Below are 144,179 nucleotides of genomic sequence, written 5' to 3' on the forward strand. Positions count from 1 at the left end.
TTGGTTAGGGTTACCCCAAGATATTTTATGCTATTTGTGGCTATCGTGAAGGGTGATGCTTCTCTGATTTCCATCTCTGCTTCCTTATCCTTTGTGTATAGGAGGGCAACTGATTTTTTGGAATTGATCTTGTATCCTGCAACGCTACTAAAGGTGTTTATCAGCTGAAGGAGTTCTTTGCTGGAGTTTTTGGGGTCGCTTATGTACACTATCATATCGTCTGCAAATAATGAAAGTTTAACTTCTTCCTTTCCGATTTGAATCCCTTTGATCCCCTTATGTTGTCTTATTGCTATTGCTAGAATTTCAAGCACTATATTAAAGAGGTATGGAGAGAGTGGACAACCTTGTCGTGTTCCTGATTTTAGTGGAATAGCTTTGAGTTTCTCTCCATTTAATTTGATGTTAGCTGACGGCTTGCTATAAATAGCTTTTATTATATTTAGGAACGACCCTTGTATTCCTAATCTCTCTAAGACCTTTATCATAAAGGGATGTTGAATTTTGTCAAATGCTTTTTCCGCATCTAATGAAATGATCATATGGTTTTTTTCTTTCAGATTATTTATATGATGGATTACATTGATAGATTTTCGTATGTTGAACCAGTCCTGCATCTCTGGGATGAAGCCTACTTGATCATAATGGATAATTTTTCTAATGTGTTCTTGGATTCGGTTTGCCAGTATTTTATTGAGTATTTTTGCGTCGATGTTCATGAGTGAGATTGGCCTGTAGTTCTCTTTCTTGGTTGTGTCTTTGTGTGGTTTTGGTATCAGAGTAACTTCAGCTTCATAAAAGGAATTTGGCAATGACTTCTCTGTTTCAATATTGTGAAATACATTAAGGAGTATAGGTATTAGGTCTTCTTGGAAGTTCTGGTAGAATTCTGCATTAAAGCCGTCTGGACCTGGGCTTTTTTTGGTGGGAAGGTTTTTTATAACAACTTCTAATTCTTCGCGACTAACGGGTCTATTTAGATTGTTCACCTGGTCCTGGTTTAACTTTGGTATATGGTACTTATCTAAAAAAGTGTCCATTTCTTTTACATTTTCCAATTTTGTGGCATACAGGTTTTTGTAGTAAGATCTAATGATTCTCTGAATTTCGTCTGTGTCTGTGGTTATGTCTCCCTTTTCGTTTCTGATTTTGTTAATTTGCGTATTCTCTCTCCGCCGTTTGATTAGTTTGGATAGGGGTTTATCAATCTTATTGATTTTCTCCAAGAACCAGCTTTTTGTTTCATTGATTCTTTGGATTGTTTTCTGTGTTTCTATTTTGTTGATTTCAGCCCTCAATTTGATTATTTCCAGTCTTCTACTTCTCCTAGGTGAGTCTGCTTCTTTTCTTTCTAAAGCTTTAAGGTGGGCTATTAGGTCTCCAATGTGTGCTTTCTCCGTTTTCTTTATGTGGGCACTTAATGCTATGAACTTTCCTCTTAGCACTGCTTTCATAGTGTCCCATAGGTTTGAGTATGATGAGTCTTCGTTTTCATTGAATTCAAGAAAGACTTTAATTTCTTTCTTTATTTCTTCCTTGATCCAGGTGTGGTTCAGTAGTTGACTGTCCAATTTCCATGAGTTCATAGGCTTTCTGGGGATAGCATTGTTGTTGAATTCTAACTTTAATCCATGGTGATCTGATAAGACACAGGTGGTTACCGATATTTTTTTGTAACTGTGTAAGTTTGCTTTGTTACCGAGTATGTGGTCTATTTTCGAGAAGGTTCCATGAGCTGCAGAGAAGAAGGTATATTCTTTCCTATTTGGGTGGAATGTTCTATAGATGTCTGTTAAGTCCATTTGATTCATTACCTCCCTTAATCCTCTTATTTCTCTGTTAGGTTTCTGTCTGATTGACCTGTCCATTGGTGAGAGAGGAGTGTTGAAATCTCCTACTATTAGTGTGTGTGGTTTGATGACTGCCTTGAGTTTTAGTAACGTTTCTTTTACATAAGTGGGTGCTTTTATATTAGGGGCATAGATATTCAGGATTGAGACTTCATCCTGGTGAATTGTTCCTGTTATGAGTAAAAAATGTCCATCTCCATCTCTTTTGATTGATTTTAGTTTGAAGTCAACTTTCTTAGAAATTAGTATGGCCAGACCTGCTTGTTTCTTAGGTCCGTTTGCTTGATAAACCTTTTCCCAGCCCTTTACTCTGAGTAGATGTCTGTCTTTGTGGTTGAGGTGTGTTTCTTGTAAGCAGCAGAATGTTGGATCCTGTTTTCGTATCCAATCTCTTAGCCTGTGCCTCTTTATAGGTGAGTTGAGTCCATTGATATTAAGTGATATTAATGACCAGTGGTTGTTAACTCCAGTCATTTTTCCTTTCTTTCCTTCTTTCCTTTGGTAGTAGAGTTTGTGTGTTTCCCTTCTTCAAGTTGTGCTAGTGAAGGGTCATTAGATGTCTGAGTTATTGTGGGCATTGTTGGACTCCTTGGTTTGTGATTTTCCTTCAATTACTTTCTGAAGGGCTGGATTTGTGGCTACGTATTGTTTAAATTTGTTTTTATCCTGGAAAATTTTGTTTTCTCCATTTATAGTGAACGAAAGCTTGGCTGGGTATAGAAGTCTGGGCTTGCATCCATGGTCTCGTAGTTTCTGCAGTATATCTATCCAGGACCTTCTGGCTTTCATGGTTTCCATAGAGAAATCAGGTGTAAGTCTGATAGGTTTACCTTTATAGGTAACTTGACCTTTTTCCTTTGCAGCTCTTAATATTCTTTCTTTATTCTGTATGTTTTGTGTTTTGATTATTATATGACGAGGAGATGTTTTTTTTTGATCCAGTCGATTTGGTGTTCTGTATGCTTCTTGGACCTTCAAAGGAATATCTTTCTTAAGGTTGGGAAAGTTTTCTTCTATAATTTTATTAAATATATTTTCTGGACCATTGAGCTGTAGATCTTCTCCTTCTTCTATCCCTATTATTCTTAGGTTTGGTCTTTTTATTGTGTCCCAGATTTCCTGAATGTTTTGTGATGAGAATTTGTTGGTTATGCTGTTTTCTTTGATGAGAGTGTTTATTTTCTCTATGGTATCTTCAGTGTCTGAGATTCTTTCTTCTATCTCTTGTAATCTGTTGGTGGTACTTGTCTCTGTAGTTCCTGTTCGTTTATTCAAATTTTCCATCTCCATCCTTCCCTCGGTTTGTGTTTTCTTTATTACTTCCACTTCATTCTTCAAGTCTTGAACCGTTTCCCTTACCTGTTTGATTACTTTTTCTTGTTTCTCTTGGTTTTCTTGGGTATCTTTGAGAGATTTATTCATTTCCTCTACCTTTTTGTTTGTAATCTCTAATTGGTTGTGGCAGTTTTTCACCTCCTGTTTAAGGTCCTCTATTATTTTCATAAAATTCACTTTTGAGTCGAATTCTTCTAATTCTTCTGGATTAGGGTGTACACTTCTCATTTCGGGATTCCTGGATCCTGGTGATGTCACGTTGCCTTTCAAGTTGTTGGGGGAATTCTTGCATTGGCGCCTGCCCATCTTTTCCTTCAAATGGAGCCAGGAGAGGCCTGATGTCTTGGACCAGTCTTTGCTGTGACTAACTCTCTAGGTGTATCTCCTCAGTGTAGGGGCAGGAACCGTTCTCTTCCAGGTGAACTCCTCAACACCAAAACATGGATGCGTGGTATTCCAATGACCCGCGTAAAGAAGGCCGAATGCAAGGGGTCGGGCGGGGTCAAGTAGAACACAGGCGACACTGCAGTACAAGCTGGAGGTGCCTGCGCTCCCTTTCGGGGGTTGCTGAGGCCTGCCCGCTAGGCAGGCACTCACTGCTCTGGTTGGGTATCCTTAGTGTAGGGGCGTTTGTGCTCTCTACCGGGACCGTCCGCCCCAGGATAGTACACACTCACCCGTCCGATGAAACTTCTGGCACCTACACAGGAACTCCTGGATGCCCCAATGAGCCAGGGACTAAGGGAAGTAGGGCGCAGGCAGAGCAGGTCCAGGAGATCACAGCAGAGACTGCAGCCCCAGCAGCAGGGGCCCGCTTTCCCTGGCGGGGACCTTGAGGCCTGCCCTCTAGTCAGGCACTCACTGGTCTGGGCTGGTAGCCTTAGTGAAAGGGCAGGAAACTGTTCCACAGCTAAGGACCTTGCAGACAAGACAGGCTTGGGGGTGGGGGTGGGGGCGGGTGTGTAGGAGAGAAAGCCTTGCAGCAGGAGCTGGGGGAGGGGTGTTTGTGCTCTCTACCGGGACCGTCTGCCCCAGGATAGCACACACTCACCCGTCCCGATGAAACTTCTCGGCACCTACACAGGAACTCCTGGATGCCCCAATGAGCCAGGGACAAAGGGAAGTAGGGCGCAGGCAGAGCAGGTCCAGGAGATCACAGCAGAGACTGCAGCCCCAGCAGCGGGGGCCCGCTTTCCCTGGCGGGGACCTTGAGGCCTGCCCTCTAGTCAGGCCCTCACTACTCTGGGTTGGTAGCCTCAGTGAAAGGGCAGGAAATTGTTCCACAGTAAAGGACCTTGCAGACAAGGCAGGCTTGGGGGTGGGGGTGGGGGGCGGGTGTGTAGGAAAGAAAGCCTTGCAGCAGGAGCTGGGGGGGGGGGGGCGTTTGTGCTCTCTACCGGGACAGTGCGCCCCAGGATAGCACACACTCACCCATCCAGATGGGACTTCTCAGCACCTATGCAGGGATTCCTGGTGGCCCCAATGAGCCAGGGACCAAGGGAAATAGGGGGCAGGGAGAGCAGGTCCAGGAGATCACAAGCAGAGACTGCAACCCCAGCAGCAGGGGCCTGCTTCCCCTGGCGGGACCTTGAGGCCTGCCCTCTAGTCAGGCACTCACTGGTCTGGGCTGGTAGCCTTAGTGAAAGGGCAGGAAACTGTTCCACAGCTAAGGACCTTGCAGACAAGGCAGGCTTGGGGGTGGGGGTGGGGGCGGGTGTGTATATAGTAGCCTCTTGATAATTGTGTTTATGTTCTATGACAACTCTCATGTTTAAAAACCATCTGAGCTTTAATTATTTGAAAGCATTCATCTGTAAAATAATTTGTTAATAAATCTTTTTGTGAGAGATAATATTTGATTTTTTTCTGGTTATTTTGACTTTTCCATTTTGATATTTTATTGTTTATGCTGTAATCCATCTTAATATCTATTTTCTAAAATTTAGAAAGGTTTTTGCTATACATACCAGGGTAACCTTGGACTTGTTATGTAGCTCAGGCTAACCTTGAACTCAAGATTCTCCTCTCAGCTTCCAGAGTGCTGGGATTACTGGCATGCACCACCATGTCTTGCTCAATTATTTTTAAAATAAATTATGTGTCTAGGTGTTTTGTAAACTTTGTACATCATGTGCACACAATGTTCAAGTAGGCCAGAAGAGGGCATCAGATCCAGGGGACTGGAGTTACTGAGGGTTGTGATTGACCAAGCAGGTGCTGGCAATGAACACAGGCCCTTTGGAAGAACAAGTGCTCTTAACTGCTGAGCTACCTCTTCAGCCTCTCGTCAGTTATTATGTACATGTATATTTATGCATATAAACATCTTCACTGCATGTAAGCATGTGTGTTGTCTGCTCCTAGATTAGAAGAACTGCAGTTACAGATGGTTTGAGTTTCTGTGTGAGTGCCAGAAATTGAATGCAGGTCCTCTGCAAGAGCAAACAGTTTTCTTAATCACAGAAAAAACCCTCCAGTCCTACATACATATAGTTTTTCTTTTCTTTTATTCTTCTTTTTTTTTTTTGAGTCATGAGTTTACATAGCCCAGAACAATGGATTCTCCTGCTGTCCAAATCTGGGATTATAGGTATGTCCTACTGCACAAATACTTAGATCATCAACTCTTTTGGTTTTATGGGACAGGGTTTCTTTGTGTAGGCTTGGCTGTCTTGGAGCTCACTCTGTAGCCCAGGCTGGCCTCTAACGCATAGAGCTCTTCCTGCCTCTGGCTCCTGAGTGCTGGGATTAAAGGCATGTGCTCCCACCACTACCACCACCGGGCTTCATCAACTTTTTCTTCCTTCATTTCTTTTCCTTCCTTCCTTCCTTCCTTCCTTCCTTCCTTCCTTCCTTCCTTCCTTTTTCTCTTTAAAAACTTATTTTTATTTATATGAGTACTCTACCTGCACGTCCAACTTTATGTCAGACGAGGACATGGGATCACACTATAGACAGTTGTGAGCCAGTATGTGGTTACTGGGAACTGAACTCAGCACCTCTGGAAGAGTAAGCAGTGTTTTTAGATGCTGAGCCACCTCTTCAGACCCTCATCAACATTTTCTTATAGACTGATTTTTCTTTAAATTTTTCATGACTCAAACTAACTTGCACTATTACTAAACATAGACCATTTTTCATTTTAAGATTTCCTGGCTGTTATGTATTTTAGATAGGGTCTTACTATGTGACCCTGCCTGACCTGGAACTTGCAATCCCCCCAGTGTCTGATAAGAAAGTGCTGGAATTGCTGATACAAGGCACACTCCTGACCTCTCTTTTATTGAGGAAGGGAAAAGGGTCTTCCTAGTAAAAAGTAGTTGTTTTGTTTTGTTTTGTTCTTTTTGGTGGTACTGGGAATTGAGCCCAGGTCTGAAGCCACATGCTAAGAAAGTACTTTACCACAGGGCCATGTTTGTAGCCCATGTCAAATGCCATAGAAATTGTTAACAGTGAAAACAACTTTGTGTGGATTACTTGAATAGCTATTTTTGTAAAACTGTGGGTTTTACTTATACATTGCTTTTTAAAAAACAATAAAACTGGGTGCTAGTGGCTCACACCTTTAATCCCAGCAAATCCCAGCACTCCTGAGCCAGAGGCAGGCAGATGTCTGTGAGTTCAAGGCCAGCCTGGTCTACAGAGTGAGTTCCACTGAAAGCCAGAGCTAGACAGAGAAACCCTGTCTCAGACAAACCAGAATTTAAACCACACTGCAAAATCACTCAAATCAGACAATTTAATACCTTATATAGATGTTGGATATTTTTCTGAATAAATACTTTATCATGGATAGGCCTTGTATCCTTTATTTTTTTAGAACTTGAAAACATACCAAGTTGCATATTAAGAAGGCAATCAAAAACATTTCCTCCTGTGTTCAAGTCTGCATTATTTCAAGGCTATCCATCACACACACACACACACACACACATCGTAACAACAGCATCAAACATTAGTCTTTAAGCTTTAAATAACTAAAGACAATGCATTCTTTAAAGCAGGAGAGCATACCATGAAGTTACAGCAGTTTTAGGTATAAAATATGGGGGGAATGAAATGTACTTCTGTGACAGGGATATATCTCAGTGTTTTGTTCAGCTTGTGCTCAATCCTCAGCACCACAGATAACAAACCAAATTTCCTTGTGCATGACATTATCAACACATATATTATCCTTAAAGGTGTGTTTCAGGCCCACAGATCTTCTGTACCAAGTAGTCTAAAGGCCTGTTCAATAACTTAAACACTTTCGTCTCTGTTTATGCCCCTATAACTGCTCCCTTTTTTGTACTCCCTTGTTTGCCATTGTGCCTTAAGGGAAAGTTGTCACCGAGTATCAAGAGTTAATATGCATGAAGAACTTAAGAGCAGTTGACCTATATAAACACTCAATAAATATTCAGAACAACTTGTAAAGGAGAGTCTGCCATTATCTCCATTAAAAAAGTGAAAAGTTCTATTTTATATTCTATGTATATTTTGTTTGTATAGGCATAACCACACATGCACGAGAGTGCCTATGGAGGTCACAAAAGGGGCACCAGATCTCCTTGAGCTGGAGTCACAGGCGGTTGTGACCTGCCCAATGTGGGTACTGGGAACTGAATTTGGGTCCTGTGGTAGAATAGGAACGACTCTAAACCACTGAGCAATCTCCCAGTATCTCCACTCTTTTTCTTTCTTTTTTTGGAAGACAGGTTTTTCTGTGTAGCTCTGGTTGTCTTGGAATTTGTCTGTAGACCAGGCTGGCCTCAAACCCAGAGATTAGACTGCCTCCGTTTAATTAAATACGTGCACCACCGCTCAACCTATCCCCATTCTTATACACAAGGGATTCAAAGTACAAAAAGGTGAGGTCATACCCCAGGTCATACAAATAACAGACTGTTTCCTGTCAATCTGTATCAAACTTCCCCACCTCCAATCCAGACAAGTGCTGATCTAGACTAGACATGTTCTCCAAGGTATGTATATCTAGGTATCACTACATCAAAACTAAGATGTTGTTTGTTCTTCTCATGCTCATCCTTTCATGCATACATTGCTACCTAGAGACTGGCTGCTAGGACAGTCTGAATGCAGCAGCAGAATAGATTCTAAATGTCTTTCATTAGTCAGATATTAAAGGGATCTGACGTTAAAAGGGGAGACCATGTTTTGATGCCCAATGAAATTGTTTTGCATTGGAAATATTTTAACTTTATTACATTTATTATTGTGTGTGTGTGTGTGTGTGTGTGTGTGTGAGAGAGAGAGAGAGAGAGAGAGAGAGAGAGAGAGAGACAGAAAGAGAGCGAGCAGCTGGTGGTCAGTAGCTGCTGATGCAGCAGGTTCTCTTCTACCATGTGGGTCTGGGGATTGAAAGCAGGTGTTTGGGTTTGTTGATAAGTGCCTTTACCTGCTGAGTCATCTTGCTTACCCAGATTTTTTTTTTAAATTAAAAGCATTGTAGGTGGTGGTGGCACGCACCTTTAATCTGAGCACTTTGGAAGCAGAGAAAGGTATATCCCAAAGTTCGATGCTAACCTGGTCTACAGAGTGAATGCCAGGAAAACTAGGGCTGCATCGAGAAATCTTGTCTCCAAAACAAACCAAAACAAACAAAGAAGCAAATAAATAAATAAAACCATTTTAGTTTTGAAACCTTATAATAAGATTGTTATTTTAAATTGAGTTTATATTGACATTTTCTTAGTTTAATTGCTAATATAATTAATACTGCCAGACTTAGACAGTAAAACCAAAGCTCTCTGAAGGAATTACTAACCTTTGGAGAGTGAGCGACTCAAGTGTGGAACTAGAGAAGACCCACTTTCACCATCTGATTCTACAGTTTCTGAGAACTAGGTACAGAACATGGCAGCATGCAGCTGAGATCCATAGTTGGAGGCACTTACGCTTGACGGGTATAAAGGTCTGGTTCGTCGAGGTCCTGAGATCTTAATTCCTGTGTGGAGAGGCAGCCAGCACCACCGGTGGAAATGGAACTGCGCTTCATGCTCAGAACCTAATTCATGATTTCAATATCAGAAAAATGTTCCAGATGCAAGTGGATCATTAAGCAATAATTGTCACTTTTATTCTGAAGTAGAAGAGTAACTAAGTTTATTCCTTTACGATAGTATTTTCCCTGTGTGCTGTATTTGTTTGTCATGTATACTTAAGTCCTCACTAAAGATAACACCTATGCAACTTCAAGTATTCAATACACTCGAGCAAGACAATGCAAAAATGAACATATATGATTCCTGCATCACACGGCAATCCATGATCGCAAAATTTCAATGTGTTATCCCGAATACATCACTGGTATCTCTTATGTCTATTTCAATGGTAACTCACAGACTGCTTGACAAGAAATCTCAGGCTCCTTAACTCTCCTCAAAATGTTTCCTTTGGCTTCAAAATCAGGATTCATTCTCTTTTCCTAATATCTACTTTTCTTGCTTTATGTTTAACCCCATAGTTTAATACCCACTATTGTCTTTCTGGTTCTAATCTCCCTTTCAGTAAAGACAAGCAATCCGTTCCATAACATAATGTAGAGGCTGCTTCCATTCTCAAAATATTTTAGTATCATAAGCATACCTATGTCAGACCCTGTCTTCGTCTCTGCAGCACTAGACGCTAGCCACTCAGCTTTTTCTGGTCCTGCCCTGGCTTCTTTCTAGGATAAGAGAGAACTCACTGTTGATAAAATTATATATATATATATATATATATATATATATATATATATATATATATATATGTAGTGAAGAGAAGTCACGCTATGCGATAAGGCTTATATAGGAGGCTTATTGGAAGATGAGAGAGAAGGGACAGAGGAGGCAGAGAGGGGAGCAGACTAGTCCCATGGGGTAAAGAGTGCAGGAGAGAGAGGGAGGTAGACACAGGAGAAGGGGGACGTTAGGGGGTAGGTCCACCTGTTACAAGGAACCATAGCAAATGTGCCCAGAAGTGGCTACAGGTGAAGTGCTCTTAGTGGCTACAGGTGAGGAGGTTTCCTGTCAGGACCCTAAGGACAGGCAGGCCAATGCAGATTCCCAAATACTAACACCAAATAATAACACCCACTTTATTGTTTGTTTGAGCTGGGGACTTTAGCACAATAGGCTGTGCACTGAGTCACATCACTCCTTGTTCGACTGCTTACATTCCACTTAGGTCTTATTCTCAAGCCTTCAGTTTCCCAGACTTTTTCTTCTTACATGGCTTTTCAGAAGCTGCATTACCACAGGAACGCAGTGTTTTAACCTGTCCCTCCCAGGCAGTCCTCCCCTTCTCCCCCTCCCTGCGGAACACCTTGGTCAGCAATCAGCATCCTCTTTTCCCTCTCCAGGCACTGCCCACACAAACTTACTGATCCCTGAACCCAGAACCTGGTAGATGCCGCCCCAGGTCTCTGATGCCACAGAGTTTCTTAGCAGGAACAGAGTTAACCCCATGCCAGAAGTTACCTTTCTCTCTGGTTCTTGACCCCCAGCGCCCACTTCCAGTAAAATGCACAACTGCTTAGGAAGACACCCACCAATGCCAACCAGGAGCCATTTGGATTTTAAAGTCTCCGCCTGCGTGACGTCAGAAAGCCTCTTGCGAGTACTCTTAAGCAAGAAGGCTATGCCAGTTCCCAGACAGTGGTGGGAAGTCCTAGGGCAAAAGCTTAGATTTCTAAATCTTGCAGCTGTTGTGCCTCTGGCTAGAATTGTAGTTTTGTCCCTAGCAGCCCTTTTGAGTTTCAGTCTTTCCTAGCCATCAGTGTGTCTCCTCATCTGTATTTGAGACAATCAAGTACTTTTGCAGCAGTGCCCAGTTGTTTTCCATAGTATCTTTTATTGTTGTTTTGTTTTGTAAAATATCCCTGGGCCTGGTGAAATGGCTCCATGGGTAAGAGCACTGCCTGCTCTTCCAAAGAAATGGGTTAAATCCCCAGGACCCATAACTATAACTCTAATTTCAGGAGGTCTGATGCCCTCTTCTGGCCTTGGTGGGCACCAGACACACGTGTGGTATACAGACATACATGTAGGCAAAACACTTTATACATAAAATAAAAATAATAAAGATCTTTTTTAAAAAAATAAAGGCAAATAAAAAGTATTCTTGTACAGTTTTATCAGGACCTAAGTTCTCAAAATTCATTTCAACACTCATCTTAGTTTCAAGATGCCTTAAGAAGTACAAAATTTGCTGGTCAGTGGTGGTACATTCCTTTACTCCCAGTACTCAAGAGGCAGAGGCAGGGGGATCTCTGTGAGTTTGAGAAGAGTCTACAGAAGAAATACAAAATCACTTTAGCTAAGACATTTGAATTGGAAGTATTATCTCTGTTTGACCAAGACCTCCCATATTTTGTCATTACAAGGTCAATTAGTAAGACTATTGTAATAGCTATTGCTTATGCATTAACTACTCCTGGATTCTTTTTATAGAAGACTGAAGTGAGAAAGGATTAATGTTCTACGGGTGCTTAAATAAAGCAAGTTTTCACATACTAGTCCTTCTAAAATCATTCCTCATCAAAGAACTCATTGAAACATTTTTTTTGTACAAAGTTTAAAAAGTTGAAGTCTACAGTCATCAGGCTGGTACTCATAGACACACAAAAACCTGACAAGCTTGCTTTCTATGTCTACTTCTGAATGCCACTCAGGATCAAGTGAGATAATTGTATCAGGATTTTAGCTTAGTGATACATGGCGTTAATAAATTAAAATTCATCCTAAGGATAGCCTTTGCTGGAGAGGTTGTGGAGAAAGGGGTACCCTCATCCATTGCTGGTGGGACTGCAAACTTGTGCAACCACTTTGGAAATCAGTGTGGCGGTTTCTCAGAAAAATTGGGATCATCCTACCTCTGGACCCAGCAATAGCACTCTTGGGAATATACCCAAGAGATGCCCTAGCATATGACAAAAGCATTTGTCCAACTATGTTCATAGCAGCATTATTTGTAATAGCCAGAACCTGGAAGCAACCTAGATGCCCTTCAATAGAAGAATGGATGAAGAAACTGTGGAATATATATACATTAGAGTACTACTCTGCGGTAAAAAACAATGACTTCTCGAATTTTGCATGCAAATGGATGGAAATAGAAAATATGATCCTGAGTGAGGTAACCCAGACCCAAAAAGAAGATCATGGGATGTACTCACTCATAATTGGTTTCTAGCCATGGATAGGGGCCACTGAGTCTATAATTTGTGATCCTAAAGAAGCTAAACAAGAGGGTAAACCCAAGGAAAAACATATAGATATCCTCCCAGCTATGGGAAATAGACAAGATTGATGGGCAAAAAATGGGAATCTTGGGGGGTGGGGTGGGATGGGGATGAGGGGAGATGGGGAGAGAAAAGTGTGAAGGAGAGGATGAGGGGAACTGGGGGAATCGGGGTGATTGGGGGTAAAGGAAGGTTGGATGGGGGAGCAGGGAAACTCATACCTTAGTTAAGGGAGCCATCTAAGGGTTGGCAAGAGACTTGAACCTGGAATGGCTACCAGAAGCCCAGGGCAATGTCCCCAGTTAGTTCATTGGGGCACCTGAGGATAGGGAACCTGAAATGAACCTATCCTATAATCATACTGATGAATATCTTGCATATCACCATAGAACCTTCATCTAGCGATGGATGGAGATAGAGACAGAGACCCACACTGGAGCACCGGACTGAGCTCCCAAGGTTATAATGAGGAGCAGAAGGAGAGAGAACATGAACAAGGTAGTCAGGACCATGAGGGGTGCACCCAACCACTGAGACAGGGGGGCCGATCTATTGGGAGCCCACCAAGGCCAGCTGGACTGCTACTGAAAAAAACATGGGATAAAACCGGACTCTCTTAATGTGGTGGACAATGAGAGCTGACGAGAGGCCAAGGAGAATGGCCCAGGAACTTTCATCTGGCGATGGATCGAGAGAGAGACAGAGACCCAATTTGGATCAACCGTCTGAGCTCTTAAGGTCCAAATGAGGAGCAGAAGGAGGGAGAACATGAGCAAGGAAATCAGGACCACGAGGGGTGCACCCACCCACTGTGACAGTGGAACTGATCTATTGGGAGCTCTCCAAGGCCAGATGGACTGGGACTGAATAAGCATGGATTGAAACTGGACTCTCTGAACAAGGCAGACAATGAAGGCTGATGAGAAGCCAAGGACAATGGCACTAGGTTTCGATCCTAATACATGAACTGGCTTTGTGGGAGCGTAGCCTGTTTGGATGCTCACCTTCCTGGACCTAGATAGAAGTGGGAGGACCTTGGTCTTCATGTAGAGCAGGGAATTTGGACTGCTCTTCAGTATCGAGAGGGAGGGGGAGTGGAATAGGGGGAGGAGAAGTGGAGTGGGGATAGGGGGAAGGGAGCGGGGGGAGGGGGCAATATGTGGGAGGAGGGGGAGGGAAATGGGAAACGGGGAGCAGTTGGAAATTTTAAGTAAAAAAGAATAATAATAAAAAAATGGGAAAAAAAATTCATCCTAAGGAATGTAAGTTGAATTTAATTTGCTAGATATTTTATAATGACATTTTAAGTCATAAGCAACTGTAATATACTTTACTATTAGAAACTCTTTTAATTAATGCAGGCCACCTTATTCCCATGTGGTTATGCCGTGGCAGTATCTGTGAAAAATTCTTCAGAGCAGGTAATAGGGATATGTTATATCTCTTTTTATCTTCTTTTTTTTTTCTGAGACAAGCTTGTCTATTTAACAGTCTTGGCTGTGTCCCTTTTTTACCTTTTATGTTAATTCTTTAAAAACAACTACTTCTTTATTTTATTTATTGTATTATGTGTAGTTGGAATTTTCCTTTGGGCCACCAAGAAACTCCCAAATAATTTATTATGAATGCTTCTTATTAATTATAAGTGCTTAGTCTTAGCTTAGGCTCGTCCTGCTAGCTTTTTGAACTTAATTTAATCTGTTTCTATTCATCTACATTTTTCCTTGGGGCTTTTTACCTTTCTTTTATTCTGTATGTCTTGGTTTCCTGCTTCCTCCATGTGTGTCTGATTGGCCACTGGTTTCTCCCTGGTATCTCTTTTTCTTTCTTCCTTTCTAATCCTAAATTCCTCCTGCTACTCAGTTTCCCTGCCTGCAAGTCCTGCCTATACCTCTTTCTTGCTATTGGCCATTTAGCTTTTTGTTAGACTAATCAGGTGCCTTAGGCAGACAAGGTAAAACAGCAACACATTTTTACATATAATTCAACAAATGCAACACGTCTTTACATAGTTATACAAATATTTTGTAACAATGAAACATCATTTCTCCTTTTACTTTTTTTCTTCAAACCCGCTCTTATATGCCTCCTTGTTCCCTTTCAAATTCATGGATTTTTCATTAATTTTGTTACATGCATATGTGTATGTAACCTGCCCAATCTGTATGTTACTTGTCTGTATGCTGTTAGGGTTATAATTATGTTGAAGGGAGATAAATACACAGGGAGAAAGGAGAGCAAAATAATAGTATGGATATGTGAAAAAAATCACAAGGATTCATACTGTTAAGTACCTAAGAAACTCGGGGCATCCAGGAGTTCCTGTGTAGGTGCCGAGAAGTTTCATCGGGACGGGTGAGTGTGTGCTATCCTGGGGCGGACTGTCCAGGTAGAGAGCACAAACACCCCTCCCCCAGCTCCTGCTGCAGGGCTTGCTCTCCTACACACCCTCCCCCACCCCCACCCCCAAAACTGCCTTGTCTGCAAGGTCCTTAGCTGTGGAACAGTTTCCTGCCATTTCACTAAGGCTACCAACCCAGAGCAGTGAGTCCCTGACTAGAGGGCAGGCCTCAAGGTCCCCGCCAGGGAAAGCGGGCCCCTGCTGCTGGGGCTGCAGTCTCTGCTGTGATCTGCTGGACCTGCTCTGCCTGCGCCCTACTTCCATTAGTCCCTGGCTCATTGGGGCATCCAGGAGTTCCTGTGTAGGTGCCGAGAAGTTTCATCGGGACGGGTGAGTGTGTGCTATCCTGGGGCGGACTGTCCAGGTAGAGAGCACAAACACCCCTCCCCCAGCTCCTGCTGCAGGGCTTGCTCTCCTACACACCCGCCCCCACCCCCACCCCCAAACCTGCCTTGTCTGCAAGGTCCTTAGCTGTGGAACAGTTTCCTGCCATTTCACTAAGGCTACCAACCCAGAGCAGTGAGTCCCTGACTAGAGGGCAGGCCTCAAGGTCCCCGCCAGGGAAAGCGGGCCCCTGCTGCTGGGGCTGCAGTCTCTGCTGTGATCTGCTGGACCTGCTCTGCCTGCGCCCTACTTCCATTAGTCCCTGGCTCATTGGGGCATCCAGGAGTTCCTGTGTAGGTGCCGAGAAGTTTCATCGGGACGGGTGAGTGTGTGCTATCCTGGGGCGGACTGTCCAGGTAGAGAGCACAAACACCCCTCCCCCAGCTCCTGCTGCAGGGCTTGCTCTCCTACACACCCGCCCCCACCCCCACCCCCAAACCTGCCTTGTCTGCAAGGTCCTTAGCTATGGAACAGTTTCCTGCCATTTCACTAAGGCTACCAACCCAGAGCAGTGAGTCCCTGACTAGAGGGCAGGCCTCAAGGTCCCCGCCAGGGAAAGCGGGCCCCTGCTGCTGGGGCTGCAGTCTCTGCTGTGATCTGCTGGACCTGCTCTGCCTGCGCCCTACTTCCATTAGTCCCTGGCTCATTGGGGCATCCAGGAGTTCCTGTGTAGGTGCCGAGAAGTTTCATCGGGACGGGTGAGTGTGTGCTATCCTGGGGTGGACTGTCCAGGTAGAGAGCACAAACACCCCTCCCCCAGCTCCTGCTGCAGGGCTTGCTCTCCTACACACCCGCCCCCACCCCCAAACCTGCCTTGTCTGCAAGGTCCTTAGCTATGGAACAGTTTCCTGCCATTTCACTAAGGCTACCAACCCAGAGCAGTGAGTCCCTGACTAGAGGGCAGGCCTCAAGGTCCCCGCCAGGGAAAGCGGGCCCCTGCTGCTGGGGCTGCAGTCTCTGCTGTGATCTGCTGGACCTGCTCTGCCTGCGCCCTACTTCCATTAGTCCCTGGCTCATTGGGGCATCCAGGAGTTCCTGTGTAGGTGCCGAGAAGTTTCATCGGGACGAGTGAGTGTGTACTATCCTGGGGCGGACGGTCCCGGTAGAGAGCACAAACGCCCCTACACTAAGGCTACCCAACCAGAGCAGCGGGCAGGCCTCAGCAACCCCCGAAAGGGAGCGCAGGCACCTCCAGCTTGTACTGCAGTGTCGCCTGTGTTCTACTCGACCCCGCCCGACCCCTTGCATTCGGCCTTCTTTACGCGGGTCATTGGAATACCACGCATCCATGTTTTGGTGTTGAGGAGTTCACCTGGAAGGGAACGGTTCCTGCCCCTACACTGAGGAGATACACCTAGAGAGTTAGTCACAGCAAAGACTGGTCCAAGACATCAGGCCTCTCCTGGCTCCATTTGAAGGAAAAGATGGGCAGGCGCCAATGCAAGAATTCCCCCAACAACTTGAAAGGCAACGTGACATCACCAGGATCCAGGAATCCCGAAATGAGAAGTCTAAACCCTAATACAGAAGAATTAGAAGAATTCGACTCAAAAGTGAATTTTATGAAAATAATAGAGGACCTTAAACAGGAGGTGAAAAACTGCCACAACCAATTAGAGATTACAAACAAAAAGGTAGAGGAAATGAATAAATCTCTCAAAGATACCCAAGAAAACCAAGAGAAACAAGAAAAAGTAATCAAACAGGTAAGGGAAACGGTTCAAGACTTGAAGAACGAAGTGGAAGTAATAAAGAAAACACAAACCGAGGGAAGGATGGAGATGGAAAATTTGAATAAACGAACAGGAACTACAGAGACAAGTACCACCAACAGATTACAAGAGATAGAAGAAAGAATCTCAGACACTGAAGATACCATAGAGAAAATAAACACTCTCATCAAAGAAAACAGCATAACCAACAAATTCTCATCACAAAACATTCAGGAAATCTGGGACACAATAAAAAGACCAAACCTAAGAATAATAGGGATAGAAGAAGGAGAAGAAGTACAGCTCAATGGTCCAGAAAATATATTTAATAAAATTATAGAAGAAAACTTTCCCAACCTTAAGAAAGATATTCCTTTGAAGGTCCAAGAAGCATACAGAACACCAAATCGACTGGATCAAAAGAAAACATCTCCTCGTCATATAATAATCAAAACACAAAACATACAGAATAAAGAAAGAATATTAAGAGCTGCAAAGGAAAAAGGTCAAGTTACCTATAAAGGTAAACCTATCAGACTTACACCTGATTTCTCTATGGAAACCATGAAAGCCAGAAGGTCCTGGATAGACATACTGCAGAAACTACGAGACCATGGATGCAAGCCCAGACTACTATACCCAGCCAAGCTTTCGTTCACTATAAATGGAGAAAACAAAGTTTTCCAGGATAAAAACAAATTTAAACAATACGTAGCCACAAATCCAGCCCTTCAGAAAGTAATTGAAGGAAAATCACAAACCAAGGAGTCCAACAATGCCCACAATAACTCAGACATCTAAAGACCCTTCACCAGCACAACTTGAAGAAGGGAAACACACAAACTCTACTACCAAAGAAAAGAAAGAAAGAAAGGAAAAATGACCGGAGTTAACAACCACTGGTCATTAATATCACTTAATATCAATGGACTCAACTCACCTATAAAGAGGCACAGGCTAAGAGATTGGATACGAAAACAGGATCCAACATTCTGCTGCTTACAAGAAACACACCTCAACCACAAAGACAGACATCTACTCAGAGTAAAGGGCTGGGAAAAGGTTTATCAAGCAAACGGACCTAAGAAACAAGCAGGTGTGGCCATACTAATTTCTAAGAAAGTTGACTTCAAACTAAAATCAATCAAAAGAGATGGAGATGGACATTTTTTACTCATAACAGGAACAATTCACCAGGATGAAATCTCAATCCTGAATATATATGCCCCTAATATAAAAGCACCCACTTATGTAAAAGAAACGTTACTAAAACTCAAGGCAGTCATCAAACCACACACACTAATAGTAGGAGATTTCAACACTCCTCTCTCACCAATGGACAGGTCAATCAAACAGAAACCTAACAGAGAAATAAGAGGATTAAGGGAGGTAATGAATCAAATGGACTTAACAGACATCTATAGAACATTCCACCCAAATAGGAAAGAATATACCTTCTTCTCTGCAGCTCATGGAACCTTCTCGAAAATAGACCACATACTCGGTAACAAAGCAAACTTACACAGTTACAAAAAAATATCGGTAACCACCTGTGTCTTATCAGATCACCATGGATTAAAGTTAGAATTCAACAACAATGCTATCCCCAGAAAGCTTATGAACTCATGGAAACTGGACAGTCAACTACTGAACCACACCTGGATCAAGGAAGAAATAAAGAAAGAAATTAAAGTCTTTCTTGAATTCAATGAAAACGAAGACTCAACATACTCAAACCTATGGGACACTATGAAAGCAGTGCTAAGAGGAAAATTCATAGCATTAAGTGCCCACTTAAAGAAAACGGAGAAAGCACACATTGGAGACTTAATAGCCCACCTGAAAGCTTTAGAAAAAAAAGAAGCAGACTCACCTAGGAGAAGTAGAAGACTGGAAATAATCAAATTGAGGGCTGAAATCAACAAAATAGAAACACAGAAAACAATCCAAAGAATCAATGAAACAAAAAGCTGGTTCTTGGAGAAAATCAATAAGATTGATAAACCCCTATCCAAACTAATCAAACGGCGGAGAGAGAATACGCAAATTAACAAAATCAGAAACGAAAAGGGAGACATAACCACAGACACAGACGAAATTCAGAGAATCATTAGATCTTACTACAAAAACCTGTATGCCACAAAATTGGCATACACCTTTAATCTCAGTAGCCACACTAGTTTGCCATAGAAACCTGGCGGTGCATGCCTTTAATCCCAGTGGTGCACATCTTTAATCCCAACCTAAAGAATGGAATGCAAGACAGGAGGAGAAAGCTCTCAGACACAGTCTCATCACCCTGTTATTTGATTTCTCTGTTAGATTGCCTTCACATATGCATTTATTTCAGGAAGCATTGACTGTATCAATACCCATGCCACTGCACACTACTTCCGTGGCCTTAGTTTTAGCTGTTTCTCCCTGTATACACTCCCTCGTCCCTCTATTTCTCTCCTTGCACCTCCCCTCACCAGCCTGTTCCTTTCTATTCTATTTCTTCTTTCCTGATGAGATGCTTCTCTCCTCCTTAGTCTGTTACTCTATGCTTAATCTCTGTGATTCTGTATATCCACATGTAAGCTAATACATGCCACATTTGGCTTTCTGTGTCTGGGTACCTCACTCAGGGTGATTTCTCCCCCTAGTTCTACCCATTTACTGTGAATTTAATTCTTTTTAATGGCTGAGTAATATTCATTTGTGTAAAGGTTCCAATTTTTATTATCCATTCATATTCATGTCTTGAATATGTTATCAATTTCTGGGCATTATTAATAGAGCAGCAATGGACATGGTTGAGTAAGCGTCTCTGTGGTAGGATGAAGGTTCCTTTGGGTAAATGCCCAAGAGTGATAGAGCTGGATCACGAGGTAGATCAGTTCCCATCTCTCTAAGGTACATCCACACTCATTTCCATAGTGTCTGTATGAGTCTGCACTCCTACCAGCAGTGGATGAGTGTCCCTCTTATTCTACGTCCTTGCCAGCAGGAACTGTCACTCGTATTATTGATCCTAGGGATTCTGACAGGTGTAAAATGGACTCTCAAAGCAGACTTGGTTTGCATTTCACGAATGACTGAGAATGTTGAACATTTAAGTCTTTCTCAGCCACTTAAGATTCCCTATTGAGAATTCTCTGATTAGATCTATACCCCAGTTTTAATTGAGTCATTTGTTTTCTTGATATCTAGCCTTTTGAGTTCTTTATACATTTTGTTTGAGTTTTTTTTATATAATTTTGGATATTAGCCCTCTATTAGGTGTGTAGTTGATAAAAAATATTTTACCATTCTGTAAGCTGCCACTTGTCTGTATGCTGGGATCTTTTGCCATGTAGAAGGTTTTCAGTTTTATGAGATCCCATTTATTAATTGTTGAAATTAGTGTCTGTGTTAATAGTGTTCTGCTCAGAAAGTCTTTTCCTATGTCATTGATTTCAGGAATCTTCCCTTCTTTTTCTTCTGTTAGGTTCAAGATATCTGGTTTTAGGTTGAGGTCTGTGTGGGAATTCCTTTCCACCAAATTTATTTTGGGAGGTGGAGTGTCTCAGCAATAGGGTGGCTTCTTTGTGCTGATATGATCTCTTATAAGGGAGAGGAATGATCTTCCATGTATTTCTGGTTTCCTCATCAAAGATCAGGTGTCCGTAGGCAGTTGAATTACACCTGACTTCTCAACGGAAAACATCAAAGCCAGAATGTCTTGGATAGATGTGCTTGCAGACACTAAAAGACCATGGAGGCAAGCCCAGAGTACTATTCCCAGCAAAGTTTGCATTCAACATCAATGGAGAAAAAAGATATTCCAGGACAAAAACAGATTTAAACAATAGGTAGCCACAAACCCAGCCTTACACAAAGTACTAGAAGGCAAAGCACAAGCCAACAACTCCCATAATAACACAGACATCTGACAACTCTCCACCACCACAACTCAAAGAAGGGAAACACACAAACACTACCACCAAAAAAAATAAAAATAACCAGAGTTGACATCCACTGGCCATTAATATCCCTCAATATCAAATGGACCTAAGAAACAAGCCAGTGTGGCTATACATATGTTCTTTCCCCAAGCTCAGGCAGTTTTTAGACAAGCAAGTGTCTCCATTCATTCCCTTTGAGGAACTCTCAGGCCCTGACACTAACACCTGACTGGTGCCTATTGTCAAGGCCAATGGTACACTCCTCAGCCCCTCTCTGACCTGACCTGAGAAGCCACACCCCAACACAGTTCACAGGCTCCTCTTTATCTAACTAACTAACTAACTTACTATACAGCATAAAATGTGGAATCTCTTCTCAATGAAATGCTGTTCGCAGCCATTCGATGAATTTATTCTCAGATCAGATCAGATCCTGTCCAGCAGGGGTGTCTTCTTTCCATTTTTCTTCTTCTTTTGTTTGTTGCAGTCAGTCTAGATGTGCTGGTCTATGGTGTGTGTATGTGTGTGTGTGTATGTGTCTGAGAGAGAGAGAGAGAAAGAGAGAGAGAGAGAGAAACGGAATTGCTATTTATTTGAAGAGTTTTAATGATTTAATATTCAGCGATTTCCAGCCTTATTTACCAGCACATTTATTATTACCAGTGAGCACCTTCCTCTGAAAACATTGGAACCCCCCCATCTGTACATGTCATATACGTGTGTGTGTGTGTGTGTGTGTCAAATTCCATTTCAGGAGCTGCTTTGCTGACACTCACCCAGCACCAGTGAGATGGAGGCCACCATTTTCTTAGCCAGTTATGTTTCAGGACAGTCAGGAGACAGAAAGAAAGAAGGAAGGAAGGAAAGAAGGAAGGAAGGAAGGAAATAAATGATGTACATTCCCAACGAAAAAAAAATTAAGTAAATTTTAAAAAGTAAAAAAATAATTAAGAAAGTAAGTAAATATATACATAAAAATAGACAAATAAGCAAACAAAGAATAAATAAATGAATAAAATATTATTATTTAATTGAAACTTTCAATAAGTAAATAAATGAGTCAGGCTGAGCAAATAAATAAACAGATGTATGAAAGAAGATAAGGAAGTGAAGGAATAAATGAACAAATAAGTAAGTAAGTAAGTAAATAACTAGGTGGGTCATTTTTTAAAGAAGTAAGTAAATGAGATGGGCTGAACAGATAGATAAGTAAGTAAGCAAGCAAAGAAATACACAAGAAGTCATTGCTCGATCAATCAATCAATAAGCAAGCAAGCAAGCAATAATGAAAAAAATGAGACACATCCATTAATCCATAAAAGACAAAACATGGAAATAAACATGTAAACTGGTCAACCCACCCACGTTCACTCTGACTCTAAGATTATAAGATACACATTGTGAGACATTGACCCCTCCCATGTGTCACATTCTGAGTCAGTGACCCCTCCCATGTGTCACATTCTGAGGCAGTGCTGCCCCCTCACGTGTGTCACATTCTGAGGCAGTGGCACCCACAAAGGGGAAGAGTAAGTCCAAAGGAATCTCAAACCTGGAGCCAGGATTGGGGTGTTTTTGAGCAAAGAGGAGATGACTTTTGAGTGACAGGTAAGGGCCTCGTACTGTTGCTGACCTAGTCATTTTCCTGTGATCAGAAGACACCTGTGGGCTCTGGAATCAGGTTGATCTACTCTGGACTGATGGCAGCAATTACAGAGCTTCAGAGGACAATGGAAGAACAAGCTTGCTGGCTGCAGCTCAGAGAGGGTGCCATAAATGGATCTGGAATTTAAGCTTGAAGGATGATTCTTTAAGGTTCCAACTTAAAAATATAAAACCATGAATGCATGAGTGGATGGTGTTGGGCTCAATACCACATTCAAATACTTAAAGCATAATAGGCACACACAGTGTCAAGTTGGGAGCATAGGCCCCAGTCCCTCACATCTGTCCCAGCCCCAAGGCCTGGTCTGGACTCCAAATCCCAGCAGGCCAGGTCCTGACCCCATCCCCAGGGTACTTAAGTGATCTCCAGAAAGAGGAACATTTGGTCTCCCTTTCTTCCTCTCAGGGGCTGTATTTCTGCAGCTTCCAGGTTCCCACTTGGGGCCATCTGAGAGCGCAGATCTGCTATTAAACCTGGATATTTCTCTTTTTTTCTTTTCTTTTTTTTTTTTTCTTTTTTGGATTTTCCGAGACTGGGTTTCTCCATAGCTTTTGGTTCCTGTCCTGGACCTAGCTCTTGTAGACCAGGCGGACCTCGAACTCACAGAGATCCGCTGCCTCTGCCTCTCGAGTGCTGGGATTAAATGCGTGCGCCACCACCATCTGGCTAAACCTGGTATTTCTTAATTTGGCTTGTTTTGATTTAACTTGATGGGGAATTTTTGCATCGCCAGAGAGCTTGCTTTACACAGTTCAAAGCCAGGTCCACTTTTGCTCCTGTAAGCCTCTTACCAAAATCTTTTTAAATTGAGCCTGCTTTGTTCATTTGTATCAGACAGACTCAATTTAAAAAGATGTTTGTATATATATATATATGTGCCCATGGTTTTTGGTCTCTGCACTTTCACCCCTCCCTTCCCTTAGTAGCCAGTCTCTCAAAGCACCATGCTACCAGAGGCACTGGCCCCTCCCCCACTCCCTCAAGCCCACACTTCCCAACCCCCTCCTATGGAGCTACATTCTTTCCCCTTGCTTTCCCAATTTGGAGGTTCAACTTCCACCTTTCCCTTCCCCTACCACCTCACTGCTCCACTGCTGAACTCCCTCTTTACACTGGGCTAGCCCCTCCCATGCTCCCTTTTCTCTTCCAAATCTCCCTCAGGTAGAAAAGCAGCTAGGTTTCTTTTCTACTCATCATTCTGTTTCCTCAGTCGGTACCAGATATTAGGAAAGAGTTAAAAAAAGTTGAGGATGGTCCCCAAACTTCTATATGGGAATTGGAGAATATGGCCTTTAAAGTTTTTAATGCCCGAGAGGAATCAGCTGCGTCTTCCCGACAGACAAAGCTACAACAATCTACAGGCCCAGGTCTTAGCAGCTGCCCTAAGGTCACAGGAAGGGGGACAAGGGAAGCCAACCACAGGGCTCTATCAAAGGTGGTCTAAATGGTCAATTGGCACGATATTGCACTACAGCTGCTCTGAGGTTGTGCCCTATCTGCCAGACACTGGAAATCACAATGCCCCTGTGCGGGCTTGTCCTCTAGGCCATGCCATGGAGGTCTGGCCTCATCACCATTGGCAAGTGAAACTCTGCCAGCCTTCAAATGTCTCAGCCTGGCAGAGGATTGACGCTGCCCAGACTTGGTATATCCTGTAACCCTCTCCTAGCCTAGGGTCATGCTACAAGTGGTGGGTAAATCCATTATTTTTATTTTCACTTGGGCCTTTAGTTTCCCTCACCAATTTCAGCTATGGGGGTAGACAGGACCTGTTCCTCCCCACTTAAAACTCTGCCACTGCCCTACATTCTTTTTTTTTTTTTTTTTTTTTTTTTTTTTTTTTTTTTTTTGGTTTTTCGAGACAGGGTTTCTCTGTGGTTTTGGAGCCTGTCCTGGAACTAGCTCTTGTAGACCAGGCTGGTCTCGAACTCACAGAGATCCGCCTGCCTCTGCCTCCCAAGTGCTGGGATTAAAGGCGTGCGCCACCACGCCCGGCACTGCCCTACATTCTTGTAGGACAATTATATCCTTAGCCACTTCCCCAAAGCTTTGTTCCACTTCTTGGAGTCCCTTTTAACCTCGCCCATCTCCAAGATTCTATTTTACAGCTTCATTCCTCCTGCCAGACGTGTGCCCAGGCCAACACACAAGGAGTTCTCCACATACACCAGCTGCAGGGACACCAACCGGGCAAAGATTGGCAGGTTAATTTCACTTAAATGCCTACTCATGAAAAAACTTCGTTATCTCTTAATACTTGTGGACACTTTTACAAGGTGGATAAAAGCATTTCCAGTCTCCAGGGAAACAGCAGATGTGGTGGAGCTCAACATCTCCTGGACAATGGGACTCATCAAACAACAACTGAGCAAGCTTTCCATTGAACTCAGGTTATCTTGGCCCTCACCTCAGGGCCAACCGGCATTCCCCTATGGGCCTTAGCCCCTTTGGGCTGCTTTATGGCAGGCCCTTTCTCCTTAACCATCACCTTCCAGTTCAAGCTCCTCCACTGGTAGGGCTCCCTTTTAAGGTCCCTTCTCCATTCACACGCTGACAGTTGTCTTCCTGCCACCACACCAGTGGACCCTAATGCCCCTAAACCTGCCCTGCTCTCCCCAGGGCACAGAGTACCCCTCAAACAGTTAACTCCTAGGTCTCTTGAACCTCGATGGACAGGACCTCACATGGTAATCCTCACCACACCCTCAGCTGCCAAGCTCTTGGGACACCCATGCTGGTACCATCTCTCCAGGCTCAAGCGGGCACCTACTCAAGACACTTGGTCTGTCCAGCAGACAAGACCCTCCACCCTCCATTTTTCCAGGATGCCACAATGAAGGGCCTACCTGTTCCTCATCCTGGCACACTCATCTTTAGCAATAACAAGTTTTTTTTTCCCTAGACACCTGCCTTCTCCTCTCCCCCAAGGAACAGATGCCTGCCTTCTCCGGGATGACACTTCATGGGATGCCTTTCCAGCCACACCTCTTGCTAAACATGGACACCTGGCTCTCCCCTTCCCCACACTGCCCCATGCCTGCAGGAAGTAGCCAGATTTGAGTCTATGCCCTTTTTTCCCCAAAGAGCCCTATGGAAGGTAAGTGCCACTTGGCCACAGACCTGGAGTCCTGCCCAGGGGACTTACAGCCTACCTGGATTGTACTCTGCCTCATTATTTTCTTTTTTTAGGATCCTTGACAGCCTTGTAGGAGCCAGAAAAGACTTTTAAAGGCCTGTAAGAGAACCAAGCTCATGGATATCATGGCACAAGTGAGAAATGAGAGGTGGAGGGAACTCTGGCAGTTGACAGTCTTTCCTTCTGGGTGTCACTGATGTAAAATGTTGGGTTTTGACAATTTGGCAAGACATGTTCTTATGAGCAGTATTCTTTCCCATATGTCAATTATGTGTCCACAGAGTTTAGAGAGAAAGGAACTCGCCCACACTGAGATTTGGGCTTTGGAAAGATAATCTGACAGTGTGTTTTGTTTTGTCTTGACTCACTTTCTTCCTTACTCCCTTTCTCTGTCCTTAACAAACCTTCATTGGCTGTGTGTGTGTGTATGTGTGTGTGTGTGTCTGAGAGAGAGAGAGAGAGAGAGAGAGAGAGAGAGAGAGAGAGAGAGAGAGATGGGGGAATATTTCTGGGGATGGATCCCAATGCCTGTGTTTGCTCTCTAACAGATACACACCATTTAGCTTCACTTCCAAACTCTCACATACAGGAATCATGTATTTTTTCCAACCAGCAAGGATTTCAGACTGGCCAACCATGGTATGCACAAATGGAGACTGGTGACGGTTCTTGTGGGAGTGATGACCCATCTCAGGGGGCTTGGAAAATGCACTTGTTGTCTGGTCAGAGACACCATTGCGCTACCACATACCACTGACAGGCCAAGCCACTAAGGATACCTTCCTGGAACTCATGAGTGCACGTTGTGGAAGCTACCCTGGCACTAAGCCTCTCCACATGCTGCAATGGAGATGGCTTGGAAGGAAACTAAGGCCATGCTCCTATTCCTACATCAGATGTCTCTGAGGTGAAAAATAGGGACCTGGAAGGGCTTTTCAAACAGCAGAGCTCAGAGCCTGCTGACTTTTCACAGGCATCGGCCTGAAGAAGGAAAGCAAGCCACAGCCAGGTCCTCTCTCCTGATCTCTCCAGCCTTGGAGTGTGTGAGCTCTTTGAATCTCCCTCATGATGCCCCTTTCCTTGCTGGTACAGATGTCTTAGGCAGTGCCTACCTTGCCTAGTCTGATTCCTTCCCACATGTTTCATCCACACTTCCCTAGACTCCCATCGGGTTACACACCACAGATGTTTTGGCCTAGCTATTCATGGAAGCTTGCTGACATCATGGCATGACTGATGGCTGACTATGAACACCTGCCTATGGCTTCTGGCACATTCAGCGGGTAGACACATTACAAGTGTTACAGCTCCAGAGGGAAAGGTACACTGACTTGTTGGGAAGTCAGGCTATACCTGCAAGTATTACAGATCTGAGGGAAAAGTATCCTGACTTGTCAGGGAGTCAGGCTGTACCTATAGCAGTGAAGGGAGGTGTCCTTGACACCTACAGCTGTGAGAAAAAAGGAATCCTACTTGACGGGTAGTCATTCTATACCTAAATCTGGGGTATGGTGAGGGATGGTCTCCCCATCAGATGTAGCAAATCCTACAGCTCTCTTAGAGTGCACTGGTACAGCTGAGCTCTGCTCCAACCTTCCAAGAGAGCTTCCCAGCTGAGGTATATAGCAGAAATTCTAATTATTCTTAATAAATAAAATCCAGAGTCATATATTAAGGGATGAAAGCTAAAGGATCAGAACATTGCTGCCAGTCACTAAAGAGATGTTTTACCTCTACCAATGTTCAAACCAAAGGGGCAATCTTGTCCTCAGACTGTCTCCTCAGACTGCCTTGAGATCCTGTCTCTTCCCATCTTATATTCCTCTCTCCTCCCAGCTGTATCGCTCCTGTCTCCACCTCCCTGTGCTGGGATTAAAGGCGTGTGATCATAAGTGCTGGGATCACCTTTGTGTGTGGTCTGTTTCTCGTTTAGACAGATTCAATTTTGTGTATCCCTGAGTGGCCTTGAACTCACAGAAATCCATCTGCCACTGTCTCCTGAGTTCTGGGATTAAAGGTTAGTGCCACCACTGCCTGACCTCTAGGGGCTTAGCTCTGCACTCTGATCTTCAGGCAAGCTTTGGTTAAAACACAAACTAAGTATCACTACAGAAGTATCCATTTCTTCTGCTCTGCTCCCCTAAGGGAACATCTCAGCAGAGGTATCCATTTCCTCTCAGCTCTGGCCCAAGATATTACTTCTGCTTCCCTGAAAATAAGAGACACCTGCAGGAATGCAGCAGTCTCCTCCGAATCCAGTGAAAAGTTGTTACTCACCTGGCCTGAGAACTGTTTCTGCTCAGCTTCTTCTTCTGGTTACTATAGAACAGGGTCACTATGAGCTGATAGATAGGCAGTGCTGGCTGAGCATTGGGAGGGAAACAAGCCTTCCACACACAGCAGCATCATGCTATCCCTCTACAGATGTCAGCACCAAGCCTTCCAGAGAGGCTGGGTTTACTTTCTCAGGGTCACACAGCACTAGGTGTGTCAGACCAGGGCCCACACACTCACCTTAGGGTCATTCTGACTGCCTCCTTCCTTCCTCCAGTACTGTCTCTGTGTTTTCTTTTGGGTAGAAGGGACTCAGGGGACAGATAAAGCATACATATGCAGAGTGGAGGTGGTATTGGGGCTGTTTTCTGCAGGTGTCCAACCCTTTTCAGAGGACCCAAGTGACTTGCTGGTGTAGCCCCTATAGATGGGAAAGCTGTGGATACACAACCTTGTTTTCAGCTCTTGTAGGCCACTCAAGAAGATCCTTCTTCCTGCTGCCTGTTTGGGTGGTTGCAACTTGAGCCTGATCAGGAGCCAGCCTGTGGCAGAGCAAGACAGGTCTGGTTCCTCTCCCGGGAGCAATGACAGAGGAAGGGTCTGACTCAGGTCTCAGTTCCAGACTGTGGTTGAGCGGGGCTAGCTGGGGCCCTGGAGAGAGATGACAAGCAAAACCCTAGAAGCTACAGTCTGCAGTGTAAAGTCCTGATTTGCATCAAAAGCCACCAAACAGGAGGAGGCAGGAGGGGAAAGTCCAGCCCCTGGGATGCATCTCTGGCACTGGCTGAAGGACTCTGGCTCAGCTTCTTCCCCAGAAGTCCATGTGTCTGGAGAATGGAAACCTGAGCTGCTTTTGGTTCTCAAAACCAGTGGAGCAAAGCATGGTGGGTCTCACCTGTAACTCCAACACTTAAAAGGCTGAGGCAGGAGGACTGCTATGAATTCAAGGACAGCCTGGACTACAAGATGAAGAGTGTATGAAAGCACACAAAAGCTGCTGGGCACACACCTGTCATCCCAGTGCTCAGAAGGCTGAGGCAGAAGCCGAAGGACAGTGTTTCAGGTCAGCATTTCCAGCTCAGACTAAACTATTTAGCATAAATTTGTTAAAACCAAATCAAACTAACTAATGTGCTTCCTCTCTCCTCCCACAGCAACAGTACATGAAACTGCTTCAGCAACAGGGCACACTTAGAGAATATTGAGCCTTGTTACACCTGAGGAAAGTTTCCTTGACAAAGTGAGTTCAGAATGCAGGGCCAGTCTCTTGCTCATGTTTTTCCCCATGGCCAAAAATGGTGCTAATGGCTATGGGTAGGTCACCACATGGTTCCCGCCACAATGGGGAAAATCTCTGAGAAAGACTGGCGGGTGTAGTCTAAGTCAACTGTCTGCTTTGGATGGTTCCATCTGGTCAGGATTCCAGGTCCGGGAAACTTGACCAGGATAGCATTGCTGAATCCTCTAGGAAAGTGGGACAGAGCAAAGCAGGTAAGCTAACCCTCCCTGTAACAGCTATTACACTCCCAATAAAACAGTAACCAGGGATTTCCCAGGCAACTCCCATGTGGTGGACAGAAGCCAAGTTTGCAAACTGGGGAGTGAAAATGTGGGAAGGTAGAGTAAAGCATTAGCAACAAAATGCAGGGTGTTTTAACCTCAAGGATCAAAGGTAACAGGAAGGTAGTAATGCCAGCAAACAGTGCCACTAATGGACCCAGCTGAGATGGCTCAGAATGTTGAGGATGGGCAATATTGAAAGAGATATAAGAGGCAGGTTAGGACCTGGGTGAACATGGTGCAGAGGGCACAGGGTCTGCAGCAGTTGCCCCTACCAGGGGGAGGGACTAGGTACTTGGCAGTGGCAAGAAGGGGTGGAGTCCTCTTTCTTGCTTTACACATTCACAAATCTGTTTAAACACATCTCCATCCTGTCTCACAGCAAGCCCCAGGAACACAGTTGAGTCTTCCAACCATGGGGCCACCACATTGGACCAGGACAGCTACAGCGACACGTGCACTATGCACACATGCACACAAACACACAGTGGCTGGAATTCCATCAGCTACACTATAATTTCAACCTCTGTAAGCATCAGACACCTTGACCAATGACCAAAATGACCAGCCTCAGCCACACTGACCACCTCACCCAAATGTCAGGATACACAGGAGGCAGAGGCAGTCCACATAGGGAGGAATGCCAAGACATACACAGAGCAGCACTGTGCACTCTGGAAGGTTTCTTTCCACTATGGTGCTCCACAGTAGGCAGCTCTCTCTGGTCCCCATCAGCAGTTCAGCCTTCAGTCCAGTACCAGGGCAGAAAGGGCATTCAGGTCTTTCATGTATGGATGAGCTACCAGGGTCTGGTTGATCTTCAGCTTTTGCTCAGAGTCAGGGAAGATCTTCAGCAGTGCTTTCCTCGGGTCACTGGTATCTGTGGAAGATCTCTGTGCTGACATGAGAGAGTTCTGCTGTATTCTGGGAACAGTAGCCAGGGGTGTAAAGTGTGGCTGCTGAGGAAGCCAAGAGCCTGAAGAGGCTCCCTGGCTCCGGGATGGAGGCCAGTGGCTGGTGTTGGTTACTTGGGTTGTGGGGCTCAAGAATGAGCCCACATTTGGCAGGGCATTGAGTAGCAGTGCATGTGTCTATAGATGAAGTGACCATGGTGAGAACGGCAGGGAGAAACCCTGTAAAGCACATATGGCTGACACTGAGGGTCTGGATGCTAGGTAGTTCCATGTTTTCTGAAGGCCAGAGAGCCAAGGGGATGTAAAATCGGCCCCCATAGAGTGGCCTATAGGGCACCTGGTCCATTTCCAGACCAATGAGGGAACAAGAGCTCCTGGGATGGACAGTCCCTCCCAAGCCTACTGTCTGAGGGTGGGCCATGGTGGTTGGTTCTGCAATGCTCCTGCTCTTCTGGGGGGGGGTGTTCTAGGCAGTATCAGCTGACTGGGAAAAGTTGCCTCTGGGCAAGAAGGCAACTCCAAGAGGCTCCTGGAATCCCTATCTCCAGTGAGGTCTGGATGGGGCGTGTGTACTCTCAATGCATATGCATCCAGGGGACACCTGTCCTGCTTAGAAACTTTTGCCGATTTTAGCTGCAGCTAAGAACTGGGGCTAATAGTGACATCAACATCAGAAGCTTGACAACCTGCAAATGCTACATTAACATTAGCGGCATCCACTCAAGAAAGAGTGATGACTAGTGGTCACCAAGCATTTGAAGATGACATTAGGTGAGAGGAAAAATGACCAGCAGGCCTGATCCTGCCACCAGGCTACTGAAGGAATGGAACAGGTAGCAAAGAATTCACCTCTAGTATGACCTGGGCCTTGGCTCATCATAGGACACACACACAGCCTCAAACACAGGCCTTGAGGCCTAAAATGCTACGAGGATTTCCAACATAAGATGTGGGATTGAGGAGGTGAAATGGACTAGCTGCCATTTCCTTGGCTCGAGTCAATGCCTCACCAGTGTGATAAAACCCAAAGGCTTATACCTAGGTCTGAGTGGGCCTGAGGAAGCAAGTGCCATAGGAGTGCGAGCTGGGAGCTAATCTAGTCCCAGGACACTGGCAGAGCAGGATTGAGCCAGCGACCTGATCCTGAGCAGCCTAGAAACAGTGAACCCTACCAGAACAGGTACAGGGAGTAACTGCTGAGGATCCACACATGAATCTGGGACCTTCAAGGAAGTAGACCTAAGTCAGGACCCCTGTGAGTCTGGGTGTGAATCTAGAACTTCTGAGGAACTAGGCCTGAGCCAGGACCTCTGCCAGTCTGGGAAGAAATCTGGAATCTCTGAGGCAATAGACAGGAATCAGAGATCTCTGCAGGGCCAGGCATGAGTCTGGGACCTCAGAGGGAGTAAGCCTGAGCCAGGACCTCTGTGGGTCCCAGCATTGGCCTGGACATCAAAGGGAATAGGCAGAAATCAGAGATCTCTGCAGATCCGAGCTTGAGTCTGGGACCTCTAAGGGAGTCAGCCTGAGCCAGATCCTCTGAAGTTCTGAGTGCACCTGAGTCTGGGAACTCTGAGGCAGTAGACTGGAGCCAGAGACCTTTGCAGGACCAACTCCAAGCCAGAGACCTCTGCAGGAGTGCATCCAGAACAGGATTTACAGAAACAGGTCAAAGATGGTAATTTAAGACATAGTAGGCTTGAGAAAGCAAACTCCAAAGGAGCAGAGCAAAGCCCATGAGTGCTGAACTATCTCCAGGAACATGAAGTAACCAATGGGGTAACTAGAACTGTGACACTGACTGTACTATGAAGAACAACCATCTGAGATTTAGATGCACTGACACATAGAAGATTAATCAACAGAATCTCACACAGACCCAACCACATATTAGAGGAAAAGATGAGTAGAAAAGGCAAGAACTCACGCAACATCACAAAGAACAACACAACACCAGTAAAACCTAAAGACCTTACAACACCAAGACTTGAACAACCAAATATAGATAAAGCAGAAGAAAATGATCTAAAAGTAACTTCAAAAGAATGTTTGAAACTCTTAAAGAAATGAGAAATTCCCTCAAAGAAATGGAGGAAAAGACAAACAAAAAAATCAGCAAATCCCTTAAAGAAAACAAAGAAAAAGCAATCAAACATATGAAAGAAACCACTCAAGACATGAAAACTGAAATAGAGAAAATAAGGAAAACACAAGCCAAGGGAATTATAGAAACAGAAATCATGAGAAAATGAGCAGGAACCACAAATGCAAGCATGAACAGCAGAATACAAAAGATTGAAGACAGACTCTCAAGCGCTAAAGATACAATGGAGAAAATAGACTCATCATTTAAAGAAAATATTAAATCTAACAAAAGCTTAACCCAAAATATCCAGGAAATATGGGACACCATGAAAAGGCCAAATCTAAGAATAGTAGGTATAGAAGAAGGTGAAGAAGTTCAACTAAGAGGCACAGAAAATATATTTAACAAAATCATAGAAGAAGACTTTCCCAACCTAAAGAAAGATATGCCTATGAAGATACAAGAAGTTTACAGAACACCAAATAGACTGGATCCAAAAAAACATTCCCTCGCCACATAATAATCAAAACACTAAACATTCAGAGTAAAGAAAGAATACTAAGAGCTGCAAAGAAGAAAGGCCAAGTAACATATAAAGGTAGACTTATCAGAATTACACCTGCTTTCTCATTGAAGACAATGCAAGACAGAAGGGCTTGGTCAAGCATTAAGAGACCACGGATGCCAGCACAGACTAATATACCCAGCAAAACTTTCAATCACCATAGAAGAACAACACAAGATATTTCATGACAAAACCAGATTTAACCAATAATAGCCACAAACCCAGCCCTACACAAAATACTAGAAGGGAAACTCCATCCCAAGGAAGTGGGCTACATCAATTTATAAAAACAGACAATTGATGGTCTCATAGCAGCAAACCCCAAAGAAGGGAAAAATGCACAAATTAATATTGCCAAAAATGAATACTAAATTAACAGGAGATAGCCATTACTGCTCATTAATATCCCTAAATATAAATGGACTCAACTCACCTATTAAAAGGCTCAGGCTAACAGATTGGGTATGAAAACAGAATCCTTCCTTCTTCTGCATACAAGACACATCTCAACTTCAAAAACAGACATTATCACAGAGTAAAGGGCTGAGAAAAATATTCCAATCAAATGGACCTAAGAAACAAGCTGGTATAGCTATCCTAATAGCTAACAAAATAGACTTCAAGCTAAAATCAATCAAAAGAAACAAAGAAGGACATTCCATATTAGTCACAGGAAAGATTCATCAAGAGGAAATCTCAATACTGAACCTCTATGCCTCAAATACAAGGGCACCCTTATATGTAAAAGAAACACTTCTAAAGGTTAAATCAGACATTAAACCCCACACACTAATAGTGGGAGACTTCAACACTCCCTTCTCACAACTGGACGGGTCAGTTAGACAAAAAATGAACAGAGAAATAAGAAAACTAGCATGTTATGACTCAAATGACTTAACAGACATATTTGAAATATTCCATCCAAACAGAAAAGAATATATTTTCTTCTCAGCATCTCATGGAACCTTCTCAAAAATTAAAAACAGCTCTCCGTGCTTGGCTTAGGTACAGGCGACATGGCAAAATGCACCAAGAGGTCCGGATTGTCAGGAAATGTGGGACCTGCTATGGTGCCTCCCTCCGGAAAATGGCAAAGAAAATTGAAATCAGCCAGCACACCAAGTACACGTGCTCCTTCTGTGGCAAGAACAAGATTAAGAGAAGAGCCATCGGCATCTGGCACTGTGGTTCCTGCATGAAAACAGTGGCTGGTGGGGCCTGGACCTATAACACGACTTCTGCCGTCGTTAAAAGAAATGGACAATTTTTAGATAAATACCACACACCAAAATTAAATCAAGACCAGGTGAACAATTTAAATAGACCTATAAGTCGCAAGGAAATGGAAGCTGTCATCAAAAACCTCCCAACAAAAAAAAAGCCCAGGACCAGATGATAATACTTATACTCCTTAATGTGTTTCACATAATAGAAACAGAAGAGTCACTGCCAAACTCTTTTTATGAAGTTACAGTTACCCTGATACGAAAACCACACAAAGACTCAACCAAGAAAGAGAATTACAGAACAATCTCACTCATGAACATCTATGCAAAAATTCTCAATAAAATACTGGCAAACTGAATCCAAGAACACATCAATAAAATTGTCCATTATGATCAAGTAGACTTCATCCCAGGTTCAACATAATGAAAATTTATCAATGTAATACATTATATAAATAAACCAAAAGAAAAAAACCACATGATCATTTCATTAGGTGCTGGAAAAACATTTGACAATATTTAACACCCCCTTTATGATAAAGGTCTTGGAGAGATTAGGGATACAAGGATCATACCTAAATATAATAAAAGCAATATACAGCAAGCCAATAGCTAACATCAAACTAAATGGAGAGAAACTCAAACGATTCCACTAAAATCAGGAACAAGACAAGGCTGTCTATTCTCTCCATATCTCTTCAATATAGTGCTTGAAGTTCTAGCAATAGCAATAAGGCAACATAAGGAGATCAAGGGGATTCAAATTGGAAAGGAAGAAGCCAAACTTTTGTTATTTGCAGAAGATATGATAGTGTACATAAGTAACCCCCAAAACTCTACCAAAGAACTCCTACAGCTGATAAATATGTTCAGTGATGTGGCAGGATACAAGATCAAGTCAAAAAAATCAGTAGCCCTCCTATACACAAGAGATAAAGAAGCAGAGAGGGAATCAGAGAAACATCACCTTTCACGATAGCCACAAATAGCATAAAGTATCTTGGGGTAACAGTAACCAAGGAAGTGAAAGATATATTTGACAATAACTTTAAGGCTTTGAAGAAAGAAATTGAAGAGGGTACCATAAAAATAGAAGGATCTCCCATGCTCTTGGATAGGAAGGATCAACATAGTAAGAATGGCAATTCTACCAGAGGCAATCTATAGATTCAATGAAATCCCCATCAAAATCCCAACAAAATTCTTCACAGATCTTGAAAGAATAATAATCAACTTTATTTGGAAAAACAAAACACCCAGGATAGCCAAAACAATCCTATACAATTGAGGAACTGCGAGAGGCATTACCGTCAATGACATCAAACTCTATTACAGAACTACAGTAATGAAAACAGCTTGGTATTGGCATAAAATCAGAGATGTTGACCAATGGAATCGAATTGAAGACCTGGATATTAATCCACAAACCTATGAACACCAGATTTTTGATAAAGGAGCTAAAATTATACAGTGGAAGAAAGTAAGCATCTTTAATAAATGGTGCTGCATAACTGGATGTCACCTTATAGAAGAATGAAGATAGATCCATATATATCACCATGCACAAGACTCAAGTCCAAATGGATTAAAGACCTCAATATAACTCTGACCACACTGAACATGATAGAAGAGAAAGTGAGATGTAGCCTAAAATACATGGGCACAGGAGACCACTTCCTAAATATAAACCCAGTAGCACAGACAATATGGGTAACAATGAATAATGGGACCTCCTGAAACTGAGAAAATTCCATAAAGCAAAAGACACAGTCATTAAGACAAAAAGGCATCTGAATGGGAGATCTTCACCAACCCCACATCAGACAATGTTCTGATCTCCAAAATATATAAAGAACTCAAGAAAGTAGACATTAAAATTCTAAATAACCCAATTAAATAGTGATGTACTGAAGTAAACAGAAAATTCTCAACAAAAGAATTTCAAATGGCCAAAAGATACTTAAGGACATGTTCAACTTCCTTAGCTATCAGGGAAATGCAAATCAAAACAACTTTGATATACCATCTCCTGCCAGAATGGCTAAGATAAAAAACACTAATGGTAGCTTATGCTGGAAAGGATGTAGAGCAACAAGGTGAACACTCATCCATTTCTGGTGGGAATGCAAACTTGTGCAACCACTTTGGAAATCAGTGTGGCAGTTTCTCAGAAAATTGGGAGTCAACCTACCTCAGGATCCAGCAATACCACTCTTGGGAATATATCCAAGAAATGCCCTATCATACTACAAAAGCATTTGTTAAAACATGTTCATAGCAGCATTATTTGTAATAGCCAGAACCTGGAAACAACTTAGATGCCCCTCAATGGAAGAATGGATAAAGAAAGTTTGACATATCTACACATTAGATTACTACTCAGCAGTAAAAAACAATAACATCTTGAATTTTGCATGCAAATGGATGGAAATAAAAAATACTATCATGAGTGAGATAACTCAAACCCAAAAATATGAATATGGTATGTACTCACTCATTAGTGAATTCTAGCCATAAACAAAGGACACTGAGCCTATAGTTCGTGATCCTAGAGAAGCTAAGTAATGAGGTTAACCCAAAGAAAAACATAAATACATTCTCCTAGAAATAGGAAGCAGACAAGATCTCCAGGTTGGGAGCATGGGGGTGGGAGTGGGGTGGGGGGAAGGGGAGATGGGGAGAGAGAAGGGAGAAGGGGAGGGTTGGGGAGAGCTTGGAGGAATGGGATGGCTGAGATGGAGTACGGACTGATATGGGAGCAGGGGAAAATATATCTTAATTAAGGGAGCCATTTTGGAGTTGGCAAGAGGCTTAGCTCTAGAGGGTTTCCCAGGTGTCCATGGGGATGTCCCCAGCTAGGACCCTGCAGTGGATGAGAGGATGCCTGAAATGGCCTTGTCTTGTAGTCAGACTGATGATTATCTTGAATATCACCATAGAACCTTCATCCAGAGACAGATGGAGATGGAGACAGAGACCCACATCGGAGCACTAGACTGAGCTCCCAAGGTCCAGTTGAAGAGCAGAAAGAGGGAAAATATAAACAAGGAAATCAGGACTGCGAGGTGTTGGTCCACTCACTAAGACAGTGTTCCTGATCTAATGGGAGCTCACCAAAGCCAGCTGGACTGGGACTGAACAAGCATGGGATCAAACTGGATGCTCTGAATGTGGATGACAATTGGGGCAGATTGAGAAGCCAATGATAATGGCACTGGGATTTGTCTCTACTGAATGTACTGGCTTTTTGAGATCTTAGTCTATTTGGATGCATACCTTCCTAAGCCTGGAGGGAAAACAGAGGGCCTTGGACTTCCTATAGGCAGGGTACCCTGCCCTCTCTTAGGACTGGAGGGGGAAGGAATGACTGGTGGAGCAGGAGGGAAATGGGAGGAGGGGAGGAAGTGGAAATTTTGAATGGTATTATTTATAAAGAAATAAAAAATAAAGAAAAAAAGAAAGAATTTTAAGAAGACACCAGAAAGTTGAAAGATCTCCCATGCTCATTGGTAGGCAGAATTAACATACTAAAATGGCAATATTACCAAAAGCAATCTACAAATTTAATGCAGTGCCCATCAAAATCCCAGAAAAATTCTTTACAAACCTCAAAATAATGATAATCAACTTCATATGGAAAAGCAAAAAACCAAGGATAGCCAAAACAATCCTGTACAATAAAAGAACTTTTGGAAGCATCACAATCCCTGACTTCAAACTCTACTACAGAGCTACAGTACAGAAAACAGCCTGGTGTTAGCCTAAGAACAGACAGGAGGGCCAATGGAACTGAATTGAAGACATGGATATTAATACACCCACCTTCAAGCACCTGATTTTTGATGAAAAAGCAAAAAATATAAAATGGAAAAAGAAAATATATTTAACAAATGGTGCTGACATAATGGATATCAACATGTAGAATGCAAATAGACCCATATCTATCACCATGCACAAAACTCAAGTTAAATGGATCAAAGACCTCAACATAAAGCCAGACACACTGAACCTTATAGAATAGAAAGTGGGAAGTACACTTGAATGCATTGGCACAGGGAATCACTTCCTAAATATAACTTAAGCAGCACTGACACTGAGAGAAACAATTAATAAATGGGACCTCCTGAAACTGAAAAGCTTCTGTAAAGCAAATGACACGGTCAACAAGAAAAAACGACAGCCCACAGAATGGGAAAAGATCTTCACTAACCCCACATCAGACAGAGATTTGATCTCCAAAATATACAAAGAACTAAAGAAATTGGTCACCAAAAGAAAACATAATTCAATAAAAAATGGAGTACAGACATAAACAGAGAACTCTCAACAGAGGAATCTAAATTGGCTGAAAGATACTTAAGGAAATGCTCAACATCCTTAGTCATCAGAGAAATGCAAATCAAAACAACTCTGAGAATCTATCTAACACCTGTAAGAATGGCCAAGATCAAAAAAACTGATGACAACTTATGCTGGAGAGGTTGCGGAGGAAAAGGGAACACTCCTGCATTGCTGGTGGGAATGCAAGCTGGTACAGTCCCTTTGGATGTCAATGTGGTAATTTCTCAGAAAACTAGGAAACAACCTTCCTCAAGTCCCAGTAATACCACTTTGGGGTATATATCCTATATCCAAAGGATGCTCAATCATGCAACAAGGACATGTGCTCAACTATGTTCATAGCAGCTTTGTTTTTCATAGCCAGAACTTGGAAACAACCTAAATGCCCCTCGACCAAAGAGTGGATAATGAAAATGTGGTACATTTACACGTTGGAGTACTACACGACAGAAAAAAAAATGACATCTTGAATTTTGCAGGCAAATGGGTGGAGCTAGAAAACATCATTTTGAATAGGTAACCCAGATACAGAAAGACAATTATCGCAGGTACACACCCATAAGTTGATTTTAAAAATAAAGCAGAGAAAACCAGTCTACAAATCACAATCCCAGAGAACTTAGACAATGAGGGCACTAAGAGAGACATACATAGTCTAATGTATATGGAAAGTAGAATAAGACAAGATCTCCTGAGGAAACTGGGAGCATGGGAACAATGGGGAAGGGCTGAACAGGAGGGAAGAGGCAGGGAGGGTAGCATAGAAAAATGTAGAGTTCAATAAAAATTCAAAAAACCCAAAGGCTCCCAGAGAAATGACAACAAGGCCAGGACACTCCAATTGTGTTGGTCTCCACTGAAGGAGATGCCTGGGTGAAAATCAACCCACCACAGTGCTCCATCAAGTTCAAACTGATGATCCCAAAGGCTCAGGCTACAAATGACCAGCTTGCAGCCTTGAAAGATGGGACAGAAAGTGTTTTCTCCTTTTGGTACTTAGACCAACCCCATGCAAACCTGCCTGGAGATCCACAGAAATATAGCACATTTTGGTTTTAAAACAAAAAAGGTCTGCCTCTAGGTTAGCATGAAGGAGTCTGTGGTTAACAAAGTCACCTGAGAATTCTTAATGTAGAAATAACTTCTACTTATCAATGTCAAACAGAAAAGCAAGCAGGCTTTCCCATGCAGTGATGGTAAACAGTAGCTGTCAGCCCTCACCCCCACCCCCACAGTGGTTTCTGAGCAGGACACAAGTTCACATCAGCATTGGACACTCAGAACAAATGGCTGCAGAAAGTGCATGGGAAAAAATCCCATCCCACACAAAGAACTAGTAGTGACTGTTATCACCAGCTTGAAACCCTGCTTCTTCTGAGATCCTCATGAATGTCTGCGTGCTCTTAGAGTAAAATGAAAAGGATCCCCGCACAGGGCAGGCCTAGACCCTGGCACATGATGCAGAGGCAGAGGGTCAGAGTTTGAGCTTAGCCTGCTGACTCAGAGGAAACAGTCTAAGGCAGGCAGGCAGGCAGGCAAAAAAAACACTGAAAAACATCACACTAAAGAGTAGCCCTGTGGTGCTTGCTTGACTGGCTTCTACATCAGTCACATATCGCAAAGTCTAATTAAGGCTTAGAAAAATTTCAAGTGCCATTTCTAGTTTTCAAGGACAGCATTTGTTGCAAAGCACAACAATTGGTTAAAATTAAAAAAAAAACCTTTCACATACAAGGGAATACATGGAAATACCTTTAAAAAGCCCTCCTTTAGGAGAACATGAGCAAGGAAATCAGGACCACGAGGCGTGCACCCACCCACTGTGACAGTGGAACTGATCTATTGGGAGCTCTCCAAGGCCAGCTGGACTGGGACTGAATAAGCATGGGTTGAAACTGGACTCTCTGAACAAGGCTGACAATGAAGGCTGATGAGAAGCCAAGGACAATGGCACTAGGTTTCGATCCTAATACATGAACTGGCTTTGTGGGAGCGTAGCCTGTTTGGATGCTCACCTTCCTGGACCTAGATAGAAGTGGGAGGACCTTGGTCTTCCTGTAGAGCAGGGAATTTGGACTGCTCTTCAGTATCGAGAGGGAGGGGGAGTGGACTAGGGGGAGGAGAAGTGGAGTGGGGATAGGGGGAGGGGAGGGGGGGAGGGGGCAATATGTGGGAGGAGGGGGAGGGAAATGGGAAACGGGGAGCAGTTGGAAATTTTAAGTAAAAAAGAATAAAAAAAAATAAATAAAATTTTGATCCAAAAAAAAAAAATTAGGATAAGAACCTGTAAGTACTTTGCCACTGTGTCTAGCAACTACTTGTATATGCCTCCAGGGAAGGTGAAAATGTTGCATTCTTAGTCACTTTAAAGAACCCCAAGGTCGGGGATGGTGGAGCGTGCCTGAAAACCAGTACCCAGAGATAAGTGGATCTCTGGGAGTTCAAGTCTAGTCTGGTCTACAAAGTGAGTTCAAGGTCATCTAGAGCTGTTATACAGAGAAACTGTGTCTCGAAAAACCAATAATAAATAAGTAAATAAATAAATTAAAAAAATAAAACTGTTAAAAAATAAAAAAAAAGAAATAAAATAGCCCAGCAGAAAACCAAAAAAAAAAAAAAAAAAAAAAAAGCCCTCCTTTAGAAGAAATTCTTCTTGGCGAGGTCTGTTTGTTTCTTCCCAGATCATCAGGAACCATAAACATGTCCCCCATGAAAGTGTCTGAAGCAGTCTACATACAGCACAGAAAGGCACAGTGCTGACCACCAGGCCCCTTCACTGCTAGGAAAATGGAGGAGTGATGCGGAAGATAATTCCCTTACAGGAACAGCCTAAGACCCACTTCCTCTGACTAGGACCCATGTCCTAACAGCCCAGTTGCTGTGATGTCACCAATGGGTCATCCATGGAGAAGGTCAGCACAAACACACTTCAATCACCTCTCAGTGGTGCCACCAGACAGAGAGTAAGCACAGGAGCCCTTAGGAGGCTACTCTACATCCATACCATAACAGGTCACAACTTTGATAATGATGTGTTTATTTATTTCATAGAGTGACCCCAGAACACTGTTCCATTTCACTTTGGTGATAGTCATGGGCTCCAGTAAAGCACACTGTCTCCATTCTTTACGTAAGAGTTTTGAACTGAGTGAGCAGCTGGTATGTGTGTGCTATCTGCATATATACAACTCTGACCATGCACCACCTGCTTAGACAATAATGATGACACTGTCAGTGCTTTTTAGTTATTTTTTAAGTGAATTTTTATGTGTGGATGTTTTGCCTGTGTATTTGCCTGTGCACCATGTGTGTGCTTGATGCCTAAGGAAGTCAGAAGAGGGTATCAGGTCCTCAGGAAGTAGAATTTCTAAGAGTTGTGAGCCACTATGTGGGCTCTAGAGTTTAACCCAGGTTCTCTGGAAGAGCAGCCAGTGCATTTAGCTGCTGAGAGATCTGTCCAACACATATATTGCTTTTTCCAAGTATGGTATAGAACAATGTATGCCATAGCAATTACATGGATATGTATCATGGGCAGAACTCATCAGTGATTCTGTAACATCAGCAATGAACACTAGTGGCTTGTATGCTCACCCACTTGAATTAGCTTCCCCACTTTACTCACTAGGTGAAAATACTTTTCAGAGGAAGAGATGCACACCTGTGATCCCAGCACTTGGGACACAGGAGCAGGAGAATCTCGAGTTCTTTGAGCTCCTTTACATTCATATCTTCAAAAAAGTTCTCAGAACTGCAGCCTCCAATTCAGGACTCCTTCCCTCCCTCTCTTTCTCCCTGCTTTCTGTTTTGTTTTTCAAGACAGGGTTTCTCTGTGTAGACCTGGCTGTCCTGAAACTCACTTCATAGACTGGCTGGCCTCGAACCAATAGAGACACACCTGCCTCTGCCTCAGGAGTGCTGAGATTAAAGGCATGTGCTACCCTGACCAGTTTCCCTTTCTCTATTAAGCACACTGCATATATCACTGGTTTCCACCATCCCCACAGAACCAGTGGTCTTACTAAGATCACTATTATTACTACTCAGTATTTCACAGACACCTAGGATAGGACCAAACATCATAACCCACACTCCCTCTCTCTCGTTTTCCTATTTCTTTCATTTTTCTTTCAAACATCATTGCATATAATCCAGGCTGACCTTGAGTTTATTATAACATGGAAACTGATCTTGAACTCCTAAGTCTCCAGTCTCCACATCCTGTGACTGACTCCATTCCTTGACTTTTGCAAAGTTCTTCTGTCCTGAACTTCCAGGACATTGGCTCTACAGGGTTTATCCCTTTCTATTGTCCCTGTTCAGACTCCTTTGCTCTTCTGTCTTTGAGATCTGTAACACCTAAGCCTCAGGCCATCCAGGGCTTGCTCTTTGAATAGATCTTCTCTGTATGCCCTCTCCACTGGAAATCACAATCTTATGACTTTAAAAAGCAACTGGCCTTAAATGCTACTCGTCCATAGATTCTATATCCAATAGAGACCAACCCTCAACTTCCAGGCATGTGTATGAGAGTTCCTGATCTACAGCCTCGACTTTGATGTTTAATAGACACTTCAGAATGTAAGCCTTCCACTCCAGAGGGAAGCTCTGGATCTCATCCTCAGCAGTTTCTTTTCTCATTTAACCTTTTCCAAACCATGAGTCAGTGCTGATGCAGCCCTGTGCCTCCTCCTTCTTTCCCTCCTCTCCTCACTTTAAAAAAGGAACCAACACCCCAAATACTCATTTATTCTTTGTGTATGTGTGTGTGTGTGTGTGTGGTGTGCCCACGTACCAATATGTGCATATGAAAGTCAAAGGGACAACTTTCTCACTCCTTCCACCTATATTTGGGTCCCAGGGCTCAAACTCAGGTTTCCAGGCTTGGAAAACAAGCACCTTCGCCCTCTGAACTATCTCCTCAGGCTGACTTTGTACTTTTGTAAATACTTGACAACAGCAATTCATTAAAATTCATGACGACTCTCTCACTGTCACATTATCATTTCATGGACTAGCAAGCTGAGGTATAAAGAGGTGAAAAAACATAGTGAATGGCCCATAAATTATTCCTCATCAGTGCATGAATGAATGACTGTGTGATCTCACTTATGTAATGATTACAACCTAGGGATTCCATAGTTGGGATGTCCCCCAATTGAGCTACAACCATGTGTACTCAAAGTAGCTGGGATACAGAGGCAAGCTTCCATTCAAGTTGGTCCAAGACACATGAGCATTTGGGGACATTGTTCCTTCTCATATCTTTCCCATTTATGGTTATCTAGAAAAACCTCAGGGTGCCCAGGAAGTTAATTGTTATTATTGTGTATTTGCTGTGCTGAGATAAAATCCAGGGTCTTGGACATGCCAGGCAATGGCTTTACCACTGAGCTCCATCAAGCCCTGCCCAGGAGGTTACTAAATCTGTAGTAGGGCTGTGCCTGGCCCACTTTGTCAGCAGACATACTGATGGTATGTCATCTCTTCCTGAGTACTGGAGACAGGCTAATCAATTGTCTCTTTACCCTAAACAGTAGAGCCTTTCAGTAATGATGTCTTATAGTTGAGGAAACTTTCCAGTGGCCTATTGTATGGGATTGACTCTCTCCTGAATTGAGCAATAGGAAAAGAAACTGTTTGTGGAGACCCAAAGCCATAGGAATGGAGGGGGTCACTTGTACAGACCCAGCTGGCCAACACACCTGCTGTGGAATAATCATTTTGTACACTGCGAAGATGTGTCACTCAGATTGGTTTAATAAAAAGCTGAATGGCCAATATCTAGGTAGGATTTCCAGGCACAGAGGATGCTTGGAAGAAGAAGGATAGAGTAGCGAGGAGCCAATGCCAGGGCCGTATTACAAAGTAGTATAGGCATTACAAAGTAAAGGTAACCAAGTCACATAAAAGAAGTAGATTAAAAGAAATGGGTTATTTAAGTTATAAGGGCTAGTTAGAAACAAACCTAAGCTATCAGCAAAACTTTCATAATTAATAAGGCCCTGTATCATGATCTGGGAGCTGGGTAGTTGCATAGAGTAAGACTCACAACACACACCTGCTGAGCTAGGATGCTGCTAGCCCCCATGTGCATATCCCAAATCTTATCTGTCTGTAGCTGTGTTCTGAGCAAATGGAATTCTCAGAGTGAATGGAGAGCCAGTATTGCTCCTTCTTGGAGCTCTTGAATTCTTTGTCTCCTGAAGCTTGGGGAAGGGATTGTTTTGCAAGGTCTGAGGACAGAGAGGTAGTGGGACTCCTAACTACCAGACACATATCCCGTAGGCAGCACTTCCACTGGTGAGGCCAGACTTCCCCTCTAGCTCATTCTGTCCCTCTACAGTCTGCCCACTGCAGTCAGTGTGGGATCAGCTGTCACCAGACTGCTCAGTGGACAGCTGTCACTTTATAACTGTCGTACATTCCAGTCTGGAAGGTAACCAGGCACTAAAAGCTGCTTTGCTTCAAGTGGCCAGGGCTCCGGACATCTACACAGAATTAAAGCCTTTTAAATGCAATGTTAGCAAAGTGTGTGATTCTATCAACTGGAAAGGCAGTGGCCCCTCCTTCCTGCTTTCCATTTGTATGTATGTCCTCTTTCCAAGCACCATCAAAGTTGTCAACTCGGTGGCAGAGTTCTTGCCCAGCATGACATCAGCACTGCTGACAGTTTTTCCTTGACAGTTTCACCAGTGACGGGAATGGACCAGAAGGCCTAAGTGCCAGTTACCTCAATAACCCACTGCACTGGAGTTGCTTAAATGAAATAATATCCTTTTCAGAATTGAAAATAAATGGCCACATGAAATTCATATGTGACCTTTCCCAAAACTAAGAGGTAGAAACAACTCAAATGCCTATCAATGAATGAATATGGATAAATAAATTGAGGCATATCCATTCATCTACTAGAATGTTACCTAGCCATATAAAGAAGTGAATTTCTGGTACATGCCACCTTGAAATCATTGTGCTGGGTGGAAAATGAAGGCTATGCACAAAGGGACAGTATTGTATCCTCTATTGATGCAAAATGCTGTCAATAGGAAAAGCTAAATAGACAAAAAGTCAAGGGATTGGGAACTGGCTACTTAAGTGTGTGGCTTGCTTTTGGGCTGATGAGAATGCTGAGCTAGACAGCGGTTGCTTGAGAAAGTGCTAGATGTCAGCAATGGCATATTTTCTGTAATACACATTTTACCACAAAAAGTTTTCATAAAAATCAAAAGGGGGAAAATTCAGGAATATGTGGGCATTATCCCAAATCAAAATTTACTCCTCCTTCCCAAAGAGAAAATTAACCAACTAAAATGGTAACTGTCCAAGTGCATACATTTGTCGGAACTCTTTCACTAAACTCTGCCTCAGTTAAAAGTTCACCAATCAGTGCTTGAGCTGGCATCACAGACCCTAAAGCCTGAGCAGTGCAATCAGCATGGCCCTGGGCAGAGGTGACAGGAGAAGTTCTACATTCTGAAAGGGAAATCTCTGAATCTGTGGGAATGTGATCTTTTTTCCAGCAGGGCTGATTGGTGGGCCAGGTCCTCTGTCTGCTGTGCTCTGTCAGCTCTGAGAAGCACACCACAGTCCCTTACACCTCCACAGAGTTCAGAGGGATTCAGGTGTGGAGTTAGAATGGGGACAGATGTTCTGTGTCAGAGGTCATCATGTGTTCCCACCATGCTGTATCCACGTGTCCATGTTGTCAAGGGTTTCCTTTCCAGACCCAGGAAGCTTGAGTATAATCCACCTAACAGTTTTGTTTATTTTTTTTTATTTTTTATTTTTTTGGTTTTTCGAGACAGGGTTTCTCTGTGGCTTTGGAGCCTGTCCTGGAACTAGCTCTTGTGGCCCAGACTGGTTTCGAACTCACAGAGATCCGCCTGCCTCTGCCTCTCTGAGTGCTGGGATTAAAGGCGTGTGCCACCACCGCCCGGCAACGTAACAGTTTTTAAGATGGGTGGAGTGACAGAGGCAGGAGGATTGGCAGTTTGAGGTCAACCTGGGCTCTGAAATGAGACACCATTCTACCCCTTCTTTCCACCCAAGCCCTTCATGATCTGCTGTTGGGCAGCCAATAATGACAAATACCCATGGTCATTAAACACGTTTAAAAGCACAGACTGGAAGAGATAGGAAGAGGATCACTGACTGGACATGTGACATCACGTCCAGGCTACCACCGTCAATGCAAAGTGTTTGAATCACCATGTGTTTGGCAAGTGAAAAGAAGGCCTTTGCTTCTTTTTAAATTAGAAGTTGGTTGCTCCAGGAATATGGAAGTCAGGGGCAGGAATAGAAGCTTCCATTAAGACTATTCACAAACTGACACAAACATTGAACAACCTTGACTATACTGATTGACTAGTTGATTTAGCAAGAGTATAGATTGACAGGTAGTCTTAGAAATTTACTTTATATTCCTAATCTGAATCAGCTAGATTCCTTCAGTACCCCCCCCATCTAATTGAAAGGAACAGCCTCCCAGTTCCCCAGGACCTTTGTCTAGTTTAGTTCCTCTGACTTCTTTTCTGAGCGTTTCATACCGTATAGCAAAGGGGCTGTATGAATAAAATGGTCCAAGGCAAGTGGTGAAGTGGGGGTGTGATTTGAAACTCCAGGGAAAAAATGTAAATAAAAAGGTAATTTAAAAATATTCTAAACCCTACAGTGAATATTGGTTACGTTTCAACCTTTAGAATCTATAATTAGGTCTAGAACTCACATTAAACAGGGCATGGTGGTTTGTGTTTATAATCCTAGTAGGAGTAGAGGCAGAAGGACCAGAATTTCAAGGCTGTCCTCAGCTACAAGTGAACTTGAGGCTAGTTTTGGATTCACATAACCTTGCTTCAAAAAAGGGGGGAGGGGAGAGAAAGAAATAATCAAACTTTCTCCCCTCCACACTAAGCAAGTACATTTTATTAAAAATTTTTTTTTATTTTTAAATTTTAATGTGCCCAGGGGTTGAGGAGCTGGTTCATTGGGTAAATCAAATTTAGCACACAAGCATGAAGAGCTGAGTTTGGAATCCAAGCATGGCAGCACACATGTGTAACCCAATCACTCCTACAGGAAATAATGGGAGGTGAAGATATAGAAACCCTAAAGCTCACTCACTGGTCAGCTAACCTGGCTCACTCAGGGGAAAAGTAAGAGAGAGGCCTAGTCTCCAGCCACTGGAAGATAAGAGTCAACCATCAAGGTAGCCTTCTGACTGTCACACATGTTCTCTGGAAAACACGTTCCTCCTCTTTTCCTCCTCCCCCTAAACACACACAAACACATGTATACATATACTCAAATGTACACATGTACAGACACAAACACATATACATACACATACACATATACATACATACACACGACCACACAGATTTTGAAAACCAATCCAATTTTCCAAATCACCCTTGACTAAGAACTGCCAGACTCAGTTAATACCATGTACAGTCAGTACACTAAAAGTATTTCTAGAAGACACAGTCAGGGGTGAGGGCCTGTGGCCTGAGTCAATGGTGTCCATTCCCTATTTCATACATGATTCCCATGTAGCTATGTGAGACCATTCAACTTAAACAAGATTGAAGTGGGGTTGACAGGAGGAAGTCTGAAAAGCTTACACTTTTAAAGAAAAAGTTTTGAAGATTTATTTTATTGCTGGGTGAACACCTTTAATTCCAGCACTTGGGAGGCAGAAGCAAGTGAATTTCTGTGAGTTCGAGGCCAGTCTAGTTTACAAAGTGAGTTCCAGGCCAGGTTCCAAAGCTACACAGAGAAATCCTGTCTTGAAGGCCAAAAAAAATAAAAAATAAAAAGAAAGAAAAAAGAAAGAAAGAAAGAAAAAGGATTTGTTTTATTTTGTGTGTATGAGTGTTCTGTCCATGTGTCTGTGCACAGCATGTTCCTGGTGTCCTTGGAGGTCAGAAGAGGGAATCAGATCCCATGGATCTGGAGAGTCCAACTACCATGTGGGTGCTAGGAATTGAACCCAGGTCCTCTCCAAGAGCAGCCAGTGCTCTTAACCACGGAGCCGTCTCTCCAGCACACAGCTTACATTTCCTTCTTTCTCTCTAGTGTGCTTGAGTGATATCTGGAGCAGCAGCAGCAGCTTTTCTGTAATGGAGAGAAGATACCTGTGCACATAAAAGCTAATGCACTAAGAACAGCAGAGAGGAAACAGAAAGTAAGGTGCATCTCGGAGGGTTCTGACAGCTGAACTAACAATAAAAGGACTTATTAAGTAACATAAATAGATCCTGTGTAAACCCTGTGATCAGGTTTCTGTAATTTGAGAGCAAAACGATCACAACTACTGTAGTTACAAGCATAATGAAAAGAGGAAGCTAAAAATGGATGGAAATAGAAAATACTATCCTGAGTGAGGTAATCCAGACCCAAAAAGAAGATCATGTGATGTATTCACTCATAATTGGTTTCTAGCCACGGATAGGGGCCACTGAGCCTATAATTTGTGATCCTAAAGAAGCTAAATAAGAGGGTGAACCCAAGGAAAAACATATAGTTATCCACCTGGCTATGGGAAGTAGACAAGATTGCCGGGCAAAAAATTGGAATCTTGGGGGTGGGGTGGGATGGGGGTAAGGGGAGATTGGGAGAGAAAAGTGTGAAGGAGAGTATGGGGGGAACTTGGGGAAATGGGATGATTGGGGATAAAGGAAGGTTGGATAGGGGAGCAGGGAAGCACATATCTTAGTTAAGGGAGCCACCTAAGGGTTGGCAAGAGACTTGAACCTGGAGTGGCTACCAGGTGCCCAGGGCAATGTCCCCAGTTAGTTCCTTGGGCACCTGAGCATAGGGAACCTGAAATGACCCTATCCTATAGCCATACTGATGAATATCTTACATATCACCATAGAACCTTCATCTAGCGATGGATGGAGATAGAGACAGAGACCCACACTGGAGCACCAGACTGAGCTCCCAAGGTCCTAACGAGGAGCAGAAGGAGAGAGAACATGAACAAGGAAGGCAGGACCACGAGGGGTGCACCCACCCATTGAGACAGTGGGGCTGATCTATTGGGAGCTCACCAAGGCCAGCTGGACTGTGACTGAAAATCATGGGATAAAACCGGACTCTCTGACCATGGCGGACAATGAGAGCTGAGGAGAGGCCAAGGACAATGGCACGGAGTTTTGATCCTACTTCATGTTCTGGCTTTGTGGGAGCCTAGACAGTTTGGATGTTCACCTTCCTAGACCTGGATGGAGGGGGGAGGACCTTGGACTTTCCACAGGGCAGGGAACCCTGACTGCTCTTCAGACTGGAGAGGGAGGAGAAGAGGAGTGGGGGGAGGAGGAGAGGGGCGGGAGGAGGGGGAGGGAATTGTGAGGCGGGGAGGAGGCGGAAAATTTTTTTTTCAATAAAAGAAAAAAGAAAAGAGGAAGCTAAAATAGGCACTTTATCCTGGGCCAGTTAGAGTTAGCAGCCTGAAACAAACCCAGGCATACACCAGAAGAGGGGACCTCCACTAAGGAATTGCCTCCAGCAGATCGGCAGCAGGACTTGGGTGCTGTCTCATGCCCTCTGGGTCCTTCCTCCCTGGGACCTCATCTCTGCTTCCTGCTCCAGGACTCAAAGGGATCCCCTGGTGAGCTCATGCAACACATCAGGCTTGCCATCTGGAAGGCACAGACTCTCAGCATCACTGCCATGGCTGAGATGCATAGGGCTTTCAGTCTTACTTTTCACACTGACCTGCAGAATGAGGCACCAAGAAACAAGTCTCTGTGGGCAGCTGCCAGTCAGCAGGCTCATCTGTTCCTTCTCTAGCATCTGCCAAAAGCAGTTTCCCTTTTCTACAGTTCAGTCTTACAATAGAAGACTGGCCTGAGGCAGGTGCTCATTCCTGTCCGGGTCGCTGTGGCCAGAGGAGGACCGCAATATGTCTGGCTTTTCACACACCTGCCTGAGGTACTGGGACTCACTGGGGGGCAGGGAGCTCAGAGTAGTCCTGGTGCAAGAAAGGGGTGAGCTGGCCCTAGAGGCATATTCCTATAACCCCACCTACTTGGGAGACTAAGGGAGGAAGCTCACAAGTTCCAAGGCCACATGAGTAATTTAATGACAACCTGTCTCAAAATAAAAAGAGGCTGGGACAAAAATAAAGGGCTTCCCACGACATGAGAGGTCACAGTCTCTCAGATATCTGTAATGCTGTTTAGCTTTTTGTTAATTTGACACAAGCTGGTGCCATCTTGGAAGAGGTGTCTCAGCTGAGAAAACTTCTCCATCACAGCATCTTCTTGACAGATGATTGATGCAGGAGGGTCCAGCCCATAGTGAGTGGTGACACTCCTGGGCAGGTAGTGTTGGGGTGCGTAAGAAAGCAACCTGAGCAAGCTATGAGGATCAAGCCAGTGAGCAGAGTTCCTCCATCATGTCTGCCTCAGTTCCTGCCTCCAGATTCCTGCCTTGCCGGGATGATGGACTGCTTGCTATAAGCTGTAAACTAAGGCTTTTCCTTGAGCTTCTTTTTGTCATGATGTTTAATCAACAACCAATGGAAAATGAAGGCAGCTGCTGAGGAGCGAGGGATAGCCCTGTTTGCCTTACTGAATCCTCATCTCACCAGGAGAGTAAGGCAGGCTCAGGGGATGTAAAAGAGTTGTCAAGAACTCACCCGGTGTGTGTTAGGGGTGGATATTTCCACAGTTAAGGGCATTCATTGGCAGCTCTTTCACAGGATCCAGGTTTGATTTCCAGCACCCACATGACAGTTCAAAACCTTCTATAGCTCCTGTCTCAGAACTCTGACATTTTGGGCCACCGTGGGTACCAGGAACACCTGTGGTACAGTAATGAGCATAGAAACAGATCCCTCTGAATGAATAAATACAGAGAAATCTGTAGTGTAGATAGAGCAGGAAATTTATAGAATAAGAATGAGTGCAACTTGGTGTAGTATAAAAATATTTCTTCTTGTGTGTGGTGTGGAAAATTACTAAGAGGCAATGTTAAGTAAAACATGTATGAAAAACACCCTTGCCATTTTGAGGTAAATGTATTTTCCAGTAAGACACAAGATGGGCCTCACCCTTCTGTGCCCAGCTGATACAGACTTGGAGGAAACATGTTTACCAGAAACATGGACATGAGAGGGACCTCTCCCCTCAGTGCCCAGTCGATATCAATAGCCTAGGATATCTGGCTATTGGAAGGCAAGTAAACAAGCTGTTGCTAATGTATATAAAAGAGAAGCAAAAGTAAGACAGTCATCTCACCATCACGATGGCTCTGGCAAATTGCTGAGCCTCATAGGGATCCTCCAAAAGCCTTGTCTTCCAGGACTCTGCCACCCAAGAGCAGAATCTTCCAAAGGCCCTGCATCCCGAGGTAAGACTGGTACCAGAATACAGACTATCTTCATGATCCAGCACCCAGTACCAGTCAGAGAGCAGAACATCGAATGCCTGCCTCCCAAGAGCAGAATCCTCCAAAGGTCCTGCATCCCAAGATAAGATACTATCACCAGACCACACAGACTACGCTGTCAAGCAAGCTTCATGATCAAGCACACAGTGCAGTTGGACTTCCAGATGGAAGAAACCTAACAGTCCCTTTCATCCCTTTACAGAACAGATCAGGTCATATAGTGTGTGTGTGTGTGTGTGTGTGTGTGTGTGTGTGTGTGTTAGCAGGATTATTTAAGTAGGGCACTTTGTAACATGTGTTTAGAGTGTGAGTTGTTAAAAGTTATTGAAACAATGGTATTAATATTAGAGCATGAAATGTTAAGGGAAATCAATATTTTAATACATATGTTTAATGTTTGGTATTAGTATTAGGAAATGTTAATTTATAAGTTACATTAAGCTTAAAGAAGTGCTTCATGAATAATTGATGAGCTGAATTGAGGTTATGAATTGGTTTTAAGTATTAGGATTAGTAGGGTTAATAATTGTGATATTGAATTGCCTGTGTTTTCCCTTCATCAGTCCCCCATGCCTATTAAGATTGTAAACCCCATTGATGCATTGGATATTGAAATTTCTGGTAAAGACAATTCTTTCACTTGGCGTGGTTACTCATTGATCTCTGGGGAGAAGGGCACAAGAGAACAATGAGCTGAGGAAGTCATAGTGATTGAAGTGGCTAAACTCACCAGCTCACTACAGGTACACAGGCATACATGCAAACCAAACACCCATAGAAAACTTTAAAAAAAAAGGAGAACACCCAGTTCAGTTCAGACCTGTCCCATATACCTTCTGTACAACACACATCTTTCCTTACTAGCCCACAGTGGGCTGGGCCCTCCCACATCAATCATTCATGATGACTATAGCCAACAGACATGTCCACAGGTATATCTGGTGGAGGCCACACCTCACTTGAGATTCTCTCTTCCCAAGTGAGACCATTTTGTATCAAGTTGACAAATTAACCAGCACAACACCTCCCTCCTCCCAACAAACCACACCTGACTCACCCCCTATCCTGCAGGACCAGGAAGACATTGGTGGCTAGGTGGCTCCTTTGGAGAAAGCAGCACCCCATGGGTCAGGGTTGTTCTCTCAGAAGAATGATGTCTTTTTTGGCCAGACATCTCCCAGACACTGGGTCTGGGGTTTTCCAGGTGAATTTCCCACTGTCTCACTCTCTGAACACTGCACTGTCCCCAGCTCCACAGGACAGGTAACGAAAATCACCCCACCTGATTTCTTATTCCATTCAGGGACAGAAACACCAGTGTTCCATTCCTATTTCCTTCTGTAAGTGGAGATCAGGACCCTCTCCAGTTAGGCCTCCCACCCCTCAGGACCCCAGAAAATTGCTTCTTCCATCTCAACTGGCCAGGTGGGAGATGCGTTGACTTCCAGAAACACAGGCTAGCTCCCATGACCCTCCTATCTTAGTGCTGGCTTATTAGACTTTCCTCTCATGTTGCCTAAAGGGTGTCCCAGAAGCAGCAGGGGGTCCAACAATGCCTGGTAATGCTGACCAGTGAAGGATCAGGCATCTCAACCCCACCTTCTCTAGCACAGGTAATCCAAATGCTCTGGGACCATCACAAGACACAAGTGGATGATTAAATAGCACTTTGCTTCATGGAGTTATTAAACACATTATATAAGAGCAACCTCAGGTTATGTATTTCAGTGTGCATGAAAAACGTTCATTCCTCGCTTACACCTGAACCTTCCCTGAAGATCCCTCATCATTTATTTGCAGAATACCCCACATATAAAACTTGAAGCATTTCTGGTGCTAAGCATTTGAATAAGGTATCCTCAGGCCAAGTGTCCTTCCTGCTTTTCCTCTGGGATATTTGTGACATCATATTGACTTAAGCAAATAGAATCAGCTAAGAGATGTTTATTCAGCACCTACTATGCCTCAAGCAATCTTGCTTTAAACTGTTCAGCTACTTTGGGGATGAGAGAAAAATGGAGAATGGACTTGTTCTTGTGGCCCTTGTTGCCCACCCTTCCCCCATCCGGCTCCACACCACAGTCAAAGAGGTTTCCAATGAGCCATAACCCTCTTTTATACAATGACTTTCACTGGCTCCCCACTTACTTAGGCTACAGTCCAAATTACTTTGCATGAGTTAGCTGCTCTTTCTGATCATGCTGACCCTTGAGTGTGTGGTTTCTTCTATGGAGTCTCCTCCCCAAATGTGGCCTGAGATTTCTGACTCTTCATCTGTGTCCTAGATGTGATGGTGACAATAGGGAAATTCTGGGCTGGGTGGATGGACCTCATAGATGCTTTAGGGAGCTAGCCAGGCAGTGTCCCTGGGGATTATGCAAAGGCATAAGGGGGTGATAGTGGGTAGGTGAAGGAGGTATTTTGTCTCAGTCTGCAGCTCAGGTCAGAGGCAGGCAGAACACAGATGGTCTGGGGGGGGGACTAGACACGCAGGTTCAGACATGCAAAAACCATTGAACATCCTCATCACCTTTTAGCCTCTTGATCCATGCACAACCTGGCAGCATCTGCCTCCCCATGCTCCACTCTTGATCCACACTCAGCAGGACAGTGTCCACTTTCCCCTCTAGGAGTCTGGTCAGGGGCCATAGGATGCTGCAGAGTGGTGGATGAAGCCTATGAAGACTCATATGGAAGTGGGGATAAAGTTCTCCCAGGAATAGTTGAGGTCAGGGTCCTCTGTGGGAGTGATGGAGACCAGGCGTCTACTAACATGGGCTTAGACTCCTACAAGCCCTAGAGTAATCCTTGTCTGGGAAAGAGTAGGTTCTGGATCTCTGAAGCTGTGCTACCTCAGACTTCTTGTGTGACTGCGGAAGGTTGGAGCTAAAAGGAACCATGTGCACAGAGTAAAGACATTGTTCAGGACATTGTAGGAAGCAGTAGCTGAGCCTGAGCCAAATCCTCTTAGGACTGCAGGGTTGTCCTTCAGCTAGCAACAGGTTGCTTCAGCCAGTCTGAGCTACAGTGTACTCATCTGTAAAATGGGAATAAGAACACCCATCTTAGACGGTCATTGTACCAATTAAAAGAGCTTATTCTTCTCTTTAGTAAGGACTATTCTCCCAGTTTTTGAAATAAAGTTTTAGTTGGAAACCTAGCCACCTCAGAATGGTCATGCTTTATCCATTTCTAGGGCATCTGTGATGGTTAATGTTGAAGGAATTGAGTGAAGGATGTCTCTGTTAAAATCATCAACCCTTCACATAGTCTGTGCAAAGTGTCCCCTGGGGACCTCACCTCACATTAACACCAACATTTTCTGAATCTGTGACCCATGAGAGCTGTGAGGTTTGAGTACACATGCACAGGCCACTCTCACTCTGTTTTACAAACATTCCTGAACTTTATCCTCAGGCTCAAGGTGAATTTGAAACTCTTTCATTCAAGACAAATGTTATCTCTAACCTCCATGCCTGGGCTGTGTAATGACTCATCTTGAACGTCAATGTGATTAGATAGTGATCTGTGAGATTAATAAAGCATCTCTCTGTGTCTTTGAAGGCATTTCTAGAGTTGATTGACATGTAAGACAGTAAATGGACAGGGGAGGACCCAGGATGAATGGGAACAGTGCCATGCAACAGCATAAGTGTGAAAGAGGAGAAACAGCCATCACATGCTAACTCCACTGTTCTGCAGAGAGCACATCAACATGTTGCTGTTGCCCTTGGATGTCATCTCATTCTCCAGTCCCTCAGCACAGCCCTACAGCAGTAGCTTTCAGAGGCTTCTAGCCTTCGTCTTCAGAACAATGCACATGCCTATCAAATATGCTATACTTATAAAATGCAACGTTTAATTGTCAATTATTCCCATCAAAGTCTGGGTGAGAAAAAGAATTCATAAGATTAGGCTATAAACAAACTGGTTTTTTTCTCCCTTTCCTCTGATTAAAGTCAGTTACAATGCTGTGAAATGTCTTGGAACATGTGACAGGGAATGGGGAGAAGTGTTTGGTCAAGAGCCAACAAGAAACTAGGTCCTCAGCCCAATAGACTGAGATACTGAACTCTGCATATAACTGTGTATGAAAGTAAGATGAAGCCTATCAGTCTTCATTTCTCATCACTAAAGTCAAGGTGTTGGCTGAACTTTCTGAAACTCTAGCAGAAAATCTATGTTCCTATCTCTAGAAACTTTCTGCCTTCTTTGGTTAACAGCCCCTTTCCCCTTAAAGGGCAAGAGTGTTGAGTCTGGTTGAATCTCTCATATGGTATCACATTGGCACTCCCTTCATGTTTCCCTCTTGCATTTAAAAGCAACCTAGAGATTATACTTAACCCACACAGATAATCTATTCCAAGGGCCATCTAATGAAACCTTACACAACTTTAATTCTGACTTTTCATGTGCTATTAACACACTTATAGATTCTAAGGGTTAGATTGGGCATCTCAAATGTTCTCATGATTGTTGACTATATGAAGTAATGGACTGTTATCAATTTATTAAATCATTCACAATGCATATATTATATACACATCATTTACAGAAAACAAGGGTTCCTCATTCTTGTAACCATCATGTCATTTTAGTTTGCTTTAAACTCTAGGTCATGCTGCCAGTTTGCTTTAATAGCACAGACTATACTCTGGCATTGAAAACAAGAAATCCATGCAAAAAACAACACCCTAGAAACCACTGGAGGGGGTGGAAGAGGTTTGGGATTCTTGCCCACACCCTCTCCAGATAGTTATACCACTTGATCAGTCCAGTAGCTACATGGAAAAGATTTATTTACAGAGATTCTCTTTTTCATATTAATTTATTACTTAATTAGCTTATTAATTTTGTGTCTAAGTGTGTGTGCTCATGGGGGTGTGCACACACATGTACATTTCCTAAATCGCACATTTAGTGTCAGGTCTTTTGTACCACTATCTGGGTCCTAGAACTTGAATTCAGCTTGTCAGGCTTGGCAGCATGCACCTTTGCACAATAAGCTATCTCACTAACCCTTGTTTACTGGGATTTACTTTATGTGACCTCATTCTGAGCTCATTCAGGGACTAAGCTGTATGCAGGATGATTATTTTTTGGAGAGCCACTGGATGAGAAAAATGAAGCCATTTGAGTTGCCAAGAGGCTGAACAAAAGCATAAAGGAAATTTTTAGGAATGAGATGTCTACGAGGTCTTTGAAAACTTTAAACCTATGCCTACAAATTTACTACAAAAATGTGCATACCGGCCAATAAAAGTAGACATACATTCTGAACAGATACTTCGTTACAAAAGATTGACAGGTGACAAATATGCATATCTGCAGATAATTCAACATTTTTACCCATTTGGGAAATACCACTGAAAACTATAACGAGACTATGCTGCAAACAACAAGCACTGAAGAAGATATGGAGAGCTAAGGGCAGGTTAGCCTGAAGTTACATGTAAATTAACCTTGAAACTTCATAATCCTGCTCCTAATGAAACTAGAGAAGTGAGCCCTACACTTCCATAAAGACATGTATGTCTCATAATCTTCCCAAACTATTCAATTCTTGAAACTATTCGGTGTAGAATTAAAAATACAACTCACATGACTTTATAGGGAGGAAGTTTCAGAGATCCTTCATGAAATCCTAAATTCACATTCTGAAATTCACCTGCATTTACTATTTAAACCATTTTTATATCAAAATGTAAACTGAGGGTAATGTTTATTAACATTCCATTTCCTAGGTAGCAGGGAGAATGACTTAGGTCACATCCACACCTATGCCTGCTCTGTCACATAGACTGAAAAACACCTCTTCCCCAGGGGATCTCTTAAATCACAATAGAAGGAACAGAATGGCATCAGCATAGCCTGACCACTTACTTAGGATGGTGTCAAGTTGTCTCACTCTCAAAAGGCTAGGAGACTCCTTTCTGTGTAGTAGATGCAAATTGTGCCTTGCCAGGTCACTCAGAATTCTGAATGCCATACAATGTAAGAAAATGGGCCTGTATAATCCACCCTCTACAATCCATTCCCTTATATTAACTTTAATAAAGCCTGTGCTTCTGCAACAGGGTAGATGACTGTGTTTGCCTTAGGCAAAGATCTACCGACGCTTACCATCAGAAACTAGCATTCTAATCATGCGAGTTCCTGTCTTAGGCATCTGGGGAGAAGCTTCAAACCCATCTCTGACCTTTGTGAATAAAATAGATTAAGGGAGAGAATACCTTTGGGCTCTGTGTCTCGGAGCCATACTTTTTTTGTCAGGAGAGATCATAATGTTTATGAATAATCATGCTCCTAAAGGCTATAGTCTCCTATTTAAAGGAGAGGAAGATTGCCTGAGTTGAAAATGTTTCTTCTGCTGGTCTAGAGCACCTCTTGATAATTTTATCAAAATCTAGACTTCTTAACACATGCATTAAGTCCAAACATTTACAGGACATGTCAAAACTTTTCTCAACATCTTATAAACAGTTACAAACATTATCAGGTCAATACTATAATTCTAGAATGGGAATTAACAATAAACCCACAATTTAACATATCACACTTTTTTTAAATCCATAGTAATCAAAAGACAATAAAAGATTTTTTGATAGGTGAGAGTCCAATGACATTGCTGCTATCAAATACCAGTTCCAGTCTCTGAGCCGCAGTTAAACCCTCAGGCCTGCCCCCCTCTTGAGTGAAGAAGGGCTTCAATCATTTCTTATTTTGTGTCTTTTCTTCCATGAGGAGAAAGCTTAGGTCTTAGTTTGCAGGTCCAATATTTTAATCAAAATGAGTTCTGTGTCGCAAAGATTAAAACAGTCAAATGTTCAGTCTACATTTGAGCTCCAAAGTAAACAGGATTCAGACTGCAAACAAGTTGTAGTCAACATACAGCAGGACCTCTGTGACTGTGTGTGTGTCCCAAGTATCTGGAAGCAGCTCAGAATGGCATCCAGCAATGCAGAGTGTTGTCATCAGGTCCTGTGAATCAGGCACTCTTCTCTATGGGGGTGGAGAAGACTGTGGGCTTTTTATCCAACTCCTTTCACTCCGATTCCCCTATGGGGATGTCATCAGCTATGACGTCATCGGGACTGCCACTCCTTTCCTGTACATGCAGTCATCTCATCCAGCTTTATTTTCTTTCTGTGAAAAAAGGCACAAACACTTTCTGGACCCCAAATTAATATAGGGCTGGGTCTTTTTGTAATTCATCGCAAGCATTTTTTTCACCTTGCCTTAACAAAGGTCACTTTGGTGCCACCATGTCAGAATCTGTTTGCAACGTTTATCCATTTAAGCTGTTTTCAAGAAGTTACAGGCACACTCCCAATTCCTTTTTATTATTAACCATATATGCAGTTCTTCCATTGGATGAACCATCTGTAAGATTTAGCAGAATATCCTTTAAAGAATCTTTACCAAAATATAGCTGTGCAAATAACAGCAACAATCAGCTGGGAAAAGATTATTAATCTGGCTTTTAATTGAACAAACACAATTGTCCAAGAATCTTTACTTTAAAATTATCAATTAATTTAGTACTTATTATAAGAAACATCAGTCATAGTCAGTACTCTGCTAAAACATCCCCTAGATTCCATATGCTCTTTTGTTCTGTTCAATTCTCTGCTTTAAATTAAGAGTTTAATGTCTAACTGGCAGAATGGGAAGGTGCAGTCATAAAAAGCAAACCATTTTTTTTCATAAAACTGCTATATAAGTAAGTTTTGTATTCAATATACATGCTTGCAAAGGCTGAATCAAAATTAATATAATGTACTCTTTGATTATTGTATAGTATATTCTATCTGCTTGAGTACCTGTTTGGCAGCTTCTATAAGCTGTCTATTGGAAATTGGCTCAATGCTTCCTCTAAGAATTTTACTTAGTGGCTATAGGAATAAGAATATTATGAAGACTTTAGCCATTGTATCTATTTAAAAGTTTTTAAACTATGCTCCTTATAAGTTGTAAGTCTGCCTAGCTTACAGGAAAGTAGAAATAAGAAAGCACATTCAAAATATGGTGCTGGCATAACTGGGCATCAACATGTAGAAGAATGAAAATAGATCCATATTTATCTTTGTGCGTGACACTCAGGTCTAAATGAATCAAAGTCCTCAACATAAAACCAAACACACTGAACCTCACAGAAGAATAGGTTACAAGTACACTAAAATGCATTGGTGTATCTCAAATATAGCCCCAGTGGCACAGACATTGAAACAACTAATAAACAATATCTCTTAAAACTGAGAAGCTTCTCTAAAGCAAAGTATACATTCAACAAGATAAAATGACAGCTTATAGAATGGGAAAAGATCTTTACTAATCAACTCCAAAGCATACAAAGATCTCAAGAAATTGGTCATCAAAAGAAAAACTAATCCAACAAAAGTACAGGGTACAGACCTAAACAGAAGACTCTCAGCAGATGAATCTAAAATGACTGAAAGACATTTAAAAGATGTTCAACATCCTTAGCCTTTAAAGAATGCAAATCAAACAACTCTGAGAGTCCATATTATACCTATAAGAATGGCCAAGTTTTAAAACACTGATGTCAACTTATGCTAAAGAGAATGCGGGGTAAAGCAAAAACTCCTGTGCTGCTGGTGGGAATGCAAATTGGCACAGCCACTTTGGATTCTAGTATAACAATTTATATATATATTATGTATATATATACATATACATTATATATATATATATATATATTATATATACAACAATCTGTCTGCATGTATGTCTGCAGGCCAGAAGAAGGCACCAGACCTCATTACAAATGGTTGTGAGCCACCATGTTGTTGCCGGGAATTGAACTCAGGACCTATGGAAGAGCAGGCAATGCTCTTAACCACTGAGCCATCTTTCCAGCCCCTAGTATAGCAATTTCTCAGAACATTAGACAATAAACTACCTTAAAACTCAGGAATACAACTTTTGGGCCTATATACAAAAGATTCTCCACCTTACCATAAGGACATGTGCTCAACTATGTTAACAGAATTATTTTGTCATAACCAGAACCTGAAAATAACATAAACTCACCTCTTCTACACAGATGATAAATGAGTTGAGATAGAAATCAGAGAAACATCATCCTTTACTAATAACTACAAATAGCATAAAATATCTTTGAGTAACTCTAAACAAGTGAAAAAAATCTGTATGACAAGAACTTTTAAATCTTTGAAAAAACAAAGTTAAGACATCAGAAAATGGAAAGATTTCCCATGCTCTTGGGATGGTAGAACCAACATAGCAACAAATGACAATTTTATCAAAAGCAATCTGCAGATTCAATGCAAACACCCATTAAAAATATAGCAGAATTCTTCACAGACCGCAAAAGAATAATCCTCAACTTCATAATGAAAACAAAACCTCAGGATAGCCTAAACAATCCTGTACAATAATGGAACTTCTGAAGCATCACAATCTCTTGACTTTAAACTTCACTACAGAGCCACAGTACTGAAAACAGCTTGATATTGGCAGGACATGCTCCCTCCATCTGCCACTTGGCTTTGTCTTTCTGGGTCTTTGTCTTTCTAGGGAGCAGGTGGTGCCCATTCCTCATTCAAGCTCCAGTGGGTGTAGCTGTGCTGATTCTTGCTATCTTTTCTTATTTATGTTAACTTGTAATCATAAAATTAGGAGAATTCCTGAATCTTCTCCTCTGTCCTATTGGCCGACTCTGGGTGCTGACTATGGGAGGTAATATTAGCTCTCTGAACTTTGTCTCCTGCTTGCCTTACATACAGGCAGGTTAGACTCAGCTCACTACTTCGTGTGGGTCAAACTCAGCTACAGTGCATGTGCGAGGACAATTTCAGTGGTAACCTAGGTCATTTTTGGGCCAAATGCCATATTCCCTTCATTCTTTCTACCCATTCAGCAGCATTAAAAGCTGCATCTTTGTGATCATAATGCCTACACACTCTAAATATCTCTGCCTTTGTTTCTGCTCCACTTTAACGTCCTTTAGCTGCCAACATACATAACTGAATACTGTCTCCTTGTCACATATATATACCTTATAGTTTATGATTTTTATTCCTGATTTATTCTCCCACTTACATGCTTTTTTAAATTCTACCCCTTATTTCTGAGCACTCATTCCTTACCTTTCCATCTGTGGTGCAATTTTCTCATGGGTTCCTCACGTTCTCCTCCATATTTCTGGTGATTCTTCCATGTGTTTGGAGGTTCATCTATCAGCCTCACATTGTGGGGTGCCAATATTCAGGGATCAGCCCAGACATAAACTCTTTCTCATTCCAGAGTGGAGGTGTGGAATGAAAACACAATTCACACAACTATACTGGGAGGGAGTTTCAGGGATCCTTCATGAAATCCTAAACTCACATCCTAAAATTCATCCTCGTTTATTATTCAAATAGCTTTTATATCAAAATGCAAACTGAGGGAGAAGTTTAGCATTCTGTTTCCAAGGTAGCAGGGAGAATGACTTAGGTCACATCCACATCTATGCCTGTTCTGTCACATAGACTGAAAAACCATGCTTGAGAGCTAAATTACAATAGAAGGAGCAGATAAACATATTAGCATATCCTGACCACCTGCTTAGGAAAGCATCAGGTTGTCTCACTATCAAAAGTCTAAGCCACCACCGTCTGTGTGGCAGGTGCAAATTGTGCCCTGCCAGGTTGCTCAGCATTCTGACTGTCATACAGCGTAGGAATATAGGCTTGTATAATCCGGCCCCTACAATATCCCATTCATAAATGTCACCTGGTTCAACAACACCTTCTGTCATAAAAGAGGCCTTGGTGGAAGATGGAGTAGACAACTTGAGAGGCTTCATGGTGTTTGTGATTTATATTTTAAAATTAGACTGAATGCTACTCTGTTGTTGTGACAGCATTTATGTGACACCCTATCATTGTAGGGGAAGCCCAGCCCAAGGGGGCATGTTTGCCTTGGGCTAATGTTTATGTATAAATCTGGCAGTGTGAACCCTGCTGGCCCTTTTGTACTTCTGGTTTCATCGCTGGATCGCTGGTGTTGTAAGCTATTTTCTTCATTAAAGTTTCATATTTCATTAGTAAGTTAGCCTGGTTATTATGCCTCATCATATCATGTTTTCTGTTATCTGAGGTAGGATCTTACTCTCAATTTGTCTCAAATTTATAATCATTCTGCCTCAACTTTAGAATTTCTGGGTTTAGAAGCATGTACCATCATACCCAATAAATGTATTTCTCAAAGTGGATTGTCAGATCTATATAATTTGCATTTATAATGGACATGTAATGTGAGCTTATATAACTACTACTAGGTTGCCCTCTCTAGAAGCAACTACAGAGCTTAAATCGACCTAACAGCATCTTCCAGTTTCCTCTCTCTCAAAACTTTGTATTTGTGCCTTTCATGGTGTCATGCTGATATAGAGTGAAAGTTTGCAAGGACTAAGTTCTTAATAAGCCACTTTGATGAACGTGGCACATGTCTCCTCCTTTAATAGTCCCAAATCATTTCCCTATCTTGGCAACCAGTTTAACAATGACTTCAGTCCTAAAAGTGATCCAGATGGAAGAGACAAGGTAGAATTTAGCAACCTCACAGTAAATTTTTTTTTTTTTGGTTTTTCAAGACAGGGTTTCTCTGTGGTTTTGGAGCCTGTCCTGGAACTAGCTCTGTAGACCAGGCTGGTCTCGAACTCACAGAGATCCGCCTGCCTCTGCCTCCCAAGTGCTGGGATTAAAGGCGTGCGCCACCACCGCCCGGCCCTCACAGTAAATTTTAAAAAATCAGTTTATTAGGATACAACCTTTTTCTCCTTTTTTCCTTCGGAATGATAGTTTCTATTTTAATTATCATAAAATCACTCGAACTTATGCTTTTGTTATTTCTCAGACAAGAAAGACAATGTCATTCTACATTCCTAATGTTTATCAAATTACTGGGCCTGGGGAATGATATGGGTGCAGGCTGAGTCATGCAAGCTTCTGGTCCATGCTGAGTCACAGGAACACCAAGTTGATGACAATCAACATCAGGTACTGGATCCTCACTGGAACTTGACACAATAGGTTTGGCCAGTTCTGCAGAGCAGTAGCAAAGTCTATTCTACCTATGTGTGGACTTGACTTACTTAGGGTCCCTGTCATATACAAGAAGCAGTAAGATGTTGAGAAAGTGACTAGCTACTTTTAATTTTCTCCTCTTTGCAAGAAAGCAGAGCTATAGGGTAGCCTCCCAGACATGGCCAAAGGGGTTTTGTGGTCTAGGTGTTGTGAGGCTGGGAGAAATGAGATGAGGTGAGAGGAGGTAAAGAGAAGCAGAGCAAGAACTGTGGGATGGTAGGTGTGCAGTGCTGACCGCAAGGCCCTCGCTTGTCACTCATGAGTAGGCCAGGAAGGCCAGAGTGTCTCACTTTTCCTGTGTGGAGCCAGAGGCCTGCAAATGTGCAGACCCCCAGTGTTCAGATACTCCTTAATGTTTGTCCCCCTTGAGATGCTCCAGATCCTTCCCACCAACACTACATCCCACCAGAAAGTGCCAGCCTCCAAATAGAGCCACACAAAACACATCCACTATAAATAACATGAGGTTTAAGCCCACCCCAGAGGTACTCTGGCCCAATGAGAAACTAGGGAGGGAGTGTTCTACCCCCTCTCCCTCAACATGTGCATTCGGTCTGGAACACTGAGCATGTGCACACTAGAGACTGTTAAAAGAGCTGCCAAGGAACTGCTGAGGCAGTGGAGAAGGAGGTCTGTGAAATTCAGCATGGTGAGAGCAGCCCCCAGGCCATGGAGACCTGACTCAGGGCCTCTGACTGGTGGGTCTCACAGCTGGTAGACCACCATCTCCTCAGAGTCTTGTGACTCCTCACAGCCCATGTTCTCATGAGGGTGAGATGTCCTCTGTGAAGATTCAGAGGTGACTGAATGCAATTCCTGCCTTGAATCCCAGCCCTGCAGAGGCTGACAAAACAGATGCAAGAATTTGAGGCCAGCCCCATCTAGGGCTCCAGTCTCAAAAGAATACAGCTAAATGGAGTGACAGATGAGGATTGCAGAGAGAGCTTTGTTTTTGTTTTTGTCAATGCACTTGACAAAGAGAACAAGCAATGGTGTTGGTTCCAGCAGTTTCTACAAGCTACAAAGCTTCCTAGCCTACTGCTCAGCATAAGAAAGTGAAAGTTACTGAGCCCATTGGTGTTTTAAGAATCTCTCATAGCACAAGTTGCTCTCTGCTTTGCTCTATAACAGAAGTTGCCCTTGAACACCTGGTAGGCCTCCCCTCTGCCTCCTCCTTGCAAGGATTACAAGCATTTGTCACCAGCTCCACCCAGCTTCCCAAAGAATCTTCATGTGGTTGTGGTGCTGCTGTTTCTCATGAAATGTGGTTTATAAGTGGGATACTTTGTTCACATTAGGAAGTAAATTTATTCTAATGCAAGTGGTTGCCATGCATTCCTCTGAGTGGTCAGAGCTTGACCACTTATTACATTTGATAAGCAGAATGCTCTCATGAGTACCTAGTGTAATGTTGCATACATATTTGTGTTTCATTATATGAATGTTTGCACTTGAAGATACTGTCTCAGATATGATGGTTGTGGAAACCTCTTTTCAGTATACAGAAAATGAAACTCTGTCCCTTATCTTCTACCACACAGGCTCTGCAACAAATGGGTCATGGATGTCAGAATGAGACCTGACACCCTGAAAATGCCAAAGGACATGGTGTTGGGGGAGAGACCTGTATTTCAAAATCTGCATTTTGTTTACAGCCAACTTGAGCTCACAAGTTAAGAAAAAAATTTACTTCTATCCTCTCTGCAGGGTCTGGGAAATCAACCTGGCCTCTTATCTCCTAGCAGAGACCTGCAGGCACCAGGCTCTGGAATCAGTTAGCATTTTCCTTTGTTAGTCAACAATCGCAGACCCTCAGTATTTACTTATCAGCTAGGAATGTATGTCTCCAGACCGGAATTTCAGCAGAGCAGAGTTTCCTGACACCTCTCCCCCATTTTTGCCCATTTGCTATATAACAGCCTCTGAGAGGAAATAAAGGGAACGGCTTCAGAAATCCTGTCTTGCCATCATTTCTCGTGTCTCCTTTCATTCCTCTTCACTAGGTTTATCAAGGACCCCCGTTCATATCCCGCAGGTCAGGATAATATGGTAGAGAAAACATTCCCACTTCTAAGCACAGGTAAGGGTTTTCTGAATAGGATCCTCATCTAATAGGAAATGTGACAAAAAATTAACAAATAAGATCTCATGAAATTAAAACTTTTCATTAAAAGGCAAAAAAATATGAAAAAAATCACTGGTGCAACAGTGACATGAGAGTTAGTGTATAATTAGTTTCCTTCCGATCTGCACTACAAAAAATTAGTACAGTACACAGTACCTGATCAGAAGACCATGGCTGGAAGGGTCATAGCCCTTTAAGATTACACTACTAGTTCTGCTTTGTGGAACAAAATAGATCTCTTCAGCTCTCAATCTTAGTCAGAGGTTCTTCTTTCTGTAGTAGGTAGCCATAAATACACAGCCTCGAAACCTCAAAATGCTGAAGTGACCATGAACACTAAGTTCTGTATGGGGCATGAAGAAAAGCCACTCACCATAGATTTAGAGAGTATTATAGAAATAGGTCCTGAATATTGTGACTGAGGATGGGGTACTTGCTGTGAAATGTTATCTTTTGGACATGACACAGCCATAGTTAACTCACAAGAGTCATGACCACCTGCAGCTTCAGGTAAACATCTTCAGGACTAACCTTGAGCATATCTATCTGTACTGAACCAAACAACTAGAAGAGGAAGTCTGCAGGTGGAGGAAAAAGCCCACTATGCTTTTGTATCTGTGTTGATGGTAACACGACCCTTCTGCAATGTATTTGGATAGAAAATCAAAAGGAATCTAGAAATTGACCATTGGTATTATTTACCAGTTCCCCCTTTCATTACCTGACTGCCTCCCAGGGAAGACAGTGCAAAACCTAGTCCCTCAAATTAATGAGTTTATTGAAGTTAATAACAGGAGTACAGGTAAGCAATTACTTACAGTAATATGAATGACTCAAATGCAACAGCATCACCAAGGCTCATATTAAAATGGGTGATTCATGAAAATCAGAAGCCTGAGTATCTCTGCATGACTCACTGCTTCAGCTGTCCTGCTCAGCACCTATATAACCTTGGAAGAGGAAGGGCCTTATTAATCTTATCAGTTTCAGTTTTCCCAGCCATGGTTTAATGCCTGAGACTTAGGAACCTCCTTCTTTTTTTATAGAACTTTCTGAGCCAAAGGAAGAGCATACAAGTTGGATATCCATTATCAAATAGCCAGTCCTGAAAACATACTTGCTAGCTATACAGAATGACTGGTTTACAGTTAGCAATACATAACTGCATGCATATACACATGTGCCGTGCCAGCGTGGGCTGGAACCAAGAGTCTCAGTGGAGGGTGTCCAGGTTGAATGAATACACAGAGCATGAGGTTGAGGTAGAACAGCTTCCTTCATTGTCTGCTGGACTGGTTTTATACCATGGCACCAAATGAGGAGGGGGCTGCGAAGGGATTGTAACCTGACCCTGACAGAGATCAAGGAATGGTCACCATGCACTCAAAATTCCTTCCTTCCCCACCCCAGGAGCAGAGGGAATTTATTATGTTTTCCTTGCAGATCAACACCTCAATGGGGGCAGGGATATCAACTCGGGGCTGCAGTTCCCACAATTCCCCCTACTTTATTTTATAATGAGGGATCCTGTCTTAGGTCCTGTGGGAGAAGTACCTTCCCTTACCAGTCATAGGGCCCCCATGCCCTGTCTTAGGTGGGGAGTCTCCCCACAGGTTGCCCGTCCTTGGAGACCCTCATATTTTCAGCATCTGCAGCCACACCTCATGACTTCTGGGAGAGTCATGCACCAGACTGAGTAACACCTGATGGTGGACAAGCTCAGTCAGGGTGAAGATGTTTAAGACTCATTTTAAGAGGAGCAGGCCTACTGCCACCCCTACTAGTTCCAAGATCCCCAGGGATAAGGCACCTCCCCATCGCTGTGCCCAACCCCCAATCTGGGCCATGGTATTCCACCATCCCTCAGCAGATACAGGTTTAACACGAGTTTCATTAATTGCAATAATTTGATGTACCAAAGAGTGGGTAAAGTTTACAAAGGAATCATTCCAAGGTCCCCTAAGGTAAGCATTAAGGCATTGCACCTCAAAGGACATATTTTTTACTTCCATAAGGGTCACACAGGCAGAATGATAAAAATGAGAACAAGAGGCTTGTTGTACCATCCACAACACATGAATCTGTTCTTGTAATAAGGCCGTTTGCTGATATAAATTTAACATGCCCAATTGAATATGTGAGTTAATGGTATTTTGGGTTTCTAAGGCCTGGGTAACATAGGCAGCAAGAGTGTTAACAGTCTCTGCAGTAGCTGCACTCTGGGACACGGTGATTCTTGCAATGGTGGTGGCTGTGGCTGATATGGCGATAGCTGTGATGACTGTAGTGGTGATCCCAAAGTCTCTCCTTTCTCTTTACAAGATAAGCTCTCGTCCATCTTGTGGGTCTTCTACCACCAGGGGAACCAGGGCAGGAATTCTCACCATCAGCATGGACTCATCTGTCGGGGACCAGCAGTTGCTCAAAAAGCAGGAGCTAGGAGAACAATTAAGGACACCATCCTCCCCAACCGACCCATTAAAGGAGACAAACATAAAGGGAAGTAGAACACAAGCTAGGCTGACAATAGAGAAATTCATTCCCACTGCATAATTAATCTGGAGGGAGGTTTCAAAGATGTCCAATTTGTGTTCCATCAGGCTGCAGCACTGAAGGCCAAGCCCCTTTGAAGGGCTAAAGGTCTAATATTTGTACATGGATGAGGGCCGCAGAGAAACATGCCTGTGAACATAGGTGAAACTCCTGCCATATTTGGATTTCTATGGGAAAAATCAAAGGCCCCTCCCAAGGAGTTTTTAAAGGTAGGTCGGTGACCAAACCACCATAAATATTTATCTCCCTCCAATTTCCATGGTTCCTTAGGAGCACAATTTCCCCAAGGCAATGGTAAGTATAATTTGAAGGATTGTGGTGTCTTCCAACATAAGGGAGCTGGTCTCGGAGGGGTAGGGAATCCAGAAACATTTCTTTTAAAATTTATTGGGTAAAAGATATCTCTCAATCCAAAACAGGGATGCCCAGAAGATTTAGAAGAAAAGTCTCCCAGAGAATAATTACTAAGGACCACACATGGCCCAGAAAGGGAGACACTAGGCATCACTGAAATATTGTTAATCCTCCGGAAGCAGAGGGCATGGGATATATCAAATGTTAAATTATCCAGTGAGGATCTTTCTAATGCTGTATTTGCTGCAGGAACTCCCAAGGTATAATTGGTGGAGTAAAAGGATGGAAAAACAGAGCTTATTTTACTTACCGGCATCAGTATGGGTGGATTCCTCACCAGTGCCCAGCTCAGGCCTCCCTCGATGTTCTTCACTTGAACCCATATTATCAGGGCCAGTAGGGCCCGGCTCCACTGGCCGAACATTTCACTCCAGCACTCAGATGGGTTTTTTTTGGTTCCTGGAGGGAAGACACAAATGGCTCCCCTCACCCTAGCCAACATAGGTGTAGGTGATTGCCATTGTCCCATGATATTATCTTTCCATATAACCCAGCCCAGAGATTGGGAGGGTTCTGCCAATGTCTTTCCATTGCTGTTAGACCTTGTTTATCTACTGTTAGAAAATTTAAAATGTATAAAATTGTAGATAATTGGGTATTTGGGGAGGTGATATACTCCCCCTTCTTTATTTTACAAAAAAAGCTGTTTAAGGGTAGCATGTGTGTGCTCCGTTATAGCCTGTTCAGTGGGATTATGTGGAATTCCAAAGGTATGTATAATTTGTTGTTCTTGGCAAAATTTTGCAAACTGTTGGCTGGTATAAGCTGGTCCGTTGTCTGTTTTGAGAAAGTCTGGGATGCCCATATAGGCAAAAGCCTGTAGGCAATGGGCAATAATGTCCTTAATCTTTTTCCCTGAATGTAGGGAGGCATAAATTACCTTGGAATAAGTATCTACAGAGACATGTACAAATTTAAGTCTGCCAGCTTGGGACAAATGGGTAACATCCATCTGCCAAAGGTGGTTAGGATGGAGGCCTGGAGGATTAACACCTTCGTTGTGGGCATTATGAAATGGAGCACAAGCTGGACATTGGGACGTGATTTGAATAGCCATGGCTAGAGAACACCCAGAGTGAAACTTTAGAGAAGAGGCATTTAAATGATACTTTTCATGAAGATGACAGGCTCGTTGTTCCTCAGAAAGGAACAGTGCCATTGGGCAGGTGAGGGAATCAGCAAGCTTATTTCCCTCTGCCAAGGGCCCTGGCAGATCAGTATGGGCCCGAATGTGGCCAACAAAGGCAGGAAACACTCTTTGGCATATAAGACTTTGTAGCTGAACCAAAAGGTGGAAAACCTGAGAGGTAGATAATATGTATGGTGAGGTTTCCAATGGCCCGACAATCCTTGCCACATATATACTATCAGTATACAAGTTGAAGGGTTGATCCTTGAAAAGAGAAAAGGCCATAAGGCAGGACATGAGTTCTGCAGCTTGGGCAGAAATTGGACCTAGGGGCTGCTTTTCTTTAATTGGATCAGAGACTACCATTACATAGCCCTTGGAAGAACCGTCAGTGAACACCGACCACACTCCTTTAAGGGGGGAGGTTTTAATAATTTTTGGAAAAATAACAGGATGATTCTTAAAAAATGAAATTAAATGGGAATTAGGATAATGGTTATCAAAAATGGCTCCAGTGGTGGTGATGAACAAGTGGTGGTCCATCCATCTTGAACCCTCTGTAGCCTTGTTATTTCCTCTTTTTGATAAGGGATTAGAAATTTATTTGGGATACTGCCAAAAACTTGTAAACTAAAATCATATGCCTTCCATAGGAGCTGTAGCACCATTTCATAATAAGGAGTCTCCACCTTCTTAGGGGAAACGGATAAATGCAGCCAATAAATGTGTCCCCCTTGCAAAAAAAAACTCCAGTAGGTGAAAATTGTGAAGAAAAGACGATGAAATAAAAAGGCCACGGAGATATGCTCACTCAAGAGCATTAAGCAAGGCATATAGGACTTCTTTTGCTGCTGGAGTCATGATCCTGGGGGAGGCAGGGGAAGGGTCCCCAGGCAGCATGTCATAAAGGGGCTTAAGAGCTCCTGTAGGAATGGAAAGGGAGGAATGGATCCACTCAACATCTCCCAATAATCTCTGCCAGTCATGGAGGGTCTGTAAATGGGAGCAATCCAGCTGCAGTCTCTGAGGCTGAAGCCCAATGAATTGGATTTGAAAGCCCAGATAGGAATGGGGGTGCCTGCATCTGCACCTTCTCTGGGGCCAAAATGAACCCATGTCCCTCCAGAAAGGTCTGTGACTCTGCAAACATTAATAAACTTTCCTCTTTTATTGGTGCTGCCAGAAATATATCATCCAAATAAAGGACAACATGGAAGGAGGAAAACTTATGCCTAAGTGGATCCAAACAAGCTGCAACATACATTTGACAAATTGGAAGACTGGCAGCCCTGCCCTGGATTGTTAGGGTCAGGAATTTTTATCACAGGGGCAATCACTGGGCAGCACTTAACGCCTCCATGGGGAGCCTCCTCCTAGTGGAGCCTCCTCCTAGCCCAACCAAATGGGAGGGACTGGAGAGGTCCTGAATTGCTCAGAAAGAGGATAGGGAGGGGGCTTGTCCTGCTCCCCAGAGGTCTCCTTTGTCTTTTCTTTTAAACGGGCCCTGCATAATTCCTGCTGTAGCACTGCGATTTCTCCCTCCAAAACTTCTTCTTCTGAACCTGTTGATTCCCCCAAGCTCTCTTCAAAATCAGACAAAAAGGGTAGAGGCGTGTTTGCGCAGAAGAATTTTGCTTGGGAACTCCATCCAAGGATTCACTTCCCTTTCCCCCTGTCTGGAGGTTTTTGCTTTCTTTGAATCTTTCTCTCTTCTACCTTGTCGGGCCTCCCCTCAGCAGGCTGAGAGAGCAGTTTGGCCTCTGCATCAGAGGCATTATCAGAACAAAGGGAAGCCTTAGTCTCACTCTCTTGAATTTCAGATAATACCTCTTTTGTTGCTTTCAAAGCCTGCTTAACCCAGACTTTCCTCTGTAAGCAAAGTATCCCTGATCAGTCTTCAAAGGGAGAATGTGGCCATTGGCAGGACCTCAGGCCCCTCCTTTCTCAACGTTTTCTGAAGATCCCTGTGGACCTGTTCCCATTCAGAAATATTGAGGGCTCCACTGGTGACGAACCAGGGACTCCACGTCTCTATAGTTTTAAGAAAATCTTCTAAAGTCTTAGTTTTTACAGCTGTCCCCTGCTCTTTCAATAATCTCTTTAACTGAAACTTTAACTCCCATTTACCTGGGATATTTTCCATTTCTTAATTAATTTTTTAAATATATATCTCCCCAATCCGTCCCCACTGGTGTACAGGATGACCCAGTCCACTGTACCTCACTTTCTGATCTCGGTTGGGACCTCCAGATGCCACACCAGCGTGGGCTGGAACCAAGAGTCTCAGTGGAGGGTGTCCAGGTTGAATGAATACACAGAGCATGAGGTTGAGGTGGAACAGCTTCCTTAATAGTCTGCTGGGCTGGTTTTATACCATGGCACCAAATGAGGAGGGGGCTGCGAAGGGACTGTAACCTGACCCTGGCAGGGATCAAGGAATGGTCACCATGCACTCAAAATTCCTTCCTTCCCCCGCTCCAGGAGCAGAGGGAATTTATTATGTTTTCCTTGCAGATAAGCACCTCAAATGGGAGCAGGGATATCAACTCGGGGCTGCAGTTCCCACACACATGCATGTAACAATTAATAAAAAGAGATGACATAAATTATACCTGTGACCCTGACAGTTGATGCACATGGTTGTGTGCATAGTCCTTCTCCCATTATGAACCCCACTCCACACACCATGCTGACAATGCCTTGCCCCAATGTACTCTCTCCCCAGGCTCGAGCGAGGTTTCGATGACAGTGGTGATAGACCAAATGCTCAGAACCCCAGTCACTGGTGCTGCAGCCAGCGCAGCCTGGATAGCTGAGACTGGTGGGGGGTGCCGGGATTGAGACACAGAGGCTTCTTTTCAGGTGGAAGCACAGCAACCTTTGTTTTGCCCAGCAACCTTTTATACCTCTTCTCCTTCTGTGGAGACCCACTGGCCAGAAAGAACACAAACATCCTTGTCAATAACAGACCACAAGGAAGTTTCCCTGTGGGTCAGGGGGAGTGAGGGCAGCTGGATCACAACAACTCCCCCCATTTTATTTTATAATACCTTGCCTGTCATGGGGAATAGCCATCTAATATTCCCTGTATTAAGTAGCATCCTGCTGCCAAAGTATTGCCCATCTGTGGCTACCCAGACACATAGCCCTAAACCAAGTATCCCCAGGACTGACAGTGCCAAGGAGCCAGACTAGCACTGTAACCATCTAGCATGCACTAACTGGATGGTAAAATTAACAAAAGCAGTATTCCAAACCCTCTCATATGATGGTTGAATTCCATAACAGTAGCAGAAGCACACAATACAGTGCATGAGTAACTCACAACTGTTGAAAAGTCCAAAGATAATCCACTTGCTCCTGAACCAGAGCTACTTCTTGGTTCAAGGTCAATATGCCCAATTGAATATTTCCAATAAGATCATTTTGAATGTCCAATGCATTGCTGACTCTTTCAGCAAGCTGGTTGACAGTCTCAGCTGTCTGCACAGTCTGTGAGAGAGCAAGTCTGGCAGCAGTAGCTGTGGTGGCAAAGCTCTGCTCCAGCTGCCTTCTGGCCCCAGCCGCACTCACTCTGGATCCAAACTGCTGCATGGAGTGGAGCAGAACTCGGGGAAGCAAGCTCACTGCTCCTGCGCCGGAACCATTGAAGGGGCCCCACTTTATCAATTTTTTAGGGAATTTGGGCATCATCAACCTGTCTGGCTACTTCCTGCTGAGCAGGGGCGATGCATTCATGGTAGTATTTTACATCAACATTTCAGGAGTTCTCAGTGATTTACACCACATAAATGTGCAATGAATCCACAGATTCTCATCCTCTGTGGAGACAAAAGCTGAACCTCTTTTCCAAAGTATCAAATCCTTAGGCCTGTATTTTAAAGTCAAAATACCTTTTGTAGCAGTTCCCAGAATCAAATGTCTTTCTCCAGTCCAGAACACAAAAGACAACACAATCAACACAATAACATATATCTCTACACATTCTATCTTTTGAGGCCCTCAATTCACGTTCCTGCCTCCTCTTTATTTCTTCCCTACTGGCTAATCTTCCAGAGGGCATCCCTCAGAGCATCTCTGGGGATGAAGACACACATACTCCTTTTAATCAGACTTGGTTTGTTCCCAGTCTGGAACATTTAAACCCCCTCCTGCACAAAATCTTTGGCTGTCTTCCTTGTTACTTCCATGCCTTGTTGCTTTAAGAGTTCCAGTTACTTTTTGAGGCCTTTCAATTCACTCTCCTACCTCTTTATACTTGCTTATCTCTTGGAGGAAGTCCCTCAGAGTTATCTCTGGGGATGAAAAATAAAAACACTTTACCTTCCCCAATATGCTCCTTGGACTGAGGGACCCTGTTCACAAATCCCCACTTTCTAGATCTCAGTGGAACCTCCACCTGCTGCAGCCAGCACAGCCTGTGGTTTCTTGGCCTGTTGTCCATCCCTACCTCACCCAAGGCTACCAGGAGCCCTGGTAGGAAACCAGCCACTCCCAGGGATTAGTTAGAGGAGTAAGTAAGGAATGCTTTGCTCACAGGTCATGTGTGCAGTTGGCAGGCTTGTGCATGTGGTAGCCATCTTTCAATAGCTTGAAAAGCTCTTCCACTGGGATGCCAGGATATGGTGAGCCCCCCAGTGTAAAGATCTCCCAGAGCAGGACTCCAAAGGACCATCTGTATGGGAGTGAGGGCAGAGGCCTGTTACTCCTGGTCAATAACTGTAGCAGTTTTACAACAGGACAGGTTACCAATGGGCAAGGAAGGGTATGTGGATGAGAGGCATGGCAGGGCTATGCTGTTGTCTCAAATGAGAAGACAGAATACAGCCTGAGTGGGCAAGAACCCTAAAGGCTGTGATAGGTGTGACTTGAGTCTTGCTATCCCCATCCTATGTTGGGACACATACACATCACTCTGGTGGGTGTAGACTCCGTCAAACAGGGAAGCTGGTACCATCCACTTCACAGGTAGCCGGCCTTAGGCAGAGGGAGAGTTGTTGGCTGTCAGGTGTCCCCTGGTGGAGCACCGTACCCAAACCACCCTGGAATGGGGCTCACATCTGTGGTCTTCCTGTAGTATTCCAGATTGTGCACATCACGGGCCAGGCCAAAATCTGCAATCTTCATCATATTGTCCTCAGTCACCAACACGCTTCTGGCAGCCAAGTCTCTGTGAATACACCGAAGAGGCATGAAAGGAACCTGTGCTAAACTGACAGCTCCCTAGCCTAAGCAAGCTTGACATCCACTCTTCCATTCAGAAAGACCCTACCTCACCTGTGCCCTAGCTCTGCTCACCTTCTGAGAAGCCAGGTACCTCGGGCCACCTGATAGGCACAGGACACTAGATCTTTGCAGGTAAGCTGTTTTTCTGGCAGCCTGGAGTCACCATCATATTCCATGCTTAGGGCCCTTTGTGCCTGCAGGAACTCCTAGAGGTTGCCCCTGGCAGCATATTCCATCTGCACATACAATGGTCCTGGAAGCACAGATACCTCGGAGATGTTGTGTGACTCAGGGGTCCCGATCTAACTGTCCACCCACCTGCTGTACTTACCACCCTGTGTGCAGGCCCCCAGCAGGTTGATAATGTTCTTGTGCTTGCCAATAACTTTCATCATCTCCATCTCAGACACCATGTCCAACAAGTCCTGGTCATTGGCACCATCTGTGTTGAAAGCGGGAATGTCAGGTGGTGGCCCTGCAGCCCCCGCTGCCCTGCGCTACTTCTCTCCCTCCTCACCTTTCAGCATTTACACAGCCACAGTGACAGGCTTGACAGTGTTGTCCATGTTAAAGCCAACAGCCTCTGCCATAAAAACCTGGCCAAAGCAGCCTTCTAGAGAATTACCAAGTGTCAGCCTGTCCGAAGAAGCAGAGGCAGTGAGTATGTGCCCAGGACCGCCAGCCCTCATGGCCCTGTGCCACTGCATTCATAGCTGGCAATGGGCTCTTGCTCATGAAGACAGAGTAACCTGAATTTCACCCTGGACCCCACCTCCAACAGGCCTCTGCCTGGTAGCCATCTAGCCCCCAGCCACAGAACCTCCTCCAACTATACATAAAACCCCACCAGCACTGACTGAGTTCTAGATATTTCCCACTTTGGGTTGGCTGGCAGCTCAAGCTCAGAAATACTGGCCATTACAGTATGTTCTCTTGAAACTGGGTGGATGATGTGGACCAAGGGTATGTCAGAGTTCATGGAGGTCACCTGCTTGAATCATTGAGGACAGGTTGGTGCCAGACAATGGATGCTGGTATTTGGGAAAGGATTGAAGTGGTGTAACTCCCAGGAGTAGCAAGGTCAAGTCCATGTGAGGCAGTATGTAGAGCCAAGAAGAGGGATGCTAAAACAGTGGTTACTGAAGACTCAAAGTTGTTTTGAGTAACTTGGGATCCATGTGGAGGATAGGAATATGGAAGGGTCATCTCATCTGACTGCAGAGAAATGAGTACTAAGCAGGCCACAGGTACTGCTGGGAATTTAGGACGTTCAAGGTACAACAGAGAGATCAAAACTTGGTATCTACTTTCAGTTACCTGTTGCTCAGGTGTGAAGCAGAAGCTATTGTCAACACTGGGAGCCCCCAGGTTCTTTCTTGAGACTCTACGCAGGTAGCAGAGTGTCACAGCTGCAGTCAAGACTAAGATGGAGAAGCCCACCCAGAAGCTGATGGTGCCTGCAGATAACCTGCCAGCTGCACTGCTCTCTGCCAGCTCTCTCTCAGCTGCAAAGACATAAAAGTTGGGGCCTCATCCAGCCTTGTGGGACCTCCCATTGCCCTGAGCTCTAAGTACCTGTTGGGGAGCAAAGCTACTGGGATACTCAGAGTTTAGTTACCTATGTCCCCAACTCACATTGGTAGCCCAAAATATCTATGAGTCAGCAGGGACCAGACTCAGGAGAGAAGCCTGGCAGAGCCAGAAGCATCCACACCACCACCAAGGCTCCCAGGAGATGCCAGAGCCTCAAGGCTAGACTGTAGAAATCCAACTAGAGGACTATGGGGGAGGCCTTTGCAAGATCAAGATGAGGAAGGGTGACACTCCCATACCAAGCACAAGGCCAGGGTGATTACCACAGGATGGATTGCAGTAAGTCATAAGTGCACCCCTGCTGTCCCTGTCCCTGGCAGCTTTGTTATGTTCTGAGCCAGCACCATAAGAGGACAAATGGAGCAGCAGCAGCAACAACAAATACCTGGCAGTACCTCCAGCCATGAAGAGTGATGGGAAAATCTGAAATAATTGCCTGCCAGACAGGTGTACTCCCCTGAGTCCTCAAAGGTGATATTGCGCAAAGACAGAACTTCTAGCTCCTTGTTGCTTGTGTTAACGCCTGATGTCTACAAAGAGAGAACAGAAATCAATAGGCAAGCACCAGCACATCCCTTTGGGTACCACAGCACCATCCACACAGAGATGATCAGACAGGCTTCAAGGAAAATGCCACCTCTGCTACCACCTTGACACCTACAGCTCTACCACTGCAATGGATGCCCTCTGCATCCTGAACCAAGGCACAGAGCATAAAACCAGTCCCTCTATTGGTGGATAGTTCCCTGTCCCAAGGTAAGCATTGGGCACTTGGGCAGCATGGTGCCACAAAGAAGCAACATGCAGAGTTAGTACAGTAAAAAAGATGGGCAGACAGATGTATGGAGAGAAAACCAGAGGAAATTGGTGTCAGCCAGAGAATGGTGGGAAGTTGATGTTCTGAAGCAGCACAGGGCTCAGCCCCTGGAAGGTTCTGAAAACTTCTAAGCAAGAGAACAGCACAGACCTGAGGGGCTTTGAAGGAGGTAGGAAGTCAGTGCTGGCTGGGAGCTACCAGTATTATCAAGGCATCAGAAGCAGAAGATGAGTCAGAGGTGGGTCAGTTATCACCTACTTGAGGACTGTGAACATACCACCAAAATGCCTTCTCAGCCATGCTTATGAAATTGATGGTTCAACAAATGTTCTTGCCCCATCCCATTCTGACACACTGAAAGATAAAGGTGTGCATCTGCCTTCAGATTGTCACTGATCCAGGACATCTCTAGAAGAAAATGAGGACAAGACAGGGCAAGGGAGATGCCAAAGAATGGGTTGGGGAAGGAAGCACTGGAAAGCTGCCTGAAGTGAGGCACATAAAGGCAGTGGTGGGTGTGGTTTCAAAGACTGGCCTCCTTCATGTCCACTCTCCCTACACACACACACACACATACACACACACACATATACACATGGAGAGGGAGAGAAACACACACACACACACACACACAGAGAGAGAGAGAGAGAGAGAGAGGAGAGAGAGAGAGAGAGAGAGAGAGAGAGAGAGAGAGAGAGAGAAAGGGAACCCATACTCTTCAAATTTTCATCCCCACGAAACCACACACCCACAGTGGGAGGTACACTGGACATGGCCCTAGTGGTCTCTCCCAACAGCCAGGATACCAACTCCTGCCAACACCTGTTCCTCTCTCCCATCAGACCTCCAAGTCTCTCTTTCCTGTGCTGCAAAGCCCAAACTCTCTCTCTCTCTCTCTCACGTTGCCCCCACCTGAGGCTATGAAGCAAAGCTCCAGGCAGAGGGAGGCAGGAAGAGTTCGTCAAGGCAGGGTGGAGCTAGTGCTACAGTGCAGGCAGCGGGAGAGTGGACAGCCAGTCCTCTGATGTCAGAGGGCACTAGTACAGCAGACATCCTCCTGTCCTGAGCACCAAAACTATCACCCAAGAGAAGCCTTCTGTAGACCCAAGCCTCAGAGCAAACAGGGAAACAAGTCCTACGGGAGGGCACAAGTAACACAGAGCCTGCCTGCAGCTCAGAACAGGTGATAAGTTCTGAGACTCAGGTGCCCCTTCACAGAAACTCCAACGCATGGGTCCCAGTCCCAAGGTATTCCTCAGCCAAAGAGGGACTTAAGGACCAGGGCAAGGCACTTCCAGCTAACCCATCCACCCAACCAGCTGCCAACAACAGAGCCCACCTTGAGTACAGTGACATAGGGCTTGCCATCCGGGCCTGTCTTACTGCCATTCACCTCAACATGCTTCAGCCACTGGATGTGTGGTTGGGCATCACTGTACACCTTGCAGTGGAACTCTACATCACTTCCTAGGGTGGCTGTCTGGTTTTCTGGCAGCTCAGCCTGCAAAATGGGCCGATGTGGGAAGTGCTCTGTAAGACACAGACAGGTCAGGTGCAGTGGGTCCAATCCCCTGAGGCTGACCTGCTTTAGTCACCCAGTCTGGCTCTTACCCAGTACATCCAGTGTGTAAGTCTGCTGGATGCTCCCAAACTTGTTCTTAACCATGCAGGTATAGTAGCCACTCTCCATGACCAGGCTCCAGTGCTGGTGCCTAAGCTGCAGGTAAACTTAGTAGGTGAGTGACTGTGGATGCCCAAAAATGTGAGCCTGTTTTCATCCTGACAGATAGTTAGGCTATGCAAACATACTTCTGCTCTTTCTTTTGTAATATAAGGTTACTTAGGAAGTGACTGCTTTCAGGATACTTGGTCTAGAGTGGCTTCGCTACTTAAACAACAAAATGCTAATGACTTGACACCTCAAAGTGTTAAAGTAATTAACTGTTTTACATGTAGTTTGTATCAAGTTAAAAAAGTCTTTTGTTGCCGCCTTCTCCTTTTGTATTTGAATATAAACATATAAGGAAAACTAAACAGGGAAAATTTCAGTATTCACTGGAATGCCCTCCTGGTACTTTTCTATGGTTTCAGTTTTATTACTTTTTACTTTACTTCTATTTCTAAAATCTCATGCCCCTACCCAGGCAAGAGGTATTTTTGTCAAGGCTGATCAATGACAAATGATATGGGCTATACCCTCTGTATTCAGGCTCGACCTATCTGTGCCCCTTTCGCAGACTTACCTTGATGCCCCCCATGTGATGCTCCCCTCGGAATTCCTTGCCATTCTTCAGCCAGGAGATGGAGGGGGTGGGGTTGCCAGCAGCTGCACAGTGGAAGCGTACAGTGCTGGTGGCTGGCACAGCCAGCAGTTTCATATCCATACGGTCTGGCCGAGTCCAGTAAGGGGCCCCTGATGGCAGAAGTGCTCATAACAGCATGATCAGTACACCCTTGCGAAGCTACCCTACTAGCACCTCCTCAACCCTCATCCCTCATCTGTATTGAGACTCCTTTGTTTTGTCTGAACACTGCATCCACAGCTACCCCACTCTCAGTCTTGGGCTATTCTCTTCTCTCCCTCTGAGTCAGACTCACAGGTGTAGGGACCCAGGAAGTAGAACCCAGTAGGATGTAGATCCTGGGAGGCAACTAGGCCAGGTCATTCCACCAGTACACCAAACCTGAGTCAGCCTGTATAGTGCCCAGTGAAGGCAGGTACCCTTCAGGTCATGCTTCCCCTCCACTGAGTTCCCTCCTTCCTCTTGGCTGGGTGGAGGATGCTGTTGTGGAATATCAATTGAAGATGAGTTACATTTTTATATGTTGTGGAACAATTGTTTCATGATGCAAAGATGTGTTTCACTCTTTTATGTTGTATTTGCTTAACTTGGTGAAGCTGTGTTCCTCTGTCTGGTCTAATAAAGAGCTAAATGACCAATAGTAGGGCAAGAGAGGGAAACAGGCAGGGCTCGCAGGCAGAGAGGATAAAGAGAAGGAGAAAGTTTAAGAAGGAACAAGAAAAGAAAGAGGAGGATGCAAAGGTCCAGTCACCCAGCTACACAGCCACAAAGTAAGAAGTAAAGAAAGGAATATAGAATAGAGAAAGATAAAACCCCAGAAGCAAAGTGTAGATGGGATAATTTAAGTTAAGAAAAGTTGGCTAGAAATAAGCCAAGTCAAGGTCATACAATCATAACTAAAGAGTGTCCATGTGTTTATTTGGAGCTGGGCGGTGGGCTCTCAAAGAGTAGAGCAAAAGCAACCAGCAACAGGATGCCATATTGTTTGGACTCATGAGGAAGCTGAGGGAGGCAACAAATTTCCAAAACAGAGAACAAAGGCAGGGGCAGGGTCTTCCACAGTGACTCAATCAGAGAACCCTATGCAACTCTGGGAGGAGGAACTGTCATATGAAGTAGGAGAAAAGTGTGTAGACACTGGTGAGGTGTCCCTCCAGGCTCCAAATTTGGCCAGTAGGCTTGAGAGAAGAGTGCCACAATGGGAGACTACAGCGACTTAATGGTGCCTAATGCCAGGTAAGGTCAAGAAGATGACCCTTCAGGCACCTTACCTAAGTGTTTATGGTGCAAAAACACTAAATACAACCTGAGAAGGCCAGGATGACAGAAGAAAACAGGAAATTACAAACACATTGGTAATTGTTGGGGCAGAAGCTAGAGACCAACTGGGTTAGAAATTCTGCTCTGAACATCCTGATAGCCAAAGTTGAAAGGGAAAATAAGAAACTGACCCACTTCTCAGGACTACTACCTTTTTATGGCTTCAGTCCTAGAATCTAAGTCCATTTCTATGAGGGTTGTGAAACCTCAAACAAGTCCCTATACCTTCTCTCTTCTCCCGCACACTCATAAGACACATTACCCTGTTTTCCCATTAAGTTGTCACTCTGATTCCTCTCAGTCCCTTGTCCACTGTACCCCAGAAGGTTCTAGGTGGTCTGAGGACTCAGTTAACAGCAGCCTAGTCTCAGAGTCATAACCACTCCACATACAATGTCTGGACCCATGATGTTGTCTCTCTCTCTGCCCAGACCCTGAATTTCCTGTAAACAACTTGTTATGCTTGCAGCTGCTCTGTCTGAGCAAAACAACTTGTTTTTCTTGTGTTTGTAGCTGCTCTGAGAATGAGACCTTCAGGAGTTCCTGATGGCAGGAGAGTAGTTTTTGGTGGGTTTGCCTGGGGCATGGCTACCAGTTAATGATCCATATATAAGTGGCTCTGGTACACAGTAAAGGGGAATTCTTGTTTCAAGGATGACCCATGTCTTCATCTGTGTGTCTTTGTGTATTTAAACCTCCAGGCCCTTGCCTGGCTCGTGGATGGTCCTTTAGTGCAGGCTCCACAATACAGGTGCAGTGTAATAGTACACGTAGTACTACGGATGGTCTCTCTCTCTCTCTCTCTCTCTCTCTCTCTCTCTCTCTCTCTCTCTCTCTCTCTCTCTCTCCATGGTTCTAGCCCATACCATGGGCACTGCCATGTGCACTTATATACTCACACCAAATCTGTGGTGCCCCCTTTACAATGTATGCCTCAGCATGGCACTGCTCCCCTCCTGCTGGTCTGCAGCAACAGCCACTAGTTCTGTGAATCTGCTGTGGAACAATGGTTTCTACCCTGTCACTTGTATTTTAATAAAATGCTGGTTGGTGAGTAGCCAGGCAGGAAAGTATAGGCAGGACAACTGGACAGAAGTAGAGGTGGGTCAATGAGAACAGAATTCTGGGAAGAGGAAAGCTCTTTCTGCCATCCTGGCCCTGACACAGAAGAAGCAAGATGTGAATGCCTCTCTGTAAAAGGTACTGAGCAATGTGACTAATGCAGATAAGAATAATGGGCTAATATAAGTTATGAGTTAATAAGCAGCCTGAGCTAATGGGCCAATCAGTTTATAACTAATGTAGACCTCTGTTTGATTTCTTTGGGACTTAATGATTATGGGAACCAGGCAGGAAAGAAACCCAGACAGCATGAATCCCTGGATCTATGTACTCGTCAGTGACAACCTGAGCACCTTGCTTGGTTTACTCACGTTCCTTCCCACCAGAACTTATCAAAATCCCTGCCAAGCAGCCCTGCCTCCTCACTGCCCCTGGAGCACTGTCTACCTGTAGAAGTGCCCCTTAACAACAGGACTACAGGAAGGAAGCAGCCTGATCCTGACCAGCTCAGTATGCCTAGGCTCTGATCTTACCTGTGTCTTCAACCACATTCTCTCCATCTTCTTCATCTCCTGAGGATGGAGCATCCGCAATAGTTATAAGCAAGCAGTGGTCCTGTGACGCTCCTACATCTGCAGACCTGCTGCTCCCTATTTTCAGAATACACTGCTCTCCATCTTTAGGGACCACTGCTCCCTGCCTTTGCAAGGCCATTCATTCAAATAGCACAGAATTGGAGGTATCCCCTCTGATGTGGGGAATTAAGCCAGCAACACTCTTGAGTGAGGGATACTGGAGCCATGCTGCCTAGGACTGCCCTGACCTCCCTAGCAATGCAGCTGCTCAACACAGTTGTCAGCCCCAGCCACCAAGAACTTACCTGTCACATGCACAGTGAAGCGGCACAGGACATCCTGAGTGAGCTGCTGCTGGCACATGTAGAACCCGGCATTGTCATGGGAGACGTTCTGATGGAGGAATTACTTTCATTTAATAAAGAAACTGCCTTGGCCCATTTATAGGCCAGCCCTTAGGTGGGTGGAGTAAACAGAACAGAACGCTGGGAGAAAGAAGCCGAGTCAGGAGTCGCCATGATTCTCTCACTCCAGACAGACGCAGGTTAAGATCTTTCCTGGTAAGCCAGCTCGTGGTACTACACAGAATATTAGAAATGGGTTAGATCAATATGTAAGAGCTAGCCAATAAGAGGCTGGAACTAATGGGCCAGGCAGTGATTAAAAGAATACAGTTTCCGTGTAATTATTTCGGGGCATAAGCTAGCCATGCGGGCGGCCGGGTGTCGGGGACGCAGCCCTGCCGCTATTATTACAATAGAATGTTCAGCATTTGTAACCTCTGGGGCCCCACCAGGATGTGGTGGGAAGCTATCAGCTCTGTGTCATCCTTAGACCAGACAGTGCAGCCTGTGCTGGCACCTCCAGGCACAGAGCAGAACAGCTCCATGGTGTCCCCGCAGCCAAAGACCACTTGCTCTTGCTGGCTAGGCTCAGGGCCTGGGGCCTCTGTGGATGAAATGGAAAGTTGTGAAACAGATTCTTCAAAGTAGCATGCTGAAGGCCCATACTTTGCTTTGCAAACTAGCAAAGCTGTGGCAGGCAAGTGAGGGCCATGCTCCTGGGGCTTGGGGTTCTGCCAGACAATGTTCAAACCAGGAGTGGGCAGACTATTTCAGTAAGAGCCCAGGGGTGTGAGTGCCTCAACTCTGTCAGTGGTGTGTGTTAAGGTTTCTGTCTCTGTCCTGGAGGAGGAAGCTGTCTTCCAAGGATGATATGGAAGAGACACAGCTGCTTAGGAGAAGCCTAGATTGGATTCACACATTCCAGAGTAGGAGTGTGATGATTAGAATTATTAAGCAAAGAGAAACAGAGATGAGAGAGAAATAAAAGATAAACCACAGAAGAGCATCAGGAGGGAAATTTCGTGAATACTGAACCACTCCTTTATTTTCCATATGTCTTTTCACACCCCACTCCAAAGAGGTAAAGGGGGAGGCAACAGACTTCATCAACATGATGAAACAAATAAACAGAGCACCTCTGATCTTTGTTCAAGATGAAGCTGATACACCTCTGTAGTTAAAATACCAATTAGTCACTCTAGGTCAGGACCTCTTGTTTTGTAGTCACTTGTTGTCAACAACTTTGAAAAAGCAAAACAAGCTCAAACTCTCTGACCTCTAATCAAGGTGGAATGGACTCACATCTGTGTGCCCTGACACACAGCAGCACTCCTGGTAGCTGAAAGATCTGAAAATGTCAAGAAGGGTGGGGGCAGCTCTATGGTACAGCACCTGCCTGGAATGTCTGAAGCTTTAAACTCCTATACCTGGGGTCCCCATTTCACAAATGAGGACCATGCTTTGGCTAGGGGATGTCAGAGGGGCCATGTGAGCCAACCAGAGCTAGAATCACAGTCAAGTGGAGATAGTCACCCATCCTGAGAGGTAAGAAACTGGAGTTCTAGGGTGGTTAGACACAGGTAGCCATATATCTCTCCCCTACCCAGATGGTGCCCAGCTCATGAGGAGACCCAAAGACCTCACACCTAGGGACACACCACCCAGATTTCCCTGCTAGGACCTAACAATGACCATCAGAGGCACAGATGGGCTCGGGGGCCAGGACAGGAGCAGGTAGTCCTGCTGGTTAGACCTCCTTCCTTAGATTCAGATGGACTGGTTAACATGTCACTTGCCATTCTGCAGATGCATAGCCTACATTCAATGCCCAAATGTCCATTCAACCTAAACCAATACCAGTGCTGCCCATTCCAGAGTCATCCCACCAAGATTCCAACAGCCCGAGAGACTGTCCTCAAAAGTATCCATGAAGCTTGTGTCCCATGGAGCCAGGAAGATTTTGTTTGTCCCTTAGTGGGCCTCACAGTAAGGGATCTTCTATCCTGACCTACAGTTCTCCTGCTGCCATGTTCTATGGAGGCAATACAATGCTGGAAGCTTCCTGAGGCACCAAAGAAGACCAAGAACTGTCTAGTCAGTGGCCTCAGGGCAACCATGACCCAAAAGCAACAGTTGTGATTTAGTCTGAGCAAGATAAAAGTTCAAGCTATTCACACAAGTCCTCTCATCAGGAGAGTGACTGGGGAAAGACACAACATTCCACAGGATGGAGAGGCAAATGCCTGGTTGTATGAGGTGGGGAAGGGAAATGGCCCTGAATCAGCTGAGCTGACATTTGATCTATCCACCCATACTGTCCACTAGGAGCCAGCACAACCCAGATACCTGGACTTTGGGGGCCTCAGGCAACAGCAAATCCAACCCTGTGATCCCATTCCAGTGTCACAGGGCCTATAGGAGCCTGTGTTGTGAGTTACGCAGGTAATAAGGGAAACACAGTGTGGGATGTGGTTTGAGACAACACAGTATATGGTATATGCTGAGGAGGTAGTATCAGATCATGGTCTAATGGAGCCCTCACACCCCCATCAGCCTTGAGACCTTCAAAAACACAGATATTTTAGATTACAATTCATAACACTAGCAAAATAACAGTCAAGAAGTAGCAATAAAAATAATTTAATGGTTAGAGGTTACCATAACATGAGGAACTGTGTTAATGGAAAATTAATTAGGGAACTTGAAAACCACTGGAGGCTACTCTCTACCCCTACTGAGAACCCAGAACCCAGATTGCCCTGCCTACCAGGAGTGGCCAGTGTGGTTGGGGCCTAGCCCTGCTCCAGAACCCTTAGGTCCAGCCAGCTCCTGCTTGGTGATTTATGTTCCCAGAGAGAGTCAGCCATGTCTTTGTATTTTCATTGCCAGGCCCATCTAGTTAAGGAATAGGATGCAGTTTATTGGCCTGTAAACTCCCTGGGTGGGGCAGGGCTGGTGCATTTCCACCAATCCACCTTCATTGCCTGGAGCACAGAGAGGGTCTGTGCTTTCCTCTGGACCTGAGATCACTGACACCAGACACAGGGAACAATATCTTCTAAAATTGATATGGTCCCCTGTCACTGGCCATTTGGCTGCTGGGGAAGCACTAATATGCAAGCCGAGGCTCAAAGAGGGTGCTGATTTCCTGACAAATGCTGTCATAGCAGCTGAATGGCACACACACTCAACCTTCCAGTCCACTTCCATTCACCAAAAAAAGTTCCAGGCCAGGCAGTGGTGGCTCATGCCTTTAATCCCCGAACTTGGGAGGCAGAGGCAGGTAAATTTTTGTGAGTTCAAGCCAAACTTGATCTAAAAGAGCTAGCTTCAAGATAGGCTCCATAGCTAGAGAAAAACCCTGTCTTGGAAAAAAAAAGGAAAAAGAAAAAGTTCCAGGAGCCCCCAGCTGCTGAGTTAGAAAGGTACTTGAGTTACTTGCCCCCACTTGCCCCTTCCTGGGAGCCTGAGCTGAGCTGCCATCAACTGGGTAGAGGAGAAAGAGGCCGAGCTGTGCCACCAGGGTACAAAAGTCAAGGTTCAAAGGAGCGACTGTTGGGACATCTGCTCCAGTGGGGAAACAGCTCACCATGTACTGTGTGGCACCATCAGGCCAGTGGCCTGCATTGCCACACCATGCCCAGGCACAGTGGGCAGGGGGCAGAGGTTAGGAAGAGCCCGTACACATATTTCCCTCGGGGAGGTAAAGCCTCAGACTCTGGCTTTGTTTGATGGAATGCAGTGTCCCATCAGACTTTGCTGGCCAGCCAGTCTGTGCAGCTGAGCTGCGATCCTGGGACAAGTGCCCCTCACCTCCCAGAGTGTGGTCTACAGAGGTATGCCTCTGAAAGACCACCCTCAAGACACCTACAGGCAAAGAGAGGAGTGGAAGACCTGAAGCTGTCACCATATCATGTGAGACACTGGGTGACAAAAGCTGAGCTTTGGCGGAGTCCTCTGCCTACCCCCAAACTCCAGCCTTCATTTTGGCTTAAGATGAGCAAGAACTGTCCTGGTGACCTTGGAAACCAACAACAGGCAGTTTTTGTCAACAATGGGAATCATGGAAACCCAGCAAGTGGCACTCTGACTGCTTAGGCTGAGGAGCCTGAGGTTCCCTGTCACAGTGATCCATTCTATGGGGTGCCTTACACTTGGTAGTGATCCTGAGACTCCAGATGCCTCATACACTGACACACAGCAATCTGTAGATTTGAGAGAAGAACCGAACTCACTGCTCCCCATGGTGCTACTCAACCTGACATCCCCTACTCACTCAGGGGCTATCTGCCATTCCCAAAGCTTCTGATGGCCACATCATCACCCCACATGTATCCCACCCTGCAGCCAGGCACACCGAGTCAGTCCATACCTGGCAGTTTCCTCACAAGTCTCTGCTCTGTGCTAGGAGGTTGGGAGGCAGCTCTGGTCCCAACCACTATGCATAGCACTAGCAAGCAAGCCAGGACTCCCATGGCTGGAGATGGCAGTGGCATCCTCATGCACAAGGCATGAGGGTGTTACATCCCCAACGCTTAACTTCTGGTCCAGTGTGGGTAGATTCACTCTGGAGAGTCTGTGGGAGGAGACCAGCAAGTTTTTCTGAGCAGGTGTTGTGGGAGAGGTCTAGGGGGTGGGGGCAGGGGATGGGGAAGACAGGAGGGCCTCAAGTACCTGAAAAAGCAAACCAGACCATTCTACCTTCTGTGGTCCCTCTCTTTTCTTTCCCTCCACTGAGGCAGAGCTCTCCAATATATTTTCTCTAAGTTTTATTTTTTCTTTTGACTACAACTGGTAAAATTAAGGTAAATTTAATTATGATGTTCTGGATCCATTTACTCTTAAACCCTCTCAGCAGTTTTCTAGGATGTTTGTTAAGCAGGCTTTGGGAGACTTCTAACTAAATGTTTCATTGTATTCTTTTTGAAAAGGGTTTCCCCCTCCCGACCCACAGGGACTGGCCTTCCTGAGAAATAAACAGGTTGTTACTCTTCAGACTCCTGCAGAACAAGCAATCAAGGCCCCAGGGCCATCATCCCTTGCCACAGCAGAATCATGCCCTCTAGGGTCTCTCTGCAGTCCACTGGTTCTCCAGGTATCACCTATGGCAGTCTTGCTCTGTCACTCTCGGACAGTTGGCCCTTGCACCCATCATCCATGTGTGACCCTCAGTGAGACCAGCAGACAAAACTTCCTTTAAGTTAAAAGATTGAAAAACAATACAAGTTTATTTATAGTAACATTGCCACAAGAGCCTTCTTTGACTATCTGAGAGCTACTACAAAAGGGGAAGGCTTGATAGAGTTTTTAAAGGCACAAACCTCAATTTTCTCAACTCCTGGGGTATTTTTGCTATGTGAGAAATTATCCTGTTCTTGTTTTTTAGAGCACGCAAGGATAAGTGAGATTACAGAAGCAGAATGAGCATCTGAATAATATTTTAAAATAACAATTATACAGTACGGAACAATTGTGAGAAACGATCCAGGTGGCTCTGGGATCAGTCTTCCCTTTAGATTGCTATTGAGACTCAAATGCTGAGGGCCATGACTTAGGGTTGTAGTCCAGACATCCTGTGGTTAATAATCCTTAGGCTGAGAATAAAGCCTTGCTGACTCCAATGTTTTTCTTTTTTCACATAACTTAGTTTGACACTCAGTTCGAAATGGAGCTAGTTTTTAACCACTACATAAGTAAACAGACCCAGTTTCTGATTTTAGAGTAGCCAGCTTGGGGGTCAGGCAGGTGGGCTCAGCATTTGCACACAGAAGGCTGTAGACAGCCTTCAACACAGGCTGCTGATTTCTTACCCCTCAAACAAAGGGCTGTTAAAACTAGGTCCTGTTGACCGCCATGCTCAGAGAGTCCGGAATCAACCCATGCTTATTCAGTCCCAGACCAGCTGGCCTTGGTGGGCTCCTAATAAATCAGTTCCACTGTCACAGTGGGTGGGTGCATCCCTCGTGGTCCTGATTTTTTGCTCTTGTTCTCCCTCCTTCTGAAGACTGATGAGAAGCCAAGGACAATGGCACTAGGTTTCAATCCTAATACATGAACTGGCTTTGTGGGAGCTTAGCCTGTTTAGAAGCTCACCTTCCTGGACGTAGATAGAAGACCTTCGTCTTCCCGCAGGGCAGAGAATTTGGACTGCTCTTCAGTATCGAGAGGGAGGGGGAATGGTGTGGGGGGAGGAGAAGAGGAGTGGGGATAGGGGGAGGGGAGTGGGGGGAGGGGGCAATATTTGGGAGGAGGGGAGGGAAATGGGAAACGGGGAGCAGGTGGAAATTTTAATTAAAAAAGAATAAAAAATAAAAAAAAAAAAAGAAAAACAGAAAAAAAAAAATAAATAAATAAAACCCTAAAAAAAAAAAAAAAAAAAAAAAAAAAAAAAAAAAACTAGGTCCTGTGTGGCCAGGAGAATATGAAGTCGGCAGTTGTGATAGCTCCTAACAGAACCCTCACTAGTCAGTAGTACTGATGTCTCTAGTTCAAATTCTCAATTTATTCATGTTTGATGACATAGGCAAATGGAGACTTAAGTGAACAGTATCTTTAGAAATTGGGCCTTACTGTCAGGTTGTAAAGGTTTAACAACAGCATACATAATAACATACGATATTTGGGTGGTGTACTATGTGAGTCCTTTAGGAACAACTCAATAAGATGTAGCATATTCCTAGTCCTGGAAATTTGATTTTATAGCATATGATATCTAACTGGAGTACTGTCTTCGCCATCACATAGTAACCATCTTTAAATATTTTATATATGTGCATATTTCAGGAAACTTCTAGAGTTCCAGGTATCAATAGAGCTTTTCAACCTCCCTGTTTTAGCCAATATTCTATTGCCATATAAAGACATCATAACCATAACAACTCTTATAAAAGAAAGCATTTAATGGGGCTTGCTTACACTTTCAGAGGCTTAGTCCAATATCAGTATGGTGGGAAGCATGGTGGCATGCAGGCAGACATGGTGCTGGAGGAGCTGAAAGTTCTACATCTAGATCAGCAGCGAGCAGGTCTGGACCCCCAGTGACACGCTTCCTCTAACAAAGCTGTACCTACTCCAATAAGACTATACCTCCTAATACTTTCAAAAATGCCACTTCCTGATGTCAAATATAAAAATATATTAGCCTATGGGGGCCATTCTTATTCAAATGACCACACTTCCCATATACCTTCCTTTACTTTGCCCACCCACCTACCTCCTCCATTGAATCTTCCCTTATCCTGTTGTAACACTTTATTCAATTTTCTCTTTTTTGAAGAGCCCCTACCCTACCAACCCCTTTGTAGAACCTGGCCTCTGTTTATATCCTAAATGAAACACACATTTAAAGATAGCATCCATGTATAAAGTGGGAAAAAACACATTATTTGTCTGTTTTGGTCTTGGTTACCTCACTTAGTAGGATTTTTTCAATTCCATTGTTTACCTGCAAATTTTGTAATTACATTTTGTTTTCACAGCTGAATAATATCCCATTGTATAAATGGATTATATTTCCATTATCCCTTCCTCTCTTGATAGACATCTAAGCTGTTTCCACTTTCTGGAGAGAAAAGCAGTGAACATTGGTGTGCTGATGCAGGTGAGGCCCTTTGTGTGTATGTCCAAGAGTTGTAGAGCTGGATTCAGAGGTATATCTATTTTCAACCCCGAGAAGCCTCCTCACTGATTCAGTAGTGGCTGTACCAGTTTGCACTCCCACCAGCAATGATAAGTGTTCCTCTTTCCCCACATCCTCAGAAGCATGCGCTATCATTTCTTTCTTTCATCTGGGCCATTATGGATGGAATAAGATGAAACCTCCAGGTAGTTACAGTTTTTGTTTCCATGGTGGTTAAGGATGTCAAACCATCTGCTCTATTCACATGCAGGGGACATATTACATACAGTGACACACTCATACATGTGAAATAAAACAACAAATCTTTACAAAAAAAGTTGAAACAAACAAACAAACAAAAAAAAACAGGACTGGGCTGGCAATAAGGCTCTGCAAGTAAAGGCGCTTGTTGCCAGGCCTGACAACCTGAGTTTGGTGCTCAGAATATTCATGATGAAAGGAAAGCACAAACTCCAGCAAGTTGTTCTTTGACCTCCAGGACACACCCCTCCAATAAATAAATAAAAAGTACCAAACTGCACAAATCAATAAAATTCTAACAATGACAAAAACAAATACATAAACCTTTGAAAACTGTGGATCAGATGGTCAAATTTCTCTCCCATACCACCTTAAACTGTTAGTAGACCAGAAATCCCCGCAAATCTATTGTCATTTCTTTCTGGATACTTCCAGTGATTTTTGTTGTTATCGTTTTTTTTTTTTAATGATTTATTTACTTATATTTAATGGGCATTTGTGCTTTGCCTGCAGAAATGTTTGGGTGAAGGTGTTGGATTCCCTGAAACTGGAATTACAGGCAGTTTTGAGCAGCCATGTGTGTGCTGGGAATTGAACCTGGGTCCTTGGAAGAGGAGCCAGTGTTCTTATCTGCTGAGCTAAGTTTCCAGCCTTTTGTTATTGTTTGAGACAGGATCTCACTCTGGCCCAGGCTGGCTCCAGAATCCTCCTCTCTCAGCCTGCGAAATGCTGGGATTCTAGGCTTGACCCAATATAAAGAATTTTTTTAAGTAAAAATAAGTTGCTAGCATACAAGTTCAAGACCCAGGAAGGAGAAGGCAGGGTAAGGCACAACCAACTTAACTTCTTAGTCACACAGAAGGGATACCCAAATCTTCTAAAATAGACAAAGAAGAGAAAAATCAATGTGAATGTCTGTACAGAACACGAGACTGAGCAGATAGATGGGTCAGTAAATAAAGGTGCTTGCCACTAAGTCTGATGACCTGAGTTCAGTCCTCAGAACCCCCAAGGCAGAAGGAAAAATTGACTCAAGTTTTCTTCTGACCTCCACACACATGCACTCACACACATACATGCCATAGTGGGAAGTGGCCCATGAATTTAATCCCAGTTCACAGGAGGCAAAGGCAGGTGATACTCTGTGAGGTTAAGGCCAGCCTGATCTACAGGGTGAGTTCCAGGAAAGCCAGGGCTCCATTGAGAAACTCCATTTCAGAAAGGCAAAAGAAAAAGAAAAAAGAAAAATGTGACCTAGAATAGTCCACAACACTAGAAGGATGAACCTGCCTGACTAGTGAAGGAGGCCAAAGATGCCTCTTAGATGGTCTTCATCTAGGTGGTCAGCTGTGGTGGCGCAAATGAATGTAGACAGATTATATAGATATATACAGCTTTAATAAGGAAATAGACTTACAGGACCACAGGTTCCCGTGGAGTACTAGAAAAGCGGAGCAAAAGAAAAGGGGCTGCTGGGCTCATGCCCGGCAGATTTATCCGTAAACATTAGCCCGAGGCGAACACGCCCCCAATGGGTGAGGCTATGTCCCTACATCTCCCCCTTTTGTCTAAATAAGATAGAACCAAACCAAATACAACTATATACAATAATAACAAATAATAAATATAACAAACAATATTGAGAACAAAACTTTTGCTAAACATTCTATCTTAAGGAGTCTAAATAACATAGAGAGTAACTACAATTATATAATCTTTAACTCCGTCAAAGATCTGAGAAGGGAATAAATATTACTTAACAATCGAGAGATATCCAAAATGTGTAACAATTGACAGAGACAACTGACTACCTGGGCAATCACCCAAAGTCTCGTTTGTAATGTTGAGTCAACCAACTTTGGCTAAGGCCTAACATAACTGGCATACCATTATTAAAGGCAAGGAACTTTCTTAGGACTATCCTACCCTGTCTTGGCAAGATAAGACAATCCTGTTTTATCCACTTAGGGATATTTTGTATCTTACCATTGTCTTTTTTAATGTCTGAATCTCCTGTCCAGAATTATGTTTTAAAGCCTTTATTGAGGATTTTAAAGTATGAAGTTTGTCCATTAGAGATAACGTCTCATCTTTGGACATAATTTTTATAGCATATACCGTGCCTTTTTGTATAGATAATCTTTTTGTCAATCTGTCATAAGCTTTAGACAAAATCCGATTGTTACATTTATCAGTTTTGATTCTCTTAGTTAATGTTTTTGTTTCTACTGAAAGGGACTGAAGCTTACGATCCAAATCAGCTGTTTTTTTTTTATAGTAATAAATTTTTTTTAATATCAGCCGTTAATATTTTAGTTCCTACTGAAAGGGACTGAAGCTTATGATCCAAATCAGCTGTTTTCTCTTTTATAGTAATTAATTTTTCCTTAACATCAGCCTGTACCTCTTTTAAATTTTTTTTAGTTTGTCGAGTTGTGTTAAACAAAGATCTGTTCTCTGTCTGGAGAACTTTAAACTGATTTTTGAGAAGATTGTTGTCATTCTCAATTGTTTTTAAGCATTTAACCTTGTCTCGTAAAGACTTTATCATATTTTTATTATCAAACCATACAGTACCAAGGAAAACTACGAATCCCAGAAAGATCCATATCTGTGGGCTGACAGACACTTCTTGTAAAATCTCCCACATGGTACAACTGAAAAGGCTGTTAAAGTCTTGAATGGTAATGTTTTTAGACATTTTTCTTATTTATAAAAGAAAATTATGTACCTGTAATGAAGTTTTCCTGTCAGTGGTGGCTAAAGAAATGCACCTGAGTCCACGTGGTCTAAGCCAGAGCCGGTCTGAAACAATTAACTCAAAACAAAAATTATTGTACTGCCTGTTAAGGGAAGGGGCTGGCGGCTTTTGCTTCAAAACTGCAGGTGCTTTACTTAAATCAGGCAGTGAGGGTTTGGAAGAAGCAAGGAGCTATTAACTGCTCTGTGGGGGTCGCTGCTCTGCGACTGTAGTGGCCTGGAGCGGGGGAAGGGAAAGCGAGCACAGAGCGTGCTGTAAATCGCCTTCCTGAGCTCAGGCAACTAGCCGGGAAAGGTGGAGCTTGCGCCCCCCCTGCGCCAGGTCGGGGGCAAAATAGCCCGACGTTGGGATGCCAAATGTGGTGGCGCAAATGAATGTAGACAGATTATATAGATATATACAGCTTTAATAAGGAAATAGACTTACAGGACCACAGGTTCCCGCGGAGTACTGGAAAAGCGGAGCAAAAGAAAAGGGGCTGCTGGGCTCATGCCCGGCAGATTTATCCGTAAACATTAGCCCGAGACAAACACGCCCCCAATCCCTACTGTCAGCTTAGCCCAAGTATCTTTGGCAGGAGAGAAGATCCCAGAATTCACCAACCTTGTGACAGGACTATGGTTCCTCAAGAGTACAATGAATTCCAGGCTAAAGGAATGGTATTCCTAGAAGTTACAACCAGGGTGTGATGGTGAATACCTCTGAATTGCAGTAATTGGGAGGCAGATGCAGGTGCATCTCTTTGAGCTTGAGGCCAGCCTGCTCTACATAGCAAGTCCAAGGCCCACTAGGGCTACATAATAAGACTCTGAAACAAAGAAAGGAAGTTAGAACCAGATGGACTTTATGATACAGACCTAAAACTCAGCATGGTAGGTGATGGCAGAAAGATCAAGATCAAGACCATGCTCAGCTATATAGTGAATTTGAGGACACTATGATTATATAAGATACTAACTCAAAAATAAAAGCAAAACTCTCAATCAAACAATACAAACCGAAAGCATCTCCTTGTGCTCTAGGAATGGAGACCTACAGACAAGAGACACGCATACCTACAGACAGAAAGTCAATTCTTTTTCATTTTTACAAAGTGATCACAGTTTCCAAGTTACCTCATGTTATCAGGTGGATATTCCAACAAGGCATGGAATGCTGGTGATATGGCAGGCCCTGTATCAACAGACTTACTGGTGTCATCTCAGTTCAACCTCTAACAGTCCTGTAATATGGTTACCATTTTTATGCCCATTGTACAGAATGGGGAACAGAGGCTCAGGGGAAATTAAGTAACTCATAGACAACAGTGCTATGAAATGTAGGAGGGAAAGATTCAAATTCAGGTCTTCTTGACTCTAAACCACACATGCTAAGTGTTTGGACTGCCCACTCTACAGCCTCCGGCATGCTTTACTGCCTTGTTCCTCACTGTTCTATGACTTCTCCCTCTTAGTGAATTAGTCATGTGTTGACACATCTAGTCTCAGTCTAGTGGGTTGTTTATTTATTTTTTTTTCTTTTATTTATTTTTTATTCTTTTTTAATTAAAATTTCCACCTGCTCCCCGTTTCCCATTTCCCTCCCCTCCTCCCAAATATTGCCCCCTCCCCCCACTCCCCTCCCCCTATCCCCACTTCTCTTCTCCTCCCCCCCACACCATTCCCCCTCCCTCTCGATACTGAAGAGCAGTCCAAATTCTCTGCCCTGCGGGAAGACGAAGGTCTTCTATCTACGTCCAGGAAGGTGAGCTTCTAAACAGGCTAAGCTTCCACAAAGCCAGTTCATGTATTAGGATTGAAACCTAGTGCCATTGTCCTTGGCTTCACATCAGTCTTCATTGACCGCCATGCTCAGAGAGTCCGGAATCAACCCATGCTTATTCAGTCCCAGACCAGCTGGCCTTGGTGGGCTCCTAATAAATCAGTTCCACTGTCACAGTGGGTGGGTGCATCCCTCGTGGTCCTGATTTTTTGCTCTTGTTCTCCCTCCTTCTGCTCCTCATTTGGACCTTAAGAGCCCAGACCGTTGCTCCAAATTGAGAATCTGTCTCTACCTCGATCCATCGCCAGATGAAGGTTCTAAGGTGATATGCAAGATATTCATCAGTATACGATAGGGTCATTTCAGGTTCCCTCTCCTTAGTTGCCCAAGGTACCAGCTAGGGACATATTCCTGGACACCTGCGAACCCCTCTAGAGTCAAGTCTCTTGCCAACCCTAAGATGGCTCCCTTAGATAGGATATATACTTCGCTGCTCCCGTATCCATCCTTCCTATATCCCAACCATCCCAATCCCCCGAGCTCCTCCCATCCTCCCCTTCTCATATTTCTCATCCCATTTCCCCTTTGCCCCATGCCACCTCACCCGCAAGTTCCCAGTTTTTGCCCTGCAATCTTGTCTACTTCCCCCTCTCCATGCGGATGACTATATGATTTTCTTTGGGTTCACTTTCTTATTTAACTTCTATAGGATCACACATTATATGCTTAATGTCTTTTATTTATGGCTAGAATCCGATTATGAGTGAGTACATCCCATGTTCCTCTTTTTGGGTCTGGGATACCTCACTCAGGATAGTGTTTTCTATTTCCATCCATTTGCACGCAAAATTCGAGAAGTCATTGTTTTTTACTGCTGAGTAGTACTCTAATATGTATATATTCCACACTTTCTTCATCCATTCCTCCATTGAAGGGCATCTAGGTTGTTTCCAGGTTTTGGCTATTACAAACAATGCTGCTATGAACATAGTTGAACAGATACTTTTGTCATTTGATGTGGCATCTCTTGGGTATATTCCCAATAGTGGTATTACTGGATCTTGGGGTAGGTTGATCCCAAATTTCCTGAGAAATCGCCACACTGATTTCCAAAGTGGTTGCACAAGTTTGCATTCCCACCAGCAATGAATGAGTGTGCCTCTTTCTCCACAACCTCTCCAGCAAAGGCTATCATTGGTGTTTTTGATTTTAGCCATTCTGACAGGTGTAAGATGGTATCTCAAAGTTGTTTTAATTTGCATTTCCCTTATCGCTAAGGAGGTTGAGCATGACCTTAGGTGTCTTTTGGCCATTTGAATTTCTTCTGTTGAGAATTCTCTGTTCAGATCAGTGCCCCATTTTTTTATTGGGTTCATTAGCATTTTAAAGTTTAGTTTCTTGAGTTCTTTATATATTTTGGTGATCAGACCTTTGTCTGTTGCAGGGTTGGTGAAGATCTTCTCCCAGTCAGTGGGTTGCCTTTTTGTCTTAGTGACAGTGTCCTTTGCTTTACAGAAGCTACTCAGTTTCAGGAGGTCCCATTTATTCAATGTTGCCCTTAATGTCTGTGCTGCTGGGGATAAACGTAGGAAGTGATCTCCTGTACCCATATGTTGTAGAGTACTTCCAACTTTTTCTTCTATCAGGTTCAGTGTGTTCAGACTAATATTGAGGTCTTTAATCCATTTGGACTTGAGTTTTGTGCATGGTGATAGATATGGATCTATTTTCATTCTTCTACACGTTGACAACCAGTTCTGCCAGCACCATTTGTTGAAGATACTCTCTTTTTTCCATTGAATACTTTTAGCTCCTTTATCAAAAATTAGGTGTTCATAAGTTTGTGGGTTAAAATCAGGGTCTTCTACTCGGTTCCATTGATCGACTTCTCTGTTTTTATGCCAATACCAAGCTGTTTTCAATACTGAGGCTCTGTAATAGAGTTTGAGGTCAGGGATGGTAATGCCTCCAGACGATCCTTTATTATATAAGATTGTTTTGGCTATCCTGGGTTTTTTGTTTCTCCATATAAAGTTGATTATTGTCCTCTCAAGATCTCTGAAGAATTTTGATGGGATTTTAATGGGGATTGCATTGAATCTATAAATTGCCCTTGGTAGAATTGCCATTTTTACTATGTTGATCCTCCCTATCCAAGAGCAAGGGAGATCCTTCCATTTTCTGGTATCCTCCTCAATTTCTTTCTTCATTGACTTAAAGTTCTTGTCAAATAGATCCTTTACTTCCTTGGTTAGGGTTACCCCAAGATATTTTATGCTATTTGTGGCTATCGTGAAGGGTGATGCTTCTCTGATTTCCATCTCTGCTTCCTTATCCTTTGTGTATAGGAGGGCAACTGATTTTTTGGAATTGATCTTGCATCCTGCAACGCTACTAAAGGTGTTTATCAGCTGAAGGAGTTCTTTGCTGGAGTTTTTGGGGTCGCTTATGTACACTATCATATCGTCTGCAAATAATGAAAGTTTAACTTCTTCCTTTCCGATTTGAATCCCTTTGATCCCCTTATGTTGTCTTATTGCTATTGCTAAAATTTCAAGCACTACATTAAAGAGGTATGGAGAGAGTGGACAACCTTGTCGTGTTCCTGATTTTAGTGGAATAGCTTTGAGTTTCTCTCCATTTAATTTGATGTTAGCTGACGGCTTGCTATAAATAGCTTTTATTATATTTAGGAACGACCCTTGTATTCCTAATCTCTCTAAGACCTTTATCATAAAGTGATGTTGAATTTTGTCAAATGCTTTTTCCGCATCTAATGAAATGATCATATGGTTTTTTTCTTTCAGATTATTTATATGATGGATTACATTGATAGATTTTCGTATGTTGAACCAGCCCTGCATCTCTGGGATGAAGCCTACTTGATCATAATGGATAATTTTTCTAATGTGTTCTTGGATTCGGTTTGCCAGTATTTTATTGAGTATTTTTGCGTCGATGTTCATGAGTGAGATTGGCCTGTAGTTCTCTTTCTTGGTTGTGTCTTTGTGTGGTTTTGGTATCAGAGTAACTTCAGCTTCATAAAAGGAATTTGGCAATGACTTCTCTGTTTTAATATTGTGAAATACATTAAGGAGTATAGGTATTAGGTCTTCTTGGAAGTTCTGGTAGAATTCTGCATTAAAGCCGTCTGGACCTGGGCTTTTTTTGGTGGGGAGGTTTTTTATAACAACTTCTAATTCTTCGCGACTAACAGGTTTATTTAGATTGTTCACCTGGTCCTGGTTTAACTTTGGTATATGGTACTTATCTAAAAAAGTGTCCATTTCTTTTACATTTTCCAATTTTGTGGCATACAGGTTTTTGTAGTAAGATCTAATGATTCTCTGAATTTCGTCTGTGTCTGTGGTTATGTCTCCCTTTTCGTTTCTGATTTTGTTAATTTGCGTATTCTCTCTCCGCCGTTTGATTAGTTTGGATAGGGGTTTATCAATCTTATTGATTTTCTCCAAGAACCAGCTTTTTGTTTCATTGATTCTTTGGATTGTTTTCTGTGTTTCTATTTTGTTGATTTCAGCCCTCAATTTGATTATTTCCAGTCTTCTACTTCTCCTAGGTGAGTCTGCTTCTTTTCTTTCTAAAGCTTTAAGGTGGGCTATTAGGTCTCCAATGTGTGCTTTCTCCGTTTTCTTTATGTGGGCACTTAATGCTATGAACTTTCCTCTTAGCACTGCTTTCATAGTGTCCCATAGGTTTGAGTATGTTGAGTCTTCGTTTTCATTGAATTCAAGAAAGACTTTAATTTCTTTATTTCTTCCTTGATCCAGGTGTGGTTCAGTAGTTGACTGTCCAATTTCCATGAGTTCATAGGCTTTCTGGGGAGAGCATTGTTGTTGAATTCTAACTTTAATCCATGGTGATCTGATAAGACACAGGTGGTTACAGATATTTTTTGTAACTGTGTAAGTTTGCTTTGTTACCGAGTATGTGGTCTATTTTCGAGAAGGTTCCATGAGCTGCAGAGAAGAAGGTATATTCTTTCTTATTTGAGTGGAATGTTCTAAAGATGTCTGTTAAGTCCATTTGATTCATTACCTCCCTTAATCCTCTTATTTCTCTGTTAGGTTTCTGTCTGATTGACCTGTCCATTGGTGAGAGAGGAGTGTTGAAATCTCCTACTATTAGTGTGTGTGGTTTGATGACTGCCTTGAGTTTTAGTAACGTTTCTTTTACATAAGTGGGTGCTTTTATATTAGGGGCATAGATATTCAGGATTGAGACTTCATCCTGGTGAATTGTTCCTGTTATGAGTAAAAAATGTCCATCTCCATCTCTTTTGATTGATTTTAGTTTGAAGTCAACTTTCTTAGAAATTAGTATGGCCACACCTGCTTGTTTCTTAGGTCCGTTTGCTTGATAAACCTTTTCCCAGCCCTTTACTTTGAGTAGATGTCTGTCTTTGTGGTTGAGGTGTGTTTCTTGTAAGCAACAGAATGTTGGATCCTGTTTTCGTATCCAATCTCTTAGCCTGTGCCTCTTTATAGGTGAGTTGAGTCCATTGATATTAAGTGATATTAATGACCAGTGGTTGTTAACTCCGGTCATTTTTCCTTTCTTTCTTTCTTTCTTTTGGTAGTAGAGTTTGTGTGTTTCCCTTCTTCAAGTTGTGCTGGTGAAGGGTCATTAGATGTCTGAGTTATTGTGGGCATTGTTGGACTCCTTGGTTTGTGATTTTCCTTCAATTACTTTCTGAAGGGCTGGATTTGTGGCTACGTATTGTTTAAATTTGTTTTTATCCTGGAAAATTTTGTTTTCTCCATTTATAGTGAATGAAAGCTTGACTGGGTATAGTAGTCTGGGCTTGCATCCATGGTCTCGTAGTTTCTGCAGTATATCTATCCAGGACCTTCTGGCTTTCATGGTTTCCATAGAGAAATCAGGTGTAAGTCTGATAGGTTTACCTTTATAGGTAACTTGACCTTTTTCCTTTGCAGCTCTTAATATTCTTTCTTTATTCTGTATGTTTTGTGTTTTGATTATTATATGACGAGGAGATGTTTTTTTTTGATCCAGTCGATTTGGTGTTCTGTATGCTTCTTGGACCTTCAAAGGAATATCTTTCTTAAGGTTGGGAAAGTTTTCTTCTATAATTTTATTAAATATATTTTCTGGACCATTGAGCTGTACTTCTTCTCCTTCTTCTATCCCTATTATTCTTAGGTTTGGTCTTTTTATTGTGTCCCAGATTTCCTGAATGTTTTGTGATGAGAATTTGTTGGTTATGCTGTTTTCTTTGATGAGAGTGTTTATTTTCTCTATGGTATCTTCAGTGTCTGAGATTCTTTCTTCTATCTCTTGTAATCTGTTGGTGGTACTTGTCTCTGTAGTTCCTGTTCGTTTCTTCAAATTTTCCATCTCCATCCTTCCCTCGGTTTGTGTTTTCTTTATTACTTCCTCTTCATTCTTCAAGTCTTGAACCGTTTCCCTTACCTGTTTGATTACTTTTTCTTGTTTCTCTTGGTTTTCTTGGGTATCTTTGAGAGATTTATTCATTTCCTCTACCTTTTTGTTTGTAATCTCTAATTGGTTGTGGCAGTTTTTCACCTCCTGTTTAAGGTCCTCTATTATTTTCATAAAATTCACTTTTGAGTCGAATTCTTCTAATTCTTGTGGATTAGGGTGTACACTTCTCATTTCGGGATTCCTGGATCCTGGTGATGTCACGTTGCCTTTCAAGTTGTTGGGGGAATTCTTGCATTGGCGCCTGCCCATCTTTTCCTTCAAATGGAGCCAGGAGAGGCCTGATGTCTTGGACCAGTCTTTGCTGTGACTAACTCTCTAGGTGTATCTCCTCAGTGTAGGGGCAGGAACCGTTCCCTTCCAGATGAACTCCTCAACACCAAAACATGGATGCGTGGTATTCCAATGACCCGCGTAAAGAAGGCCGAATGCAAGGGGTCGGGCGGGGTCGAGTAGAACACAGGCGACACTGCAGTACAAGCTGGAGATGCCTGCACTCCCTTTCGGGGGTTACTGAGGCCTGCCCGCTAGGCAGGCACTCACTGCTCTGGTTGGGTAGCCTTAGTGTAGGGGCGTTTGTGCTCTCTACCGGACCGTCCGCCCCAGGATAGTACACACTCACTTGTCCCGATGAAACTTCTCGGCACCTACACAGGAACTCCTGGATGCCCCAATGAGCCAGGGACTAAGGGAAGTAGGGCGCAGGCAGAGCAGGTCCAGGAGATCACAGCAGAGACTGCAGCCCCAGCAGCGGGGGGCCCGCTTTCCCTGGCGGGGACCTTGAGGCCTGCCCTCTAGTCAGGCACTCACTGGTCTGGGCTGGTAGCCTTAGTGAAAGGGCAGGAAACTGTTCCATAGCTAAGGACCTTGCAGACAAGGCAGGCTTGGGGGTGGGGGTGGGGGCGGGTGTGTAGGAGAGAAAGCCCTGCAGCAGGAGCTGGGGGAGGGGCGTTTGTGCTCTCTACCGGGACAGTGCGCCCCAGGATAGCACACACTCACCCGTCCCGATGAAACTTCTCGGCACCTACACAGGAACTCCTGGATGCCCCAAAGAGCCAGGGACAAAGGGAAGTAGGGCGCAGGCAGAGCAGGTCCAGGAGATCACAAGCAGAGACTGCAACCCCAGCAGCAGGGGCCTGCTTCCCCTGGTGGGGACCTTGAGGCCTGCCCTCTAGTCAGGCACTCACTGGTCTGGGCTGGTAGCCTTAGTGAAAGGGCAGGAAACTCTGGGTTGTTTATTTAACTGATCGATGTTGCTCCCCATTTGAAGTATATACAAACACACCCTTATATTTATGAATATATATTATATAATATCAATATATTAGTGAATATGTATTATATATATATTCTTACTCTCCCTAAATAATTAAACAAATAATATTATTATTTCAAATGCCTATCAGTAGAGTAGATCTTCACACATTCATTATATGAAAATTTATTTTAAAATGGCAGAATAGAGGGCTGGAGAGATGGCTCAGAGGTTAAGAGCATTCCCTGCTCTTCCAAAGGTCCTGATTTCAATTCCTAGCAACCACATGGTGGCTCACAACCATCAGTAATGGGGTTTGGTGTTTTCTTCTGGCCGGCAGACAGACACACAAACAGAATATTGTATACATAATAAATAAATAAATAAATATTTTTAAAAATGTCAAAATAGAGAAATAAATGTTTATAATAATGAAAAAAATTATAGACAGCTCAAAACTGTCTGTAACTCCAATTCCAGAGGATCTGACACTCTCACAGAGACATACATGAAGGCAAAACACCAATACATATAAAATAATTAAAAAATAAAATTAAATTTTTGTAGGAGCCAGTGGGGACGGGAGCACCACAAGAAATCCCACAGAACTAACTAACCTGGGATGATAGTGACTCACAGAGAATGAACCACCATCAAGAGAGCATGCATGGGACTGACCTAGGCCCCCTGTATACATGTTACAGTTGTGTAACTTGGTGTTCTTGTGGGACTCCTAACAGTGGGTGCAGGGCCTGTCCCTGTTGCTTGCTTTAGGGACCCATTCTTCCTACAGGATTGCTAAATCCATTCTTAATAGAAGAGGACATGCCTAATATCGCCACTACTTGATAGAATATGTCTGGCAGGTATCCATATGAAGTCCACCTTTTTCTGAAGGTTAAAGGAGGAGGAGGAATGGATGGGGAGTGGGAGCAGTGGAGGTAGGAGGGAGTTACTGAGAAGAGAGGAGGGAGGGGAAATTTTGATTGGGATGTAAAAATAAAAAATAATAAAAATAAACTCATGCCCAAAAAGGAGAATATCAATGGTTATCATACTTAAACTTGAGGTATTAAAAGAATGGCCCTCTAGGGACATTGGCACTTACTGTAATTTTAAAATGTGTTTGGAGTTGTATAGAAATAGTTAAATAAAATTAGTCATAATTTTGATCAGATCTAATACATAATGTGTTTCCCTTCTTCTTGGAATAGTTATATCATGTTTAGGGATTATTATGACCTGGTATTCACCCACCTGAAATAAATAAGTGTAGTTCTAAAAAGAGTTTGAGCTCCTGCTGCTCTTGCAGAGGGCTGAATTTCAGTTCCCAGCATCTATATGGCAGAACACAATAATTTGTAACTTCAGTTCTGTGGGATTAAATGCTCTCTCTGGCCTCCAAGAGTACCTATATTCATGTGAACACACAGCCCTTGCACCCACCAAAAACAAAACAAAAGGCCACAGCATCTTGGGTCTGCTCCTTCTTGGTGTAGTCCATCTCTGTTTTTTACATCACTGCTTATCTTAATCAGAGCATCTGGAGAATCCAATCCCCACTTCTTGTCTTCATGTATTTCATGTATACTCCCTCAGTATACAAGTATAATCTTATAAGATTCCTCTGGAGCTGTACACTTGTAATGTGTCTACCCGCAGAATGTGCCAGAAGCCATAGGCAGGTGTTCATAGTCAGCCATCAGTCATGCCATGATGTCAGCAAGCCTCCATGAATAGCTAGGCCAAAACATCTGTGGTGTGTAACCCGATGGGAGTCTAGGGAAGTGTGGATGAAACATGTGGGAAGGAATCAGACTAGGCAAGGTAGGCACTGCCTAAGACATCTGTACCAGCAAGGAAAGGGGCATCACGAGGGAGATTCAAAGAGCTCACACACTCCAAGGCTGGAGAGATCAGGAGAGAGGACCTGGCTGTGGCTTGCTTTCCTTCTTCAGGCCGATGCCTGTGAAAAGTCAGCAGGCTCTGAGCTCTGCTGTTTGAAAAGCCCTTCCAGGTCCCTATTTTTCACCTCAGAGACATCTGATGTAGGAATAGGAGCATGGCCTTAGTTTCCTTCCAAGCCATCTCCATTGCAGCATGTGGAGAGGCTTAGTGCCAGGGTAGCTTCCACAACGTGCACTCATGAGTTCCAGGAAGGTATCCTTAGTGGCTTGGCCTGTCAGTGGTATGTGGTAGCGCAATGGTGTCTCTGACCAGACAAAAAGTGCATTTTCCAAGCCCCCTGAGATGGGTCATCACTCCCACAAGAACCGTCACCAGTCTCCATTTGTGCATACCATGGTTGGCCAGTCTGAAATCCTTGCTGGTTGGAAAAAATACATGATTCCTGTATGTGAGAGTTTGGAAGTGAAGCTAAATGGTGTGTATCTGTTAGAGAGCAAACACAGGCATTGGGATCCATCCCCAGAAATATTCCCCCATCTCTCTCTCTCTCTCTCTCTCTCTCTCTCTCTCTCTCTCTCTCCTCTCTCTCTCTCTCTCAGACACACACACACATACACACACACACACAGCCAATGAAGGCTTGTTAAGGACAGAGAAAGAGAGTAAGGAAGAAAGTGAGTCAAGACAAAACAAAACACACTGTCAGATTATCTTTCCAAAGCCCAAATCTCAGTGTGGGCGAGTTCCTTTCTCTCTAAACTCTGTGGACACATAATTGACATATGGGAAAGAATACTGCTCATAAGAACATGTCTTGCCAAATTGTCAAAACCCAACATTTTACATCAGTGACACCCAGAAGGAAAGACTGTCAACTGCCAGAGTTCCCTCCACCTCTCATTTCTCACTTGTGCCATGATATCCATGAGCTTGGTTCTCTTACAGGCCTTTAAAAGTCTTTTCTGGCTCCTACAAGGCTGTCAAGGATCCTAAAAAAAGAAAATAATGAGGCAGAGTACAATCCAGGTAGGCTGTAAGTCCCCTGGGCAGGACTCCAGGTCTGTGGCCAAGTGGCACTTACCTTCCATAGGGCTCTTTGGGGAAAAAAGGGCATAGACTCAAATCTGGCTACTTCCTGCAGGCATGGGGCAGTGTGGGGAAGGGGAGAGCCAGGTGTCCATGTTTAGCAAGAGGTGTGGCTGGAAAGGCATCCCATGAAGTGTCATCCCGGAGAAGGCAGGCATAACAGATGCCTTGGGGGAGAGGAGAAGGCAGGTGTCTAGGGAAAAAAAACTTGTTATTGCTAAAGATGAGTGTGTCAGGATGAGGAGCAGATAGGCCCTTCATTGTGGCATCCTGGAAAAATGGAGGGTGGAGGGTCTTGCCTGCTGGACAGACGAAGTGTCTTGAGTAGGTGCCCGCTTGAGCCTGGGGAGATGGTACCAGCATGAGTGTCCCAAGAGCTTGGCAGCTGAGGGTGTGGTGAGGATTACCATGTGAGGTCCTGTCCATCGAGGTTCAAGAGACCTAGGAGTTAACTGTTTGAGGGGTACTCTGTGCCCTGGGGAGAGCAGGGCAGGTTTAGGGGCATTAGGGTCCACTGGTGTGGTGGCAGGAAGACAACTGTCAGCGTGTGAATGGAGAAGGGACCTTAAAAGGGAGAGGTAGGGTAGGTACCCCACCAGTGGAGGAGTTTGAACTGGAAGGTGATGGTTAAGGAGAAAGGGCCTGCCATAAAGCAGCCCAAAGGGGCTAAGGCCCATAGGGGAATGCCGGTTGGCCCTGAGGCAAGGGCCAAGATAACCTGAGTTCAATGGAAAGCTTGCTCAGTTGTTGTTTGATGAGTCCCATTGTCCAGGAGATGTTGAGCTCCACCACATCTGCTGTTTCCCTGGAGACTGGAAATGCTTTTATCCACCTCGTAAAAGTGTCCACAAGTATTAAGAGATAACGAAGTTTTTTCATGAGTAGGCATTTAAGTGAAATTAACCTGCCAATCTTTGCCCGGTTGGTGTCCACGCAGCTGGTGTATGTGGAGAACTCCTTGTGGGTTGGCCTGGGCACACATCTGGCAGGAGGAATGAAGCTGTAAAATAGAATCTTGGAGATGGGCGGGGTTAAAAGGGACTCCAAGAAGTGGAACAAAGCTTTGGGGAAGTGGCTAAGGATATAATTGTCCTACAAGAATGTAGGGCAGTGGCAGAGTTTTAAGTGGGGAGGAACAGGTCCTGTCTACCCCCATAGCTGAAATTGGTGAGGGAAACTAAAGGCCCAAGTGAAAATAAAAATAATGGATTTACCCACCACTTGTAGCATGACCCTAGGCTAGGAGAGGGTTACGGGATATACCAAGTCTGGGCAGCGTCAATCCTCTGCCAGGCTGAGACATTTGAAGGCTGGCAGAGTTTCACTTGCCAATGGTGATGAGGCCAGACCTCCATGGCATGGCCTAGAGGACAAGCCAGCACAGGGGCATTGTGATTTCCAGTGTCTGGGTTGCTGGCAGATAGGGCACAACCTCGGAGCAGCTGTAGTGCAATATCGTGCCATTTGACCATTTAGACCACCTTTGATAGAGCCCCGTGGTTGGCTTCCCTTGTCCCCCTTTCTGTGACCTTAGGGCAGCTGCTAAGACCTGGGCCTGTAGATTGTTGTAGCTTTGTCTGTCGGGAAGACTCAGCTGATTCCTCTCGGGCACTAAAAACTTTAAAGGCCATATTCTCCAATTCCCATATAGGAGTTTGGGGACCATCCTCAACTTTTTTAAACTCTTTCCTAATATCTGGTACCGACTGAGGAAACAGAATGATTAGTAGAAAAGAAACCTAGCTGCTTTTCTACCTGAGGGAGATTTGGAAGAGAAAAGGGAGCATGGGAGGGGCTAGCCCAGTGTAAAGAGAGAGTTCAGCATGGAGCAGTGAGGTGATAGGGGAAGGGAAAGGTGGAAGTTGAACCTCCAAATTGGGAAAGCAAGGGGAAAGAATGTAGCTCCATAGGAGGGGGTTGGGGAGTGTGGGCTTGAGGGAGTGGGGGAGGGGCCAGTGCCTCTGGTAGCATGGTGCTATGAGAAACTGGCTACTAAGGGAAGGGAGGGGTGAAAGTGCAGAGACCAAAAACCATGGGCACATATATATATATATATATATATATATATATATATATATATATATATACAAACATCTTTTTAAATTGAGTCTGTCTGATACAAATGAACAAAGTAGGCTCAATTTAAAAAGATTTTGGTAAGAGGCTTACAGGGGGAAAAGTGGACCTGGCTTTGAACTGTATAAAGCAAGCTCTCCGGCGATGCAAAAATTCCCAATCAAGTTAAATCAAAACAAGCCAAATTAAGAAATACCAGGTTTAGCCAGATGGTGGTGGCGCACGCATTTAATCCCAGCACTCGAGAGGCAGAGGCAGGTGGATCTCTGTGAGTTTGAGGTCCGCCTGGTCTACAAGAGCTAGTTCCAGGACAGGAACCAAAAGCTATGGAGAAACCCAGTCTCAGAAAATCCAAAAAAGAAAAAAAAAGAAAAGAAAAAAAAAAGAAATATCCAGGTTTAATAGCAGATCTGCACTCTCAGATGGCCCCAAGTGGGAACCTGGAAGCTGCAGGAATACAGCCCCTGAGAGGAAGAAAGGGAGACCAAATGTTCCTCTTTCTGGAAATCACTTAAGTACCCTGGGGATGTGTCACGGCCCCCCTCGACCAGCAAGGAGGATGCGCAACACCGGAGCTCTTCTTGCTAAGCAGTTTATTCCAGGACTTTATTCACAGCAATCTTTTCCCTTCTCTTTCTCTCCTTCTGTCTCTTCCTCTCTCCTCTGGGCAAACCTCTCCCAGCCCTTAAGTAGGCCTGGGCCGCCAACCTCAGATTGCCAGGTGGGCACTGCCCATAGGTCCACGCATATGCAAGCAGCTGACAGTCATTGCATGATAATAGCATAAGTCAGGCTTTAGCCATAGGAGTTGATTATCACAGAGAGCACTCACTTTCGGGATTGCGGAGGGCGGGAGCCAGCACCATCAGGTGCGACTCCACGCAGCTCTCTACATTGCCATCAGGTGTGGCTTAATGTAGCTCGCTACAGGGATGGGGTCAGGACCTGGCCTGCTGGGATTTGGAGTCCAGACCAGGCCTTGGGGCTGGGACAGATGTGAGGGACTGGGGCCTATGCTCCCAACTTGACACTGTGTGTGCCTATTATGCTTTAAGTATTTGAATGTGGTATTGAGCCCAACACCATCCACTCATGCATTCATGGTTTTATATTTTTAAGTTGGAACCTTAAAGAATCATCCTTCAAGCTTAAATTCCAGATCCATTTATGGCACCCTCTCTGAGCTGCAGCCAGCAAGCTTGTTCTTCCATTGTCCTCTGAAGCTCTGTAATTGCTGCCATCAGTCCAGAGTAGATCAACCTGATTCCAGAGCCCACAGGTGTCTTCTGATCACAGGAAAATGACTAGGTCAGCAACAGTACGAGGCCCTTACCTGTCACTCAAAAGTCATCTCCTCTTTGCTCAAAAACACCCCAATCCTGGCTCCAGGTTTGAGATTCCTTTGGACTTACTCTTCCCCTTTGTGGGTGCCACTGCCTCAGAATGTGACACACGTGAGGGGGCAGCACTGCCTCAGAATGTGACACATGGGAGGGGTCACTGACTCAGAATGTGACACATGGGAGGGGTCACTGACTCAGAATGTGACACATGGGAGGGGTCACTGACTCAGAATGTGACACATGGGAGGGGTCAATGTCTCACAATGTGTATCTTATAATCTTAGAGTCAGAGTGAACGTGGGTGGGTTGACCAGTTTACATGTTTATTTCCATGTTTTGTCTTTTATGGATTAATGGATGTGTCTCATTTTTTTCATTATTGCTTGCTTGCTTGCTTATTGATTGATTGATCGAGCAATGACTTCTTGTGTATTTCTTTGCTTGCTTACTTACTTATCTATCTGTTCAGCCCATCTCATTTACTTACTTCTTTAAAAAATGACCCACCTAGTTATTTACTTACTTACTTACTTATTTGTTCATTTATTCCTTCACTTCCTTATCTTCTTTCATACATCTGTTTATTTATTTGCTCAGCCTGACTCATTTATTTACTTATTGAATGTTTCAATTAAATAATAATATTTTATTCATTTATTCATTTTTTGTTTGCTTATTTGTCTATTTTTATGTATGTATTTACTTACTTTCTTAATTATTTTTTTACTTTTTAAAATTTACTTAATTTTTTTTTCGTCGGGAATGTACATCATTTATTTCCTTCCTTCCTTCTTTCCTTCCTTCCTTCTTTCTTTCTGTCTCCTGACTGTCCTGAAACATAACTGGCTAAGAAAATGGTGGCCTCCATCTCACTGGTGCTGGGTGAGTGTCAGCAAAGCAGCTCCTGAAATGGAATTTCACACACACACACACACACACACACACACGAATATGACATGTACAGATGGGGGGTTCCAATGTTTTCAGAGGAAGGTGCTCACTGGTAATAATAAATGTGCTGATAAAAAAGGCTGGAAATCGCTGAATATTAAATCATTAAAACTCTTCAAATAAATAGCAATTCTGTTTCTCTCTCTTTCTCTCTCTCTTTTTCTCTCACTCTCTCTCTCTCTCTCTCAGACACATACACACACACACACACACACACACACACACACACACACACACCATAGACCAGCACATCTAGACTGACTGCAACAAACAAAAGAAGAAGAAACATGGAAAAAAGACACCCCTGTTGGACAGGATCTGATCTGATCTGAGAATAAATTCATCGAATGGCTGCGAACAGCATTTCATTGAGAAGAGATTCCACATCTTACGCTGTATAGTAAGTTAGTTAGTTAGTTAGTTAGTTAGATAAAGAGGAGCCTGTGAACTGGGTTGGGGTGTGGCTCCTCAGGTCAGGTCAGGTCAGGGAGGGGCTGAGGAGTGTACCATTGGCCTTGACAATAGGCACCAGTCAGGTGTTAGTGTCAGGGCCTGAGAGTTCCTCAAAGGGAATGAATGGAGACCCTTGCTTGTCTAAAAACTGCCTGAGCTTGGGGAAGGAACTTGTGTATAGCCACACTGGCTTGTTTCTTAGGTCCATTTGATATTGAGGGATATTAATGACCAGTGGATGTCAACTCTGGTTATTTTTATTTATTTTTTTGGTGGTAGTGTTTGTGTGTTTCCCTTCTTTGAGTTGTGGTGGTGGAGAGTTGTCAGATGTCTCTGTTATTATGGGAGTTGTTGGCATCCTTGGTTTGTGCTTTGCCTTCTAGTACTTTGTGTAAGGCTGGGTTTGTGGCTACCTATTGTTTAAATCTGTTTTTGTCCTGGAATATCTTTTTTCTCCATTGATGTTGAATGCAAGCTTTTCTGGGAATAGTACTCTGGGCTTGCCTCCATGGTCTCTTAGTGTCTGCCAGCACATCTATCCAAGACATTCTGGCTTTCATGGTTTCCATTGAGAAGTCAGGTGTAATTCAAGCACCTACGGACACCTGATCTTTGATGAAGAAACCAGAAATACATGGAAGACCATTCCTCTCCCTTATAAGAGATCATGTCAGCACAAAGAAGCCACCCTATTGCTGAGACACTCCACCTCACCTCCCAAAATAAATTTGGTGGAAAGGAATTCCCACACAGACCTCAACCTAAAACCAGATATCTTGAACCTAACAGAAGAAAAAGAAGGGAAGATCCCTGAAATCAATGACATAGGAAAAGACTTTCTGAGCAGAACACTATTAACACAGACACTAAGATCAACAATTAATAAATGGGATCTCATGAAACTGAAAAGCTTCTGCATGGCAAAAGATCCCATCATACAGACAAAGTGGCAGCTTACAGAATGGTAAAATATTTTTTATCAACTACACACCTAATAGAGGGCTAATATCCAAAATTATATTAAAAAAATCAAACACAATGAATAAAGAACTCAAAAGGCTAGATATCAAGAAAACAAATGACTCAATTAAAACTGGGGTATAGATCTAAACAGAGAATTCTCAATAGGGAATCTTAAGTGGCTAGGAAAGACTTAAATGTTCAACATTCTCAGTCATTAGTGAAATGCAAACCAAGTATGCTTTGAGAGTCCATTTTACACCTGTCAGAATCCCTAAGATCAATAACACGAGTGACTGTTCCTGCTGGCAAGGACGTAGAATAAGGGGGACACTCATCCACTGCTGGTGGGAGTGCAGACTCATACAGTCACTATGGATATGAGTGTGGGGGCAACTTAGAAAGATGGGAACTGATCTACCTCGTGATCCAGCTCTATCACTCTTGGGCATTTACCCAAAGGACACTTTATCCTACCACAGAGACGCTTACTCAACCATGTCCATTGCTGCTCTATTAATAATGCCCAGAAATTGGATAACATATTCAAGACATGAATATGAATGGATAATAAAAATTGGAACCTTTACACAAATGAATATTACTCAGCCATTAAAAATAATTAAATTCACAGTAAAAGGGTAGAACTAGGGGGAGAAATCACCCTGAGTGAAGTACCCAGACACAGAAAGCCAAATGTGGCATGTATTAGCTTACATGTGGATATACAGAATCACAGAGATTAAGCATAGAGTAACAGACTAAGGAGGAGAGAAGCATCTCATCAGGAACGAAGAAATAGAATAGAAAGGTACAGGCTGGTGAGGGGATGTGCAAGGAGAGAAACAGAGGGACGAGGGAGTGTATACAGGGAGAAACAGCTAAAACTAAGGCCACTGAAGTAGTGTGCAGTGGCATGGGTATTGATACAGTTGATGCTTCCTGAAATAAATGCATATGTGAAGGCAATCTAACAGAGAAATCAAATAACAGGGTGATGAGACTGTGTCTGAGAGCTTTCTCCTTCTGTCTTGCATTCCACTCTTTAGGTTGGGATTAAAGATGTGCACCACTGGGATTAAAGGCGTGCACCGCCAGGTTTCTATGGCAAACTAGTGTGGCTACTGAGATTAAAGGTCTGTGCTACCACTTACTCTTCAGCTAAACTTTCTTTATTAAAATACAAATGAAATATCACTACACGTAAGGCTCATGAAACATTGTAAAGGAGGGGACACATAGATTATAAGAGTCAGAGCATCATGGAGTTTGCTGTGACATTGTATCTCCTAGGAATGTCAGATTCTACACCAATAAAATCTTATTAACATGGCTGCTTAAGTATGAGCTGAATAAGGACAAGAGGCAATCTATATTCTCCCTCCTTCTGCTCCTCATTTGGACCTTAAGAGCTCAGACCATTGCTCCAAATTGAGTCTCTGTCTCTACCTCGATCCATCGCCAGATGAAGGTTCTAAGGTGATATGTAAGATATTTATCAGTATAGGATAGGGTCATTTCAGGTTCCCTCTCCTCAGTTGCCCAAGGTACCAGCTGGGGACATCTCCCTGGACACCTGCGAACCCCTCTAGAGTCAAGTTTCTTGCCAACCCTAAGATGGCTCCCTTAGTTAGTTCACTGCTCCTGTATCCTCCCTTCCTATATCCCAACCATCCCAATCCCCTGAGAAATCAGGACCACGAGGGATGCACCCACCCACTGTGACAGTGGAACTGATTTATTGTGAGCCCACCAAGGCCAGCTGGTCTGGGACTGAATAAGCATGGGTTGAAACTGGACTCTCTGAGCATGGTGGACAATGAAGGCTGATGAGAAGCCAAGGACAATGGAACTAGGTTTCGATCCTAATACATGAACTGGCTTTGTGGGTGCTTAGCCTGTTTAGATGCTCACCTTCCTGGAAATAGATAGAAGACCTTCATCTTCCCGCAGGGCAGAGAATTTGGACTGCTCTCCAGTATCAAGAGGGAAGGGGAATGGTGTGGGGGGAGGAGAAGAGGAGTGGGCATAGGGGGAGGGGACTGGAGGAAGGGGGCAATATTTGGGAGGAGGGGAGGGAAATGGGAAACGGGGAGCAGGTCGAAATTTTAATTAAAAAAAATAAAAAAATAAAAAATAACCTTAAATTTGTATCAATATACAAAAATATCTTTAACTAGAGTAAAAAACATATATATATATATATATCTATATATATATCTCATAAACCCCTCAAATTTGTATCAATATATAAAATTTTATACCAATGAAAATATTTAAGACAAAAAAAAAGAGGCAATCTATAAGGGACAAGGGGCCAACCAGCCCTACACAAAGAACTATAGGGAACTCACAAATGCTGGGAGTGGAGAAACAGTTTTAGTCCTACTGTGGGAAGAGTACACGAAATGCTTATCCAATACCAAATGTTGAGCCCTGAATCATACATACAAATAACATTATACTAAATTAAAGTATGTGTGTGTTATAGTTTCTTAGGTACTTAACAGTATGAATCCTTGTGATTTTTTTCACATATCCATACTATTATTTTGCTCTCCTTTCTCCCTGTGTATCTATCTCCCTTCAACCTAATTATAACCCTGACAGCATACAGACAAGTAACATACAGATTGGGCAGGTTACATACACATATGCATGTAACAAAATTAATGAAAAATCCATGAATTTGAAAGGGAACAAGGAGGCATATAAGAGCGGGTTTGAAGAAAAAAAGTAAAAGGAGAAATGATGTTTCATTGTTACAAAATATTTGTATAACTATGTAAAGATGTGTTGCATTTGTTGAATTTCATGGAAAAATGTGTTGCTGTTTTACCTTGTCTGCCTAAGGCACCTGGTTAGTCTAACAAAAAGCTAAATGGCCAATAGCAAGAAAGAGGTATAGGCAGGACTTGCAGGCAGGGAAACTAAGTAGCAGGAGGAATTTAGGCTTTAAAGGAAGAAAGAAAAAGAGATACCAGGGAGAAACCAGTGGCCAATCAGACACACATGGAGGAAGCAGGAAACCAAGACATACAGAATAAAAGAAAGGTAAAAAGCCCCAAGGAAAAATGTAGATGAATAGAAACAGGTTAAATTAAGTTCAAAAAGGTAGCAGGACGAGCCTAAGCTAAGACTAAGCACTTATAATTAATAAGAAGCATTCATAATAAATTATTTGGGAGTTTCTTGGGGGCCCAAAGGAAAATTCCAACTACACATAATACAATAAATAAAAAAAAGAAGTAGTTGTTTTTAAAGAATTAACATAAAAGATAAAAAAGGGACACAGCCAAGACTGTTAAATAGACAAGCTTGTCTCAGAAAAAAAAAGAAGATAAAAAGAGATGTAACTTATCCCTATTACCTGCTCTGAAGAATTTTTCACAGATACTGCCATGGCATAACCACATGGGAATAAGGTGGCCTGCATTAATTAAAAGAGTTTCTAATAGTAAAGTATATTACAGTTGCTTATGACTTAAAATGTCATTATAAAATATCTAGCAAATAAAATTCAACTTGATTACATATCATTTCTTCCCACTACATTCCTTAGGATGAATTTTAATTTATTAACGCCATGTATCACTAAGCTAAAATCCTGATACAATTATCTCACTTGATCCTGAGTGGCATTCAGAAGTAGACATAGAAAGCAAGCTTGTCAGGTTTTTGTGTGTCTATGACTACCAGCCTGATGACTGTAGACTTCAACTTTTTAAACTTTGTACAAAAAAAAATGTTTCAATGAGTGCTTTGATGAGGAATGATTTTAGAAGGACTAGTATGTGAAAACTTGCTTTATTTAAGCACCCGCAGAACATTAATCCTTTCTCATTTCAGTCTTCTATAAAAAGAATCCAGGAGTAGTTAATGCATAAGCAATAGCTAATACAATAGTCTTACTAATTGATTTGTAATGACAAAATATGTGAGATCTTGGCCAAACAGAGATAATACTTCCAATTCAAATGTCTTAGCTAAAGTGATTTTGTATTTCTTCTGTAGACTCTTCTCAAACTCACAGAGATCCCCCTGCCGCTGCCTCTTGAGTGCTGGGAGTTAAGGAATGCACCACCACTGACCCGCAAATTTCGTATTTCTTAAGGCATCTTGAAACTATGATGAGTGTTGAAATGAATTTTAAGAACTTTTAGTAATGTAAACTGTATTGGAATACTTTCTGTTTGCCTTTTTTAAAAAAAAGATCTTTATTATTTTTATTTTATGTATAAAGTGTTTTGCCTACATGTATGTCTGTATACCACACATGTGTCTTGTGCCCACCAAGGCCAGAAGAGGGCATCAGACCTCCTGAAATTAGAGTTATAGTTATGGGTCCTGGGGATTTATCCCATTTCTTTGGAAGAGCAGGCAGTGCTCTTACCCATGGAGCCAATTCACCAGCTCCAGGGATATTTTACAAAACAAAACAACATTAAAAGATACTATGGAAAACAAATCGGCACTGCTGCAAAAGTACTTAATTGTCTCAAACACAGATGAGGAGACACAGTGATGGCTAGGAAAGGCTGAAACTCAAAAGGGTTGCTAGGGACAAAACTACAATTCTAGCCAGAGGCACAACAGCTGCAAGATTTAGAAATCTAAGCTTTTGCCCTAGGACTTCCCACCACTGTCTGGGAATGGGCATAGCCTTCTTGCCTAAGAGTACTTGCAACAGGCATTCTGAAGTCACGTGAGCGGAGACTTTAAAATCCAAATGGCTCTTGGTTGGCATTGGTGGGTGTCTTCCTAAGCAGTTTTGCATTTTACTGGAAGTGGGAGCTGGGGGTCAAGAACCAGAGAGAAAGGTAACTGCTTGCATGGGGTTAATTCTGTTCCTGCTAAGAAACTCTGTGGCATCAGAGACCTGGGGCGGCATCTGCCAGGCTCTGGGTTCAGGGATCAGTAAGTTTGTGTGGGCAGAGCCTGGAGAGGGAAAAGAGGATGCTGATTGCTGACCAAGGTGTTCCCCAGGGAGGGGGGGAAGGGGAGGACTTCCTGGGAGGGACAGGTTAAAACGCTGCTTTCCTGTGGTAATACAGCATCTGAAAAGCCATATAAAAAGAAAAAGTCTGGGAAACTGAAGGCTTGAGAATAAACCTAAGTGGAATGTAAGCAGCAAAACAAGGAGTGATGTGACTCAGTGCACAGCCTATTGTGCTAAAGTCCCCAGCTCAAACAAACAATAAAGTGGGTGTTAGTATTTGGTGTTAGTATTTGGGAATCTGCATTGGCCTGCCTGTCCTTAGGGTCCTGACAGGAAACCTCCTCACCTGTAGCCACTAAGAGCACTTCACCTGTAGCCACTTCTGGGCACATTTGCTATGGTTCCTTGTAACAGGTGGACCTACCCCTAACCTCACCGTTCTCCTGTGTCTACCTCCCTCTCTCTCCCGCACTCTTTACCCCATGGGACTAGTCTGCTCCCCTCTCTGCCTCCTCTGTCCCTTCTCTCTCATCTTCCAATAAGCCTCCTATGTAAGCCTTATTGCATAGCGTGACTTCTCTTCGATATATATATTATTTTATTTTCAACAGTGAGTTCTGTCTTACCCTAGAAGGAAGCCAGGGCAGGACCTGAAAAAGCTGAGTGGCTAGCGTCTAGTGCTGCAGAGACGAAGACAGGGTCTGACATAGGTATGCTTATGATACTAAAGTATTTTGAGAATGGAAGCAGCCTCTACATTATGTTATGGAACGGATTGCTTGTCTTTACTGAAAGGGAGATTAGAACCAGAAAGACAATAGTGGGTATTAAACTATGGGGTTAAACATAAAGCAAGAAAAGTAGATATTAGGAAAAGAGAATGAATCCTGATTTTGAAGCCAAAGGAAACATTTTGAGGAGAGTTAAGGAGCCTGAGATTTCTTGTCAAGCAGTCTGTGAGTTACCATTGAAATAGACATAAGAGATACCAGGGATGTACTCGGGATAACACATTGAAATATTGTGATCATGGATTGCCGTGTGATGCAGGAATCATATATGTTCGTTTTTGCATTGCCTTGCTCAAGTGTATTGAATACTTGAAGTTGCATAGGTGTTATCTTTAGTGAGGACTTAAGTATACATGTCAAACAAATACAGCACACAGGGAAAATACTATTGTAAAGGAATACAATAACTAAGTTTTTAGTTACTCTTCTACTTAAGAATAAAAGTGATAATTATTGCTTAATGATCCACTTGCATCTGGAACATTTTTCTGATATTGAAATCATGAATTAGGTTTTGAGCATGAAGCGCAATTCCATTTCCACCAGTGGTGCTGGCTGCCTCTCCACACAGGAATTAAGATCTCAGGATCTCGACGAACCAGACCTTTATACCCGTCAAGCGTAAGTGCCTCCAACTATGGATCTCAGCTGCATGCTGCCACGTTCTGTACCTAGTTCTCAGAAACTGTAGAATCAGATGGTGAAAGTGGGTCTTCTCTAGTTCCACATGTGAGTCGCTCACTCTATAAGGTTAGTAATTCCTTCAGAGAGCTTTGGTTTTACTAAGTCTGGCAGTATTAATTATATTAGCAATTAAACTAAGAAAATGTCAATATAAACTCAATTTAAAATAACAATCTTATTATAAGGTTTCAAAACTAAAATGGTTTTATTTATTTATTTGCTTCTTTGTTTGTTTTGGATTGTTTTGGAGACAAGATTTCTCGATGCAGCCCTAGCTTTCCTGGCACTCACTCTGTAGACCAGGCTAGCATCGAGCTTTGAGATCTACCTGTCTGTGCCTCCAAAGTGCTCTGATTAAAGGTGCATGCCACCACCACCTACAATGCTTTTAATTAAAAAAAAATCTGGGTAAGCAAGATGACTCAGCAGGTAAAGGCACTTATCAACAAACCCAAACACCTGCTTTCAATCCCCAGACCCACATGGGAGAAGAGAACCTGCTGCTTCAGCAGCTACTGACCACCAGCTGCTCTCTCTCTACCTCTCTCTCTCTCTCTCTCTCTCTTTCTCTCTTACACACACACACAAAAAAAAATAATAAATGTAATAAAATTAAAATATTTCCAATGCAAAACAATTTCATTGGGCAGCAAAACATGGTCTCCCCTTTATCGTCAGATCCCTTTAATATCTGACTAAAGAAAGACAGTTAGAATCTATGTCTGCTGCTGCATTCAGACTTTCCTAGCAGCCAGTCTCTAGGAAGCAATGTATGCATGAAAGGATGAGCATGATAAGAACAAACAGCATCTTAGTTTTGATGTAGTGATACCTAGATATATATACCTTCGAGAACATGACTAGACTAGATAAACAGTTGTCTGGATTGGAGGTGGGGAAGTTTGATACAGATTGACAGGAAACAGTCTGTTATTTGTAGGACCTGGGGTATGACCTCACCTTTTTGTACTTTGAATCCCTTGTGTATAGGAATGGAGATAGGTTGAGCGGTGGTGCACATATTTAATTAAATGGAGGTAGTCTAATCTCTGGGTTTGAGGCCAGCCTGGTCAACACACAAATTCCAAGACAACCAGAGCTACACAGAAAAACCTGTCTTCCAAAAAAAGAAAGAAAAAGAGTGGAGATACTGGGAGATTGCTCCTTGGTTTAGAGTCATTCCTATTCTACCACAGGACCCAAATTTAGTTCCCAGTACCCACATTGGGCAGGTCACAACCACCTCTGACTCCAGCTCAAGGAGATCTGATGCCCCTTTTGTGACCTCCATAGGCACTCTCGTTCATGTGTGGTTATGCCTATGCAGACAAAATATACATAGAATATAAAATAGAACTTTTCAGTTTTTTAATGGAGACAATGGCAGACTCTCCTTTACAAGTAGTTCTGAATATTTATTAAGTGTTCATATAGGTCAACTGCTCTTAAGTTCCTCATGCGTATTAACTCTTGATAATCGAAGACAACTTTCCTTTAAGGCACAATGGCAAACAAGGGAGTACAAAAAAGGGAGCAGTTATAGGGGCATAAATAGAGATGAAAGTGTTTAGGTTATTGAACAGGCCTTTAGACTACTTGGTACAGAAGATCTATGGGCCTGAAACACACCTTTAAGGATAATATATGTGTTGATAATGTCATGCACAAGGAAATTTGGTTTGTTATTTGTGGTGCTGAGGATTGAGCACAAGCTGAACAAAACAATGAGATATATCCCTGTCACAGAAGTACATTTCATTCCCCCCATATTTTGTACCTAAAACTGCAGTAACCTCATGGTATGCTTTCCTGCTTTAAGGAATGCATTGTGTTTAGTTATTTAAAGCTCAAAGACTAATGTTTGATGTTGTTGTTACGATTTGTGTGTGTGTGTTTGTGTGTGTGTGATGGATAGCCTTGAAAATGCAGACTTGAACACAGAAGGAAATGTTTTTGATTGCCTTCTTAATATGCAACTTGGTATGATTTCCAGCTGTAAAACAATAAAGGATACAAGACCTATCCATGATAAAGTATTTATTCAGAAAAATATCCAACATCTATATAAGGTATTAAATTGTCTGATTTTAGTGATTTTGCAGCGTGGTTTAAATTCTGGTTTGTCCGAGACAGGGTTTCTCTGTCTAGCTCTGGCTGTCAGTGGAACTCACTCTGTAGACCAGGCTGGCCTTGAACTCACAGACATCTGCCTGCCTCTGGCTCAGGAGTGCTGGGATTTGCTGGGATTAAAGGTGTGAGCCACTACCACCCAGTTTTATTGTTTTTTTTAAAAGCAATGTATAAGTAAAACCCACAGTTTTACAAAAATAGCTATTCAAGTAATCCACACAAAGTTGTTTTCACCGTTAACAATTTCTATGGCATCTGACATGGGCTACAAACACGGCCTTGTGGTAAAGTACTTTCTTAGCATGTGGCTTCAGACCTGGGCTCAATTCCCAGTACCACCAAAAAGAACAAAACAAAACAACTACTTTTTACTAGGAAGACCCTTTTCCCTTCCTCAATAAAAGAGAGGTCAGGAGTGTGCCTTGTATCAGCAATTCCAGCACTTTCTTATCAGACACTGGGGGGATTGCAAGTTCCAGGTCAGGCAGGGTCACATAGTAAGACCCTATCTAAAATACATAACAGCCAGGAAATCTTAAAATGAAAAATGGTCTATGTTTAGTAATAGTGCAAGTTAGTTTGAGTCATGAAAAATTTAAACAAAAATCAGTCTATAAGAAAATGTTGATGAGGGTCTGAAGAGGTGGCTCAGCATCTAAGAACACTGCTTACTCTTCCAGAGGTGCTGAGTTCAGTTCCCAGTAACCACATACTGGCTCACAACTGTCTATAGTGTGATCCCATGTCCTCGTCTGACAAAGTTGGACGTGCAGGTAGAGTACTCATATAAATAAAAATAAGTTTTTAAAGAAAAAAAGGAAGGAAGAAAGGAAGAAAGGAAGGAAGGAAGGAAGGAAGGAAGGAAGGAAGGAAGGAAGGAAGGAAGGAAGGAAGGAAGGAAAAGAAATGAAGGAAGAAAAAGTTGATGAAGCCCGGTGGTGGTAGTGGTGGGAGCACATGCCTTTAATCCCAGCACTCAGGAGCCAGAGGCAGGAAGAGCTCTATGCGTTAGAGGCCAGCCTGGGCTACAGAGTGAGCTCCAAGACAGCCAAGCCTACACAAAGAAACCCTGTCCCATAAAACCAAAAGAGTTGATGATCTAAATATTTGTGCAGTAGGACATACCTATAATCCCAGATTTGGAAAGCAGGAGAATCCATTGTTCTGGGCTATGTAAACTCATGACTCAAAAAAAAAAAGAAGAATAAAAGAAAAGAAAAACTATATGTATGTAGGACTGGAGTGTTTTTTCTGTGATTAAGAAAACTGTTTGCTCTTGCAGAGGACCTGAATTCAATTTCTGGCACTCACACAGAAACTCAAACCATCTGTAACTGCAGTTCTTCTCATCTAGGAGCACACAACACACATGCTTACATGCAGTGAAGATGTTTATATGCATAAATATACATGTACATAATAATTGACGAGAGGCTGAAGAGGTAGCTCAGCAGTTAAGAGCACTTGTTCTTCCAAAGGGCCTGTGTTCATTGCCAGCACCTGCTTGGTCAATCACAACCCTCAGTAACTCCAGTCCCCTGGATCTGATGCCCTCTTCTGGCCTACTTGAACATTGTGTGCACATGATGTACAAAGTTTACAAAACACCTAGACACATAATTTATTTTAAAAATAATTGAGCATGCCAGTAATCCCAGCACTCTGGAAGCTTAGAGGAGAATCTTGAGTTCAAGGTTAGCCTGAGCTACATAACAAGTCCAAGGTTACCCTGGTATGTATAGCAAAAACCTTTCTAAATTTTAGAAAATAGATATTAAGAGGGATTACAGCATAAACAATAAAATATCAAAATGGAAAAGTCAAAATAACCAGAAAAAATCAAATATTAACTCTCACAAAATGATTTATTAATTAATTATTTTACAGATGAATGCTTTCAAATAATTAAAGGTCAGATGGTTTTTAAACATGAGAGTTGTCATAGAACATAAACACAATTATCAAGAGGCTACTATATGCGTGTACAACAACTTATAGGCATCATAATAAAATCAAACCAATCACCGACAGACATAATATACAAAGCTCAATAATTGCTATCAAAATGTATTTGGCAAATAGGCAATTATTATTTAAGATAAGGTCTTGCTCAGATTAGGTGAGTCTCTAGCCAGAATCTTTGGGCCTTCCTTAGTCCTCTAAATGCTGGAATTAGATGCATGCATGGCAACAACTGGCTCAGCAAATGCTTTACGCATGACCATATGCCTGGTACTGTAATAGATGTCTGAACTAATATAGCACAACACCTGCCCCATGGACTCCATTTCAAGTGGGACGATGGCTACAGGAACAAGTATTTCCCATTACAAGATTATTAAGTTAGCTACAAAGTAGTAGATTTCATAATGGCATTTTTACACATGTTTTCTTCTTCCACACCCTGCCCTCTGGCCTTTGCCTTGCCCTCCCCTCTGTCCCATTCTTGCTGTTTTTCCATTGCCCACAACAACCTAATTTCTGCTCTCCCAGTACAATATTGCATTATCTTCTGTCAGTGTTCCTGTACCCTAATCCTTCAGGTCTCTTTTTCCCTCTCACAGTTCTCTAGTTTCATGAGTCATCCACACATGGACACCGACCCACTCACACATAGAAACTTCAATCAAGGCTACACACATGAGAGAAAACATAGTGCTTATCTGAATGCAGTTTATTTCAGCTAACATTCTGAACTGTAATTTCACCCATTTTCCTACAAATGTCATTTTTTTTACTTTTAAATCTGTGTATATGTGTGTGTGTGTGTCTGTGTGTGTGTGTGTGACCACAGAGATGAGAGATGTCAGACCCTCCTGGGGCTTGTGTTACAGGTGGTTGTGAACTGCCTGGTTTGAGTGTTGGGAATCAAATGCTGGTCCTCTGGAAGAACAAGAAGTGCTCTTTATCACTGAGGCATATAGGCAGATCATGTGATAGTTTTGGTTGTCGTCCTCAAAGATTTGTTTATCTTTTATTTTTATGTGTGTGAATATTTTTCCTGCAATATATGTGTACATCCATGGTGACTGTGGAGGCCAGAAAGGGATTCCCTGGAACTGGAGTTATAGATGGTTCTGAGCCACCAAGTGGGTGCTGGGAACCAAACCCAGTTCCTCTGTAAGAGCAGCCAGTGCTTTTCCCTGAGACATCTGTCCCACCACTTTCTCATTTTTGACAAACCTACTTACTGATTTCCTCAGTAGCTGCAATTTATGCTCACTAGCAGTGAGTAAAGTTTCCTCTTTCCTCAAATTCCTGCCAGCATCTGTTGTTCTGTTTTCTTGATGAAAGTCATTCTGAGCTAGTAAGGTGACAGTATAAATCATTTTAATTTCACCTTTCCCTGATGGCTTAGGATGTTGAACCCATCATCAAATATTATTTGCCATTTCTATTTCTTCCTTTGAGGACTGTCTGCTCACCTCATTACCTCATGTATGGATTGGATTTGGTTTAATCTTGGCTGTTTTTACATAATAGAACCCTATGCGATACAGAGTTGGCAATGATTTCTCAAATCTGTAAGCTGTCTCTTCAGTTGTGAGGTTCCTTCCATTGTTAGGCAGGTTTTTAGTTTGCTATAATCCATGTGTCAGTCCTTGGGTTGTGTTCTCTGCTGTCACAGTCCATTCAGAAGTTCCTACCTCTGCATAGGATGATTGTTGACACGGGACATAGTTGATGTGTCTTCCCTGCAGTTTCAGCATGTCCTGTCTTCACATGAAGTCTGTGATCTATTTTCAATGTTTCATGTAGTTTGAGACTCGACCTGATTTCATTCTTCTACAGGTACATACCCAGTTTTCTCAGCACCATCTGTAAAAGGATCTTTCCTAATGACATCTGGGTTTAAGGGAAAAAATGAAGTACCTTCTAGGGCTGGGTTGATGAATCCATGATTAAGAGCACTTGCCGCTCTTGCAGAGGACAAAGGTTCAGTTAACAGCACCCATATGGCAGCTCACAATCCCTTATATCTCTAATTCTAAGGTATCTGATGTCATCTTCTGGAGAGTAGTTGACTGTTCAGTTTTCATGAGTTTGTAGGCATTCTGGGGGTAGAATTGTTGTTGAATTCTAGCATTATTCCATGGTAATCCAATAGTACACAGCTGGTTACTACATTTTCTTTTGTATCTGTGAATGTTTGCTTTGTTACTGATTATGTGATCAATTTTTGAGAAGGTTCCATGAGATGCTGAGAAGAAGGTATTTTCTTTTCTGTTGGGTGGAATGTTCTGTAGATGTCTATTAATTTCATTTGTTTCACTACATCTGTGATATCTCTTATTGCTCCATTAAGTTTCTGTCTGTTTAGCCTGTCCATTGGTGAGAGAGGAGTGTTGAAACCTACTACTAGAGTGTGTGTTTCCCTTCTTTGAGTTGTGGTGGTGGAGAGTTGTCAGATGTCTGTGTTATTATGGGTGTTCTTAGCTTCCTTGGTTTGTGCTTTGCCTTCTAGTAGTTTCTGTAAGGCTGGGTTTGTGGCTACCTATTATTTAAATCTGTTTTTGTCCTGGAATATCTTTTTTCTCCATTGATGGTGAATGCAAGCTTTGCTGCGAATAGTACTCTGGGATTGCCTTCATGGTCTCTTAGTGTTGGCAGCACATCTATCTAAGACATTCTGGCTTTCATGGTTTCCACTGAGAAGTCAGGTGTAATTCAAGTGCCTACGGACTCCTGATCTTTGATGAAGAAACCAGAAATACATGGGAGACCATTCTCTCCCTTATAAGAGATCATGTCAGCACACAGAAGCCACCCTATTGCTGACACACCCCCACATCCCAAAAAATATTTAATGGAAAGGAATTCCCACACAGACCTCAACCTAAAACCAGATATCTTGAACCTAACAGAAGAAAAAGAAGGGAAGATCCCTGAAATCAATGACATAGGAAAAGACTTTCTGAGCAGAACACTATTAACACAGACACTAATTTCAACAATTAATAAATGGGATCTCATGAAACTGAAAAGCTTCTGCATGACAAAAGATCCCATCATTCAGACAAAGTGGCAGCTTACAGAATGGTAAAATATTTTTTTATCAACTACACACCCAATAGAGGGCTAATATCCAAAATTATACAAAAAAACTCAAACAAAATGTATAAAGAACTCAAAAGACTAGATGTCAAGAAAACAAATGACTCAATTAAAACTGGGAATTTTTAAACAGAGAATTCTCAATAGGGAATCTTAAGTGGCTGAGAAAGACTTAAATGTTCAACATTCTCAGTCATTCGTGAAATGCAAACCAAGTCTGCTTTGAGAGTCCATTTTACACCTGTCAGAATCCTTAGGATCAATAATACGAGTGACAGTTCCTGCTGGCAAGGACATAGAATAAGGGGTACACTCATCCACTGCTGGTAGGAGTGCAGACTCATACAGTCACTATGGAAATGAGTGTGGATTTACCTTAGAGAGATGGGAACTGATCTACCTCGTGATCCAGCTCTATCACTCTTGGGCATTTACCCAAAGGAAACTTCATCCTACCACAGAGACGCTTACTCAACCATGTCCATTGCTGCTCTATTAATAATGCCCAGAAATTGGATAACATATTCAAGACATGAATATGAATGGATAATAAAAATTGGAACCTTTATACAAATGAATATTACTCAGCCATTAAAAAGAATTAAATTCACAGTAAATGGGTAGAACTAGGGGGAGAAATCACCCTGAGTGAGGTACCCAGACACAGAAAGCCAAATGTGGCATGTATTAGCTTACATGTGGATATACAGAATCACAGAGATTAAGCATAGAGTAACAGACTAAGGAGGAGAGAAGCATCTCATCAGGAAAGAAGAAATAGAATAGAAAGGTACAGGCTGGTGAGGGGAGGTGCAAGGAGAGAAATAGAGGGACGAGGGAGTGTATACAGGGAGAAACAGCTAAAACTAAGGCCACGGAAGTAGTGTGCAGTGGCATGGGTATTGATACAGTCGATGCTTCCTGAAATAAATGCATATGTGAAGGCAATCTAACAGAGAAATCAAATAACAGGGTGATGAGACTGTGTCTGAGAGCTTTCTCCTTCTGTCTTGCATTCCATTCTTTAGGTTGGGATTAAAGATGTGCACCACTGGGATTAAAGGCGTGCACCGCCAGGTTTCTATGGCAAACTAGTGTGGCTACTGAGATTAAAGGTCTGTGCTACCACTTACTCTCTGATCTTCAGCTAAACTTTCTTTATTAAAATACAAATGAAATATCACTACACGTAAGTATCACGAAACATTGTAAAGGAGGGGACACATAGATTATAAGAGCCAGAGCATCATGGAGTTTGCTGTGACATTGTATCTCCTAGGAATGTCAGAATCTACACCAATAAAATCTTATTAACATGGCTGCTTAAGTATGAGCTGAATAAGGACAAGAGGCAATCTATAAGGGACAAGGGGCCAACCAGCCCTACACAAAGAACTATAGGGAACTCACAAATGCCGGGAGTGGAGAAACAGTTTTAGTCCTACTGTGGGAAGAGTACACGAAATGCTTATCCAATACCAAATGGTGAGCCCTGAATCATACATACAAATAACATTATACTAAATTAAAGTATGTGTGTGTTATAGTTTCTTAGGTACTTAACAGTATGAATCCTTGTGATTTTTTTCACATATCCATACTATTATTTTGCTCTCCTTTCTCCCTGTGTATCTATCTCCCTTCAACCTAATTATAACCCTGACAGCATACAGACAAGTAACATACAGATTGGGCAGGTTACATACACATATGCATGTAACAAAATTAATGAAAAATCCATGAATTTGAAAGGGAACAAGGAGGCATATAAGAGCGGGTTTGAAGAAAAAAAGTAAAAGGAGAAATGATGTTTCATTGTTACAAAATATTTGTATAACTATGTAAAGACGTGTTGCATTTGTTGAATTATATGTAAAAATGTGTTGCTGTTTTACCTTGTCTGCCTAAGGCACCTGATTAGTCTAACAAAAAGCTAAATGGCCAATAGCAAGAAAGAGGTATAGGCAGGACTTGCAGGCAGGGAAACTGAGTAGCAGGAGGAATTTAGGCTTAGAAAGGAAGAAAGAAAAAGAGATACCAGGGAGAAACCAGTGGCCAATCAGACACACATGGAGGAAGCAGGAAACCAAGACATACAGAATAAAAGAAAGGTAAAAAGCCCCAAGGAAAAATGTAGATGAATAGAAACAGGTTAAATTAAGTTCAAAAAGCTAGCAGGATGAGCCTAAGCTAAGACTAAGCACTTATAATTAATAAGAAGCATTCATAATAAATTATTTGGGAGTTTCTTGGTGGCCCAAAGGAAAATTCCAACTACACATAATACAATAAATAAAATAAAGAAGTAGTTGTTTTTAAAGAATTAACATAAAAGGTAAAAAAGGGACACAGCCAAGACTGTTAAATAGACAAGCTTGTCTCAGAAAAAAAAAGAAGATAAAAAGAGATGTAACATATCCCTATTACCTGCTCTGAAGAATTTTTCACAGATACTGCCACGGCATAACCACATGGGAATAAGGTGGCCTGCATTAATTAAAAGAGTTTCTAATAGTAAAGTATATTACAGTTGCTTATGACTTAAAATGTCAGTATAAAATATCTAGCAAATTAAATTCAACTTGATTACATTATCATTTCTTCCCACTACATTCCTTAGGATGAATTTTAATTTATTAACGCCATGTATCACTAAGCTAAAATCCTGATACAATTATCTCACTTGATCCTGAGTGGCATTCAGAAGTAGACATAGAAAGCAAGCTTGTCAGGTTTTTGTGTGTCTATGACTACCAGCCTGATGACTGTAGACTTCAACTTTTTAAAATTTGTACAAAAAAAAAATGTTTCAATGAGTTCTTTGATGAGGAATGATTTTAGAAGGACTAGTATGTGAAAACTTGCTTTATTTAAGCACCCGTAGAACATTAATCCTTTCTCACTTCAGTCTTCTATAAAAAGAATCCAGGAGTAGTTAATGCATAAGCAATAGCTATTACAATAGTCTTACTAATTGACCTTGTAATGACAAAATATGGGAGATCTTGGTCAAACAGAGATAATACTTCCAATTCAAATGTCTTAGCTAAAGTGATTTTGTATTTCTTCTGTAGACTCTTCTCAAACTCACAGAGATCCCCCTGCCTCTGCCTCTTGAGTACTGGGAGTAAAGGAATGTACCACCACTGACCAGCAAATTTTGTACTTCTTAAGGCATCTTGAAACTAAGATGAGTGTTGAAATGAATTTTGAGAACTTAGGTCCTGATAAAACTGTACAAGAATACTTTTTATTTGCCTTTATTTTTTTAAAAAAGATCTTTATTATTTTTATTTTATGTATAAAGTGTTTTGCCTACATGTATGTCTGTATACCACACGTGTGTCTGGTGCCCACCAAGGCCAGAAGAGGGCATCAGACCTCCTGAAATTAGAGTTATAGTTATGGGTCCTGGGGATTTAACCCATTTCTTTGGAAGAGCAGGCAGTGCTCTTACCCATGGAGCCATTTCACCAGGCCCAGGGATATTTTACAAAACAAAACAACAATAAAAGATACTATGGAAAACAACTGGGCACTGCTGCAAAAGTACTTGATTGTCTCAAATACAGATGAGGAGACACACTGATGGCTAGGAAAGACTGAAACTCAAAAGGGCTGCTAGGGACAAAACTACAATTCTAGCCAGAGGCACAACAGCTGCAAGATTTAGAAATCTAAGCTTTTGCCCTAGGACTTCCCACCACTGTCTGGGAACTGGCATAGCCTTCTTGCTTAAGAGTACTCGCAAGAGGCTTTCTGACGTCACGCAGGCGGAGACTTTAAAATCCAAATGGCTCCTGGTTGGCATTGGTGGGTGTCTTCCTAAGCAGTTGTGCATTTTACTGGAAGTGGGCGCTGGGGGTCAAGAACCAGAGAGAAAGGTAACTGCTGGTATGGGGTTAACTCTGTTCCTGCTAAGAAACTCTGTGGCATCAGAGACCTGGGGCGGCATCTGCCAGGTTCTGGGTTCAGGGATCAGTAAGTTTGTGTGGGCAGCGCCTGGAGAGGGAAAAGAGGATGCTGATTGCTGACCAAGGTGTTCCGCAGGGAGGGGGAGAAGGGGAGGACTGCCTGGGAGGGACAGGTTAAAACACTGCGTTCCTGTGGTAATGCAGCATCTGAAAAGCCATGTAAGAAGAAAAAGTCTGGGAAACTGAAGGCTTGAGAATAAGACCTAAGTGGAATGTAAGCAGTCGAACAAGGAGTGATGTGACTCAGTGCACAGCCTATTGTGCTAAAGTCCCCAGCTCAAACAAACAATAAAGTGGGTGTTATTATTTGGTGTTAGTATTTGGGAATCTGCATTGGCCTGCCTGTCCTTAGGGTCCTGACAGGAAACCTCCTCACCTGTAGCCACTAAGAGCACTTCACCTGTAGCCACTTCTGGGCACATTGGCTATGGTTCCTTGTAACAGGTGGACCTACCCCTAACCTCCCCCTTCTCCTGTGTCTACCTCCCTCTCTCTCCCGCACTCTTTACCCCATGGGACTAGTCTGCTCCCCTCTCTGCCTTCTCTGTCCCTTCTCTCTCATCTTCCAATAAGCCTCCTGTATAAGCCTTATCGCATAGCGTGACTTCTCTTCACTACATACATATATATATATATATAATTTTATCAACAGTGAGTTCTGTCTTATCCTAGAAAGAAGCCAGGGCAGGACCAGAAAAAGCTGAGTGGCTAGCGTCTAGTGCTGCAGAGACGAAGACAGGGTCTGACATAGGTATGCTTATGATACTAAAATATTTTGAGAATGGAAGCAGCCTCTACATTATGTTATGGAACGGATTGCTTGTCTTTACTGAAAGGGAGATTAGAACCAGAAAGACAATAGTGGGTATTAAACTATGGGGTTAAACATAAAGCAAGAAAAGTAGATATTAGGAAAAGAGAATGAATCCTGATTTTGAAGCCAAAGGAAACATTTTGAGGAGAGTTAAGGAGCCTGAGATTTCTTGTCAAGCAGTCTGTGAGTTACCATTGAAATAGACATAAGAGATACCAGTGATGTATTCGGGATAACACATTGAAATTTTGCGATCATGGATTGCCGTGTGATGCAGGAATCATATATGTTCATTTTTGCATTGTCTTGCTCGAGTGTATTGAATACTTGAAGTTGCATAGGTGTTATCTTTAGTGAGGACTTAAGTATACATGACAAACAAATACAGCACACAGGGAAAATACTATCGTAAAGGAATAAACTTAGTTACTCTTCTACTTCAGAATAAAAGTGACAATTATTGCTTAATGATCCACTTGCATCTGGAACATTTTTCTGATATTGAAATCATGAATTAGGTTCTGAGCATGAAGCGCAGTTCCATTTCCACCGGTGGTGCTGGCTGCCTCTCCACACAGGAATTAAGATCTCAGGACCTCGACGAACCAGACCTTTATACCCGTCAAGCGTAAGTGTCTCCAACTATGGATCTCAGCTGCATGCTGCCATGTTCTGTACCTAGTTCTCAGAAACTGTAGAATCAGATGGTGAAAGTGGGTCTTCTCTAGTTCCACACTTGAGTCGCTCACTCTCTAAAGGTTAGTAATTCCTTCAGAGAGCTTTGGTTTTACTGTCTAAGTCTGGCAGTATTAATTATATTAGCAATTAAACTAAGAAAATGTCAATATAAACTCAATTTAAAATAACAATCTTATTATAAGGTTTCAAAACTAAAATGGTTTTATTTATTTATTTGCTTCTTTGTTTGTTTTGGAGACAAGATTTCTCGATGCAGCCCTAGTTTTCCTGGCATTCACTCTGTAGACCAGGTTAGCATCGAACTTTGGGATATACCTTTCTCTGCTCCCAAAGTGCTCAGATTAAAGGTGCGTGCCACCACCACCTACAATGCTTTTAATTTAAAAAAAAAAAATCTGGGTAAGCAAGATGACTCAGCAGGTAAAGGCACTTATCAACAAACCCAAACACCTGCTTTCAATCCCCAGACCCACATGGTAGAAGAGAACCTGCTGCATCAGCAGCTACTGACCACCAGCTGCTCGCTCTCTTTCTGTCTCTCTCTCTCTCTCTCTCTCTCTCTCTCTCTCTCTCTCTCACACACACACACACACACAATAATAAATGTAATAAAGTTAAAATATTTCCAATGCAAAACAATTTCATTGGGCAGCAAAACATGGTCTCCCCTTTTAACGTCAGATCCCTTTAATATCTGACTAATGAAAGACAGTTAGAATCTATTCTGCTGCTGCATTCAGACTGTCCTAGCAGCCAGTCTCTAGGTAGCAATGTATGCATGAAAGGATGAGCATGAGAAGAACAAACAACATCTTAGTTTTGATGTAGTGATACCTAGATATACATACCTTGGAGAACATGTCTAGTCTAGATCAGCAGTTGTCTGGATTGGAGGTGGGGAAGTTTGATACAGATTGACAGGAAACAGTCTGTTATTTGTATGACCTGGGGTATGACCTCACCTTTTTGTACTTTGAATCCCTTGTGTATAAGAATGGGGATAGGTTGAGCGGTGGTGCACGTATTTAATTAAACGGAGGCAGTCTAATCTCTGGGTTTGAGGCCAGCCTGGTCTACAGACAAATTCCAAGACAACCAGAGCTACACAGAAAAACCTGTCTTCCAAAAAAAGAAAGAAAAAGAGTGGAGATACTGGGAGATTGCTCAGTGGTTTAGAGTCGTTCCTATTCTACCACAGGACCCAAATTCAGTTCCCAGTACCCACATTGGGCAGGTCACAACCGCCTGTGACTCCAGCTCAAGGAGATCTGGTGCCCCTTTTGTGACCTCCATAGGCACTCTCGTGCATGTGTGGTTATGCCTATACAAACAAAATATACATAGAATATAAAATAGAACTTTTCACTTTTTTAATGGAGATAATGGCAGACTCTCCTTTACAAGTTTTTCTGAATATTTATTGAGTGTTTATATAGGTCAACTGCTCTTAAGTTCTTCATGCATATTAACTCTTGATACTCGGTGACAACTTTCCCTTAAGGCACAATGGCAAACAAGGGAGTACAAAAAAGGGAGCAGTTATAGGGGCATAAATAGAGACGAAAGTGTTTAGGTTATTGAACAGGCCTTTAGACTACTTGGTACAGAAGATCTATGGGCCTGAAACACACCTTTAAGGATAATATATGTGTTGATAATGTCATGCACAAGGAAATTTGGTTTGTTATTTGTGGTGCTGAGGATTGAGCACAAGCTGAACAAAACACTGAGATACATCCCTGTCACAGAAGTACATTTCATTCCCCCCATATTTTATACCTAAACTGCTGTAACTTCATGGTATGCTCTCCTGCTTTAAGGAATGCATTGTCTTTAGTTATTTAAAGCTTAAAGACTAATGTTTGATGCTGTTGTTACGATGTGTGTGTGTGTGTGTGTGTGATTGCGTGTGTGATGGATAGCCTTGAAATAATGCAGACTTGAACACAGAAGGAAATGTTTTTGATTGCCTTCTTAATATGCAACTTGGTATGTTTTCAAGTTCTAAAAAAATAAAGGATACAAGACCTATCCATGATAAAGTATTTATTCAGAAAAATATCCAACATCTATATAAGGTATTAAATTGTCTGATTTGAGTGATTTTGCAGTGTGGTTTAAATTCTGGTTTGTCTGAGACAGGGTTTCTCTGTCTAGCTCTGGCTGTCAGTGGAACTCATTCTGTAGACCAGGCTGGCCCTGAACTCACAGACATCTGCCTGCCTCTGGCTCAGGAGTGCTGGGATTTGCTGGGATTAAAGGTGTGAGCCACTAGCACCCAGTTTTATTGTTTTTTTAAAAGCAATGTATAAGTAAAACCCACAGTTTTACAAAAATAGCTATTCAAGTAATCCACACAAAGTTGTTTTCACCGTTAACAATTTCTATGGCATTTGACATGGGCTACAAACATGGCCCTGTGGTAAAGTACTTTCTTAGCATGTGGCTTCGGACCTGGGCTCAATTCCTAGTACCATCAAAAAGAACAAAACAAAACAAAACAAAACAACTACTTTTTACTAGGAGGACCCTTTTCCCTTCCTCAATAAAAGAGAGGTCAGGAGTGTGCCTTGTATCAGCAATTCCAGCACTTTCTTATCAGACACTGGGGGGATTGCAAGTTCCAGGTCAGGCAGGGTCACATAGTAAGACCCTATCTAAAATACATAACAGCCAGGAAATCTTAAAATGAAAAATGGTCTATATTTAGTAATAGTGCAAGTTAGTTTGAGTCATGAAAAATTTAAACAAAAATCAGTCTATAAGAAAATGTTGATGAGGGTCTGAAGAGGTGGCTCAGCATCTAAGAACACTGCTTACTCTTCCAGAGGTGCTGAGTTCAGTTCCCAGTAATCACATACTGGCTCACAACTGTCTATAGTGTGATCCCATGTCCTCGTCTGACAAAGTTGGACGTGCAGGTAGAGTACTCATATAAATAAAAATAAGTTTTTAAAGAAAAAAAGGAAGGAAGGAAGGAAGGAAGGAAGGAAGGAAGGAAGGAAGGAAAAGAAATGAAGGAAGAAAAAGTTGATGAAGCCCGGTGGTGGTAGTGGTGGGAGCACATGCCTTTAATCCCAGCACTCAGGAGCCAGAGGCAGGAAGAGCTCTATGCGTTAGAGGCCAGCCTGGGCTACAGAGTGAGCTCCAAGACAGCCAAGCCTACACAAAGAAACCCTGTCCCATAAAACCAAAAGAGTTGATGATCTAAATATTTGTGCAGTAGGACATACCTATAATCCCAGATTTGGAAAGCAGGAGAATCCATTGTTCTGGGCTATGTAAACTCATGACTCAAAAAAAAAAAGAAGAATAAAAGAAAAGAAAAACTATATGTATGTAGGACTGGAGTGTTTTTTCTGTGATTAAGAAAACTGTTTGCTCTTGCAGAGGACCTGAATTCAATTTCTGGCACTCACACAGAAACTCAAACCATCTGTAACTGCAGTTCTTCTCATCTAGGAGCACACAACACACATGCTTACATGCAGTGAAGATGTTTATATGCATAAATATACATGTACATAATAATTGACGAGAGGCTGAAGAGGTAGCTCAGCAGTTAAGAGCACTTGTTCTTCCAAAGGGCCTGTGTTCATTGCCAGCACCTGCTTGGTCAATCACAACCCTCAGTAACTCCAGTCCCCTGGATCTGATGCCCTCTTCTGGCCTACTTGAACATTGTGTGCACATGATGTACAAAGTTTACAAAACACCTAGACACATAATTTATTTTAAAAATAATTGAGCATGCCAGTAATCCCAGCACTCTGGAAGCTGAGAGGAGAATCTTGAGTTCAAGGTTAGCCTGAGCTACATAACAAGTCCAAGGTTACCCTGGTATGTATAGCAAAAACCTTTCTAAATTTTAGAAAATAGATATTAAGAGGGATTACAGCATAAACAATAAAATATCAAAATGGAAAAGTCAAAATAACCAGAAAAAATCAAATATTAACTCTCACAAAATGATTTATTAACAAATTATTTTACAGATGAATGCTTTCAAATAATTAAAGGTCAGATGGTTTTTAAACATGAGAGTTGTCATAGAACATAAACACAATTATCAAGAGGCTACTATATGCGTGTACAACAACTTATAGGCATCATAATAAAATCAAACCAATCACCGACAGACATAATATACAAAGCTCAATAATTGCTATCAAAATGTATTTGGCAAATAGGCAATTATTATTTAAGATAAGGTCTTGCTCAGATTAGGTGAGTCTCTAGCCAGAATCTTTGGGCCTTCCTTAGTCCTCTAAATGCTGGAATTAGATGCATGCATGGCAACAACTGGCTCAGCAAATGCTTTACGCATGACCATATGCCTGGTACTGTAATAGATGTCTGAACTAATATAGCACAACACCTGCCCCATGGACTCCATTTCAAGTGGGACGATGGCTACAGGAACAAGTATTTCCCATTACAAGATTATTAAGTTAGCTACAAAGTAGTAGATTTCATAATGGCATTTTTACACATGTTTTCTTCTTCCACACCCTGCCCTCTGGCCTTTGCCTTGCCCTCCCCTCTGTCCCATTCTTGCTGTTTTTCCATTGCCCACAACAACCTAATTTCTGCTCTCCCAGTACAATATTGCATTATCTTCTGTCAGTGTTCCTGTACCCTAATCCTTCAGGTCTCTTTTTCCCTCTCACAGTTCTCTAGTTTCATGAGTCATCCACACATGGACACCGACCCACTCACACATAGAAACTTCAATCAAGAATACACACATGAGAGAAAACATAGTGCTTATCTGAATGCAGTTTATTTCAGCTAACATTCTGAACTGTAATTTCACCCATTTTCCTACAAATGTCATTTTTTTTACTTTTAAATCTGTGTATATGTGTGTGTGTGTGTCTGTGTGTGTGTGTGTGACCACAGAGATGAGAGATGTCAGACCCTCCTGGGGCTTGTGTTACAGGTGGTTGTGAACTGCCTGGTTTGAGTGTTGGGAATCAAATGCTGGTCCTCTGGAAGAACAAGAAGTGCTCTTTATCACTGAGGCATATAGGCAGATCATGTGATAGTTTTGGTTGTCATCCTCAAAGATTTGTTTATCTTTTATTTTTATGTGTGTGAATATTTTTCCTGCAATATATGTGTACATCCATGGTGACTGTGGAGGCCAGAAAGGGATTCCCTGGAACTGGAGTTATAGATGGTTCTGAGCCACCAAGTGGGTGCTGGGAACCAAACCCAGTTCCTCTGTAAGAGCAGCCAGTGCTTTTCCCTGAGACATCTGTCCCACCACTTTCTCATTTTTGACAAACCTACTTACTGATTTCCTCAGTAGCTGCAATTTATGCTCACTAGCAGTGAGTAAAGTTTCCTCTTTCCTCAAATTCCTGCCAGCATCTGTTGTTCTGTTTTCTTGATGAAAGTCATTCTGAGCTAGTAAGGTGACAGTATAAATCATTTTAATTTCACCTTTCCCTGATGGCTTAGGATGTTGAACCCATCATCAAATATTATTTGCCATTTCTATTTCTTCCTTTGAGGACTGTCTGCTCACCTCATTACCTCATGTATGGATTGGATTTGGTTTAATCTTGGCTGTTTTTACATAATAGAACCCTATGCGATACAGAGTTGGCAATGATTTCTCAAATCTGTAAGCTGTCTCTTCAGTTGTGAGGTTCCTTCCATTGTTAGGCAGGTTTTTAGTTTGCTATAATCCATGTGTCAGTCCTTGGGTTGTGTTCTCTGCTGTCACAGTCCATTCAGAAGTTCCTACCTCTGCATAGGATGATTGTTGACACGGGACATAGTTGATGTGTCTTCCCTGCAGTTTCAGCATGTCCTGTCTTCACATGAAGTCTGTGATCTATTTTCAATGTTTCATGTAGTTTGAGACTCGACCTGATTTCATTCTTCTACAGGTACATACCCAGTTTTCTCAGCACCATCTGTAAAAGGATCTTTCCTAATGACATCTGGGTTTAAGGGAAAAAATGAAGTACCTTCTAGGGCTGGGTTGATGAATCCATGATTAAGAGCACTTGCCGCTCTTGCAGAGGACAAAGGTTCAGTTAACAGCACCCATATGGCAGCTCACAATCCCTTATATCTCTAATTCTAAGGTATCTGATGTCATCTTCTGGAGAGTAGTTGACTGTTCAGTTTTCATGAGTTTGTAGGCATTCTGGGGGTAGAATTGTTGTTGAATTCTAGCATTATTCCATGGTAATCCAATAGTACACAGCTGGTTACTACATTTTCTTTTGTATCTGTGAATGTTTGCTTTGTTACTGATTATGTGATCAATTTTTGAGAAGGTTCCATGAGATGCTGAGAAGAAGGTATTTTCTTTTCTGTTGGGTGGAATGTTCTGTAGATGTCTATTAATTTCATTTGTTTCACTACATCTGTGATATCTCTTATTGCTCCATTAAGTTTCTGTCTGTTTAGCCTGTCCATTGGTGAGAGAGGAGTGTTGAAACCTACTACTAGAGTGTGTGTTTCCCTTCTTTGAGTTGTGGTGGTGGAGAGTTGTCAGATGTCTGTGTTATTATGGGTGTTCTTAGCTTCCTTGGTTTGTGCTTTGCCTTCTAGTAGTTTCTGTAAGGCTGGGTTTGTGGCTACCTATTATTTAAATCTGTTTTTGTCCTGGAATATCTTTTTTCTCCATTGATGGTGAATGCAAGCTTTGCTGCGAATAGTACTCTGGGATTGCCTTCATGGTCTCTTAGTGTTGGCAGCACATCTATCTAAGACATTCTGGCTTTCATGGTTTCCACTGAGAAGTCAGGTGTAATTCAAGTGCCTACGGACTCCTGATCTTTGATGAAGAAACCAGAAATACATGGGAGACCATTCTCTCCCTTATAAGAGATCATGTCAGCACACAGAAGCCACCCTATTGCTGACACACCCCCACATCCCAAAAAATATTTAATGGAAAGGAATTCCCACACAGACCTCAACCTAAAACCAGATATCTTGAACCTAACAGAAGAAAAAGAAGGGAAGATCCCTGAAATCAATGACATAGGAAAAGACTTTCTGAGCAGAACACTATTAACACAGACACTAATTTCAACAATTAATAAATGGGATCTCATGAAACTGAAAAGCTTCTGCATGACAAAAGATCCCATCATTCAGACAAAGTGGCAGCTTACAGAATGGTAAAATATTTTTTTATCAACTACACACCCAATAGAGGGCTAATATCCAAAATTATACAAAAAAACTCAAACAAAATGTATAAAGAACTCAAAAGGCTAGATGTCAAGAAAACAAATGACTCAATTAAAACTGGGAATTTTTAAACAGAGAATTCTCAATAGGGAATCTTAAGTGGCTGAGAAAGACTTAAATGTTCAACATTCTCAGTCATTCGTGAAATGCAAACCAAGTCTGCTTTGAGAGTCCATTTTACACCTGTCAGAATCCTTAGGATCAATAATACGATTGACAGTTCCTGCTGGCAAGGACATAGAATAAGGGGTACACTCATCCACTGCTGGTAGGAGTGCAGACTCATACAGTCACTATGGAAATGAGTGTGGATTTACCTTAGAGAGATGGGAACTGATCTACCTCGTGATCCAGCTCTATCACTCTTGGGCATTTACCCAAAGGAAACTTCATCCTACCACAGAGACGCTTACTCAACCATGTCCATTGCTGCTCTATTAATAATGCCCAGAAATTGGATAACATATTCAAGACATGAATATGAATGGATAATAAAAATTGGAACCTTTATACAAATGAATATTACTCAGCCATTAAAAAGAATTAAATTCACAGTAAATGGGTAGAACTAGGGGGAGAAATCACCCTGAGTGAGGTACCCAGACACAGAAAGCCAAATGTGGCATGTATTAGCTTACATGTGGATATACAGAATCACAGAGATTAAGCATGGAGTAACAGACTAAGGAGGAGAGAAGCATCTCATCAGGAAAGAAGAAATAGAATAGAAAGGTACAGGCTGGTGAGGGGAGGTGCAAGGAGAGAAATAGAGGGACGAGGGAGTGTATACAGGGAGAAACAGCTAAAACTAAGGCCACGGAAGTAGTGTGCAGTGGCATGGGTATTGATACAGTCGATGCTTCCTGAAATAAATGCATATGTGAAGGCAATCTAACAGAGAAATCAAATAACAGGGTGATGAGACTGTGTCTGAGAGCTTTCTCCTTCTGTCTTGCATTCCATTCTTTAGGTTGGGATTAAAGATGTGCACCACTGGGATTAAAGGCGTGCACCGCCAGGTTTCTATGGCAAACTAGTGTGGCTACTGAGATTAAAGGTCTGTGCTACCACTTACTCTCTGATCTTCAGCTAAACTTTCTTTATTAAAATACAAATGAAATATCACTACACGTAAGTATCACGAAACATTGTAAAGGAGGGGACACATAGATTATAAGGGCCAGAGCATCATGGAGTTTGCTGTGACATTGTATCTCCTAGGAATGTCAGAATCTACACCAATAAAATCTTATTAACATGGCTGCTTAAGTATGAGCTGAATAAGGACAAGAGGCAATCTATAAGGGACAAGGGGCCAACCAGCCCTACACAAAGAACTATAGGGAACTCACAAATGCCGGGAGTGGAGAAACAGTTTTAGTCCTACTGTGGGAAGAGTACACGAAATGCTTATCCAATACCAAATGGTGAGCCCTGAATCATACATACAAATAACATTATACTAAATTAAAGTATGTGTGTGTTATAGTTTCTTAGGTACTTAACAGTATGAATCCTTGTGATTTTTTTCACATATCCATACTATTATTTTGCTCTCCTTTCTCCCTGTGTATCTATCTCCCTTCAACCTAATTATAACCCTGACAGCATACAGACAAGTAACATACAGATTGGGCAGGTTACATACACATATGCATGTAACAAAATTAATGAAAAATCCATGAATTTGAAAGGGAACAAGGAGGCATATAAGAGCGGGTTTGAAGAAAAAAAGTAAAAGGAGAAATGATGTTTCATTGTTACAAAATATTTGTATAACTATGTAAAGACGTGTTGCATTTGTTGAATTATATGTAAAAATGTGTTGCTGTTTTACCTTGTCTGCCTAAGGCACCTGATTAGTCTAACAAAAAGCTAAATGGCCAATAGCAAGAAAGAGGTATAGGCAGGACTTGCAGGCAGGGAAACTGAGTAGCAGGAGGAATTTAGGCTTAGAAAGGAAGAAAGAAAAAGAGATACCAGGGAGAAACCAGTGGCCAATCAGACACACATGGAGGAAGCAGGAAACCAAGACATACAGAATAAAAGAAAGGTAAAAAGCCCCAAGGAAAAATGTAGATGAATAGAAACAGGTTAAATTAAGTTCAAAAAGCTAGCAGGACGAGCCTAAGCTAAGACTAAGCACTTATAATTAATAAGAAGCATTCATAATAAATTATTTGGGAGTTTCTTGGTGGCCCAAAGGAAAATTCCAACTACACATAATACAATAAATAAAATAAAGAAGTAGTTGTTTTTAAAGAATTAACATAAAAGGTAAAAAAGGGACATAGCCAAGACTGTTAAATAGACAAGCTTGTCTCAGAAAAAAAAAGAAGATAAAAAGAGATGTAACATATCCCTATTACCTGCTCTGAAGAATTTTTCACAGATACTGCCACGCCATAACCACATGGGAATAAGGTGGCCTGCATTAATTAAAAGAGTTTCTAATAGTAAAGTATATTACAGTTGCTTATGACTTAAAATGTCAGTATAAAATATCTAGCAAATTAAATTCAACTTGATTACATTATCATTTCTTCCCACTACATTCCTTAGGATGAATTTTAATTTATTAACGCCATGTATCACTAAGCTAAAATCCTGATACAATTATCTCACTTGATCCTGAGTGGCATTCAGAAGTAGACATAGAAAGCAAGCTTGTCAGGTTTTTGTGTGTCTATGACTACCAGCCTGATGACTGTAGACTTCAACTTTTTAAAATTTGTACAAAAAAAAATGTTTCAATGAGTTCTTTGATGAGGAATGATTTTAGAAGGACTAGTATGTGAAAACTTGCTTTATTTAAGCACCCGTAGAACATTAATCCTTTCTCACTTCAGTCTTCTATAAAAAGAATCCAGGAGTAGTTAATGCATAAGCAATAGCTATTACAATAGTCTTACTAATTGACCTTGTAATGACAAAATATGGGAGATCTTGGTCAAACAGAGATAATACTTCCAATTCAAATGTCTTAGCTAAAGTGATTTTGTATTTCTTCTGTAGACTCTTCTCAAACTCACAGAGATCCCCCTGCCTCTGCCTCTTGAGTACTGGGAGTAAAGGAATGTACCACCACTGACCAGCAAATTTTGTACTTCTTAAGGCATCTTGAAACTAAGATGAGTGTTGAAATGATTTTTGAGAACTTAGATCCTGATAAAACTGTACAAGAATACTTTTTATTTGCCTTTATTTTTTTAAAAAAGATCTTTATTATTTTTATTTTATGTATAAAGTGTTTTGCCTACATGTATGTCTGTATACCACACGTGTGTCTGGTGCCCACCAAGGCCAGAAGAGGGCATCAGACCTCCTGAAATTAGAGTTATAGTTATGGGTCCTGGGGATTTAACCCATTTCTTTGGAAGAGCAGGCAGTGCTCTTACCCATGGAGCCATTTCACCAGGCCCAGGGATATTTTACAAAACAAAACAACAATAAAAGATACTATGGAAAACAACTGGGCACTGCTGCAAAAGTACTTGATTGTCTCAAATACAGATGAGGAGACACACTGATGGCTAGGAAAGACTGAAACTCAAAAGGGCTGCTAGGGACAAAACTACAATTCTAGCCAGAGGCACAACAGCTGCAAGATTTAGAAATCTAAGCTTTTGCCCTAGGACTTCCCACCACTGTCTGGGAACTGGCATAGCCTTCTTGCTTAAGAGTACTCGCAAGAGGCTTTCTGACGTCACGCAGGCGGAGACTTTAAAATCCAAATGGCTCTTGGTTGGCATTGGTGGGTGTCTTCCTAAGCAGTTGTGCATTTTACTGGAAGTGGGCGCTGGGGGTCAAGAACCAGAGAGAAAGGTAACTTCTGGCATGGGGTTAACTCTGTTCCTGCTAAGAAACTCTGTGGCATCAGAGACCTGGGGCGGCATCTACCAGGTTCTGGGTTCAGGGATCAGTAAGTTTGTGTGGGCAGCGCCTGGAGAGGGAAAAGAGGATGCTGATTGCTGACCAAGGTGTTCCGCAGGGAGGGGGAGAAGGGGAGGACTGCCTGGGAGGGACAGGTTAAAACACTGCGTTCCTGTGGTAATGCAGCTTCTGAAAAGCCATGTAAGAAGAAAAAGTCTGGGAAACTGAAGGCTTGAGAATAAGACCTAAGTGGAATGTAAGCAGTCGAACAAGGAGTGATGTGACTCAGTGCACAGCCTATTGTGCTAAAGTCCCCAGCTCAAACAAACAATAAAGTGGGTGTTATTATTTGGTGTTAGTATTTGGGAATCTGCATTGGCCTGCCTGTCCTTAGGGTCCTGACAGGAAACCTCCTCACCTGTAGCCACTAAGAGCACTTCACCTGTAGCCACTTCTGGGCACATTTGCTATGGTTCCTTGTAACAGGTGGACCTACCCCTAACCTCCCCCTTCTCCTGTGTCTACCTCCCTCTCTCTCCCGCACTCTTTACCCCATGGGACTAGTCTGCTCCCCTCTCTGCCTTCTCTGTCCCTTCTCTCTCATCTTCCAATAAGCCTCCTGTATAAGCCTTATCGCATAGCGTGACTTCTCTTCACTACATACATATATATATATATATAATTTTATCAACAGTGAGTTCTGTCTTATCCTAGAAAGAAGCCAGGGCAGGACCAGAAAAAGCTGAGTGGCTAGCGTCTAGTGCTGCAGAGACGAAGACAGGGTCTGACATAGGTATGCTTATGATACTAAAATATTTTGAGAATGGAAGCAGCCTCTACATTATGTTATGGAACGGATTGCTTGTCTTTACTGAAAGGGAGATTAGAACCAGAAAGACAATAGTGGGTATTAAACTATGGGGTTAAACATAAAGCAAGAAAAGTAGATATTAGGAAAAGAGAATGAATCCTGATTTTGAAGCCAAAGGAAACATTTTGAGGAGAGTTAAGGAGCCTGAGATTTCTTGTCAAGCAGTCTGTGAGTTACCATTGAAATAGACATAAGAGATACCAGTGATGTATTCGGGATAACACATTGAAATTTTGCGATCATGGATTGCCGTGTGATGCAGGAATCATATATGTTCATTTTTGCATTGTCTTGCTCGAGTGTATTGAATACTTGAAGTTGCATAGGTGTTATCTTTAGTGAGGACTTAAGTATACATGACAAACAAATACAGCACACAGGGAAAATACTATCGTAAAGGAATAAACTTAGTTACTCTTCTACTTCAGAATAAAAGTGACAATTATTGCTTAATGATCCACTTGCATCTGGAACATTTTTCTGATATTGAAATCATGAATTAGGTTCTGAGCATGAAGCTCAGTTCCATTTCCACCGGTGGTGCTGGCTGCCTCGCCACACAGGAATTAAGATCTCAGGACCTCGACGAACCAGACCTTTATACCCGTCAAGCGTAAGTGCCTCCAACTATGGATCTCAGCTGCATGCTGCCATGTTCTGTACCTAGTTCTCAGAAACTGTAGAATCAGATGGTGAAAGTGGGTCTTCTCTAGTTCCACACTTGAGTCGCTCACTCTCCAAAGGTTAGTAATTCCTTCAGAGAGCTTTGGTTTTACTGTCTAAGTCTGGCAGTATCAATTTTATGAGCAATTAAACTAAGAAAATGTCAATATAAACTCAATTTAAAATAACAATCTTATTATAAGGTTTCAAAACTAAAATGGTTTTATTTATTTATTTGCTTCTTTGTTTGTTTTGGTTTGTTTTGGAGACAAGATTTCTCGATGCAGCCCTAGTTTTCCTGGCATTCACTCTGTAGACCAGGTTAGCATCGAACTTTGGGATATACCTTTCTCTGCTCCCAAAGTGCTCAGATTAAAGGTGCGTGCCACCACCACCTACAATGCTTTTAATTTAAAAAAAAAATCTGGGTAAGCAAGATGACTCAGCAGGTAAAGGCACTTATCAACAAACCCAAACACCTGCTTTCAATCCCCAGACCCACATGGTAGAAGAGAACCTGCTGCATCAGCAGCTACTGACCACCAGCTGCTCGCTCTCTTTCTGTCTCTCTCTGTCTCTCTCTCTCTCTCTCTCTCTCTCTCACACACACACACACACAATAATAAATGTAATAAAGTTAAAATATTTCCAATGCAAAACAATTTCATTGGGCAGCAAAACATGGTCTCCCCTTTTAACGTCAGATCCCTTTAATATCTGACTAATGAAAGACAGTTAGAATCTATTCTGCTGCTGCATTCAGACTGTCCTAGCAGCCAGTCTCTATGCATGAAAGGATGAGCATGAGAAGAACAAACAACATCTTAGTTTTGATGTAGTGATACCTAGATATACATACCTTGGAGAACATGTCTAGTCTAGATCAGCAGTTGTCTGGATTGGAGGTGGGGAAGTTTGATACAGATTGACAGGAAACAGTCTGTTATTTGTATGACCTGGGGTATGACCTCACC

This window comes from Chionomys nivalis, chromosome 23 (assembly GCF_950005125.1).
Source record: "Chionomys nivalis chromosome 23, mChiNiv1.1, whole genome shotgun sequence".
In the NCBI taxonomy this organism is placed as follows: Eukaryota; Metazoa; Chordata; class Mammalia; order Rodentia; family Cricetidae; genus Chionomys; species Chionomys nivalis.